The 144,179-nt window shown below is 38.4% G+C and overlaps 6 protein-coding genes across 6 annotated transcripts; 4 read left to right on the top strand and 2 right to left on the bottom strand.

Annotated features, from left to right (window-relative positions):
* Positions 1 to 3,598: 3,598 nt before the first annotated feature.
* On the top strand, positions 3,599 to 15,137 carry LOC140242440 (calmodulin-like). Its single transcript, XM_072322176.1, has 6 exons — positions 3,599 to 3,607; positions 4,054 to 4,084; positions 9,698 to 9,841; positions 11,803 to 11,935; positions 13,714 to 13,829; positions 15,048 to 15,137. Exons 1-6 carry the CDS (start codon positions 3,599 to 3,601, stop codon positions 15,080 to 15,082), a joined length of 468 nt encoding a protein of 155 aa, XP_072178277.1. The 3' UTR covers positions 15,083 to 15,137.
* A 4,342-nt stretch (positions 15,138 to 19,479) lies between these two features.
* LOC140243098 (NADH dehydrogenase [ubiquinone] 1 beta subcomplex subunit 4-like) lies at positions 19,480 to 24,703 on the bottom strand. The gene is made up of 3 exons (XM_072322831.1): positions 24,543 to 24,703; positions 21,610 to 21,753; positions 19,480 to 20,400 (listed from the first exon to the last, which is right to left on the bottom strand). The coding sequence occupies exons 1-3, from the start codon at positions 24,672 to 24,674 to the stop codon at positions 20,335 to 20,337; spliced, it is 342 nt and encodes a 113-aa protein (XP_072178932.1). The 5' UTR covers positions 24,675 to 24,703; the 3' UTR covers positions 19,480 to 20,334.
* Positions 24,704 to 38,874: 14,171 nt separating this feature from the next.
* LOC140242439 (nose resistant to fluoxetine protein 6-like) lies at positions 38,875 to 62,977 on the top strand. The gene is made up of 15 exons (XM_072322175.1): positions 38,875 to 39,115; positions 39,742 to 39,890; positions 42,578 to 42,659; positions 43,927 to 44,029; positions 45,651 to 45,892; positions 46,999 to 47,181; positions 47,786 to 47,879; positions 49,327 to 49,419; positions 50,949 to 51,105; positions 52,797 to 52,876; positions 55,129 to 55,230; positions 56,150 to 56,300; positions 56,868 to 57,054; positions 58,056 to 58,198; positions 59,746 to 62,977. The coding sequence occupies exons 1-15, from the start codon at positions 38,875 to 38,877 to the stop codon at positions 59,872 to 59,874; spliced, it is 2,136 nt and encodes a 711-aa protein (XP_072178276.1). The 3' UTR covers positions 59,875 to 62,977.
* A 4,629-nt stretch (positions 62,978 to 67,606) lies between these two features.
* LOC140242438 (uncharacterized) lies at positions 67,607 to 73,147 on the bottom strand. The gene has a single exon (XM_072322173.1). The coding sequence runs from the start codon at positions 73,145 to 73,147 to the stop codon at positions 67,607 to 67,609; it is 5,541 nt and encodes a 1,846-aa protein (XP_072178274.1).
* Positions 73,148 to 79,571: 6,424 nt separating this feature from the next.
* Positions 79,572 to 103,613, top strand: LOC140242437 (nose resistant to fluoxetine protein 6-like). The gene is made up of 15 exons (XM_072322172.1): positions 79,572 to 79,824; positions 80,752 to 80,900; positions 82,484 to 82,565; positions 83,499 to 83,601; positions 83,874 to 84,112; positions 84,569 to 84,751; positions 85,694 to 85,787; positions 86,465 to 86,557; positions 88,774 to 88,933; positions 95,939 to 96,018; positions 97,314 to 97,415; positions 98,558 to 98,708; positions 100,383 to 100,569; positions 101,996 to 102,138; positions 103,295 to 103,613. The coding sequence occupies exons 1-15, from the start codon at positions 79,572 to 79,574 to the stop codon at positions 103,421 to 103,423; spliced, it is 2,148 nt and encodes a 715-aa protein (XP_072178273.1). The 3' UTR covers positions 103,424 to 103,613.
* A 14,040-nt stretch (positions 103,614 to 117,653) lies between these two features.
* On the top strand, positions 117,654 to 140,443 carry LOC140242436 (nose resistant to fluoxetine protein 6-like). The gene is made up of 15 exons (XM_072322171.1): positions 117,654 to 117,870; positions 119,023 to 119,174; positions 121,054 to 121,135; positions 122,610 to 122,712; positions 123,977 to 124,215; positions 124,982 to 125,164; positions 126,186 to 126,279; positions 127,051 to 127,143; positions 128,609 to 128,768; positions 133,227 to 133,306; positions 134,157 to 134,258; positions 135,363 to 135,513; positions 136,517 to 136,703; positions 138,463 to 138,605; positions 140,125 to 140,443. Exons 1-15 carry the CDS (start codon positions 117,654 to 117,656, stop codon positions 140,251 to 140,253), a joined length of 2,115 nt encoding a protein of 704 aa, XP_072178272.1. The 3' UTR covers positions 140,254 to 140,443.
* The last annotated feature ends 3,736 nt before the right edge of the window (positions 140,444 to 144,179 follow it).

Here is a 144,179-nt window from a genome sequence, read left to right as displayed (position 1 = left end):
CCACATAACATACCAAGAAAGAATACGTGGTGCACTGTTAAGCCTTCTACCAACCAACGTTCTATACCGCCACGGAAACCTTCAAAGATTTATAGGGCTGCTTATTTCATACCATTGTCAATGATTGTGAGTTTAAGCAGGTTTGAGGAAAAAGTCAATGCAAATGGTGACTTTTAAAAGAGGGCAGCATATCGGTTAGAGATTCATGTCTGCAAAGTATTCGTGACTCATTTCTTTCGCAAAGCCTTTTCGTTACCACGAGGGTTATTTCATATAGTTTTGGTAAACCTGCTGATCAAATTGCTGACAAGGATTTTGGGTTCTGTTCGTTTTCTGCATCAGTGCTCATTGATCTGATGAGTGATTGGGTAAAACAGACAAAGACAGAGGGATTGATGAATTACTAGGTTGTTGCTTCATTGGTTGATGGAGTTGATTCAATTGATTTAGTATTTTGTTCCTTTATATCAAGTAATTAATTGATGTTTTTGGATATTGAAATATGTAAAAACAATGTTATCAAAGGACTTTCAACAAGAAGTGCTTACCGCATTACATGCAATTCATAACACTGGAATGACATATCATTGGATTTAGAAACCATCAGCATGCTTAGATAGTCAAGGTGAATCTTACTTCAGATTTGACTGAAAGTGTGAATCTGTCACGAAGCTGTGTCAGGTTTTTCTGACAACAATGTCAGTACATCGGACTATCGATGTTTATAGCATTGTGATGTCATTTGCTAAAGACACCGGGAGAGAGAGAGAGGGGGGGGGGGGGGCAGGGAGAGAGAGAAAATACCAAATATCAAGAGCGAAGTGAAAAGTTTCATGTCTAAAATGTCCTGCTTCGGACAGGTGTTATACCTATAGCCCATCAACCGAATTATCAATAGCATTCAGCTCTGCTGATCACTCTTGGTCGAGTAGCTATGACATGGATGCCGGCTGGGGAGAAAAATTTTCTGAACGTTCAAATCAATAGCTTTCAATAAATTCGATAGAATCATTCACAACAACACGTGTCTCGTTTGAAATCAATTCTCGACTGCAGCTGATTAAGATCAGGCCCACACGTCTATATTTTAAACCTATAGGACAAAAAACGAGCGAAGATATATAATTAACTCTCAAGGGCGATGGCATTTTACAATTAAACTAGGCAAACTATGAGTACGGTGCATCGCCACACCTACATCGTATAGGCAAAAGATTTTTTTTTTCCCGAGCTTTGTAAAGGTATCTATCGTATAGTTTTCTTCGTAGCGTCAGTTTTCACACTGACTTCACAGCATTTCAATGTCAAACACCACCGCCTCGGGAAAAGTGTATGAGATGAAGAATAATATTATCATGGATTGCGCACGAAGATAAATGGTTACAATGTAAACTCTATGCTTGTGACACTAAATCTAATCTAGAGAATCTAAAACCCTCTCCTTCTATTCCAGTCTTTACTTTTTAATTCATTTTCTCCTATGTTCCCAGATGTCACGTGACTGGTAATTGCTGGCAGAGGTAGGAGAGTGTAACATTTAAACGTCCAGGAACATATTTCATACAGCTTTCATTTAGAATCCTGAGAAAGAGAGAAAATGGGGGGGGGGGGGGTGAAAGGGGATGATGTCAAATCTTGATTTGAGGTATTGATTTATCTCAATCATCTTTTTTTTTTACTGTTACAATTTTGTTAGCTGTTAGAATAAAAAAGGAGCAAGAAGAAGAAGAAGAAGAACAACAACAACAACAGCAACGACGACAACAACAAGAAATGGCCTGGATGAAAGTAGTTTGCAGGCACAAACCCTTGTTGGTCGTAAAGGAGTCTGCGCCAAGACTACTACATGCACCACTTTGGCACTGTCCCATAGGCCCTGTGTTGAAGCTTCTCCCAACCTTGTTGGGAGAGGCTGCAGTGTAGTGGTGCGTGTATTAGTCTTGGCGCATGCAGACTCCTATACGACCAACAAGGGTTTGTGCCTGCAAACTAGGATGAAAGTACCTTGCATTACTCTCTCATCTGAGATTTTTATTGCTGATTCCAATATATTACTGGTCCTTGGTAGATACGGTTTTCATTCAACTTTACGCATGCGTTCTCGAAGATTAGTCCTCAGATACGACTGGGTGTGTGTGATTGAACAGCGAAAGAACTCTCAAGCGTCCTGAGAAGAAATGAATCAATTCATTATCATATATTTTTGCGTTTAAGTTGATGAAGGGACTTATGAGTACATAATATATATATATATATATATATATATATATATATATATATATATATATATATATATATATATATATATAATTTATATTTACATATTTAATATATAATATATATATATATATAATATATATGCGTGTGTGGTGAGTGTGTGTGTGTGTAAACAAACATATTATTAGCATAATAAAAATGACTCAAACAGACAAGCAGATAAGATTCAATAGTTGGTTGAAGAGTGGGATTTCGTATCAATTCACGCATGGTTAACCACCACCTGTATCACCATGGGCAAATGGGTGGTTGGTATCACACACACACGAAGATACAAAAAAAAACAAACAAAAAAACAAACAAACTATGATATGAGAGTTATAGAATAGTCGCAATCGTCTGTGAATCAGCATTGCTCGTCCTCTGCTTGCTTGTTTGTCTTTTTTGTGTTTGTTTGTTTTATTTCTTTGTTTGTTTGATCGATTGCATTGTGATTATGATCGTATATATTTATGTTATTGCGACTTTATTAGAGAAGACACAATAGATCACGCCATCAATTTCTATTTCCATCGCGATCAACTAAACGGTCGCCATTGTTCTATTCTTAATAGAACATTTGCCTCTAAAATTTTCACTTGCTCGCTACTTTCCTTTAATCATTAACTGTTCACGTAAAGGTTACGTTCTTCTTTTATTCCTAATCCCCCCCCCCCAAAAAAAAAAAAAAAATGATAGATGCTTTCGTGCAATACCCTTTCCTTAATTCCTAAAGTGGCTTGTGGGCGTTGATGGAGGCTATTTGAGGTTGTTACGAGATAGCGAATGTCAGCGCCGTTGTATGCGAGAGAGGGGAAAAACATCTTTCTGAAGGCAGCAGCGGTACCTCACAAACCCAACACCATGCATCTATGCAAATCAGCAATCAGCTGGTATATTTCCAACATGAAGATGACGATGTCGTGCATCAATAATTGCCTGACTTACTATTTCTACTCTTGTCTTGCATTTTCAGATGCATTAGATTTCTCCACTCTGTAGAAGGATTATTTTGCCCCATGGACTTAAACTCCTCTCTCCTGCATCTATACTTTCAAGCAGATTATTCCGGAAAGAACGAACGAAGTTTGCTAATAAAAGAAAAATAAGATAAAATGAAATGAAATAAACATTAAGAATCGACGTGCTTTGGTCTGTTTGATTCAGGGACCGATAATTGTAAAAAAAAAAAAAAATGTAGTCAGTATGGTGCGTCGATTTGAATCTTTCAGAATGTCATGAGCATAAATTCTGTAAAAGGTTTGTCCGTCGTAATGCGCGGCGAGGAATTCCCTCTCCTCGTTATTGGCAGTCATGTTACTTTTACCACTCTGAATACAAGATGTCGCAGGTAATCATAAAACGTGTGTATTTTGCTGAACAGTGCACTGCAAACAGCGTAAGTGTAAGTGGTTGTAAGAGTTAGTGAACACGATTTTACGAAAATCCCTTTCAACTTTATATCTCAATGCATTAACATTCTTTGCATGTTTCTGCCACAATCAATATTCACAATATTACAAGCCCGAAGCTTATTTGGAACCTGCCCAGTCTAGCAGTGCTCAATCAATGCATGAAACATGCACATAAATTACATGCACCAAGAGATTTAGGACACAATGACTTCAATTGCATGGCCTATGTGAAAAAGCTTTGTTGTTGGCAAAGATGTCAATTATTGAAATATGCATTCAATGAAATTTGACTCGATATGATTCTGCTTGATCTTTATTTCCCAATACATTTGAAAACATTCATGAAACCCTCGTATTGTCTTTCTTATTTCCTTCGTTGCAGGCGAACCAACTAACAGAGGAGCAGCTGAAGGGTAAGGTGAATTACGTAACCAATGGTCGTTGCATATATATATATATATATATATATATATATATATATATATATATGATATATGATATATAATCTATCAATTCTCTAGATTGAGATGAGGGACCAATCCAAAATTGGAGTGAAACTCTCAATCTGATTGATTTAGAAGTCAATATTTTTCTCAATCTAATTTGTTCCCTCCTCGCCAGAATCTTAGAGATTAATTTCAAATCTCAGGAATTTTGAGAGTATATATATATATACATATATCGAAGATCATGGCAATCGTCGGCACGTACATATATATTTATGTATATATATATATATATGTATGTATATGTGTATATATATACACATATACATACAGGTGTATATGTTGAGATTTCATGTATTGGCTCCAAGATGAAATGAAGAAACAAACTGGTAATGCATTTTTGGCCAATAAAACATATAATATATGTAATCACAATGCTGAAGTAGATTTTCTTTTCAGCAGGAGAACAATGTCATGAATATTTCTCATGTGTGTATTTTTTTTCCGATTTTTGTTATCGATTGCCAATCCTGTTTCATCAAGAAAAAAAAAGATTCTTATTAAACGCATTTGTAATTTTTGCATACCTCCGTGACTAAGATTATGAGAACAATAAAAGCTTGTCCGAGATTTGTCCGATATGGCAACAACTAACACATACAATACCAGATTCCTGACGAGTTGAAATTTACGAAACTATATATCCTCAATCTGGTATCTATTAAATCATACCTATTGAAATAACTCGGAAATCTCTTTTCCTCTCACAAATAGACGCACACAAGAGAACACACACTCTTGTCGTGAACATGTTGAGTATAACATTGTAATTTGAAATATACTGAGTCCTTTTCTTCATCATCATCATCGTCACCCGCATCATTATCATCATTATCAACGTAACACCGGTGATGTTGGTACATAGTACATTGACACAATCCTCGTACCCCTCACTATTAAAGCTCCTGTTTACCTTTGGGAGCAGTGATTTAAAAATGTTCATGATATCACAATTGATGCGTATCTGTAGATCAGCTGTATCATAAAACATCCTGCCATATAAAATTTTTGCAATAAAGCCTAAAATATAAGAAGATATCACTATTTTTCTCATTGTTTACGGTTTAGTCTAGAAACATTTATATTTTAACTATTGTTCACATTTTGTACATTTAACAATACTTAACTCATATTTTAGAATTATTTTGAAGCACTAATGCTCGATTTTTGTTTCATCTGCAAATGGTAAATTATGCCTTTAAGCCTTTCTATGACAGGGACTTTGGATTGTATACAAGGCTGTGGGTTGTTTTTTTTTTCTATGCCAATCGTGACATGCAGCACTCAACTGGTTAAGCTCTAAAGATGCACTTATTGTATTTTTCCGAGACCAAATGTCACGATGAACATGAAGCGTCCTTGCCATGTCATGACATCATACGACCTTTCATCAGCATGGCCCTATAATTCAGTTATAAAATCCCGACTGCCAGCAGTATTAGATTAACAACCGAACTTCTTCCAATACGTAATCAATTTATTACGCAACGCGGAATTCCCCTGTCCCCCTACTGCACGTCAATATTTATTGAATTTGGCATTGTCGCACTAATTTGATGACAAACAGCAAACTAATCTAAGCACGAGGCTTGGGAATTCGCATTGTAATCCAAATTCACAGTAGATTTTAGTCGACACTGCCTGGACGCCGCCATTATTTTTCCCGACCGGGATTCCCGTTTAGCATGTATAAGACATTGTAAGAATGCAGGTCTGTGTATACATTACAGAGGAAAGTTAAAATTGATTTTCCTCAAACAACAAAGGCATTGATCTCTTTATATATATATATATATATATATATATATATATATATATATATATATATATATATATATACATACATATACATATATACATATGTATATGTATGTGTGTGTGTGTGTGTGTGTGTGTGTGTGCGCGCGCGCGCGTTTGCACAAGTATTCGGTTTAACCAAGCTACTCAACAGACCTAGGAACACTTTATCTGAAAGAGAAAATGAAAGAGAGAAAGAGAAAGATTGCAACGTCTGTAAAAAGTCGTGGGAAATTTGCCACAGTTCGACTGTTATCATGACAACGTCAGCCAATAATTATGGTGTTCTTTGAGGACATTGATGGAACATCCATTCGTTTTGGATATTTACCATGTGGGAAAATTTGTATGACGATGACAGTTCCTGACATTTGCTCCTGAGACAATTGCTCGCATGAAATATCTACACGCTAAGCCAAACGTAAATTCTACCAACAAACATAACATTAACCCTGATCCTTATAACCCGCACATCAAACTTTAAACCTGAAACCCTATCATAACCCTAACACCAACCCTATTAGTCCTTGGAGAAGATAAAGCCGGAGCAATTGTTGCATGAACAAAATGTCTTGTTATCGACGATAACATGTGACTGTTGTGAAAGGCTGTTTGAATTAAAGACAGTGTATCATATCGTAAATTTTCCATTTTTTTTTGCCAGTTACATGGAGAAAAACAGACAATTAACGTTACAAAATAAAACAATAAACACCATTATGAATCAGAATATCCCCTATTCATTGTGTATATTAAAAAAAAAATACATGTCGTCTGGGGTAGATCTATTACATAAATGAAATGGTCACAATTGAAAATATGACAGATGGTAACAGAAATTTAGCAGAGGTGGATTAACGTGCCGATAAAGATGCAATCAAGGTGAGCCTATTTCTATAGCTAGAGGCCGCCGCTGCCCCAACCATGAATTTTCGTTTGTTGTGTATTATAAAAGAAGGCCAAAATTAATCTTTAGCTAATACAAATTATACACTTATCTCGAGCAGAATGAAAACATAAAGACTAACGTGCACATATCCAACAGCCAATTCAACGCTACCCACGCCACACTCACCTCACCTAGATCGCAAATTCAAGTTATTCGTTAGAGGCTTGAAAAATAATCAGTGGTCATAACATTTTCCATAATTTGTCCGTTTATCACTCGAAATGAACTTAATAATTATGCTAATGTTCTTTCATAGATCCCACTGGGCCTACATTTACAGTACATTGGCGAAAAACTTAGCAGTTATTCCGGTCTACAAATCATCACTTTCGCTCTCAACCATCAACGCAATTATTCCATGTCCTAGTTTGTGTGAGGGGTCATTAGTCTGCGGTTGCCATGGTATCTAGAGTCGGACATAAACTGCAGATGTGGTAGATGTTTTATAAGAACCGGGTCGCGGACTATACATGGGGGCGGATAGAGAGGGAAACGGCACAAGCTATTAGATGACTGTCTTCTTCTTTTTTTTTCTTTGTTGAAACTGACTGGGGGAAGGGACTTGTAAAAACGCGTGTCTCCATAATCACAATAATATCTATAACATCCATAAAGATTTGGCTTATCGGTTGTCTCATCAAATACAGGGGAGGGATACGGGCGACATGTTTGAAATGCAAGCGCTGCAGTGACAGGTTGATGATATCTTTCTCCCAAATACACGCCATTACTCGGTCCGCGCAGAATTGGATGATTTATAATAAACTTGCCGATATATCCAGCGTGAATGTTGAAAGTCTCTAAAGAACTGATTAGGTAAATTCGTGATCAGCAGTGCAGATAAATATTGATGTAATCAACCAGTTGGCGAGGGGCCAGTGGTGGTGAATATTGACCTACAAACATGACTACGGCTGACCTTGCTCTGTTTAGTAGTCAAACCCCTTCCCCGGATAACGAACAGGCGTGCATAATGCATGTCGATATACAAGTTGTAGTAGGGCATAATCATCGCGAGAATGTTAAATCTCTCAGGACCAGTAGCCTAAAACCTTATTGACTTTGTGTATACACATCTAGTCGAGAGGACCAAGAGAGTTAAGTATAAAGGGACAAAGGGATGTATTTAAAATCACGTGGTCTAGATATCATCCTGTCATATGACAACGACCCGACCTTTATTTATTTATGCATGTATGCGCAACTTGACACGGCATGGAAAAACAACAAGAGCAACAATAACCAATCTGTACATCGATATGCCACGGTGTGGACGCACATCAGATACAAAACAGTATAGTGTCAGTAGTGGTGGTTTTCCTTGTTTGTCAATTTTTACATTTGTAGATCCATATCTCCCGTACTCTCAAGTACACACATCACACACACACACACACACACACACACACACACACACACACACAAGAAAAAAAAAAACCTAGTCGTTATTCAAAAAGCTGAAGTAATGCGCAGAGCCGAATGCCATCTAATCTGGAGTCCCCCTTTTCATAAATGCAGCCCCCAGGGCCTATTTGCTATTAAGGGCAGAGTGGTAGATTACAATCTTGGTGCGCGCGCACACACACATACACACACACACACACACATGCACACAAATTGACATATCGAACATGAATGCATAATGATGCACGAAAACATATTTACAACCCCATACACGCACTCAGACGCCTATAAACATCTACCTGTGATTTTATGAATATTTCTCTGTTGTAAAGTATAAGATAAAGGTAATTTGTTCGTGATTTTTGTCCTTTCGGTTTGTGTTTTGTTGTTTTTGTTGTTTTCAGGCAATATAATCATATATACGTATATATATATATATATACATGTATGTATATATATATATATATATATACATTGCAGTGTCTGAAATAATGCTTTTATGATAACATCACTTCATTAATTAGTTTAGTCTAAAGACATTTTTATTTTGTTTAGATAACGTCAACGTGCTGATGGGAGCACATCGGTATGTGAACCCGTCAAATTCATTTCAGTATCATAGAACATGGACTATACTGTCTCTTGAAGCATCTTTACGCCATATGCCTTCCTTTTTCATTTCATCATCAAGAATATACAACGGTATGCATCAAATCTTGATTTGATGTAAAGATTCTTGATGGATACTTTGAAATAGGATGCAAAATTGCATTGTATGCTACTGTTTTGTGGTATTTGTATTGATTATGTTTGCTGATATGACGGGAATGAACATAATGGTTATTATTAAAGGAAAGCATGATATACTTCTAGAAATAGATTTTCCATGTTCTAGTGAAAGGCATATTAATTCGATTATTATAAACGTTTATTTCAGGCGTTGCATAATTTTGCAGAAAGAAAAATAAAGGAGGAAGTGACAAAAACACGAACAAATCTTAAGTTAATCTTAAATCTTAAGTATTCTCAGTCAATGAAATCCTAATTGATAATTTACATACTGATTAATTACAACAATGAGGATATCCTAAGGATGAACATGCGCTCCCTTACCCCCACGAGCCATTAGCCACACATGCCAATCAACAATCATCATACAATGAGTGAGAAAAATCGCCAGTCAGATATCGATCTTTTGTGTAAAGCCTTGAATCATTATTAGGATATCTAGCTCTTTGGGGACACCAATTTCTGACCAAGGCAGAAGCAAAAAGGTCCACTTTACATGCAAACACGCATGCTTCGAAACCTTGGGGTCTTAATTGTTAATGAAGAAAATCCTAATGATGTCCGCTTCCGCCTCCCGACAGAATTCAAGGACGCATTCAGTCATTTTGACATCAACGGGGACGGGGTGATCTCGAAGGAGGAATTTGGGAACGTAGTGAGGATGCTGGGACAGAACCCTACAGAGGAGGAACTCAAGCAAGTCATCGAAGAATTCGACGAGGACGGTAAGAGAAGCGAACACGCTGTCTCGAGGACGACACACACGTTATTGACGTTCGGTCTATATGAAATTAACCCATGATCTTTAATGGGTTCTCAGTGGGATTCTTAAGTGCTTTTTAAAGGGTCTTTTTATTCCATGTTTCTGTTGGGAAAAAAAAACAAACCATAAAGATTCAATGGGAAAAGAATATGGCTGTGATGAGTTAATGATGAGGGTTAAACAAACAAAAAAGAAAAGAAAAAAGGATGGAGGAGAAAGAGAAACAAAGAATGAAGAAGGCGGAAGGGAAGAAGGGAAAGAAAAAAAGAAGGGAAAGGAGGGTATATGAAAAATGAGGATAAGAGAACCATACTGTCAGAGTCAGAGATTTAAACATACTTTTGTAATGAATACGTCTACAGGACTTACATTAATCCTTGTATTCATGAATTGGTTCCAACAATCTCTCGTGGATAGAGAAGTTTCTGGACAGGAGATGAACACATGGCGCTCGAGCAGTCCTTGTCGTTTCCTCCTATCGGTGGTGATATGGCTTTATTATTGCTTAGTGCTATTATCTCGTGACCTACAGAATTTAATAATTGGGGGCTTGTCCGGGAGCCGAACCCGAGACCTCCCACATCCCATGCAAGCGAGAATTATTGAGTGCCACCTCGAGATTGTAACTTTTTATTACATGGTAGCCCTGTAACCCACACTACTCAGACTATACTCAGCATTCACGTTGTTATGTCGTACGTTGTAAGTGTTAAGTTGTTAAGTCGTAATAATAAGGATATCGTGGCCTAAAGCCCCTTTTCGTCGGACTAGCAAAGAAAATGGACCCTACGGAAGTACGCCACTTCCAGTAGCGCATGATGGTTTTAAGGTGGTGATACTGGAGTAATAACGTTTGGACACTTTACCAGTATTATGCGCCTGGTCGAGTTTTTGACTGCTTGACTGGAGCCAGAGAGGTGGCGAAGTAGGAGAGATGAGCGAGAGAAAGATAATGAAAAACGAAACGCTGCCGGAAGAGCAAGATGGAGGAAGCATGCTAATCAATTCCAGGCTGTAAGAATTTTATGCTGTGTGCCTGTATGAATATGACATGTTGAACGCGGTAATTTCTAAAGTGCACATTATGAAATAATGTAGAGCGCGATAATTTCTAAAGTGCACATTTTCACTTAACCAATAATATTCCGTTTGTTTTTGTCCTTCGTCGACTCACAAGTGCAATTTTGCTTGATTGCATGAACTAATGCCTGTATTTCACCTGTCATTAAAGAGCGATTCCACTCAATGTTCAAGTTCACTCTAATAAATGCTTGCCAATCTAACGAAAGGATGAGAGAAGTTTCACAAAAATCAAGGTTACCAGGTTTTCAAGTTTCATAATATGACTTTTGTCACATTAAGAACTCGTCAGTGGTTTTGGTTGTTACAGTATATGACAACTTGATGAGACGAGTCTGACGAGTTTTATATTGACATATATGAATAAAACAAAATCTTCGCTGAGTTTCCGTTTTGAAATGACATAGAAATATCTCTCAAGCCGGCCTTTTCAACATGTCATTATATTGTGTTTTGATAACGGATTTAGGAGTGCTGATTTGGGGGTAAGTACAGTACCGGTTGCAGTTGCATAGTTTCTGACCAAAACCACGATTTTATGATTTTTTTTTTTAATCAAACAAGGAGACTTAGAACAATGTTGGAGGCGGATGATGACTTCATCACCAAAACTAAAATTTCCATAACATTACTATATGGTGCCACCATTATCATGGTAACGTTAAACACTATAGGCCTACAAAACATTAAAGTCAATAACCTTCTTTTTTTTTCCATTTAATTTATGTAAGTCCGATATTGTTATAACTTCGAACATTCTCTTCTATACCTTGGGTGGCATTGCATGTAAAATTACCTGTCCGTAATGCTCATGTCTGTCGGTTGAATCTCGCTTCTCCACAGAAAATGGCGTCATCGACTTCAACGAGTTCATCAAGCTTGTTTCGGTGATCCCCTTCACTGACAAGGCAGATCAACATGACGAGCTGATGCATGCCTTCCAAGTCTTTGACAAGGATGGCAACGGATACATCAGGTTGTAAATTTGAATGACCCGCACATCACTATAGTTAATATTTCTTATTTCAATATTTTGTACACAATACATCACTGAAACTCTATGAAATCTTACTCACGTCAAACAAAAGATTATGGCGGAATCACAAGTTCAGTAATCGATGCCGAATTTCTCAGCTATGGTTGTTAAACGCGATCGATGTCATCAGTTGCACTCTAAAAAACAAAAAAAGGGGGATCCGCACCTTGCCACCCCGCACCCCCATAGATAAAGCACGTGAGACCGTGATCACACCTACAGGTTATAACACGTATTTGTTGTAGAGTCTATAAACTTCAGATTTTCAAGAAAAACTGGAATGTTTTCTCCTCAGTTTGTTTCGTTGTGGTGCGCTTGTAGCCCAAACTACGCAGGGTGGGGGTTTTAGGGCCCCTGGTGAGGTGCGGGTACCTCATGTACTCTGAATTAAGCACATGTAACATGATTTTTATTGGTTGAATTAGCATTAGGTGACATTAGCTTTCTCGTTGTAGTTAGCGCATGGGGGTGTACCATGATCGTGAATTCATGCCCGGGAAAATTAATGTAATTGAATATAATAAGTAAATAGAAAGTATAACTAGCTCCTTAACTACATTCAATTCACCATATCCAGCGGTGCATCCTCAGCAGTATACAATCTGTGGACCCTGGCTTGTGTGAAATAAAATTACACGTTATTAAGCATTGTAAATCGTGCACTGTATAAACATTAAATTTTCCACGTCTATACCTTATGGCAGAAGTAATTCATTTTGCACATGTGAAAGGCACTTTAGGCACACACAAAATACATGAGGAGAAAGTTGTATTTGAGAGAGTGTTGTGTGAACTCCAAAACTTTCAGGCCAACTCTTTTTTTTTTTTATAAATTGTTTAAATAGATCTGTTCCGCCACAGTTTAATACAGTACACTCCAGTATTAGTAAGTTCACTTCGTTTTGTGACGGGGTCTAGGGCAATTACCCCCTGTACAATTACCCCGGACCCTTCCCATGGCCCTAATCCTAATCCTAACCCTGACCTTAATCCAAACCCAAACTCCTAACCCTAACCCTAATCTTTACTCTAACCTTATCACTAACCAGTATTTAGCCGGAGGTAATAATTGCCCTCTGGGGGTAATTGCCCGGATACGTTGAAGCGTACACTGGTCTCATCACCGTTCCCTTAGTCGTTAGTTAACCCTTCTGTGCCCGTTTGAGGCAAATGTGCACAAATTTCACACACAAACCTATGGACAGGAAATTAGGGTTAAACCTAAGCCACGTGGGTGACAGGTCTTTTGTTCACGCACCCTCTCTCTGCAACGAACTTCTATCACATATTCGCACTGTCGTCTAAGTTGATTCTTTCAAAACAACTCTGAATATACTCTTATGCAGCAGATAATTCAAAAGCAAGTTACTTTTTCATTTCCTTTCTGTGTCTTTTTCTTTCTTTTTTTCCCTTTATTTCGTTCTCTTTATGCTTTGTGAGGAATTTTTGCTGCCCTGAGCGCCAAAACCCTTATATTTTTATTGATATTGATATTATTATTATTATTATTATTATTATTATTATTATTATTATTATTATTATCATCATCATCATTATCATTTTTATCACTGTCATCATCATCTTCATCATTACTACTACTACTACTACTACTATCATTATTACTATATCATTGTTATTATTGTTCAACTTCGACGTTTGAATGCATGAAGAGAAATGCCATGAGGTGAAAAATATTCATTTTCTTCCTTCAAACGCAGTACTGACGAACTGAAGTATGCGATGAAAAATCTGGGCGAGATGATGACTGACGAACAGGTTGCCGAGATGTTCACCCAGGCAGATATCAATCAGGATGGTAAAATCAACTACGCAGGTAGGCTTTTACGCTGGAAACTGGAATTAGGACAATCTACTTATTTATTTATTTACTTATTCATTTATTTATTTATTTTTCTATTTATTTATTTATTTATTTATTTATTTTTCTACTATTTATTCTTTTACCTATGTTTATATCTATTCATTCCTTTCGTTCATTCTTTCTTTTTGTATTTATTTATCTATTTGTTTATTTATTTATTCCTCTATTTATTTTATCTATCTATTCATATAGTACGTCTTCTTCAAAAGCAGGGTAGACCCATTGGAGCCACAAAAGCCTGCTTTACAAGGGAACCCTGCCTCAATATATGAAGAGTTTGTTTGCAAAAACCGATAAGTCCATATTTGCCAAATGGAGATATTCGCGATTAAAGGTCAAGAAAAATAAAGAGAATAATAAGAAAATTTTTGCTTCTTTTGACCATAACTTCAAAAATATACCTTTATATGTAGTGACCAATATGTCATTTGAAAGGTATTATTTTGTACTTTATGACAGAGATCATGCTTCAAAATCTTCAAAAATGGACTTATCGGTTTTTGCAAACAAACCCTTCATATACAAACTGTGCGCAATGATTAAAAAAGAGGAACATAGTATATAGATACGATATAGTTATACATGTAAAAAAAATAGGAGCATGAAAACACAAAAGCATAAAAAACGAACGCAAAAACATAGAAGCAATCATTCTTCATAATAAGTTATCTCACTTTGGGTTTAGATAGAGCAATGTCAGGAAAAAGACGCCAATATCATGAGCAAAGTCGGCGAGGACATTCAAATATTTCAAGAATTGTCTTCGCATTAAATCTGTGTGCTTTCCCCTCCAGATAGAAATATATCAATTGAAGAGCAAATTTAAGATATTTGAAAGGGAATCTTAAAAAAAAAAGAAATAATAACAATTTTCTCTAAAAAGTAGGTCTACACATTCGTTCGAATTGTTGTTACTGAAATATGAAAGGGATGAAATCATCATTCCTTTTTGAAGAGCTAGGTGGCTATGTTTTTTAATTCTTTAAGATAGTTTATGTGAAATATATATCATATATATATATATACATATCCTAATGTGTGTATGTATGTGTACATGTTTCTGTGTGTGTGTGTGTGTGTGTGTGCATGTCTGCGTGTGTGTCTGTGTGTAGACCACACACCTCTTCATGACTGCTGCTTCTTCTTTTTTCTTTTCTTTTTCTTTTGCAGAATTTGTGGAATTGATGACGGGCGATCCATGTTGACATCACTTTGGTCTGATTTGGCACAATCCACCCAGCCGCCATACTGGACTATATTTTTTTTTCGCGCGTGTTGCACAAAATGAATTACGTTGTGTGATCGACTCACGAATTTATTGTCAAAGACAACGATCCATGGACAGCATGAGCGCAATGTGGACAAAAAGACGTAATTTACTGGTGGTGTGAGCAAGATCTATGTACTTTTGTTCTTGACGCCATGGATATGTGTTTCTTTTCTTCTTGGTTTTTTTTTTTTTTTTTTTTTTTTTTTTTGTTCTCTGACGAGAAGTACATGCAAAGTGACGTCTCACGAATGGCTTGTGCGTCTTGGCAGCACTCATGCGCAGTACAGCACAAGACACTAAAGAGAACAGTATGATTCGACGGACGGCTTTTCTGGAAATATCTGTAATACGGCGCATACTTGTGGTCTGGTCTAAATGTATATAATTATACTGCACTTGTAGATGGATGTTCTGTATGCTCGATGAAACTCTGGCCTGTAAACCTTGATGACAGTGTTTCTCTGATTTCACAGTGATAGCCATGAAGCAATCAAACCAATTTACATTGGGACTAGAGTTCGTGAACGCATTTCAAAAATCGTGCGAATAATTTCCAAGGTGCGGTCAAAAGCTCACCTTTTCCCCACACAAGTTACTACATCCTTGGAGGGACATGTGCAGTTATCATGACAATTATCCGTTTTTTCCAGGCTCCTTTTTTATTCGTCAAAAGAGAAAGCAACATAGAAAAGAAAAGAAAAGAAAAATTAGCGGATTATTTTCATAGCGTGTTAACGCAATTTTTATTGAATTTACGACATCTTTCTTCTGTATAAACTATAAAAAAAAAATATGCATTTATGAAAGGGGCATAAGACAACGAGAATTATTGTGTCCCAAGTATGATTTGTGGTGTACAATTAAGGCTCTTTTCTAAGACGCAAATTTCTACGAAATACTTTCGCGAAGGCTCATCATTCAAACGAGCTAACATTTCCCATTCACACACTCGTATCACGTCATCTACTAATATAATGCCTGTCAATATTGCATGTTTCATATTGTATGTGTGCATGTGTGGGCATGAATGTTGTGAGAGTTAAAAGGAGTACGTGTACATAGAAATGTACCGTTTCTTCCAGTGCAGTCTACAACAGGGGGACATGCAGCAAAGGCAGAGCCCCCCCCCCATGATCATCAAGGGTTTTATATCTATCACAATTAAGCGGTGATCATCAATGACTTTATATTGATGTTGATTCCACTGGCCAAGAAACGTTTGGATGATTTTGCTTTAGGTTTTGTTTTGTTTCTATCTTCTTCCTTTTTTTTCCTTTTTTTTTTTGTCTTCAAGTACTAGTATGTGTCTGTGTCATGTACCTTTGTAGGCGCAGGTTTCATAGATGTTAGAAATAAATCACTTTGCACTTAAGTGTATTTCAAAGACGCTGGAGAATATAAATATGCACATTAGTTTGTCGACAGGTGTATAATGCGCATTTCAATTTTTGTTGCTTGGTATATGAGAGTATAGTATTGCACTTTTAACGATTGTAGTTAGATTCAACTGCAAGACAATAACACTAACATCACGTATCTGAAAGTGAAATTGTTCTCAAACATCAGTCTAAAGACTCTGTTGTAGTTGTCATTGTGTTTGTTTTATTTCAGGGGGAGGGAAAGAAAGTTTTGATTGTTGACCAGAATGATCTAAATACCAAGGTTAAACTCCTATTCAGACTAGAAGCAGATTATACGAACTTTTGTGGCAGCCAGCGAGAGACAATTTGCAGCTCTAAACAGATATCATGTACAGTGTCACATCAAACGTCCTCCCTTTCCTGGTATTGGAAAATGATGCTTTTCTCTGTTTTTTTTTTTTTTCATATTCCTTGAATAAAGATGCTTACTCTGCTGTATGTTATAGAGTGGATTATTAGCAATGACCAACATTGATGAATCATAAAACAAATAATGAATATTTTGATAACATCACCTGATACCATGTTTTCTTCTTGTATATTTTTTTTTCTTCTTCTCCTTTTGTTCCACGTTTTCGCCGATTTGCCTGGGTTTTTTTTTTTTTCCAGTTCTATGTAGATAGAACGCTTCGAAAATCCTTTCTGGCAAATATGATAGCAACAACCGTTCAAATGGATGAAGAACAATATTGAAGAACGCATTCTAAAATGCCTCCTACTATATACTGCGTTGATCTGTATGACCATTACCGTTCTTGGTCTGGTTATGTCTCGTGTTTTGTTTCTGCTATTTTGCAAGCAGGCTTATTTTAGGTTTAGCTTACAAATTTACCGGTTACAGTTGGTTATTCCGCAAGATTCGTAATACGAAAATGAAGGTTCTTTGTTCCGGAGGCTCGTAAATCCGACAATGAAGTAAGGTTCGATATTCCGAACGTTTGATAATCTGAGAATGAAACAAGGTTCGTTATTTCGAAGGTTCGATAATCAGAAAAGGAAATAAGGTTCGTAATTCCGAAGGTTTGTTAGTACGCACCTCCTTTTCATTTTTGGATTAACAAACCTCGTGAAATAAATCTTACGAAGACTACACTATTATTGTCTATATGAACACTAGAAAAATTGTCATCGCATCGTTGTGTGAACATCACACATCTATGAATATCTTTGTTTCATAATTGTAATTTTTCATATTTAATAGGCACCTCATTATATCTTTCAAATACAAATTCTCTCAATTAGTTGTCGTTAGATCTGCAAGTTTTTTTAAGCTTTTCATAGCGTACATGGCGCATTAGCATGCCATACAAATTATTGTTGTAGGCCTATTGTGTCATATTGGAAGATATTCCAATAAAATCCTGTATGGTTTTATGATCAATATCAACAGTGAAGTTATCAGCCACTTTATTTTAATGACCTTTTTTTTTTTAATCAGGATGCTTTACCTTTACCGGCTTCCAATAAGTACGCGTCCTGTTGATTTCTTTTTTTAAACCACACATCATCACAGAAATCATTCCCGACAACTGCAAAAATCGGCTGAGGCTTCCCCTACAGAATATGTGACTCAGGAAAAGTGGATTATAGGTATTGTGCAATGTGTAATGAGAAGTAATTTTTAACTCGGCAACGTGTGTGGATTCGTCAGCCCGTAATCAGGTAATCAGAAAGGGGGTAAATCCATAAATCTCAAAACCTATTACAAATGTATCTGTGGCGGTTAAAGCCTTCTTTTGAGCATTTGTTTCATGTCAAGAAAACTGATCGCAACCACTTGCACAGTGTATAGTTACTGTATATCAAACTTGTCCAGTGCAATGTACGAACTGATTACGAAAGCAACCACGTGTTTCTGAAGGATGATTCCCCTCCCAGATCCGCTGAAGTGCTGTAGCAAGAGTGTGCATTTTACGATCTATGTAATATTCAACATAAACAATATGCTTGTTGTTCTTCATTACTGCACACTGTATACATTATTTTTGTATGCGCTGCCGCAAGAGCGCACCAAGGTTAAAAATATGTATTTCTTGTTTCGTTCAATGTAAATGATGAGGCTCTATTGTGTCATAAATTTCGTGAATGTTCTCACAATAAGTCATTTTTAACCATGTCTTTCATTTTGACTGGGTCATTTGCGGTCTGTGGACAGGGTTTGTAAAGGTCTGGGCAAGAAATAACTACAGGTATAGTACTTGCACACTCCTAAACATGCATAAACAATATACGCATGGAAATGAAAACATCCAATACAAGATGCACAACATCCACCCACCCACACACACACACACACACACACAGCTGTGCACAGCCCCTTCCACCGTTACATGAAGAATTAATTTGTCAACATTTTCCCTACAAGCATATTATGAGATTTTTTCTGTACATACAGCTGTATAATCCTACATTTTTTTATTTAACATTTCCTTTTCTGATCACTAGAGTGTAGATTAAAAGCATAATTTACCATTTGCAGATGAAACAAAAACCAAGCAAAATGTGAATTAGGGATAGAAACCACTGTAAAAATTTGAACCAGTAAAATCAATGGTAAGTATTGTTAAATACATGTATACAAAATGTGAACAATAGTTATAACAAAAATGTTTCCAGACTAAACCGTCTATAGTTACGGTTTATTTAGAAATATACAGATATCTCCTTACATTTTAGGCTTCATTGCAAAAATTTCATATGATAGGATGTTTTGTCCTACGACAGACCTATACAGCTGTACATATGCATTAAATGTCTTATCTTGAAAAAAAAAAAATCAAATTACTGTTCCCAAGGTAAACAGGACCTTTAAGCTATTGACATTCTTGACAACTTAGGCTTGCTAGTTTAATCTCATGCATGAGATATTTTTAACATCACGCAATCACATGAATAATCCAAAGATACTCACTTTCAAATAAACCAGTTCATTCTTTATTCGACCCTTTGATGGAGGGAACCATGAATTCAACGCCTCTCAGCATGACCGTATATTGGAAGCAAAGAGTCAACAACTTCTCTTGCTCCCTAGTGTTGTAAGAATACCTAACTTACATAGAGAGAGACTGAGAACTAGGTTGCAACAATGTCATACATTTCCATCAAAATCAAAATCCAACAGTCTATCAAGTTTTGTGGTTGTAGTTTGTTTGTTGGTACTCGTGTTAGGGGGCTCTTTGTTTTTAGCCAAAAGTATGTCACAGATAAAGGTCTCCCTGCCGAAGGTAAATGCTCAGTTTCCCCACATTATCCTTTTCATGTATGCATGCGCATATGTACTCTTCCCAATGGGTATTAAGATTAAAAAAAAACAAACAAAAAACTACCAGACTTGGGCAAAAGTTCAAGTAGAAATACTTCAGAGGATATTTTGTTTTTCCTCATTTGCAGGGTCTGTTGTGACTGATTAACAAGGTTGCTAGTGACATAACATGAAGTTGAATAACTGCCCAAGGGTTGTAATCGTGTGAGCCTGAAGTACTTGTATACCCAAAGAAAAGCCTGTTGGTCATCTATCATAATGTATTACACCAGTGGTCTCTCCCAACATTACTTGAAAACACTGTCGCTCTCACTGGTAAATCAGGCATCCTGTGGTACAGGTTGAGAAAAGGAGAACGGGAAGTCAATGCAATATCACACCCATCTCATAAAATATGACTCAGTCGTTATAACATTCTATGTACAGTCCTCATCTCGTCCCCTTGGGGTGACTCCAATACTGTAACTGGACATCTAGCACAGCAGGAGGGCGGGGCCCGAGTGCTCATCCATTGACTAGATTCCTTGGTCTTATCCACTGTCCAGATTCGTACATCTCATCCGAGTATTTCTGCAGGAAGGGAGGTCAGGGGCGGTGATTCAGCGGAAGCGTTGGGGCGAGAAAAGGGAAGGAGAGAGGAAGAATAAGACTGAGCTATATAGCGGCTGAATTGCCAGACATACTGGACATGACACAGAATACATGCAAACAAATATTGTCATTTGACAGGGAGGGATGCTTTTTCATTGCATATTCTTGGATGCTTCTGCTGAGTAGAAGCAGTACAGTACATGTTAGAGTAATTGTGGTGATAGTGGTGGTGGTGGTACATGTAGTACATTGTAGCAGTAGTAGTAGTAGTAGTAGAAGTAGTAGTAGTAGTAGTAGTAGAAGTAGTAGTAGTTTTACATAGTTGCAGAGAGTTTAACTATTTACGCTCTGCGCTCAAATCAAATAATTACAATCTACACCGTACTACAAACTGCTGCTAAAGCAGTCCATCATGCCACCCCTTTATTTTGCAACTTTGGGACTCTTGCAAAGTCCAGGACACTTAACAAATCTCATGACAATTACTGCATGTATCACAAACATATAAGTGATTTAATATTCTGTGATAAACTGTGGTAGATATTTAGCTCATTCGAAATTACCACTAACTTCAATACACATAATTATTTTCTTTAGTTCTATGTAACATTCTTTTCACTCCGTCCAGTGCCAACACAAAATCTTTGTATTTATTTTCCTCTAAAAGCTTTCAAAGAAATGGAATCATCATTAGACTAACTCCTGTTTGATTTATTCTCACACAATGAATAAACAAACATTTGAAGGGACATGTACAGAGGAACACTCACTTCTATTGCACTTGGTACGGCATGAGTAGTTTATGTGCAGGATGCACAATGCATTCAGACAACACAACTCTTGACAGCAAATTCAGGGTCACGTGACACTGATTAAATTTGAAGAGTGGAGGGAACTTTTGGACAATAGTGATCTCTCTTGCTGAACCTGATGTAAAATGTACAATACTGTAAGTTATAAAGACAGAATAAACTGACCAGAAAGAATATAAATTATTAGTGGAAAAGTGAGCAAAGAAAATGGGATTCCCGTTGGAATCCCATTTTCTTTGCTCACTTTTCCACTAATAATACTGTAAGTTGGTAGAAAAAAAAAATAAGCATGCCTGCCCAATGTCGATGATGCCAAGTGATGGTACAGTTTGTGATGAAAATTGATAGGGCATTTGATAGAGGGAAATCTTCTTACCCTATGTCTGTAGATGGCATAAACCAGACTGGCCGGCAAAATCACACCCATCATGGCTCCTGCAAACGACGTCTTTGGAGTCGCCTTGAAGAACTGGTAGGAGTTATGCCTTGCATAGTTCCATCGGAAGTATGCTGGGTCAATCTGGAAGCAGAGGTTAGGCATTCATGCAGTAGAAATTAGAATTTCATTTTTAAAGGAACTATATACAGTCAAACCTGTCTATAGCGGCCGCCCAAGGGAGACGGAGAAAGTGGCCGTTATAAACAGGTGATCCAACTTTGTGTGCATTGCTTGTACATGACTATGTATAGTTGTATCCTTACATGTACATTGTGTGTACGTATGCACACACTGTGTATTTCATGCATTTAGCCATGCCAGTGTAACAGTAGTAAATGTATGTGTATTGTCGTGAAGAAAGCATAACACTAGTGCATTATTATGACTGAATGAGGGATGAATGCAGCAGTGGCAATCACTGAACGTTGCCTGCACGGCTACAAAGTAGAAAAACACACTGGATTATTGGCTCGGCTGCGGCTCCATTGGGTTTTTGGCCGCTATAGACAGGTTAAAATCTACTGCAGGAAACAAAATGTGTGGCCGCTGGCCGCGTTAGACAGGTGGCCGCTATACACAGGGTCTCTAACAGGGTTTTTCTCTCTCAGGTGGCCGCTAAGGCAGGTTTGACTGTATATATAATATATATATATATACATAGTATATATAAATATATATAGACCCTAATGCAAATGCATGTTGACTTGTGTAGATTCATGACACCTTTAAAGAGGAATTCCACTCCAAAAATTAATAAACTTCAAGAGGAAGAGAAAAATATTCCCTACAGGACGATACAAAAAATTGAAATATTAAAAGGTCATATATCTTCCTTATTTCTTATCCGATTTTTGTCATTTCTTTATCATTCTGTAGGGAAAATATTCTCTTTTTTGAAGTTTATTTATTTTAGGGGCTGATTTATTCTTTGACATCAACTACATTGTAAGTGGCCAAAAGAATATCCAAATATGTTCCAAAAAGATGTGATTATAAGTTTTCTATCATTTTTCCTTAGGATACTTGGATATGCCCTCGAACAATCCTTCCACAGCAACAGGATCCTGCCAGTGACATCATCTGCCAACTTATGAATTACATTTAGGTCCAGACATCTGTAACAAGACACTGGATACCCCTTTCCCCATACTGAGCGCACGTTGTAACTTTCATATTTCCATGATACTAACATAATTAACAAAAGACATCACAGGGAAACATGTAGATAATGATCACAGTATGTTCTCCAAGGTTACTAGGCAAAAGAGCAAGATTCAGTCATACTCGGCATGCATGCGACGAAACCCCATCAGGGCCGGAACTGAAAATTACTCATTCAAATTTTGACATTCTACATTAGAAACTACAACATCATACATTTCAGTGTCAGCAATCCTGGGTTTTTTAGGGGGCAAAATTATCTTAGGCTTCTAACTTCAGCCATACATACAGTAGATCTATGGACTTTGAAAAGCCAGGAAAAAAAAAAAAATTAATAATAATAATATTGAATTATAAAAATGAAATAAACAAATAAAAATCAAATAAATGAATAAAAAAAAAAAATAAGTGATATGTATTAAAGGCATAATTTACCATTTGCAGATGAAAGCATTAGTGCTTTAAAATAGTTCTAAAATGTGAGTTAGGGATAGAAACAACCACTGTCAAAATTTGAATCCGTATAATCGATGTTAAGTGTTGTTAAATACACAAAATGTGAACAATAGTTATAATAAAAATGTTTCCAGACTAAACCGTATACAGTTACGGTTTACTGAGAAAAACCCTGATATCTCCTTATATTTTAGGTTTTATTGCAAATATTTCATATGGTAGGATGTTTTATGATACAACAGACCTACACATATGCATCAAATGTGATATCTTGAACATTTTTGAAATCACTGCTCCCAAAGGTAAACTGGACCTTTAAAGTAATATGATTAGAATTCTAAATTTGGGTGGCTGGGGGGGGGGGGGGGGGGGTACAGTGGACTCCCATTATAATGAAGTCCTCCGTATCGGGACTGGCAGTTTCTTTTGTTGTATCTAAATTTTGTTATATCCGAACAAATAAACAATAAAAGACATCTTGGAACAATGTTCCACTTTTTGCAGCCTGCATTTTTTTAATATTTTGTTGTCATCAGAATGAAATCTTTACAACGGGGGTGCACTTCAATAGGGTAAGGGCTATAACTAATTAAGGTAAAAGTTAGGTAGAGTTATGGGTATGGCTTTTGAAATTATAGACAGGAAGATCCATCTGACCTGAAATCATCTTTTACTTTTTTTTTTATGGCTCTCCTCAGCTCAGCTCAGTCTCAATTCCGTGAAGTCAAACGCAGTCTCCGAGGAACATATCCCCGGCCCCCGACGCCCAATTTTCTACACACCAATCTTTTTTTTCTTTTCTTTTGTTTTTTTTTTTCAGTCAAGGTACAACTATTTTACAAACAATGTATGGCTGTTCTGAAGTTAGCTTAGAAGCCTAAGTAAAAAAGCCCAATACAAACTTACTTTTTAGCCCCCTTGTAAAGCCAGGATTGATTGCCTCAGTGTCTTTTGTATGTGGTGCCACAGTCACGGATCGTATCTAACCGTAGACCTAATCTGTTAATAGCAGATAGGCCCCTGTCGCCCTAATGTTAGATCTATAACAACACTAGTATTCAATTTAATGAAAGTGGCACTTATAGTCATAGGCACTAGATACGGTAAGCAATTTACAACAGAGAACTGAGTACATGGGGCTGTTCATTACTGCATTAGTGCAGTGTGCACAGAAAATGGATACACGGTCGCGGTCGGTCGCGTGCTATCTCCTTTCACATTACTATAAACCAAAATATCTAATAGTTACTTACTATAGTTCCCCTGAATCTCGGGTTATTGATCTTTCGTTGGTATTCATTTCTTAGCTTCGACCGGATTTGAGACCGTTCTAATTCGGCTTGTTTTTCGGCAGCCGAAATTCCCCACTCCGCCGGAGACGACATTTTGTCCGTTCGTGTCGCTTGGGAACGTTGAGGGCGGTATATATGAAGTTACTGCAGTGCCGTGCACTGAGTTACTGGCATTGGTAAATGAGCCGAGGTGATGAGCAGAAATGCATGCACGAAAATATTATTTCATCTGTCAACAAATTCTCGTGAATAATCTTCGTAAATCATAATCCGCAAACTTTGTGTACCGTATATTGTATATTATAGTACATTCATTCATGTGTTGATTTCTATTGTCTCGCCTTCATACAGTGGCGTACCGTGGGTCAAGACATTGGGGGGGCACCTCATGGCAGCAACATCAGAATTGCATAACGTAACAAATGCGAGCGAGCGGAGCGAGCGAGCTTGAAAATTTTGACATTTTACAGTCCCCAAACTGCCGTTTGTAGCTATATATAATAATATATGTATGTATATATATATATACAAATATATATATATATATTTGCTTTGGAAATTAAGGGGGTTGCACCGGGCGCAACTGCTGGCAGTTGCTGGCAGTAACATCACGAGAATGGCATAACGATTAAATGCGAGCTAGCGAAGCGAGCGAGCTTGAAAATTTTGACATTTTACAGTCATCAAACTGCCGTTTGTAGCTATATTTTTTCGCTTGGAAATTCAGGGGGGGGGGGCGCACCGGGTGCAAATGCTGGCAATTACTGGCAGTAATATCAGGAGAATGGCATATAACGGTTGAATGCGAGCGAGCGAAGCGAGCGAGCTTGAAAATTTTGACATTTTATGTTCCAAAAACTGCCGTTTTTAGGTATATTTTTCGCTTTGGAAATTAAGGGGAGGGGGCGCATCGGGCGCAACTGCTGGCAATTACTGACAGCAACATCAGGAGAACTGCCCTTCCGCATAGCGATTAAATGCGAGCGAGCGGAGCGAGCGAGCTTGAAAATTTTGACATTTTACAGTCCCAAAACTGCCGTTTGTAGCTATATTTTTTCGCTTTGGAAATTAAGGGGAGGGGGCGCATCGGGCGCAACTGCTGGCAATTACTGACAGCAACATCAGGAGAACTGCCCTTCCGCATAGCGATTAAATGCGAGCGAGCGGAGCGAGCGAACTTGAAAATTTTGACATTTTACAGTCCCAAAACTGCCGTTTGTAGCTATATTTTTTCGCTTTGGAAATTAAGGAGAGGGGGCGCACCGGGCGCAACTGCTGGCAATTAGGGGAAGTGTGGGAGAGTTGAGCCACTGGGAGAGTTGATCCAGGCCACCTCACATCTTCATAGTGACTGACAGTAGTCAGCTTATGCCATTTCTTGTTCATGCCTATGATTAACTATATACCAGCGCCAGTAAATAAAAGGGGAAACCGTAGACGATTCGGATGAGGTTTGGATCTGGTTTATTGCCGTGGCCGAGACAACTACGGCAGGCCAATTGTGCACAAACGTAGATTACTACATACACTGTATATAACACAACCAATACTGGCGTGACTTCTTCTTTCTTCCTCTGTTCTCTGACAGCTTAATCATTACTTTCCATTAACAATCAATCATATGTTTATACAACCTCAAAACTTGCCTCTGTTACAAACACTCTAAAAAAACTGAAACTAATCACTAAGTAAAACCACAACTGAACAGTTAGCATATCACCCATCACTGTGATAACAATCACTATACTGTAGTTAATAACAAAACTCTATCGCTGTCAACAAACAATTGATAACCTTATGCATAAACACATTGATCATACAGACTATCAATGTCCAACAAAAATCTTGCCCATTTAACCTCTGCATACAAGTATATCGACACACAAATGTAACTTGACTTGCTTTAAGATTTTCACAAAAAAAAACACAAAATCATCATATTCATGTAAACTACCGGTACACTGTATTTGCACCAAACTCCACTCAATTACCAACATCATATTGTTCCTAGATTTCTGACAACAACTGAACACAAATCACATTTCACAACAATCTCACTATTGTGTACTGTATCCCAATATCTTCTCTTCCCCCATTAATTAACTACGCTAACATGACACTAGTGAAATATAACAAAATTGGAAAAGCCCTATACATGTATATATCATAATCAGATACATAAACTATACATTGTACATGGTCATCTGAATAAAACATGAAATTCCTCACTAAGTTGAGCACGTGCAATGTACATGGTACTTATAAAAACATAACTGGATATGAATTATAACATAACCAGGGCAGACCTGGAAAACACTGTTTTGTTTTCATGAATCAATCCTGCTCAATAATAGTGAATAAACAATCCAGACAACCACACTATATAAAAATACATGCCGGTAAGTATGTTTAAGCTGTACATATATGTGCCAATCTTGTGGGAAAAATTAACAAAACTGTGCTAATAAGGGGCATGGGCATGATAACACTACAAATCTGTAATACTGTACTGGAAACATACAATGTATACGGTCATACGAGTCTAATTTACCATGGACAGTAATCAGGCAGCCGGGAAGTTTGCCACCATTTATCAACATTAGTATTAAAAAAAAATTATCATAATTTTGATCCTCCATATTTACAAAACAACATACAATACCTGTAGTAATAAATGAGTATACCACATATGTATCCGAAAAAACGAACAGACAAATACAAAAGTGTACTGTCTTTAAAAAAATCATACATACCAGTAGATTCCACTCATGTGTCCTATACATTCTATGACCATCAATAAAAACAAGTGACAAATAATAGCTAGCTAAATACGACATCAGCATGAGATACTTGTATGTACTTGCACAGGCTGCAAAAACAAACTTATTGTGAGTCAAAATGAAACTGGTGAAATAATAAGCATTAAAATAACTAGACGGCTTGTGCATTGCCATACACAGTCAGCGATATGTTGACATCAACCCTGACAAAAATCGTACATGTCCAGTCTATCTACATGTCTGGTTAAATACTGGTATAAGATGAAATACAGTGTAGTACATAGCTGCCATACTAGGAACACTAAAAACAAAAAGGCACCATATTCCTGCCTGATAGCCAAAGTGGTAATAATTACAAAAACACACATTGCATCCTTAGTCCAAAGGGCAAAAACCTTTACTTGAAAAAGATTCAGATCTCGAGAAATCAAAAGAGAAAACTGTACGAAAAAAAGGGGTTCACAAAATGATCGAAACATCAAATGATACCCAAAGAATTTTAGAAAATGTAAGTTTACCTATCGCAATGACAAAAAGGTGGGTATAAAAACGTACGATACATACAGTTGATGCATGTGGAAATATGTGAATTACAAAAACACACACCTAACACTGTGCGCCTTTATACACACTACAAACATGGGTACAGAATACAACTGAAATGACCAATTAACCTGGAGGAGACAGGGGCATGGGAGGACCACGGGTTATCGCTGATGGGCGGGAGGAGTCAGGGGGTGCTGAGGGATGGGGGATCCGGAGCACGCAGGGGAGTAGGACATCCATGATACCCACATCAGCGAAGCCATGGGTAGGAGCTCGGGGATCATCAGATGAGTGTTCAGTGGGGATCATCTGGTAGAATGCACGCGAGACTCCATCATCGGGAGAGGGGGAGGGATCTTCTTCGGACCACAAACAGGACAGGCACAGGCCGTTGTGCCATGGTGGAGCCTTCCAGGTTGGGTGTGTGTCACGATCGGCGAGGCCAACGTCATCCATAGGGAGGCGGAGGCGAACAGCATTGTTGTAGGCAGGAAAACCCTCTGGTTGGATTTCGGTGACCACGCTGAAGACCACCATGAACTGGTGTTCACTGTCTGGCGGCGTGTAGGAGGGAGAGGCATCATCAGGAGTGCGGTAGTAGCCAGGCGGAGAACCTGTAGAAGATGGTACTTCACCCTGCAAACGAGTACTGAGGACATCGACTGGCTGATGGGTGAATGTCGCGGTGGTCTTCTCCACACAGGCAGAACCATGACTAGCACGATGTCGATCAATGCCAAATACACGCATGTCCATGTGGGTTGACACCTTGGGTAGAGGGACATGATCCGTGACAGGAAGAGCGTCCTCACCTGTCTGACAGGGAAGAAGCTTGGAGAAACCTTGAGGTAAGGTAGCTTCCACAAACTGGTACTGTTCATTGAGACTTTGAGGATCATTGTAGGTATTATACCAATTGTCAATGGGAGTGTATTGACCGTGGTTGTTAGACTGTGAGTGTATGTGTGAATGCACTCGTGGTTGCTGTGAAGTGTCTGTGAATGTATTGTCAATGTCAGCGTGAGGGTTTGTATTGCCCATGAAAATGTTTGTGCTATACTCAGTGAAGAGAGTAACAGAGCTAGGCTCAGTGAAGGGAAAAACAGAGCTGGGCTCAGCGGAGGGAGGATCAGAGCTGGGCTCAGTGGAGGGAGGACCAGAGCTGGGCTCAGTGGAGGGAGGAACAGAGCTGGGCTCAGTGGAGGGAGGACCAGAGCTGGGCTCAGTGGAGGGAGGAACAGAGCTAGACTCAGTGGCGGGAGGAACAGAGCTGGGCTCAGTGGAGGGAGTAACAGAGCTTGGCTCAGTGGAAGGAATAGCCATATTGGGACTCTCAACACCACAGACTTCAATGCCAACCACACCTGCAGGAACAAAAGTCCATGAATCACTGTCAAAATTTGTCCCATATTTCTGTTCACACTCAAACCAATTACCTTTGTCCACAGCAATGATCTCACTCTGTCCATCATCATAATTCAGTAACACACACTCTATTACTTCATCTTCCGTATTCCCCATCTCACATTCAAACCCTGGATCTTGCACTTTTGCCTCTTTCACCATTAATCCCACACCAACACCTTCTGGCTGCATGTTGTGTGAATTACACTCTGCTTCAGCATCCTCTGTATTTTCCATCTCACACTCAAACTCATTGTGATCATGCGCATGTATCTCTTTCTCCATTACACTGACATGAACGGCTTGTGTGTGATGAGTGTTATGTGAATCATAGCCAGCGGATCGATCGCTGATACTGTAAGTGTACATAGTATCATCTCCAAACATAATCTGACCTTTCGAGGGACGAACAGCAATATCATTTTGCTCCATGAAATCTGCACCTGCGAGCACATCGACACCGTCATTCATCACATGATCATCCACAACGAAACCGTTAAACATCAAGTCACACTCATAGTGGTATAATGTACACGAAACAATACCAACAATATCAAGCTCTGGAAGATCACCTGAGTGACCAAGGGGTACATCAATGTAATCCTCATATCCAGACCCATCGACAAGGATTTCTAAACCAAGCATATCAGCTGCAGTTTCACTGATCAGACTACAGACAGAGCCACTTCGAACTTCAACCTGTATGACCTGATTATCATTCCCTTGCCCTGTAGCAGGGAAGTGTGGAGGTTCACGTTTTGTCGCGTCTGACAACGCGGATTGCTGGCCAAGGCCAACCTGCTGGCCCGCGGGACACCCCCGCTTGGGTGCCTCAGCGGCCGGGGCTGCGCGTCGCTGCATCGACGGGGAGCCGGTGGACCCGGCCACGGCGGCGCATCGCTTTGTTGATGCAACGTGCATATCACCACATGGGACTACACACTATAAATCGCCCAAATACTATATACGTCACCCGAATTATCACTGTAAATTACAACAGAACGCCTACTCCTGCGTATATCAGGCGAGATTCTCCTTTCTCGTGGACTAGGGTAGAGCAAATTAATGGCGTTAAATTCGCATCCAGCTGCCACCACGCCAGTAAATAAAAGGGGAAACCGTAGACGATTCGGATGAGGTTTGGATCTGGTTTATTGCCGTGGCCGAGACAACTACGGCAGGCCAATTGTGCACAAACGTAGATTACTACATACACTGTATATAACACAACCAATACTGGCGCAGTGTATGAGGCAGCGACATTGGACGAAGCATGACAAAATAGTCAAAGAAAAACCATTTTTGGTCACCAAAAGTGAATGTCCACTTGTCAGATATGTGGTTTTTTCTCACACCTATGGTAGAGGATAAGTGCGAATCAGTTGGATTAGCAGATAGTCTGTATATCATTTGTTTCTTTCAGCAAATTTCAACATGTTTGGTGTGGTCACTTTCATAGGTTTTGAGGGTTAGTTTAAATGGCGACTGTGGGGAGAGTTGTGCCAACGTGTCGAGGGAGAGTTGTGCCATGGCTAAACCCTGTATTCCAATGGCTCAGCCCTCAAGTGGCTCAACCCTCCCTTCAAGTGGCTCAATGAGTGTCATTTTTTTGTCAAAGAAACGGGTCTGCAATTGGATGAGGTGAGGAATATGGGAAAGGTATGTGGTGTTCTTGCCAGGGGTGACGCCACAGGCGGTTTCTTCTTCCTCACACCAACAGTTGACTTATTACGCAAATCCAATCAGGGTGCATCTAGAAATCCTGATCATGTGATCGTAGGTGGACCCCAACAACATCCACATTATCCATCCGATGACCCGTAAGTCAAACAGATGCCCCGACCCCTTTGTTACCATTACACCATCTTTCCTTAGATAGGTTTCCATAGTCATTTTCTTTTATAAGCCTGAACTTCTTAATATGATATGTAGGGCCTGCCGTAGTAGCATAGTGGCTCAACTCTCCCAACCCCGTGGCTCAACTCTCACCACATCAAGGGAGACTTGAGCCATTTTGCAAAATATTTTTGTTGAAGTGTCACCCCCAAGTTGTTTGTGCTAGGTGTCTTATTGGGCTATCATATTATGCCTGAATAGTTGTAGTATATACCAGCGAACGAATAATCCATAAATTGTGTATAGTTATTGAACAATATCACTAAATGTAAAAAGTGGCTCAACTCTCCCACACTTCCCCGTACTGACAGCAACATCAGGAGAATTGCATAACGATTAAATGCGAGCGAGTGAAGCGAGCGAGCTTGAAAATTTTGACATTTAATAGTCCCAAAACTGCCGTTTTTAGCTATATTTTTTCGCTTTGGAAATTAAGGGGAGGGGGCGCACCGGGCGCAACTGCTGGCAATTACTGACAGCAACATCAGGAAAATTGCATAGGGATTAAATGCGAGCGAGCGAAGTGAGCGAGCTTGAAAATTTTGACATTTTACAGTCCCAAAACTGCCGTTTTTAGCTACATTTTTTTCGCTTTGGAAATTAAGGAGAGGGCCTGGGCGCACCGGGCACAACTGCTGGTAATTACTGACAGCAACATCAGGAGAATTGCATAACGATTAAATGCGAGCGAGCGAAGCGAGCGAGCTTGAAAATTTTGACATTTTACAGTCCAAAAACTGTCGTTTGTAGCTACATGTATATTTTTTCGCTTTGGAGGGAGGGGGCGCCCGGTGCTTTTGCGCCCCCTGGATCCGCCACTGGTAGTCAAGGGTGTCGGTTTATGTTCATGATTGGGGGAGGTATGACCAGCGAGGGGACGTCGAAGTGACCAAGCGGGAGAAGGATGTCCAAAATCTGCACTTTATATAGAGCATCCCCTAATTTGTTTGTGTTTGTGAGTGTGTGTGTTTCATATAGATGGAAAAGTTAGGAAATAGCCAAGGTCAAGTCTTATTATTGGCAATGCAAGGCATTTTAATATAGACTAGTATGTAAAGCAACACTGCAAAATCGATGATCAAGCTTTGATAGCAAAATGTGTACAACCTATCAAACATCACATTGCGCAACATTGCAGCGACTCTTTTTGCCATTCCGATGTTCTGAGCACACTGCGCACATCATGCTTGTATTCAAAATGCCAACCAGGAATCACACTGAATCACAATCTTTTGTCGTTTCCGGGCTTTTTGAACAATGTTTCACTATAACACCTCTTTAATTATATGGTTAAAAGAAATCTTAGAAAAATATCTTTTTTCTTGATCATCCTTTCATGTCGATTTCAAAAGTAGTTTACTAACCCTTGAATTACCATTTTGGTAGGGTTTTTTTTTCTTTTTTTTCTTCTTTTTTTCTTCTTTTTTTTTTACCATCGGATTGGGGGGGCACGTGCCCCCCCCCCATTCCCCCCCGTAGTTACGCCACTGCCTTCATAGACCTAAACCTACATAGATAAAAATCCACATGTCGTTTCATTCGACGAAGTTGATGATGAACTTAGTTACTTACTCAGTGTATTTGTTATGATTGGCGGATTAAAATGTTTTTCATCACGGCTCTGTGAAAATTATCGCAGCATTTACTAAACGTCAAAAAAAGTCTGAAAAGCTACGTCCGAAGAGATAGCCTGAGTAACTAGATTGGGGGAAAATGGGTGAATGAATGTATAATAATAATAACATGATAATAATGATAATGATAATAATAATAATAATAATAATAATAATAATAATAATAATAATAATAATGATAATAATAATAATTACAATAATAATGATAATAATAATAATAATAATAATAATAATAATAATAATAATAATGATAATAATAATAATAATGATAATGATAATGATAATGTTAACAATGATAATTTTGCAAAATTTACTTTTGCAAAAGAAAGCTACTGTATACGTATATGCACCAACTCAGGTTATCGAGACCATTCAGATCCTTTATTCGCAGAATTAAGAACACTTAAGGTAAATGACATTATTTTTTTTGCAAAACTCACTCTTTATGTTTCGCTTACATAATGGTCAGTTGCCATCTTCTTTTTACTCACTATTTCAATTAAACAAGGAAATACATTCTTATCCAACAACACAATCTGATAAGTTTCACTTGCATAATCCCAAAACAGTGATGGCTCTGAAATCTGTCAGACACACCGGACCCGATGTTTGGAATTCTCTTCCTTCTGAAATTCGAAGTTTAAAGTCCATGCATTCTTTTAGGAAGGCTGTAAAAACAATGTTGTTATCTGAATATCAGTAATTCCATTGTCATTGTTAATGTATTATACCCGAAATTCTTTCGTAGAAATATCGACGCAATTAATCTATAATGATTATGTAACCGACCATGACCTGTATTAACTGTCCACCTGTACCTCGGTGAGGAAATATTTTGCCATGTCTTGCTAATGTGATACAGGTGACTTTACTTTGTATAAACCTTTAGTGAAAGCAGACAAACCTCTTCTTTCCCTTTCTCCTTTCAACTATCCTATCTCTATGCAAGTCATCCCTCCCTCCTATTCTCCTTCCGATGTATATTATAATATTATGTTATGCTACGGGGGCTGCACGCAAATCAAGCTACGCTTATGCTGTAGCCCCTCTGTATTATTCATTGTTGCATGTTTTGTTGTACTTTTGCTGTACATTGTACACAGGCAATGAACAAGAAAATACTTATATAATATATTTATGTTTGTACATGAATGTGTATATGTACAATGATGATACAGAAACCAATAAATCAAATCAAATCAAATCAAATCAAATAATGCCTTATTTACACAAGGTAGCTTCTTCAGTGTTGCCACTGCTCTACCAGAGGGTCCTGCCATTATCATTAGGTAAATGAATGAAAGAATGTGCGAAGTAGTTGAATAAATGGAGCGAAAGAAAGATATTGTCCCTCTGATACAATGTGTTGATTAATATTTTCACTTCATTTTGGAATCATATTTCTTTTTTTTGTATGTTTTGTATAAGGTTGTAGGCCTATGGCATAATTATATTAATTAAAACACGATGGCTGGATAGCCATAAACCATGCCGTGTAATGTGACTCTTCCTCCAAGCGTCAAAATAGCAAGTAGGCCTATATCAACACTTTTCTGTCGGAAGCAAATAGGTACCATGTATTTAACACCGCCGGCACCGCGTTTTCGAAAGTGGAGGGGGGGCACTTCCGGGTTTCATCAGCTAACAAAAAAAAAAAAAAAAAAAAGGTCTTCAGCGCAAAAGCAAAGGCCTTACCGCAGTCACACTTCACGCTTTCATTCTATCTCTAGTGCCACTTCCGGGGTTTAAAAAAAAAAAGAAAAAAGTGTGTGTGTGTGTGTGTGTGTGTGTGTGTGTGTTGGGGGGGGGGGGGCAAAGTGGTGACACCCTATGTATTCCTTTGTATGATGTATGGTTCCTCCGGCCAAATAATACTGGCATATTAGTAGGAAGCTTTAAAGGGAATTTTATTTTGATTTGATTTGATTTGATTTGATTTGATTTGATTTGATTTGATTTGATTTGATTTGATTTGATTTGATTTGATTTGATTTGATTTGATTTGATTTGATTTGATTTGATTTGATTTGATTTGATTTGATTTGATTTGCTTTGATTTGATTTGATTTATTCACAAAATGCAGATACATGCATTATTCACAAAATATGCACAGAGTTTGTACATGGAATACTGGAGTATGTCATTATACATTTTGTGTGGATCGTCTTACGCCATCATAGATCTGATCACGTGTCGGTGCGTGGATCGACTGGCATCTATTGGGAATTATACACCCTGTGTAGCTCTGACATCATAAAGGCATTACGAATTTATTAAGTATCCTGTCGACAAAATCAAAATAGTCCCTGCTGTACCTACTTCCAGAGATTCGGGAACCAGCCTGAATTTGCCTACAGGAACTATAACCTTCGATCCCAGTAGCCGAAATACAATATAGGGAGTTCATTCTCGCCTAGATTACTCCCGCACTTTATTTTTTTTTCTTTTTGTTAAAACAAAAGAAATAAAAAGAAAAAATTGGGGATGGTGCGTGCGCTCCCCTTTAATTTTATAGGCGCCCCCTCTTTTAACCCGAGTGTTGTTAATTTTTATTTCATTTCATGTATTTATCAAAGCACGGCAACAATTGAAGATTCAGCCAATTGCTGTTTTTCAGCATGTCCGCGCACGGATATAAACACGTAGAAATATACAATAAATACAATACAAAAAAAATGAAAGGAAAAAAAAGTAATCAATCAGATACTATAAACAAATACACAACATGGTGGGTATGGTAATTAACAATATACAATGTAATGACTCAACAGGAGAATATAGAAAAGGTAGTGTGGTCACAAACCATAGCTAAGCCTATGCAATTTATATAGTCCCTTAGGACCCCGTCTAAAGACTTACGATTGATTCGAATCAATCATAACTTCACAACTGATTTCATATCCGTCTCAAAAAGTTATGATTAAAATCAATTTCAAAAACTTGCGATTCATTGCAAATCCGTCTCAATCAATCCCAACATCTGACAGATTTACGATCAGTTCAGTAGGCCTTATTATTAAATTTGCAAATGAAGAATAAATGCAAAAACAGACTGAAACGCCATTTTCGGAGTTCATTAAGCAGGGTCATAATCAAATAGAAGAAAATAATTATTATTATTTTCAATTAGGCCTATACTGAAGTCGTTAGTATAGCAAGAATTAGGACCTATCTGTGAAGATATGAACTTCCCATTTTTTCAACAGCTTTTAACAATGTAATCTGATATATCTCAAATTGATAAGAATCTAATAAATTATTTTTTTATTATTATCTATTTTACACTTTAAACCCGTCAATCAACTCTTTATCAATCAGTCACGTTGACAGTGTATACTATAGACGTCGTGCAGTTGGCAAGAGTAAATATTGCGACATACCCATTCAACCGTGAGAAATTGCCTACACTATTATGTACAGATCGGAAAATGTTGGGCAGAGTGAGCTGTTGAGTGCAGCCGACAACGGGACTATACGCTGCCAAAATACGGAAATTGTGAATGAGGTAAACTATGTTTGACAGGGAATTGAAGAATACTTTGCTTTTGGAAGTGTTACAGCCATTGCATGAATTTCTTGGGGCTGCAAGAATGAAGGATTATTCGATGATGTCCGTTTAGTGGCTTGTTGCCGTGTTAGATGTAGGTTAGTCCCACCCATTAGCCTTTGTGTTTGTTGGAAAACACAAACCTGCTTGGCACGTGGAAAGCTAACTACACGCAGCCGCGACAAAACGCGTTTTGTCGCGGCTACGTGTAGTTAGTGGAAAGCATGCATATTGTCGTAAGTAATCTTTACCTACCTAGCCTACCGTATTTAATATACAGAGCTGAAAAGGCCAAAGAGTAGCTACATTAGGGGTCTACGTGTGAGACCCAAATTACCAAAGTGAAGAGAGAAAGCGGGGGGGGGGGTGGTGCGGCCCCACTCCTTCGCCTCCCCAATGCAATATGGCAGGTAATTTAAATTTAAGGAGTTTTAAGTCTAGCATTTTTGTGCTGTAACATCTTGTGACCTGATGGCATTCATAGAGGTCTAGACTGACTATAGTTGTATATTATTGTACGTGTTCTAATACAACATTGCCATAAGGTATTCTGTGACAAAATAAAAATATAATTTATGATAAACATGAACAGTATTTGTAGGTCTAATAAATATATATTTTCTCAAAATGTATTCCTTTGGTGGTTGGAAATGTATAGATTATCTATTGTTTGTTTGTGAGTGTATGTGTGTGTTTGGGGTTCATTTTGTGAGGCATGAGTGAAAGCTTGACAGGCTTGTGACTGGTGCTGTGGTGAGCATGAGAAATTAGATCCCTGAGGTGTTTATACATGTACTTGTGCCTGAGGCTGAGGTGTGAGACTTGATATGATTATATAAGATTGACCACTTGCAAGCTTGACCACTTGCATTTTGCTACATATGTGACCCGCGACAACGGTTTCAGGCAAAAGTCGCAAGAGCAAATTTCCTCCTAGGCGGGGTACAAAGATCTTCACCATTATCTTTGTCGATTTGGGTTTTTTGCAGAAATCGAATCTTTGATATGTTTTCTACATCTACACTAAATCTCATAGCATAAGACTACGTTTTTCCTATCGAAAATTGAATTCTAAGCACCCTATGTTGGATCGCACTCGTCAGTTTCGAGCTTCTTTCGAACGCCGCGCCAATATCCTCAGCGTTGCTACGGCGCAAGGTGTCGCATGCGATTGGCTGGTGCGTCGCACACATTTACATAATTCGGCTTTCGGAGACACCATACCAGTTGCAGCGTTTGGGGAATGCTTTGTCCACGCGTGCATGATTACATGCTCCATTGTTCTTGCTATAGTGGTTTATACGCTGTATAGTGCGTGCTCTTCGTTTGGCTTTCTATCCAAACTATTCTACCGCAATGTTCGACAACGGAAGTGAAACAAATATCATTTAGCACGACATCATCGTGTGAAAAGAAACAACAACAGTCTACTTGTACATGTAGTAAAAATTATGACAGCAGACTGACTCAAGGGAAGGTAGATGAGAGGAAAGGAGAGGTCACATGATACCAGTTACATTCAAATACTACACATCAAGATCGCACGAACTAACGAGCCGTGTTTGTTTGTTACAATATAATTAACACCATCGAACAAGGCAACATATGCACGGCTTGTAAAAGCAAAACAAACAGGAAGCGTAACCTTTGCCAGCAATGGCATTTTTCTGCCTACAAAAGGGTCGCCAATGATAAAGTCAAATCAACGACAATGAAAACGCGATTTGTAAATGTGTGGATTCGCCACCCGCTCCTGTTACATGCACATGGTCATGGCGTGTGGATGCCATTGCATAATGCATGCACCCGTACACATGTACACCATAGTATTACGTGCAATTATCGTATCCGCCATCTTGAAAGACGTAATGGTAAAACCAAGCCGAGCGAACCGCATTGTTTTTCGGCTCCATACGCTGAGCTCCTAGGAAGGGTGCCCGGGAAATTTGACTCTCTCAGTGAGCCAATCAAAAGGCGATGTGGTTGCTAGAGGCGGAGCTTAACATCGATTGGCACCATCGTACGGATGGGTGATTCTCACCTCGCATCGCCGCTCGGACATTGTCTTTGAGAAAGAGGTGAATCTTCAAAGCCCGTTTTCTCGCAATTTTGTCAGGCTAACAACTTAAAAAGTGCACTTTATTTCGCTTTCCATGCCCACTTATGGTGCCAAAGAATACAAGTGTTTTATATCAATGCAAAGCTTAGGAAATGGGCAATGTGATTCAGTGAAAAAACGAATTTTCAAAATGCCCGACTTTTGCCTGAAACCGTTGTCGCCGGTCACATATGCATTTATTTTGCTACATATGCATTTCCCATGATCCCATGGACACCTTCCTGAGTATACTCGAAGCCAGTCTTCAACAGATTAAATGTTTAAATAGATTCAGTAAGTTCATTAATCCCTTTTTTACTTCATTGTTTATCTGCAGTACATGTTCTCCCGGCCAATGTCAGTCAATGAATGATGGCATTATCCAAGATGCAGACTCGGCTCACTTCAGGCAAGGCTGTTGCAGCCTTGAAACGAATATTGCAAGTCACCATGATCGTGTCGCTCTACTTCCCCAGTGCCACAGGCTTCATGACTCCCACGATGGTAGGCAACATGCTGTCTGCGGGTCGTCCTCCTCTACGACCACACAACCTATCCAAGGTCTCTGAGCAGTGCGAGGCCGAACTGGTTGAGCTGTTTGTAGATGGTGGTGAAAAACTGGTAAAAGGTAACTTGCAGAGTATTATCAGCTCTGTACCTGTGTATTGGTGTGACTTTGGCAAGCTACTCTGTCAAAATTCATTGTTCATGGAGAGTCCATAGTTTTGGAGAAGTCTTGGATCATTATTAAGTCGTGGAGAAAACACTGCACTGAACAGTACTGAACAATACTGAACAAGTTGCTACAGTAAACCTATTTGCCTCCGTACCCAAGGCAACTTTCAATTAGCTCACACTTCGGTAAGTGGAGAAAATATTGTTTGTAATAACCTACTGAAGTGCAATGTGATTAATGGAAGGTAGTTTATCTACTTTCAGTTTCAAGAAACGCACAAGACACAGAAAGATTGATATGCAAATTTATACCCCCCCCCCAAAAAAAAAAAAAAAGAAAAAGAAAAAATCAAATCTCTTACTTTCATAAGATGACATGTCTCTTATCTAGCATATCAAATAGTGGCAAAATATAAACCTTGCTTCATGATCTGCCTGCCTTTTTGTCTATTTGTATATTTGAATTACTTTCATATTGATCATTCAAAATTCCATTTACTTATTAATTAATTCATCAAATTGTTTATCCTTTCATTGCTTATTGCAATTCATATATATGTATATTTGTTTGGTTTGCAGTTCTTGATGCCACAGGGAAGCCCCAGGCCGGTATACTGGTTGGTAACTGGGCATGGCTAGGTCATTTTGACGAGTGCATGGGCATCTCTGGGTTCAAGTATTGTGCAGCCTACTTCCAGGTGACACTGCCAAACATCACAATCATAGGTGTGAGTACCAATATTTGATTTACTTGTAAGGATTTTTAGGTGATACGCTATCAGCGTATCACCTATTGTGATTGTCAAAATCTCTCTTTATTTTTTTTTATTCTTCTTTCTTTCTGGACAATTTTGTGTCGTCAATATCTCAACAATGACATTACGGAATGACATGAAATTTTCAGTCAACATGTCTCATAACAATATCTAGCCACAATAAGGTTTTCATGACAGTAACATATCTATGACGTCATTTAGGCGCCATTTTGTGATTTTCGGACCTTGTCACATGATCGATCATAACTTCATAACTAGATGTAATTTCTGCGTCATTTTCGGTGGTTACCCAGGTCTTCATTACGCGCGCGTAAGAGCGCGTCAAAATTTTAAAAGGCTCAAAACGACTTCCCAATGGGAAATCTCGAAGTTTCAGACAATTTTAAGCGTTTCAAACATTTTCTCGCGTGCGCGTCCGTCCGCGCAATTTCGCGCGCAGAGGGCGTAACCAACATGAAAATGCAATTTTTTTGACTGATTTGGATTCCTGATACTTTGAGTAACAATATCCACTGATTTCCGATCGATGTTGACCTATAACAAAGGAATGCGCTGGCGTCAAAGTTGAAATTTCGTGTGCGCGTCTATGTGGAAATATAGCGAAAAACATGTCTTTGTTTATTTCGCAATAGCTCTTTAAAAAGTCCGTTGACCCTATGTTTTTATTGCATATTACAAAAGCATATGAATTGGAAATAACGTTTCAAGTATCAATATTTCCCGAAATACATTATGACGTCATCATATCATCATCTGAAATCAAAAAAGTGGAATTAATTTTTTTGAGGTACTGTTTCTAACATTCATTTGCTCGTATCTCTGTTGTTTAAGCTCAATATTATCCCAAATTCACATATGTTGTACTTTTAACATTTGCCTTTCAAGTCCATGTCATGGTTTTGAAATTTGATGACGTTATCATACTTTAAATTGTGATTAAAAGTAAAGATGTAAAATCGGACAAGTTTACGTGTTATGTCTATGGGAAGTGATTTTTTTAAAAACCATCCATTGACTTGACAACGTTTAAGCAACTTTATCTCAGCTGATTTTGCTTCATTTCCTCTGAAATTTAAGTATGTTGTAGCTGAGACAATAAGCTGCAGTTATCATGCATTTTGTTCTTTGAAATCTTCTCATGAGGTTGACAATTTTGCAGTTTAAAACTGAAAATGAGAATGGAATGTGGACGAATCGATTCCTGATTCATCTTTCACATACATAAGTTTACGTTCCTCATTTTTTCTCGTCGAGACGTATGGCCGAGTGGTTAAAGGCGCCGTCTCAGAGACGTGAGGTTGCACTCGTGCAGGTTCGAACCCCACAAGATCACGAAACAAAATACCTAGCTATTTTACTTTTTTTTTCTTCAATGGTGTATTACACATTCGTCCATGTAGAAATTACGTTCGTATATAAACGCACCTATACACACACACACACACACACACACACACACACAATATCCCTCTGTTTTGTGTTGGAGACCACATTGCTTCGACTGCTGCAGAATGTTGCATCCTGACTCTGTCAAATAGTATGTAATGACGACAACGGAGGTGTTGTACTTTGAGCAATTGTCTTTCAAGTCCATGTCATTGTTTTGTACTTTGATGACGTCATCACACTGAAAATTGTGATTAAAGGCAAGGTATCAAAATCAGCCGATTATAGGTTTTATGTCTGCGGGACGTATTTTTCCGAAATTGCCAGAAATGGCACAGCGACCTCAGTCGTTACAAGGCCGCATTTCCTTCTAGCTATGCAATACATGTTCACGCGGCCACAATTGTTGAGTGGGCATTGACTTTTTCCCCCTGTAATATCTATACATTTTTTTTTTTCGGCCTTACCGTTTCCGTGGATGTCCCGTGGCCGAGTGGTTAGAGAAACCGTTTTGCATGCACGCTCATTATAACTTCAAGGTGCCTATATCACATTCTTTTCTTTGTCGATCACAGATGACCGACATCTGATGACCCCAGGCGTATCACCTAACTCGTCAGTGTGACGAGTTTCATGTCTCGTTTTTTCTTTAAATTGATGATGAAGAATAACCTACAAATTATTACCGTCACTGAAATAAAAGACTGTAATAGTTCAAGATGTCTCTGCAGAACTACGATCTGAGAGAAGATATAAAAAGAACTACATATTTGCATTCTTCTAGCATTATGACTTGCCTCTTTAAGAAAGCAGAGGGAATAATATCACCCTTAATATATGGCAGTAACAAGTACAGGGAGTGCATATTTTACATATATAATATGAAATTTTGTGGCATTCACTTTAAATATTTTCTTCATATTCTTGTCCTGCAGTAACATCAGTATCTGTTGTAGTCTTCTCATCCATCTATGGTGGCACCAGAGCTATAAATATTCGTAACTTTTGAATGAATTGGCTGTTTTTCCTCAAACATCACTAATGTATTCTCGTACTTTATTACTCCTACTATTTACCCAATCCATATATTGGGTAAAATTCCCCTTTTCTTTCTTTACCATTCCCTATGTGTAGGGTTGTTTGCTGAGTTGCAATTGTTGTTGTTGTTTTTTTAATCAACATACAAGACTTGTAGGGCTGTGATGTATTTTGTCTGTTTGTACTTTTTTGTTTCTCCCTATTTCACTTTGAAGGAACCTCCACTGGTGTGGGGACTGTGTGTTCCTGAATCCTGTTCCAATTCAGATGTCCTGTCATCACTGAACTATTTTGTAGGTACGGAGCTCTCTTCACCTGCAGTCCCTCCAGCAGTGAGCGTGCCATTAAAAGGCTGAGGGAAACTTTGTTGGGTTGAATGCATTGCTTGATGTTTATACCTCACAACCAAAGAGGGCAGCAGACTTCTTTAAACATCACAAACTGTTCTGATTGGTTGATGCCATCTGAGCATGTCTATTTGTGGCAAATAGTTGTAAAGACAGTTGGAGGGAGGAGGAATTGTGGAATATTTATTTCCTTATGATATATGCATTTTTGAGGTAGATTTTATATGAAAACTGAACAACATGGTAACACTGCCATATGTATCCAATTAGATGACCATTCTATTGAAAAATGATCATTCTATTGATAAAAAGTATAGTACAGTGAGCCAGGTCTGGGCATTAGCAATGGCCCAATTACTCAGTGGCCTGGGACCACTAAAATTGATTTCGGGCCACTAAATTTCCAAAAATGCTCACCCTGAAGGCCTGATCAGGCAGGTAAATTTTACATTGAATTTTTTGTTTCCTTTTATTTCGGGCCATCAAAATCTCAGATTCCAGGATTTTAATGGCCTGAACAGGCCACCAGAGGGGGAAAAATAGTTTTGAGCCCTGAGTAAGCATTTTAAGTATATATAGGGACATGAAATGGTTTTACTTCTTATTTCTTAAATCATTGGTAGATTTGGCTGGATCTTATGTCACTTTGTTTCCCAATGCCGTGGCCAGATAGAGTTGGTCGGGGAAAGGGTACTATCAAGGGAATTGACCAATCATCGGTGTCGTATGCACCCATGCAAGTAGCCATAACTTGCTACATGAACTTTCTGATATTCATACTTATCATTGGGGAAAGAATGGACAGAATTAATAAAAAAAAAAAATCTTTAATCTACTCAAAATCAGAAAGAAAGTACAATAGTTTGCCAATAATAGACAGAAACATTAACTTAAATCTTCCTAAATATTTTACTGCTGTAAGAATCAGTTAAAAATAGCAGTGTTAGGGCTCGTGATAATTCTTCCATTAAGATAGGGAGCAGATGAAAGAAATTTTTATTCAACATCAAAGACCCAGCAGCGTTGAAGAGTCTGGAGTTAGAAGGCTGGGTCGGCTCAGATATATTCAAGATATTGCATGTAGCTTTATTACTGATCTCTATGTAAGTACACACACAGCCAAAGAATCTTATCAGCTGAATGGAGGAATTTTAGGCTGATTTCTTAGAGCTTTATCTATCTATGACTTTTGTGCTTTCTGTTTGTACTCCTCCCAGAACAAGTAGAGGCACCCTTCAACCTGTCTGCTTTAGATGGTTCTGCAGCGCTTTGTGCCACAGATCCCCCTGCACCCTACGACACTGGCTTTATCATCACCATGTGAGTTCCTATCACTGGCTTTAAACCCTATCAAGACCCAGGGGCCCGTTTCATAAAACTTGTCATCAGTGACAACTGCCACATATCTATGACAAATTTGCTCTCAGCCAGTCAGATGCAAGGATTTCAATAGCTTGTCACATCTATGACAATTTGTCACTGATGACAAGTTTATTGAAACTGGCCCCAGAATGTTCATTCAGATGTGTGATAGTTTAAATCAGTTCCTATTCTTTGTTGCCCTGAGTTCATTGTAAAGTAGTTCTTGCAATGGTTTTTCCTCTAGATATCCTTTCTCATATCCCAACTTGTTGCACCCTCTCACCAGCTAGTGTATACCATCTTGTTCTCATTTAAATGCTATTTTAAGTTGAGAGAAACCCAAGCAGCCATTATGCAGGGCTCAACAATAGCATCCGTCTACTTGTCTATGGCAAGTAAACTTGAATGTTTCGCAAGTGAAATGTGATAATGCTAATTGAATAAATTAGATAATTAAATAAATAAAGTTAATTTTTACTTTAATATGAAAATGTGAAACCCCTCAAGTAAATTGATACATTGGTGCTGTTATTCAGGTAACTTTTTTTTTTTTCTGTTGGGCAAGTTCAAATTTGAAGATTGATGATTTTATTAGCCCAATGGGCAAGTAAAGGAGAAAGTTACTGTTGGGCCTACATTATAGGTGCTACTGTTATTCAGAGTGGAAGAATACTGCACACTACATTTGAAGAAAGTTTGCTTCTGACAAAAAGGTTATGTTATGCCTCTAATGATCAAAGTGATGATTTATTCCCTTCAAGACAAAGACAATGTATCATAAATTCATAATTAGACATATTCCCAGATGCATATTACAAAAATAAAAGCACATCATTGTCTGATAGTTCAGAGCAGAATTAGCCTTGAGGACATATAGTTGTCAGATTAGCAACTAATTGCAATGTTTATAGTGCTAGACCATGACCTTTGGCAACCATTGGCATGATAGCTTTGCAAATGCAAATACAGTCAACTCTATGTTAATAGAATACACATGTGTTTAGATGGGAGACTAAACTAACATACTGTGGGCACTATTTAACTTTTATGATGTCAGTAAAACAAACTCAGACTGAAATTTGACTCATGCCATTTTAACTTGAACGCAGACTGGAATCTACTTAACACTCTGTATTTTTAAGTCACAGAGACTGAAATGATACACGCTACGAAGGCCAAGAAAACACTCCTTCGTAGTTTGATGCTGTATCTGTTTTATATTTTGTACTCATTGCTGGATTAGAGAAGTATTTCAAGAGGTGTGTAAAAAATTATCTTTCGTTTGAGCCCAACTTTGTTCCTATTACCAGTCTTAATCTCAGCTCTACAGAATTATCAAAAGCCTTTAAATTGCTTATCTATTAACTGATCTTTAAAGTGACAACATGTTTTTGAAGATAAAAGTCCATCTCAATTTGCATTTATTGTATTTTATCTGATTTTATGCAGATTGAGCTAATTCAACAAATATTCATCTGATATTTTCAATTACACAATATGCAGTAGAATTCAAAGTTGCCAATTTGATGCAGTCAAATCACTGAGCGACTTTGTGGGTTAACCCTGTGTTGTCCTGCAGGTCTCTCATAGCTGTCCTTAGCATTTTGGTAATAATGGGTGCCCTTGTGGACAAGACTCTGAGGTCCATCAACTACAAGGCCCCGCCCACCACCCAAAAGCTCATCATCAACCGGAATGCGGCCACCGCCAGCACACACCCATACCAGAGGGTGGTGGATCCCACCCCTGAAGGGGGGCGGAGTGAGGGAGGGGAACAACCAATTGTCTCAGAGCCATGGGCGCCTCAGGAAATCCCAACAGGTGAGTAACATGTCAGTAGTCCTTGCTGTGTCTTCAATGCCCTGGGTGTAATTGTCATGGCACTTTACTTCTCAGTGGTGGATTCAGAGGGGGATGCACCGGGCATGTGCCCATCCCCCTTTATTTTTTGTTGTTAAAACAAAAGAAATAAAGAGAAAAAAAAATGAAATGAAACCTGGAAGTAGCACCAGAAATATTTTTTGCACCCCACACCCATTTTGGAATTCATGGATCCCCCCCCCCCCCCCCCCCCCCCCCCCCCCCCCGCTTCTGTGATCATTCCACACCTCAAACTCCAAGTTGAGGTGTCAAATTTATATACACTTACAAGAATAGACCGAAATATGATAATTTTTGTGACTGTCAATCAGACATGGCATTTACACAAGAGTTTTACTTCATTAATAAGCTAAACAACTTTATATGCTGTTTTTCCTTAGGTACATAAATTGTAATGAGAGCCACCCATCTTATCTATTCCCTCTTGCAAGAAAAGCTGTTGTTATGAATATGATATATTTCAACAGAAACCCTTTACAACTGTTTGTAATAATTCATAATGCAACAAGTGAAAGTGTCCCTGCAATGTGCTATAGAAATAAATGATAAACACAACTCCTGAAGACAATCACACAAACAAACCATGAAGGCCATGTACCCCATAATTACTTACACTGGCATGGATAGGAGGGACAGTGTAGTGAATTAGGTCTGTTGTAGTCAGTAATATTATAGTCAATATACCTTGCAATGCAATTAATGTAGCTTAACCCGTTGAAGCCGATTTCCAAGTATACTCGGGCAGGGGTCTATGGGAAATGGGTGTTGTAGCAAAATCAGCCCGCCCTCAACAGGTTAAAATCCTTCTTCCACTCAGCTAATGGTCACTTTGACTTCATTGCAAGTTATAGTATTTGATATAATGTATAGCAGACTTGCAAAAAGTGTGGTTATACAGAGAGTGGCAGGCTACTGTACACTCTTTCTGGGATGCGACCACCAAGTATTAGTAGAGGTTTGGTAGATGATTTTGGAATTAAAATGAGGAGACAATTTCTGACAATGCTCACTGCATATCTTCTATTTGAACAAACAATCTACCCCAGCATGCACTCAGGCATGGCATCAGTTTTTCCTCAGCTTCGCCGTCAACCGCAACCTGTCCAAGCTCATGAAGGCGGAGACAAGCGAGGGCAGCATCAGCTGTCTGAATGGAATCCGTGTAATCAGCATGTCATGGGTCATCCTGGGTCATCTTGTTACCTTTGTCCTACAAACAGGCACTGTAGGTGAGTTTTCTCCTGGTAGTAGTAGGAAGTGATGAGCATTCTTTTCATGTGTACTTACCCTACCATACTCTTTCTGTGCCGGAGAAGCACATGACTGCTCCCAAAGGGAACCAAACCATACTGTACGGGTCCAAAAGCTGGAGTGTTGTGTTCACCGATGGGCACAGATGTTTGGAAACCAATTGTCAAAGAATAGAGATTACCTGATTCTTATTGTGTCATCTTGACCTTTCTGTTGGAGTGAGCTGCATGTGTAAGTGGGCTCACTACTTTTACAACTAGATTAAATTTGGAGGGATGGTGTAATGCTTATGAAAAAGTTTGACAAGTTGGGCTAAGTGTGTTTGCACATAAAGGGTTAATTTCTCTTCCACAAAAATCAATGTTGGAGAGAAAGATCACATGTGAAATTGGAATTATCATTAGTAATCTATGTTAATAGTGTTCACAATTATTCAAAAATAATGTCTCAACTTGTTTTGTTTCACTCTTAATGAAGAAATGTAATTTTGAAAATAGTATGCTGTATTACACTAATGTTTTCATGGATTTGAATGCCCATCACCATGATGACATTTTTTCATTTGTGCACATTCTTTGACAGGTAACATTATGTATGGTTACAACCAGGTTGGAAGGTTTGGCTTCCAAGCCATAAACAATGCCTTCTTTTCAGTAGACTCCTTCTTCTTTCTTAGGTGAGTTGCTTCATCTTCTTCTTCTTTTGAATTGGTTCTGATTGATCTGTAACGTAAAAGTCATGGAATTTAAGTTTTTCTTTTTTTTTATAATGAAAGAGTGATACCTGTAGAAGCCAAGATATGAAATCAGGGATGTAAATGATTCCTTGGCATAAAAAAAAACAACAACAAAACTTTTTGTTTTGGTGCAATAACATTACAATGTTTACTTTTTCGGGGGAAAAAGTTGTACGGTTGCTAAATTGTCAAACATGGCATGATTCTTGATATTTTGGTGCACAGGGAGGAGATGTTGATGTCATCACATCTTGTAATATGCGTAATATGTTGTTTGCCACCAAAGCAATATTTTGTTCATAAAAACTCATGAAACTTTAAATTACCCAACATTTTCTTGGATTTAAAGGTAGGGGATACCTTTTACAGAACTCCCAAAATGCAGCAAAACATTAAATATGAACCTCAGGGGACTTGTTTAGGCCACTGCTTAGAAATTTGGAAGTCAACAGTTATCTACAATTTGAATAATGCACAAAACTCAACTACTCAGTAGTTCTGTGTGTCAGCCACACTTAAGCCTTTTTGTTGCAGTCTTCTGTATTTTTTTAAGTATAAGAGCTGATGTAATAACATATAGAGTGTGTGGCAAGAATGTACATAGAAATGTTTGTAAGTTTTGATGAACTTTATTCACAAAATATACATGATGGGCACACATGCAGTGCATGGGTCTGCAAAGTTAGCCTAGTAATGTTCTGGAATTTACGGTGAGCCCCGAAAAAATTCAATTCAAAATCTAACGGTCAATAAAAATGTACTAAATGTTACCTTCCACTCTCAATACTTTATGGGAGTTTCTAAAATGATACTTTCTTCGACATACCACTGTGTTTATACAACTCTTCATTTAAGGCATGCAAATGGGATTCCCTACCTTTAAATGGAATTAAAGTGTCACAAATCTTTAACCTAGTATGTTAATTTCATTCTCCCTTCTAAACTTGTTACTTAAATTATGATAAGGCAAACATCATTTTCCATGCTTGTGGCGGAGTTTAGGTCACGTGCTCATCACTGTGTCATATTTGCAGATATTCCTATGATTTTTTTTTTCTTGTATGTTCTTCTACTACTGTAACATCTCAAAATATTTTAATAGTGAGAGGTCTGTGCATGGAGCAACTTGAGCAAACTGCACAATTCTCTCCCCCCCCCCCAACATACAATATGTATTACCCAATTATTGACAAATTTTCACCGAGTGTATGACTAATTTTTTCTGCATGCATTGAGTGCACATTATAATTTTCGAAACCCAATACAACCTGATTATAGTTATATGCACATGAATGAAATTATAGTATTAAAGTAGAGGCAAGAATATTGTTAAAATCATATGGAAATAGCATCATACTATTCAACCCTTCATGTCCCCTGCAAACAGTGGCCTACTAGTGGCGTATATGACACTGGGTCGGATGACAAAATCAGGTGGATCTGTGCCATGGCTCTGGTTTTATTTTCACAGGTACTGGAGGTAAGAGGGACAGACTTCTTTTGTTTGCATCGATCATTTCTATCAATATCATATGAAAACAAATCATATTGAATTGAACACATCTCTTAAAGCATGATATGATTGAAAACTCAAGCAATAATCTTGTTTCAGCAGTTTCAGCACTTTATTGAAGCCTCCATTAAAGTTTCAATTTTTGAGTGATTGGCTGAAACAAAAAAAAATTGCCATCAAAAAATGAAAATATCGATTGAGTGCGAGGTAGGAATGAAGCATGCCTTGATGGGCTCATATCCTCTTCTCTTACACACAAAAGAGGCACCTGGACGGGGTCAGCGAAACTCGAAATCTACTGAGCTTTGTCTTTATCGCTATGTACATCTACGTACGAGTTAAAACCTACATGAGAGAAAGGGTAGATAATACTGTATTACATGCAGTTTTCAAACAGAAAGAGAACAGATATTGAAAGAAGGAACTCTAATCTTTCTATCAAAGGCATATTTCTGGGCAGCATAACACAGATAAACATGAATTTAAGCCACAGATGAAGGCACTCCTGTCTACATTTTGGGAACCTGGTGTACTAGGTTCCCATATATCAGTTGACGCCATGGGAAACTTGTATACCAGGTTCCCGTAAGGAATGAGTCAAAGAGACCTTTTGAATGTGATGATAGGAAAATCATTATCAGCTTTGGATAGTGTTTGAATAAAGGTGTCTATGGAAGAGTGAGATAGGACTTCATGTAGAGTAGTAAGAATAATTTGGCACATTGCATAATATATGTGACCATGCACAAAACGAACAAAAAGTGGCACACACTGATTTTGCGTGAGGACTGAAAATAGGTGAAATGGGTCAACCTAACTGATCTTGACTTTTTGATATTTTCTGAAAGAGCAAGTCTTCTTCTACATTATACTAAAATTTGGGATCATAAAACGGGCAGGAAAGTGTGTTTTTTAGCAGTTTATCTTGAACATTTTTTTGTAGAATATTGTAATTAGGTGTGTTTTTAGAGTCCCTTTTTCATTTCTTAGAAACCTTGTACACACTCTTCACTTTCAACTCCAATAACTTTTGAAAGGATGATGCTACTGCTTTGAAAGTTATCATCAATTATGAACAGAATGTGTTATTAAGGCACACTTAATTTCACTTTAATCTGATAATCCCTTCATTGTTGTTACTCTGGTGGTTTACATCCTGCTTTTTGTCCCATTCATTGCACAGCCAGCACGTCTTGGTAAAGATTTAGCACTTGAATAGACACTGCGCTTCAGAGCCTCTTTCCTCAGTTCACACATTTCCTGAGTTTGTGTTTTCTTTCCAATACTTAAATAAGTTAAGAGAGTCCATTTGATTGTCATTTTAAAGCTTAAAGTCTGCTCTTTTAGAATATGCTCTTCACTAAAATTTCATGTCTGGCGACTTTCTGTGTGTTTTGTGATGCAGGGTCACATATACTAATATGTTTCATGTCACATTCTCTCTTTTTTTTCCCTTGCATCCTTTGTGGTTCCATTTTATTTCATGCAATCTGTAGGCTAACTCCAGCGTTGGGCATGACTATGCTGGTACACCTGTACCTCAAACCACACCTTGGCACCGGCCCAGCCTGGCAGACTCAGGTCAATGACCCGGGCTGTGAGAGATACTGGTGGACCAACATTCTGTACATCAACAACTTTTATGATAATAAGGTAAGAAAGAGAGACAGATAGAAGGAAAAATGAATGAGAGAGAGAAAGAGAGCTGGACCCATTAGAATACTAACACATATACCAATTATATGCAAAGAAAGTTTATCACTATTTATAATAGCTGACCTGTGAAAGGTGTACATTCACATACCATATGTGTCATCACATATGGAATTTATCACATGAAAAGGGATTGTTCATTGAGTATTTTTATGCAAAAATGTCATATACTGCATTTTTCCTTGGGGCAGACATTTGTTCATTCATTCATTCATGTATATGTATATGTTTACATTTCTATCATACTCAGACAACACATGTGGCCAACTAGCAAATTAAAAAGCAAAAGTTAAACTGACAAAATGACAGTCACATTAACCCTAAAGGGGCCGGGCTTTTTTGGCTATGCTCTGACCGGGGGGGGGGGCGGATTCCGCCCCCCCCCCCCCCCTGAGATCTCGGCCATCGGCGGTGCGATCGCGATGAAATTTTGCATGCGTGAGACCCGCGTCATAATCTACAAGATTGTGTCATAAGATTTTTTGAAACAATCAATTTCTAATTTTAATTAATTAATTATGCAAATTAAGCTCAAGGTGATATTTTAGCTTAATTAAAAGCATTGAGAGTCTAATTTTTGATCTGTAAATCTGTTTTAGCATATTCAACAATTGTACATCACAAAAACTTCCAAAACTCATTTCAATTCTTATGTATTTTATTGTTTTCAGAATTTCTTATGTATTTCTTTGTTTTTCAACTTTTGTTTTTTCTTTGTTTTTTCATTGGAAATTGTCACTGACCACTTTTCTACCATAATTAGCACAAAATTAATCAATGAAAGTGATTAATTGTAAAAATAATCAGGTTTTTATGCCTTTCATGACAGAGCACTGTTTTCCATAGGAAATGTACACAAAATCACAAAATTGTGCCCGTTTTGGAGCGACATTCCGTCACAAAAATGGGCGTGGCTTCGCAAAAGTATGCGCGGACGTTGCAAATTTGGTCTCAAAAGTTGCGCGAGACTTGAACGAAGAAAGTCAAGAAGCCTCGCGATGAGGCCTTCTCGCGTTACAGAATTATAGCGCGAAACGTCGAGGGGGGGGGTGGATTCCGCCCCCCCCCCCCCCCCCCCCGGCCCTTTTAGGGTTAAATCAAATTTACCAGGTGATTGGTGGTACATGTATACGGTATTTTCCCTTGGCTTCAGACTTCTTCCAGACTAGTTCAAGGTGTACCTACATTGTATGCATATGGAAAGCTTTCTGTAACATCATAAAAATGTTCATTATGCAGTGGCGGATTCAGAGGATCTTTATTTGTTGTTAAAACAAAAGAAATGAAAGAAAAAAATGAGATGAAGCCCGGAAGTAGCACAAGAAATATTGTTTGCGCCCCCCCCCCCCCCCCCCCCCCTTTATGGAATTCCTGGATCCGCCCCTGTTATGGGTGCCATATTAAGCTTGTAACCTTGCAATGTGAGTACGATAGTGGTTTGTAAGGGTTACTAGCACTGCACTAGCACTCAAGTATTGTCCTACTTGAATACAAGTGATGTCCCAGCTTCAAATGACGTCCTACTGCCAAATAATGTTCCCACTTCAAATGTCATCCCGCGATGAAATGGTTTCATATCATACTAACTGAAATCACTTTCACCCTTTTTTTTTTTTTTACATTGATACCAGTGTATAGATTGGGTATGGTATCTGGCCAATGACACTCAGTTTTACATCATCAGTCCCTTCATACTGATTCTCCTCTACAGGTAACTTTAATAACTCATTTCCTTTTCATTCTTTCTTTTTCTTTCATGTATGAACATGAGGCAAAAAGTGAGCATGTATGTGTGTGTGAGAGAGACACTGTTGATATTGGTGAATGAACGTTTGTTTCTCAGAGGTGTGTGAATGATGTCATGTTGACACCAATTCAGCGGCTCCAACTCTCCCACTTTCAACAGATCTCCCGCCTAAAGCCCATTATTTTTTCGCAAAATCTCCCATTCTCCGGCTTGAGATTAAATTTCTCCCAACCTGGCTCTGTGTCTCCCGCTTGTATGGTTTTGTAGATACCAATCAATTTCATATGCATGCATGAATAGCATCTGCATATGATAGCACGAGAGAGCATCAAGAACCCTATTGACCCAAGGGACTTCACACTTCGTGCCTATTAACCCGTTGAGGACGAACTGATTTTGCTACAACACACATTTCCCATAGACACCTGCCCGAGTATACTCGGGACTCATCCTCAACGGGTTAAGGTGGAGTCTCCAGTTTGCAGGGGTTCAGGTGGGAGAATCTCCTGATTAAAAGGTACTTGGGGTTGGAGTCTCTGCCAATTATGCTGGCTTCTTTGCTGTTTATGAGAAATGTTACCATGTGAATAACATCTGTCTCACAGTGTGCTTGAGCATTTTGTGGATTAAGATAATGCCTTATGCATTCGATTTTACAGCCTGCGGCTTCATCAGTAATCCTCCAATGTTCATATTTCTGCAGTGCATACAACAGGGTCCCATTTCGTAAAATACCCTTGAAGGATAGCAAACTCTAGCCAGAATGACAACTTTCAGTAGCAGCAGCCAATCAGGAAGCAGGATTTTTGTCGTTACCATGACATTTGCTGTTGCAGCAAGAGCAGCTATCATCGCTATTATGGCCACTTTTTGTGAAATGGTGCCCTGATGTTCTTTACATGTTTGTTTAGTTTTAACTTTCCTGTTGTCTTTCATTAATCTGGCGGAGGTTCGTTAACAGTGTACTTGCGTGAGAATTAAAGTTTTTTTCATTTAGTTGTATTTAATCATGATGGCATTTACACAAGTGAGTCATCTTAACCTGTGATAAAGCACAAACTTCTAATGCATAGAGCACAGATCGATAGATAACAGAACCCAGAGGCTATGTGTGTGTGTGTGTGTGTTTGTGTGTGTGTATGTGTACACGTGTGTTTGTATCTTTGTGTATGTATGTATTCATTATGAAGACGTTGGTATGCTTTGGTGTTAAGTTAAGAGGAGGCATAATTAAACAAATGTCTGCAGTGTGATACTGTAAAACCAGACACATTTTTGGCATGAAACTTTTGCAAATTGCCACTGGTATTTAATGCATTGCGTAGACAAAAACTTTGCGTCCATTTTACTCTCGCGAATCTTTGCCTCTTACAAATTTCATGACAGTTTCATGCATGCAAGCATTTCTGGTTTTACAGTACCATGACACTGGACATACACATAGAAGCAAAGACTTGAAATCATCAAAATCTTTTTAGTACTTTGTTTGCATGTATTTGTGTGTGTGTTTATGTACAATTGCAGTGTTCAAATACTTTTCATATTCAACTTCAGTGTATGCAATGAAAGAAAGCAACAGCAATGAAGTTATGACATATGATATTGCTGCAGCTCAATATTTAAAATAGGAATGTGAGAGAGTGTAAGAACAGTAGCTTTAGTTTGTGAGATCAACTGTTTATAGTTTGTACAAGATTATAGAAGTCACACTGTCTTTTTGCATATTCAAGATAATTTTGCAGTCTTGCAACTGATTGACAAATTGCCCTTCAGTGACGTAAATGAAAGCCCATTATTCATTGTTAAGAGTTATAGCCATGATAGAAAATGATAGGTATACATACTCGGTGGGATCTATTCCCATGATTTTTATCATATCTATTACTCTATACACTGAATACCGGTACTTTATCCATGTTCATTTTTGTCAATGAAGGGCAATTTGTCAATCAGTTTCAATAAAAACAATTCAACACAAGAGTCATCAATGTGCTAATTTTACTAACTCGGACTGTACAGGACCTTGATGTGAAACAGCATTTACTTGCTGATCTTGCTACCCTGTCAAAATAAATTGAAATACATGTATATATATGAATAGATAAATTTGAACTTTGCAGTCTGTTTCTGTTATCATGTTTCATACACGTTTGAGATGTGGGTGCCTTCAGGCATTCATGCACTACATTTATAATTGAAACTATTTCTCCATTCAGGAAACCAGTATGCGGGTTCTTGTCTCTTGCGGTCCTAACTATCATCAGTATTGTGGTAACAGCATATCTCATGGTGAAGTACGAGTTCCGAATAGATGTCGTGTAAGTCAGCAACATATCTACCACCCTAACATAGAACAGACCTGTTAGTGTGGGGATACCATGCAATATGTGAAGGCTGACGTGACTCAAATATATTTGGGAATCTCCGTAACGGATTGTACAGCTATATTATGACTGATCTTTATGTAAGTGGGCAAGCAGCAGAATAATCTTGACTCGGAGTCGATATTGATGAGGGTATGCATCAATGCACATAATCTCATTCGCTGAGGGGAAATTCTGTTCAAGCCAGCCTGTGCTAGTCATGCTTTTTTAACCCATTGAGGACAGACTGATTTTGCTACAACACGCATTTCCCATAGACACCTGCCCGAGTATACTCAGGACTCGTCCTCCATGTGAATGTGAATGAAGATCAATTCAATGAGGCTAACCTTCTCTCCCCCATACTACGGGTCTGTGACCTTTACCATACAACTGATGTTGTTTACTTGATCAGGGTTTTTTTTCCCTCAGAGTAGATTTCTATTCTTGAAGTTGATATCGTAGTGCAAACAACCCTTCTATTGAAAGAAAGATAATTATTCAGAGGGGTGAAGGTTCAGATTCGAGTTTCTTCACTTTGTCTCCGTCTACAAATTAAATTTGTTAAGATCGCAACTGCAGATCAGCAGTTGCAATCTTAACAAATTTAATTTGTAGAGGGAGACAAACTGAAGAACTCACACCTAACCCTTCTATTCATTTTTATCCTCGAGGCATGTCAGGGACAGTATGTTCTCGTGCATCATCTAAGGCGTTACCATGGTGACAGCCTCCATAGTTTGCCCAAGTCCCACAAGGTAATATGTAGCAAGCCAGATTATTGAACAACCCTACCCAAATATGAGACATCGCTTCATATACTGTTAGATGCATTCATTCCTTGTGATGTGTTGTCTGTTGTTCAATATGTCAGGTTTTTCGCAGACCCCACCTCAAATCCCCTCCACTCGTTTGAGAATGAGATCTACGTCAAACCGTACTGCCGCATCGCGCCCTACTTGGTTGGCATGGCAATGGGATATCTTTTGCATAATTACAAAGACAAGACAGTGAAGCTTCATCCCGTAAGTACTGTAGACTGACAATAATTTATTTCCCCCACCCCTCCTCAGAGTTTTTTCCAATCCAATCTGTGAAAAACTATGTCCAGGCACCCCTTCTATCTTAAGTTCTGAATAGATTCTCATAACATGTGCAGTCTCACTTCTTAATTTTTTTCAGAGATTACTCACAGGCAGGAAACATTTCAAGTGTAAATGGCTGAGTGTTTGCATTGAAATGGAATGCATTAATTCTTTCAATATCCATCTGTAAGACCCATTTAGTGTCTGAAAATAATTGTATGTTTAGATTTTTCTTCTTGCATACGAGGCAGTGGCAGCTATTAACGTCTCTCAGGTGTTCTAGCTAATATACATATTTTGCACCTCAATGCCTGTTTTGGTGTAAAAATCAATCATTTGTGATTTTTATCTTGGTCTTTGTTATCCCTCACTGTTCTCTTCCATGTTAACGTGATTGGACTGTTATTACTTTCATCCACAGATGTTGGTTTATTGGATACTTTCTGTTTATTATAAACTGATCAAAGTAAAATGTTTACATTTTTGGTTCCATCTAATTCCACCTAGATCCTTGTAGCCACAGGGTGGGCCGTGGCAACAGCTGTCGCCATGGCGCTTGTTTACGGGCTCTACGGTGATTACCACGGTCACCCCATCCCTGTGGTGGGACGCGCTGCCTACATGTCTCTCTCCAAATTTGCGTGGGGGGTGTGTCTATCGTGGATCGTTTTTGCCTGCCGATTCGGATATGCAGGTAAGTTCAGCGTTGCTGAAGTAGCCTACATACGCAATGTATTCTAGCAATGTTATGGGACTGCAAGACAAGTTCACCTTCATGTACAATGTACATGTGAATTGAGAGAATGCAGCATTTACTAATAGGACACATTAATAAAAGTTTGAGGCAGATTGGATGGTCCGTTCAAAAGTTATGAAATTTCAAAGTTACAGCACTGGATGAGAAGACTACTAATCGCTTGTGGTGTCACATGTTTAGAATGATTGAAAAGAAAATACAGAGTAAATTTAACTTGTTTTCACTTTTCTCACATAATAAGAGAGCATTTGACTTGCCTCTTTAGAAGGGAGGGGGAATGATATTGCCCTTAACGTACTGTATACATTGTTATTTTCACAAATTGCCACTGGCATTCAATGCATAAAGTGCAGACAAGAACTTTCGCATGCATTTAATTTTGTGAGTCTTGGCTCTTGTGAAGTTTCTAAAATTAAAATGCGTGCGGACATTCCTCGGTATACAGTATCTTGCACTGTGTTGGTCTGCTATACCGTATGTCCCCCAAAAAATACAACGGGACCCTCCGCAATGATAACTTTAAAGATAGTGAATCAATCCAAATACAATTTCAGGGTATGAAACTACAGTATAACTTATTACCCACATCTTACAGAAAACCCCATCCAATTTGCTTCAGTGGTCAAAGAGAAATGAGGAGTCTTGTAGAGCATGTCAGGAATCCCTTCCCTCCAAGTTCTGTCCATTGTGTTTACACATTAATGTACAGTTCCGAGAGCATCCAAGTGCTAAACCTGGAAGAATCAGACTCATGACATGCTTTACATCGATCGACATTTCTCTGTGATCGCTTACCAAATAATGGGGTTTCAGCAAAATAGAGCTCTGATGTTATATTTTAAGACCCTGAAGTAGCATTTAGATGGTTTAGTCATATTGGAAGTTATCAATACAAAAATCTGATTGTATTTTTTTTTTGACATATTTTGTTTCACCAGGCTGGGTCAATGATTTTCTCTCATGGGAGCTGTGGATACCAATGAGTCGGCTGACCTACTCGGCCTACCTCCTCCATCCAATCATCCTTAACATCTACTCCTTCAACATGATCAACCCTTACTACTTCTCCTTCTTCACTATGGTAAGTTTGAGCTTCAGCTTTTCCAAGAAGGAAAGAAATGCAATAATGATGGCATCATCCCCTCATTTACTTTGCATATGTGACCGCGCATCACAGAACCAACAAAAAATTGAATGCCTGATTTTGCATGAGGACTCAAAATATGTGACATGGGTAAACCTAGTCAATCTTATTTTTTAAAAATATTTTCTGAAAGAGCAATTCTTCTTCTATGTAGTTCTAAAGTTTTGGTTAATAAAATAAATGGAAAATGGCAATTTTAGCTGTTTCTCACAGAACCATATTTTTTTTTTTTTTTGAATAGTGTGATTAAGTAGGCCTATGTGTCAGAGGCCCTTTTCAATAAGACCGTTTACACACTGTTTGTTTTCAACTCTGATAACATTTGAAAATATAGTGCTACTGCATTTAAAATTGGTATCAGTCATGAATAGAATATGTTCCATGAGAGTGGAAAATTTCAGCTTAATTTGATAATCCCTTTATTATGGTTATTACAGAGTTTTACATCCTGTTTTTTGTCCCATTCATTGCACGGAGCAGAGCTTTGTGGCTTTAAACTTGAATAAGTTTAATCAGTAAATACTTTTCCAGGGTGTGTACTTTCTTTCCATTATTTAGACAGGTAAAGAAGGTCCAGTTGTATTGAGTCATACATCATTTTAAAGCTTAAGAGTCTGCTCTTTCAGGATATGTCCTCAAATGAAAATCCATGTCAGGTGACTTTTTCTTGGTTTTGTGATGCAGGTCACATTTGTAGTTATGACAGATGTAAATGTTTCATTAAAACATGTTAAAGTGTAAAACTGCCTCATCATACACCAAGCTTAAAGTTTATCTTACAAAAAATTTGATTTTCTGACATTGTAGATTATCGTACTGGTAATATCGCTGAGAAATCTGCTAGTGTGAGGTAGCTCCCATACAGAGATATTAAATTAAAAAGATCAGCCCCCAAACACCTGAAATTAGAGCCGCCTTGATCTAAAAGTAGTCGTCTAGCGTTATAAATGGCATTTGATTGTGTAGTTTGATCAATTTCTGTGCAAACTTCGATGTACGGTATCGCTTTTCGAACTCACAAATGCAGGCACGTACGTACGTGTAGGCGTATCAGTAAGCGAGGTGATACTGATAGAAAGTACATTTATTCATTAAAAATATTTGCACACAGAGACAAGCTAAGGAAATGTGCACACCAAAGGGCTATTAAAGTGTGGCTACAATTTTACGAACTGTTTACTAATGTAGCATGTATGGTCGTGGGTGGATACTAAAAATCAATATTTCTCAGTTATGGGCACTTTTTGCGATGAGCAAGAACTTTCTCTATGGTACTAAGGACATGCTCGTGCACCTCTCAAATTTAAATTTCAGGGTACAGATATACTTTGATTGAAATATTCATCTGTGTTTCTTTATATTCCTGTGGCTTCTAAATTCAATTTTAGTATGGAGTGATTTTTCACTTTAAATGTGAGACAAATGAAAGAAAAAGACAATGCATGAATTAATTTCTCTGTCATTCTAATCTTTCTTTCTCCCAGCCATTTGAGTTTGCCGGTGTATTCGTTTTGGCGTACAGCGCTGCTATCTTGATGGCGCTGTTAGTAGAGTTCCCGCTTGGAAACCTGGAAAAGATGGTAATGCCCTCAAGTAAAACAAAGGCGAGCTGATTTTGGATGATATTTGATGTAATACATCTGACAAAAATATAATTATTGAAGGACATCTGATAAAATTATAATTAGGCAGACCTGCAATGTCATAAAACTTGTTTATCTTGTATTTGTGAGTAAATCTATTTCTAATAGTTACAATCATTCCAGTGGCTTTGTTTAATGATACAGTGAAATTTAAATTCTTATTGTGAATTTTCATTTCTCCAATTTTCAGTCAAAAATGTATACATGCTTTTCTCAGTATGCTGGAAGAGATTGAATGATGTGATCCTAGTAATGACATTGTACAGCATAGATGAATCTATGATCTATGATGCTGTCTTGTTTTCTATGCTGATGTGATCTTCGCACTCCCATCAACATCATTTTTACTGAGATAAATTTGTGAGTTTGAGAAGAGATTACCACCCCTGTGATAATGTCAAGTTGTGCAGAGCTGCCAAGCCTCCCTGATTCCACTGGAGGTTCCCTGAAAACTCCCATTATCTCTTCACAACTTGTCATAAGACAATCTTTATAACTCTGTCTTCATAGCCCTGGCATAAGACAATCTTCATAGTGTCCCTGGGGTGACAAGACCTCATATCTAAATTGACATAATTTATACTGTACATATATTATAAAAACTTTTGAACCCGATTTTGAATATATATAAAAAAAAAAGCAAAGTTGATATGAGTTCTGACATTCCCTACCAAAAAGTTTGTGTGAAATACGAGATCTAAAGATAACTGAAGATTTCTGACTTCTGTAAAAAGTGAGCGACATATATATATGACTGAAGAGTAATTCTGTTCCCTTATCACAAAATTTTGGTTAACTCCATCTCAGAATTGCTGAGTGTAATGCCATTACGTTATTGCGATATGTATGTCATAATATACTGTTTACCCATAGCTGTGCCACACTTATTATTTTCATATCAAATATTTTTAGCTTTGGCTGTGCAATACATGTACTTAGTTTTAGGGAAATATGTTTTGGCAGTATTGTACCTAATTTGCTGCATTTTCTGGACATAGAAGTAAAGATGTCCCTGTCAAAACTGTCAGTGTTCTTAAAAGTGTATTGCATCTGCTTTTTATTGAAATTTTAATTTTTATTATACCCCCGCCAAACGAAGTTTGAAGGGGGTATATAGGAATCAGCGGACGGTCGGGCGGTCGGTCGGTCGGTCGGTCGGTCGGGCGGTCGGTCCATTGCAAATCTTGCGTCGCGAACTACTTCCTCAGTTTTCAACCGATTCCCATAAAACTTGGCACAGATGTGTGCCTTGGGTTGTAGATGTGCAAGACGTATTTTTTGACAGTACCCAAAAGTACGTTGCCATGGTAACGGCATATTATGGGCAAAAATGGGTACAAATCTTGCGTCGCGAACTCCTCCCACAGTTTTTGATCAATTTTTATGAAATTAGGTACAGATGTTCATCTGAATATGTTAATGTGCAAGACACATATTTCCGCAGTGGCAAGAAGTGCATTGCCATGGTAACGGCATGTTATTGGTAAAATATAGGGCAAAATGCTTCATGGCAAAACTGCTTCATCAGTGTTCTTCCAATTCTCATGGAATTCATATTGAATGTTTGTCTTAGGATATAGGTCAGCATGACACATTTCTTGACAGTGACAAAAAGTATGTTGCCATGGTAACAGCTCACATATTATGAGCCAAAATGATGGAAAATTTTGTGTTGCAAACTACTTCCTCAGTTTTTGCCCAATTTCCATGAAACTTGGTACAGATGTGTGCCTTTGGTTGTAGATGTGCAAGACGCATTTTTCGACAGTACCCGAAAGTACGTTGCCATGGTAACGGCATGGTAACGGCATATTAATGGCAGAAGATCAAGGAAAGATCTTGCGGATTTAACTACTTCCTCAGTTTTTTGACCAAAGCTTATGAAATGTTGTTTTGACCAAAGCTTATGAAATGTTGTTTGGCGGGGGTATAACCAGTCGCTGTAGCGACATTTCTAGTTGGAATGACGATTGCATGAAGGAGGAAGAATAGTGTTGAGGAGGATGAAGATCTCAAAATCTGAAGTAGCTTGAGCTACTGTCTTCTGTCATCGGTATATATGCTCATCCTTTAAACCAGCATTTCCAAGTGTGTTCATCTACAATTTTAACCAACTTTCTAATTTCACAGTTATGTTTGAATAGTATGTGTAGTACCTGAAATAGTAAGGAAAGAAAAAGCTGAAGATGAATTATTTGTATGATTGTAAATGACTTTAATCATGCTCAGGGAGAGATCTATATTTGCCCAGTTTAGAAATATTACACAAATTTTGTTTGTATGTCTGTATAATGGATTCCACTGGCATGATGGTAATTAAAATAATTACTCATGGATACCTTGCTGCATTTTTGCAATTTGTAATTGATTGAATTGAGAATATGTGAGCAGAATGAAGTCATTGAACAATTATTTTCTTCTTGTGGTATTTTGAAATTCTCCAAACTCAATATCCTGTACAGCTTGTTCCACTTTCCATCTACAAACCGACATCAGAAATGGTCAGAAAGCCAGCCATCAAATAAACTTTGTATCCTAGAAAAGGGCCTCATTGATTAGATAAGCCAAGCATACAGGAGTATGTGTTGTATGTGTATGTGTTCGTATGTATCTGTCTGTATATCTTTCTGTCTGTTTGCACATATGCATTGGTGAATGCCTCCAAACACAAACCAATCTTAGAATTGGACACCAAAAGAGTCTTTTTATCTTACTATGCAGGTGCAAGCCAACAGACCTCACATTCAAGAAAAATATTTTTGACTTGGTTCCCTGTTTGTTAGGGCACAGGCTATCAATTTTTTGAGTATACAACATTTAAATTTTAGTGTTTGGAAACTTGTGGGCAGTGTTTTTCTTCTACTGCACCAAACTTGGATTCAATATCAAGCAGGCAACTCCTTTTATAACAAAGTCTTTGAAATGGACAGTTTTCTTTCATTATATTTCATACATTTCATTAAAAATGAAGGGACTTTGGCACCATAGATGTTAGCAATGATAATTTTGGACCTGAATTTTTACTTGGATGCAGTGAAATTTCATTATACAGATTGTGTCTGTTGTAATGGAAGTGCCTTGTATATGTACATGTTTATAAAAATGAGTACAAGTAATACTGAAAAGGTCCATGTGTGAAGGTTTTTGCAGGAATATATTTGAGCATGTGTGGGCAAGTGTTGTGTCCTCTGTGTGTGTGTGTGTGTGTGTGTGTGTATCTGTCTGTTTGTCTGTCTGTTGTTGTGCACTATTATGGTTTTGACAGGAATGTATCCTCATTTGAAGAAAAAAAAAATCTATTCCAAGAACAAGTTGATGTTTTATAGCAGGGTTCATACAGGTCATAGAAAACGTGGAAAGTCATGGAATTTGGCCAAGTCTTTTTCCAGGCCTTGAAAGTCATGAAAAACTGATATTTCCATCAAAAGGTCATGGAAAGTCATGTCCAATTGCAAAAATTATAGAAGTTTATCTGTTGTTTATGTGAGATGTGTATGTATTCCCTAAAGTTGCTTCGCTTTGATTTGAGATCAAATTTTCAGTCTAATGTGTTGAAAAAAAAAAAAAATGTGTGAAAGTCATGGAAAGGTCATGGAATCTGGCTAAAAAGGTCATGGAAAGTTATGGAATTTAATTCATGAGAAAGAGTATGAACCCTGTAATAATAGGATTACATGCATTGAACAATAATAAAAAGGTTTATTTAATCGGACAAAAGGAATACAAGTGTATTCCCAATGGCAAGCACGCTATTGACTTCTATTTCATGGAACAGACGATGGGAAAAATCATTCAAGATTCAAGATATTTTATTGTATTGTAAAAAATAATTATACATATTTTTTTTTCAGACATTTGTGCAGAGTGCATAGGTGTTACAAACAAAATGGTAAGCAAAAAAAAGTATACAGAACATCGTGAAATATACACATTTGTGGCTGATATATTTTTTCTATCAAAAAAAGCAAAAAAAAAAAATCTGCATCTCAGGAAATGTGAGGGGGCAAAATGATGTGTCTGCCCCACCCCCAGTATTTTCATGGGGGGAGGGGGAGGGGAGCAACTGTGCCCCCTTGCCCTCCAGGGCATCACTCTCCGGGTACCACAAGGGATCCTCCAGGATTGATGCCCCTGCATACGAGGGAGCTTTTGCAATTTTAGAATTTAAATGAAAATATCTCGTAAACACATGATGGAATTTTGGAAATTTTCTATCGCCAAAGTGTACTAGTATACTGAAGTCACTGGAGAAGACACAAGCGGGGAAAGGAGAAATTCCCTCCCACATGAGTGAAATTTTGAATTTTTTTAACTGAAGTGACAAATGGCCCTGTTTCATAAAACTTGTTATCCGTGACAAGTTGTCATAGTTGTTATAAGCTACTGAAATCCTTGCATATGATTGGCCTAGAACAAATTTGTCACAGAAATGTGGTAGTTGTCACAATAAGTTTTATGACACAGGACCCTGGTGTACATTTTTGGGGGTTGGTATATCCCCCTCCCACGCAATTAGATTTTGCATTATCAGAATTGAAATTCAAATTCAACAGGGATGGTGCACACTTTGGGTGAAATATTTGTACAGAGTTCTATTAAAGAAAAAAAAAAGCAAGAACATTTTCCACATCTCCCGAAATATTTTGGGGCAATATTGCCCCTCATCCCCCCTCCCCCCCCCCCCCCCCCGATCGACACCCCTGAACACACACACCAAAAAAAAAAAGCCAACAACAATGCCTTGACTTTTCGAGGGTTAATCACAGAACTCGAAGAGACACCTATTTTCTAGTTCTGTGGGGTTAATTGATGACCGATCCACCCGTGACCTAGAGGAGATTCCCGGAAGTTGTGGGTACGTGGGGTTAAGTATAATAGGGGAGGAAGGTACGAGGGGATGGTCACCATCGTCTGATGACCCAGCCACAAGCTCCATACTTGACTTCCGCGCCCATTTTGCTGCACCTGCTAACTATAATCACTGTTAGTGACGTATTAACCACTTTACTTAAGTTCACTGTTGACCAATAAATCACTCAAGTGGACCCGTGTGTTGATACCAACTGGCATCTGTAAATGATGACCATGATGATGATGGTTCAACCTTTAATGAAACAAAATGAAACAGTCATGTCATTGAGCAATAGCACTTGCCAATGAACATACACAAATATGTCAACGCGAATGGACACATGAACATTCGACCTCCATACATATTGTACATACAGATCTGTAAATGTACATTCTCCTTGTGATTGTATCTTCATTCCATCAATAAATCCAACGGACTATTAAGGCAATTGCGTTATTTGTGTAATCCTTTGTGTCTTTCACACCTCATTCCACAGCTGGTAACATTGCAAAGGTGCAATACAATATACATACATAAACCCCCTTTGAGATTGCATAAATACCAATTTGTATTTTGCTACACGAGTGAATAGGTCATAATGATACTCTTAACCCAATATCATTTATCATAACCTTGCATACTGTTCATCTTATACACATGACTTCCATTATCGATAATCTGTCCGAGCCTACATCTCAACAGTCGCCCAGCTCACAGCTAGAGCCTGTATCAATTGACCCCACATGGCCTGACCTACTTTCTCTATCACCAACACGCTGTCAGTTTCACACATACATTTCTACTGTTTATCTGGCTCCTTTCAGCATTATAAAACACCAACTTCATCAAATTCTTATTTCCACACTATCTTCATAATTCTACTCAGCCTGTTATAGTCCAGGCATAACCATTTTCAATTTTCACCTCATTTGCGTTGTATTTTCTTTGATACCTAAACGCAGACGATCGTGCGAAGTTTCACCACACAACATTCAGTGGCAACACGCGTCACAATCTCGTACTCAAACGATAACATTTTAAACTCTGGTTTACCACTTCCACCATTTCTTCACTCAAATGCATCATAGCTCAAACAAAAGAAACTATTTAACTCAAATAATCTTCACTCATTTTGTACTTACAACATTGGGCTTGCGTGAAACAACCAAAATATAACAGTGACCTTCAGTGACCACAACACGTTGACCCAACGTGAATTAGCTCCTCACCAAAACATCAGCGCCCTCAACGGCAATGCTCAGAAAGGGCGATAAAACTCTCGCTTCTGACGTCACAACACTATCAGAACGTATCAATGTGAAACCGCTGTAATCACGCACAACATCCCGGCCCCTTAAATGCAGAGCCCAAAAGCGAAGCATTTACCAAATTAATCATAATAATCATTCTACCTTAACAACAAATGAACGATTACTTCTTCGTAACTCCAAATTCAAAACTCATCATCAAACAAACAAGTTAAATTCAGTCTGAACATTCTTCCATAATACAACATTCAGCCTAGTCCTGTATGCTCAACCTATTTTACATATACTAACTGAATAACTCTTTTAACCGTTACATATAAACATGACAACTATTATGGTTGTATATTCATCATCAAGTGTGAAATACAATCTACCCTTCAAATGTATCTAAAATTATAGCTCGGCTAAACACTGATACCCTTTTATATGACAATGGTAGAATTCCAGAACCTCACAACACCACATATAAACCTCTGCCAAATAGGTTCTGAAGATAATTTGTACCCTAACCAGTGCCACTACAGTAGCAATCCACTACTTGCGGTAATAGATGGCTCCATAAGTTTGTAACTGCCATACAATCTACGCATGATAAATATGCAAATACTGGTACATACACACAATGCATACATTATGCATTTGCAACAAATGGTGAAAGGAAGTTCGTCAACATTCCATAATTGACTAACAATACCTATAATTCTTTCTTTCACTTTGTTTCCTTCAATTAAACTCCAAAACAAAAGTGTGTATATTAAACCCCGTCCCAGGCCAGGATTTGAAATAACATCTAAAAAAAAAGGAAGAGGTGCTCTGGCAAATTTCATACACAACGGTACAAAAGTTCTGCAATCAATCTTTACTTTAAATGAATTCACAGTAATACTGAGTCTCTCACAGATATTCATCACGACCTATTGAATCTCTGTTCACTATCAGAATTTCTACTAATTTCTAGAAATATCCCTCTGCTCATAAATTGACACATGATGAAATAAACTGAATTGTTCTCTCTCAGAATGAATTGCTGTGTTGTTGGTTCTTTCATGAGTCACAATCTTAGCGCTTAAAATATTAGCCTCAGCTTCAAACTGCTAAATATCTCCAAATCGCCGGAGTTGCATGGGTGGGTCCTTCCATATCTGGTGATGCGCTATGTATTCACTAACTGAATCCATCAACAATAGCACGTTCCGTTGGCAATTCGCGTCTATATTGCAAAGATACTTCCCTGCTTGATGTTGAAATCGCAACTTTAAAGTAATTCAAACATGTCTGTTCATGCTGTTGATAATAATGAGCGATCACACATGGGAGACGGGAGGCGGCGCTAGGCTCGCACCTCTAATAAAACAACAACATACAATGTATTTCAAAACACCTTGCATATATCATTTCAAATGAAACTCGCCATTTCAGAATAATGTTCTCTGAACTCGCTGACTGACAACTATTCTGTTGTCACTAAATACACAAAACTATCAATATCAATTCAGCGTTCTAGTTCTGACTGCACAAACAAATAACTCCGCACGGGGCAGCGCTAGGCTTGCACCCCTCATCTTAGAAACACCAATTGTCTCTAAGAATCTGCTTCGAGAATCAAACATAGCTTAGTAACTGGTCTCCGCAGTATGCTAGTTCGTGTTTTAACTTCACACTGACGAACAAAGCCCTTCTCATCCGGCCATGTCTGGAGGACCCTTCCCAAAGGCCAAACATTGCGCGGGGAGTGCTCGTCGACTACTAAGACCAGATCACCAACATGAACATTGCGTTGAGAAGTAGCCCACTTCTGCCGTTCCTGCAATCGTGGTAAATATTCTCTCCTCCACCTCGTCCAAAAGGTATCGGCGAGAAACTGCACTTGACGCCATCTCCTCCTGGCGTAGTTGTCTGCCTCACTAGTAGCCACTGGAGGCGGCGTTGAACTTGCATTTAGCAGAAGCAGATGATTTGGTGTCAAGGCTTCTACATCATTCACGTCAGTGGACACCCCAGTTATTGGCCGGCTGTTGATGATGCCCTCTACTTCACAAAAGAGCGTGTGTAACGAATCATCGTTCAAAGTTTGCTGTCTGACCAAGGAACACAGCAGCTTCCTCACAGTACGGATTTGTCGTTCCCACACCCCACCTTGGTGACTAGCTGCGGGTGGATTGAACGTCCATTTAATGTTCTTCTGCAGCAACGTCTCATGTATCTGAGCCTGGTTCCAACTGTGTATCGCAGCTCTCAGTTCTCTCTCCGCTCCGACCAAATTAGTACCATTATCAGACCTAATCTCTCTCACATTTCCCCTGCGTGCTATGAAGCGTCTGATAGCATTAATGCAAGAGTCTGTGTCAAGGGAATCTGCCATCTCAAGGTGAACCGCTCTCACAGAAAGACATGTGAACAGAACTCCATACCTCTTCACGACACTTCGACCCCTCTTCAACTCGAACGGTCCAAAGTAATCAATCCCAACTCTCGAGAAAGGGGGCTCGTCTGGAGTAAGACGGTCTGCTGGCAAATCCGCCATTTTTTGCACAAGAACCTTCCCTCGCTGCCTTCTGCATACAACACATCTAGCAAGTAGCCCTCTGATCACAGAGCCAGCAGCAGGAATCCAGTACTTCTGGTTCAGGCGAGACAATATGTGGTTCTTCCCACTATGTCCTGATGTCTCGTGTATTTCTCTCAAGATAAGCTTGGCAACATGGCTATCATGGCGGAGTATAATCGGATGCTTCGCGTCCTCTGGCAGCACCGATCTGCCTAGCCTTCCTCCTACCCTCAATAGGCCATTGATCATTCTCGGGTCTAGCTTGTAGATAGAGCTTATTTTCTTGACATATTTACAGCTCTGTCCTTGTCGTGCATCGTCATTCTGGTCAGCCTGTAGGGAAAATATCTCATCAGGGAAGTTGACTGATTGCACATACTGCAGAATTTTCTCCTCTGCTTCCTTCATTTCCTCCACCGTCAGATTTCCACTAGTAGATTCACCTGAAATGCTTTCAGTACCATGCGCAAATCTACCTCTCAGCCATTTCAGGTACCTCCTTAGCCAGCAAACTGCTTTCTTCAGCCTGTGCCACGATGAATAATGTTCAAGCAGTTTGCTCATTGAAGCTGCTCCTTCAACTTCAGCCGACATGTAAACCCCAGCCTTGTCCTTACTCTTGACTTCGGGGTCACCGTCAAGACTGACATCGTCCCAGGCATGGCTTCCTGGCCATAACTCCTCCTCAGACCACAAGAAGATAGGTCCATTTACCCATCTGTCACTGTTCATCAGCTGCTCAGCCGTCATCCCTCTCGAGACATCATCAGCTGGGTTCTGCCGAGTGTCGACATAGCGCCATTGTTTTGGTTCGGATCCTTCATGGATTACTGCGATCCTGTTCCCAACAAATGTGTGGAATCGCTTCTCCACATTCTTGATATACTGGAGCACTATAGTGCTGTCACTCCAGAAGACGGATTCCTTCAAGTTGAAGTCAAGCTCACGTCTCAGCATACTATCCACTCTTACAGCAAGCGTCGCCGCCATCAACTCAAGTCTCGGTATTGTAACTCTCTTCAGCGGCGTCAGACGAGTCCTGGCCATGACTAGACTGCAATAAACTTTGCCTTCCTGGTTCGTCACTCGAAGATAAGAGGCTACACCATATGCCCTCTCCGAAGCATCAGAAAAATGATGCAACTGATACTCCATCACCTCACCAAAGTCATGAGGTTTTAGGCACCTGCTGATGTTGAAATCCTCCATAAGTGGTAGATCTCTCTTCCAGTTCAGCCAGCTGTCACGTTGCTTCTCTGGTAATGGGTCGTCCCAGTCCAGTTTCATTGCTGTGAGCTCTTGCAAAATAACCTTTGCATTCAACACATATGGACTCGCAAATCCATACGGATCATATACCGAGCAAACCTCACTCAGCACTCCACGACGGGTACATGGCTTGTGCTTCGGTGTGATTCCATATGTCATGGTGTCAAGTTCAATGTTCCATTTCACACCCAGGGCCCTCTCAATTGGTAATGCGTCATAAGTCAAGTCAAGTCCTTCCACCTCCTTTGCCCTGTCATGAACAGGCACAGACTCCATCACCTTTGGGCTGTTGCTCAGCCATTTAGTTAGGTTGAAGCCTCCCCCTTTCAGCATTCTCTTCAGCTCATCTACGAGCTGAACTGCTTTATCCTCTTCCTTCACAGACACCAGGCAGTCATCCACATAGAAGTTGCGCTTCACCACGTTTACTGCTTCTGGGGAGAACTCCGCATCCTGGTCTTCACTGGTACGCCTCAGAGCAAAGCTGCACACACTGGGACACCAGGTCCCTCCAAAGAGGTGTACACACATCCTGTATACCTCGGGTTGCTTCTCCACATCTCCTTCCGGCCACCAGAGAAATCTCAGCAAATCTCTTTCATCAGGTGGGACTCGCACTTGATTGAACATGGCTTTGATGTCCCCCATAACTGCAATGGGCTCCTGACGAAACCTCAAGAGAACACCCAGAAGTGAGTTTGTCAAATCAGGACCTTGTAAAACAGCATCATTCAATGATCTTCCCAGGAAGGTAGACGCACAGTCAAACACAATCCTTGTCTTCCCTGGCTTGTTGGGGTTCTCAACGGGATGATGAGGAAGATACCAAACAGGGTCGCATGAACCTGCATTTTCTTCCGCTACTTTCTCAGCATATCCTTCCTCGACCAAATCTGTCATGGCCTTGGTATATCGTCTGTGTAGATCCTCATCTCTTCTTAATCTCCTACCAAGACTCTGCAGCCTCCTTTCAGCCACACTCATGTTGTCAGCCAGCTTTGGGGGTCTCTCCTTAAAGGGTATGGACAACTGGTAGTGACCATCTTCCTTTTGGATACTCTCATCCCAGACATCCAGAGCCCTCCTGTCATTTACAGACATACACTTAGACTGGTCTGCTAGAGACTCTGTCGACTCAAGTGACCAAAACCTTTCCACTTGAAGCTCCAAATTCGCGTCCCTGGAAATAAAGCTTGACGATACGTCTTGGTCACTGTGGTGGTTCCCAACTGGTCCATTCACGGTCCAACCTAGCACAGTCTTCACGGCATAGATGTCCTCAGCCTTACCACGTCTGACATCTAGGGGTACCAATGCCTCTGGGACATCTTGACCGATGAGAAGCATCACGTCTCGAGGGCTGGCCTTAGGGACATCTACATCTGCCAAATGTGGGAATCGCTCAGTGTCGCTCACATCAACGATGTGTGAACGGCTCACATTGATTTGTTCCTTCGCATACACATGAGGAAGATTCAGCCTGTTCCCAGTTGACAGACTTTCCACTTCAAGGCTGACTGTCTTGCACGTTATCACACTACTGGACCTATCCAATGTTGACATCGACAGCTTCTGAGTTCCCCCCTCAGCCTCGACCTTCCTAGTCAGCTCTGTAGTACAAAACGTTGAAGTCGAGCCACTGTCTAAGAGGGCGTAAGTGTCAAAGTAAGTGTCCTTTCCCTTGGCTCTCACTCTTACTGCCACTATAGGAAGTGCAATCTTGCTGCCGGCCCCTATGACGTTGCTAGCCATCTCTCCTACTCGAGCTGATGAGTGATTACTAGCTTCACCTGCTGTAGATGATGACCGGGGTTCATCACGACGCGTCTCCTGAGCATTTGGTGGCAATGCATTTCTACCAGGCTGAGAAGGCTGTCTTGGAAGATGCAAGAATTTTGTGTGTTTCTTGCCACATCCTTTAACCGTACAAACACGGTTGACCTTGCATCCGTTGGCACCATGGCCCTTCTTCAAGCAGTTAAAACAAAGCTTCTCGTCTTTGGCCAACTTCAGTCTTTCATCTGGCTCCAGCTGTTTGAACTGTTCACATCCAAACAAGGTGTGATTCCCCTTGCATTTAACACAAGGCCTCGTTTTGACATCTCCGTCATCAGTGCTCGCTGTAAAGACTCCCCTATGACCCTTGCTGGATGCCCTCTTCTTCATGGACGGCGTCTTAGAAACATCTCTCTCTAGCAACCTTCCAAAGACCGGATCGTTTTCTTCCTTGGCCACCTCCTGCAAGAGGGTAACCAGGTCGCTGATGGAAGGAAGTCTTCGGTCTTTCCGAGCGGTACTAACCACCTTCAACCACCTAGCTCTCAGGTAATACGGCAGCCTTTCCGTGACTTGTAGAAGAACACGCTGTGAGGTCAATTCGGAACGCTGACCGATTGCCTCTAGCGTCCGCACACAGATGAGGATCTCATCCGCCATCTCTCCAAGGCCACGTCGATCTTGAGGACTGATCCTCTTTCCCTCGGTTACCTTCCGTAACCATGCATCGGCTATTAGCACAGGATCACCGTACTTCTCTTGGAGAATACTCTTAGCTTTATGATACCCCTCCGACGCCTTCATGATCAAACATGGCTGAAGAAGCCTTCTCACATCTCCTGCGCAGTAGCGAAGTAAGCGGTCAAGCTTGACCGCATCGCTCACGGTTGTTTGGTCGACGCAATTTTCGAACCCACGCCAAAACTCGTGGAACTTCAAAGGATTTCCATCATACCTCTCAAGATCTATTTGAGGCAGAGATACGGATTCTAGTAGCCGCTGTTGCTGTTGCTGTCCTTGTTGAAGCAACTCAAGAAAGACTGCATCTCTCTCCGAAGGAGGGTATGGGAGTGTCTCATCCTCGCGTGGCCTTTCGACAGCATTCACTGCAGCAGCAGGGCGTGAAGGCGTGGAAGCGTGCACAACTGGCGGCTCAATAGGGGGACCTTCCTGCGCAGCATCATCCTGTTGGTAAACTTGCTCCTGAGCTTTTGCAACCTGCAGCTCTATCCTCAGCGCTAGCTGAGCCTTGCGCTGCTTGAGTCGCAACTCCTCAAGCTCATATTCCTGCCGCTGAGCTAAGGCCGCTGCCTCTACCTCCAAGGCTGCCCTCTTAGCCATGGCCTTTAGCCTCGAGGATGTGGATGAAGTGGAGCTCCTTCCACATTGGCTCACGGAATCCTCCGGATTGATGTCATGATGCAGAACCCCACCATCTGCTGACTCAACACTGTTCATCACTGGTACTGCACCTCGCTCCTTTACAATGAGCTTGGCTGCCAAGTCTTCATCGATATCTGTGTGACTCATCCTGTCCTGTAGTCACAACCGTGGTGTGATAAGCCGTATATTATATCAGCCTGTTGTTGACTGATGACTCGTAGTATCAGCCTGTGTTGACTGATGACTCGTAGAATCAGCCCTTCATCGACTGATGACTGGTAGAATCAGCCTGTCATAGACTGATGACTGGTAGAATCAGCCTGTCGTAGACCGATGACTGGTACAATCAGCCTGTCGTAGACTGATGACTCGTAGAATCAGCCTGTCGTAGACTGATGACTCGTAGAATCAGCCCGTCGTTGACTGATGACTCGTAGAATCAGCCCTTCATCGACTGATGACTGGTAGAATCAGCCTGTCGTAGACTGATGACTGGTAGAATCAGCCTGTCGTAGACTGATGACTCGTAGAATCAGCCTGTCGTAGACCGATGACTGGTAGAATCAGCCTGTCGTAGACTGATGACTCGTAGAATCAGCCTGTCGTAGACTGATGACTCGTAGAATCAGCCTGTCGTATACTGATGACTCGTAGAATCAGCCTGTCGTAGACTGATGACTCGTAGAATCAGCCTGTCGTAGACTGATGACTCGTAGAATCAGCCTGTCAAAGACTGATGACTGGTAGAATCAGCCTGTCGTAGACTGATGACTCGTAGAATCAGCCTGTCGTAGACTGATGACTGGTAGAATCAGCCTGTCGTAGACTGATGACTCGTAGAATCAGCCTGTCGTAGACTGATGACTGGTAGAATCAGCCTGTCGTAGACTGATGACTCGTAGAATCAGCCTGTCGTAGACTGATGACTCGTAGAATCAGCCTGTCGTTGACTGATGACTCGTAGAATCAGCCCTTCATCGACTGATGACTGGTAAAATCAGCCTGTCGTAGACTGATGACTGGTAGAATCAGCCTGTCGTAGACTGATGACTCGTAGAATCAGCCTGTCGTAGACCGATGACTGGTAGAATCAGCCTGTCGTAGACTGATGACTCGTAGAATCAGCCTGTCGTAGACTGATGACTCGTAGAATCAGCCTGTCGTAGACTGATGACTCGTAGAATCAGCCTGTCGTATACTGATGACTCGTAGAATCAGCCTGTCATAGACTGATGACTCGTAGAATCAGCCTGTCGTCGACTGATGACTCGTAGAATCAGCCTGTCAAAGACTGATGACTGGTAGAATCAGCCTGTCGTAGACTGATGACTCGTAGAATCAGCCTGTCGTAGACTGATGACTGGTAGAATCAGCCTGTCGTAGACTGATGACTCGTAGAATCAGCCTGTCGGAGACTGATGACTCGTAGAATCAGCCTGTCGTAGACTGATGACTCGTAGAATCAGCCTGTCGTAGACTGATGACTGGTAGAATCAGCCCGTCGTCGACTGATGACTCGTAGAATCAGCCTGTCAAAGACTGATGACTGGTAGAATCAGCCTGTCGTAGACTGATGACTGGTAGAATCAGCCTGTCGTAGACTGATGACTCGTAGAATCAGCCTGTCGGAGACTGATGACTCGTAGAAGCAGCCTGTCGTAGACTGATGACTCGTAGAATCAGCCTGTCGTAGACTGATGACTGGTAGAATCAGCCCGTCGTAGACTGATGACTCGTAGAATCAGCCTGTCGTAGACTGATGACTCGTAGAGTCAGCCTGTCGTAGACTGATGACTGGTAGAATCAGCCCGTCGTCGACTGATGACTCGTAGAATCAGCCTGTCGTAGACTGATGACTGGTAGAATCAGCCTGTCGTAGACTGATGACTCGTAGAATCAGCCTGTCGGAGACTGATGACTCGTAGAAGCAGCCTGTCGTAGACTGATGACTCGTAGAATCAGCCTGTCGTAGACTGATGACTGGTAGAATCAGCCCGTCGTAGACTGATGACTCGTAGAATCAGCCTGTCGTAGACTGATGACTCATAGAGTCAGCCTGTCGTAGACTGATGACTGGTAGAATCAGCCCGTCGTCGACTGATGACTCGTAGAATCAGCCTGTCGTAGACTGATGACTGGTAGAATCAGCCCGTCGTCGACTGATGACTCGTAGAATCAGCCTGTCAAAGACTGATGACTGATAGAATCAGCCCGTCGTAGACTGATGACTCGTAGAATCAGCCTGTCGTAGACTGATGACTCATAGAATCAGCCTGTCGTAGACTGATGACTGGTAGAATCAGCCCGTCGTAGACTGATGACTGGTAGAATCAGCCCGTCGTAGACTGATGACTTGTAGAATCAGCCTGTCGTAGACTGATGACTCGTAGAATCAGCCTGTCGTAGACTGATGACTCGTAGAATCAGCCTGTCGGAGACTGATACCTGTAGTCACGTCCAGACTCATTGTTGTTGAACTGTTAGTGACGTATTAACCACTTTACTTAAGTTCACTGTTGACCAATAAATCACTCAAGTGGACCCGTGTGTTGATACCAACTGGCATCTGTAAATGATGACCATGATGATGATGGTTCAACCTTTAATGAAACAAAATGAAACAGTCATGTCATTGAGCAATAGCACTTGCCAATGAACATACACAAATATGTCAACGCGAATGGACACATGAACATTCGACCTCCATACATATTGTACATACAGATCTGTAAATGTACATTCTCCTTGTGATTGTATCTTCATTCCATCAATAAATCCAACGGACTATTAAGGCAATTGCGTTATTTGTGTAATCCTTTGTGTCTTTCACACCTCATTCCACAGCTGGTAACATTGCAAAGGTGCAATACAATATACATACATAAACCCCCTTTGAGATTGCATAAATACCAATTTGTATTTTGCTACACGAGTGAATAGGTCATAATGATACTCTTAACCCAATATCATTTATCATAACCTTGCATACTGTTCATCTTATACACATGACTTCCATTATCGATAATCTGTCCGAGCCTACATCTCAACAGTCGCCCAGCTCACAGCTAGAGCCTGTATCAATTGACCCCACATGGCCTGACCTACTTTCTCTATCACCAACACGCTGTCAGTTTCACACATACATTTCTACTGTTTATCTGGCTCCTTTCAGCATTATAAAACACCAACTTCATCAAATTCTTATTTCCACACTATCTTCATAATTCTACTCAGCCTGTTATAGTCCAGGCATAACCATTTTCAATTTTCACCTCATTTGCGTTGTATTTTCTTTGATACCTAAACGCAGACGATCGTGCGAAGTTTCACCACACAACATTCAGTGGCAACACGCGTCACAATCTCGTACTCAAACGATAACATTTTAAACTCTGGTTTACCACTTACTCCACCATTTCTTCACTCAAATGCATCATAGCTCAAACAAAAGAAACTATTTAACTCAAATAATCTTCACTCATTTTGTACTTACAACATTGGGCTTGCGTGAAACAACCAAAATATAACAGTGACCTTCAGTGACCACAACACGTTGACCCAACGTGAATTAGCTCCTCACCAAAACATCAGCGCCCTCAACGGCAATGCTCAGAAAGGGCGATAAAACTCTCGCTTCTGACGTCACAACACTATCAGAACGTATCAATGTGAAACCGCTGTAATCACGCACAACAATCACTATTCACACCTGTCACATCTGCCCGAAAAAAAGAAAGAAAGAATTAAAAGTCAACAGTAGGCCAGTACAATGCTGATGTATCGAACAGTCCCGTTCACGTGATGTGATCAGCTGTCCTGTGATTGCGCAATGTTTTGAGACTTGCGAGCGACGGTCTACCTCAAGTGCGCTTCTACGCTCTTTGGTCTACATTATGTCAGCGGCTAAATATAACATCAACACAACAGCTGCAGCCGCTAGCCACGAGGGATGCACAGCTTTACGAGACACAGACACCCCTTGAACCTGTGAACCGAACGGGGTAGTGTCGGTTGGCTGTCAACGCAGCTCATGATCCTGGCCGCTGCAACTGTATCTACATGTATGTTATTTATGGGCCTGTATGTGGCTTGAAGTACAAGTGGGCGTTGCTGCAGTGAGCGTGATTTGTACTCCCATTTTCAATACGACATGCACCACCAGGCCACCATCATTACCAGTCAGAAGATAGTGCTAGTGGATAGTGGAAACTCGGTCAGAGGATACAGCGCGACGATTATAATTTATAGGTAGGACCTAGTAAAGTTACCTAGGTAGTGTTAGACGCATACAGACTGTAGCTGTAAACTTTAACGGTTAGTACCCGCCCTGGCAGTATCTTTACAGTGACTGACCCATGGTGATACAAATGTAATTCGATCAAAGGTATGTTCCGGTACTCATACTAGATCTACATTACTATCAATCACTGTTTTATACACTAACACATGCACGTATCGGTACATTTATTGCTTGGCTAATTGTAGGCCTTTGTGTGCTATGCTTATTTCCTAGCTATTCATTGTTTGGTTTGTGTGTAAATTTAACTGCAACCAGCCGCCCCAATGCTCGCTCCCACAGTATAACTGTGTACAAATTAAAGGGGACCAAATTAAAGGAGCCCGCGGGGTTCGTGTTACACTGTTGTTGTGTGTGTGCAGAATTTGGAAAGACTTCCTTTTGAGACAGCCACCCCAATCACACTATAAGTGCAGATCTATACAACTCTACCTAGCCTAACCTTGCTTAATTGCGATACGCACGGATGCACGCACTCACTTTTGGGTGGCTGTCTCAAAAGGATTAACTCTCAGAATTTGTGCACATTTGGCTCATTGGTACATTGCAGAAAGGTTGGCAAAATCGTGAAATAGGCCCCACCGCAGTGCGCGTGCACCCGTGCGTTAGCAAGCAAGGGTAGGTCCTAGGGTTAGGGTTAGGTAGGGTTGTATTTATGGTTAAATTGGCCGTTAAATTAGTCGAGGGACATTAGGGAGTCCTTCCGAGAAGAAAGGGAGGACGAAAGATGCTATGCTGTGGAAATCGGCCCCACCGCTGTATCAATTTCACGTAAACACCATTCCTCGTGGGGCCGCATTCACGAGTATTATACTGTGGAAAGAAGCCCCACCGCCGTGCTTACCTACCGATGAACGCCACACGGTGGGGCTGAATTCACGAGTATAAATAGGCGAGCCGCCGTAGTATTAGTACGGACACGCAGTGGTGGGGCTTATTTCACGAGTATGCCGAAAGGTTTAATTAGTGTTCTCGTTAAAAAAGATTATGCGTAGATTAGCTATACTGGTAATCACTGGTATAGGGGCGGTACTATATAGACTGGGGGGCTGACCATAGTATGTCCCAACGTCAAATATTAAGAAGCCCACCAACACTGTAAAGAGACAGATACATGTACCATCGGTCTATACCATCAGGCCTCATATGTCGTACTCGAATCTGAACAAAAACAAGTGAAGTGATGTGTATAACTTCCAATTTCATTGATACAGAAATAACAATAACAATTAAAATAGCTTATCTGCCTGTTAAATCATTACTGATTTGTCATATGTGATTGGATGGTCTAGAGCTATATACTCTTCCAGTTGAACAAGATTCTCCACGAGGTGAAAGATGAAATGCTCTTTTCAACTGGGTAAAGTGCCTCATCTCTCGCCTTGTGCCATTATATGTTTATGGTACAATTAGTGGTGGTGACCTATGAATGCAAGTCGGTGAAAAGAGGAAATGTTGGGAGTTTGTTATGCTATATCGATAGCAGCAAAATTATTTCACACAGACCACCACACCTCTATAAGGGGCATTTTATTATGCATTCTGTAAAAAAAAAAAAAAAAAAAAGAAAGAAAAAAAAAAAAGAAAGAATGAAACCCACACCCTTAATCAACGATTATAATCTTAATCGCAATAGTCTGAGATGCAGTATTATTATTTGCAAAATATTGGTTCATCATGGGAGCGTTGATAAAATTTGTGTAAATCTCCCCTTAATTCCTTGATGCACTAAATTGCAATTTAACTAACTGTAGCCAGTTCAGTTGCCAATTTTAATAGTTACATGAACTTTTTGAAATCCTATGGGTCGATACATGCACTCTGCAGAGTTCACATTGAAAAGTTTGTTTAACCTGAAGACAGTAAACGCCTCAGATGGTTGTTGTTATTTTGTTTTATTGATTTCAGAGTATGTTTATTCTATGTTTTGTTATGTTGTGTTTTGTTCTTTGTTGATATTTTGTATCACCTCTATATTCTGAATCTTTGATTTGTTCTGTTTATGTCAAATACTTTGCTGATGACATGGCCTCTCTGAAAAACAGCCTCCTGGCTAATTGCTTTTAATCCCGTGATTTTAAAACAAACGAACAATTTCAAATGTACTATCCTCATCCCCTTGGATATCGAACTGTATATTTGATAAAAGGGAAAAGAAATAACTTAAGACACTGATCCCTGTGCTGTTGTGTGGAGTAGGCCTTTAGATCTGATACAAGTTTTATCCATTGTTACCATTCCAGCAGAATTTGATTGAAGTCGTAACGAGCAAACATGGACCTCAGGAAAACCCACGCACACAGCTTGCGACCAGTCTTCAAATTGGCAATGCCTACCTCTGCCATCCTCTGCCTACTCTGCTTGTCCATCCATGGCACATTGGCTCTGCTGCCCCCAAGGATGGCTGGTGATATAATGACCGGAGACCACCTCAACTTCCGTCCGTACGTCAAGGGCAGCGTCTCCTCCCAGTGTCAGACAGACCTGCGGGGAATGTTTCTAATGGGCACTGAAAACCTCATGAAAGGTAACCCTGTTCAATGTCACATATCTCTTTATCCCAGAATACATCATTTTCGACATGGAAATGTGTAATATAGCTTCGTTTGGTGTTGTCCCAGAGCACGTAATCAGGGAATAATTTTCCTGGTATCGCATCACAATTTGCTATGCATTTTTACACCACTGCTACACAAGCTATTAAACTTTCGTGTAGCAATTTTCTTCCATAAAAGTGTACAGGATACCAATAGAAATTTTGTTCAGCAGCTGAAATTGCTAGTCAAAATTGAGTTGGAAAAGTATTCCCTGCATGATTACATGTGAAACAGCTTGATTATGAGGACATGTTGATGTCCTTGTGATAATTAATTGTCAAAACATAAGTGTTTCATGGTAAAAAATGACTGAAATGTACTAATATGCATTCCAAAATTGTCTCATTGATTCTGTTACTGTTCAAAAAGGTAAGAAAAAAAAATACCCTTGTTAAAACTGTTTCCAAATTTAGTAAACAGCCAAGAATTCTATTATTTGAAAAAGTACCAATGCACGGTGTAATACATGTGTACCCTTTTCCTCTTGTCCCATTGAGAGAAATATGCAACTAAAATATATGTTGTGTGGTATATTGTTTGTATGTGTCTCTGTGTCAGTCAGTGTAGTGGGTGAAAGATGACTTCAGGGGTGGATCCAGGAATTCCTTAAAGTGGGGAGGGGGGCCTTTACAAAATTAAGGGGGGGGGGGCGCAGGCACCTCCTTTTTTCTTTTTATTTTTTTGTTTTTTGTTTTTTGTTTTTGTTTTAACAAAAAATAAATGGGGGGTGCGTGCCCAATGTGCTCCTCCCTGGATCTGCCACTGTATAAAATTCCTGAACAGGTTGTATGGAATTAAATATTCAGAACTTCCATTGTGTTCAGGTAGGGTCTTGTGGTGTTCATTTAATTGTCCAGTTGTCGACTCAATCGGTAAGCCAGCAGCTGGGATGGTGGTAGGAGACTTCACCTGGCTTGGCCACTTTGATGAGTGCTCCAGCATCGAAGGATTCCGGTACTGTCTGAGCACACTCAAGCTCAATATATCTGTGACTGTTTCACATGTGGTGAGTAGAAATTGATCTATATTTAGCCTACTATTGGAGTTAGTGCTCCTGGTAGTATCAAATCTAGGTTTTTATCTTGGAGGAATTTAAGAAGTGTACATCCTTCAACTAAATTGGCATTTGCATGAACTTGATTATGAAATCAGTCTTTGACAGGAGATTAAAAGGTTTTTATGGCATTAATTTTACATCTATTATAAATAAACTTGTTCATTTGTAAAGTGTTGCCATTTGCAATTCATTTCTATATTTGAATTTTAGAACAGGGTGAGATATTTTAGGGTGTGTTCGAGCGCTCTCCTAAAGCAAACTAGATGTCTATACCGTACCGTACCCGCGCCAGAGGAATGCTCCTAAAGTGTACCGTACCGTACTGTACCGAGCCAAAAGTGGACGACTTCCCAATGTGCTCCAAAAGTGTACCAAAGCGTACCAAAAGTTCGCTGTAAAGCATGCGCGTATCATGCACATACGTCACAATGCAAAAACATCGTTCTCTTTGTTCGGGACAGCTGCAAGTAGTTCAAGCGTCAGGTGGATGACATTCTTGCTACAAAATGCGTGACCTTTTCTAAAAATAACTCGTGAGGTACGCTTTCCCGACAGAGCGCTCGAACGCTTCAAATCTGGCACAGTTTGGTACGGTACGCTTTGATTCAGTTCGCTTTGGTTCGCTTCAGAGCGCTCAAACACACCCTTAGACTCCACATACAAATATCTTTGAGGTAGGGTGGGGGGAGGGGGAGAATACTAGTATACTAGTTGCTCGTAAGCGGCTGCTGGCATTTGTCTCCTTGCCATTATGCAGCATGTGTTTAGCAAACATGCTACCAGACATCTCACAATTTATGAGCTGCATAATGACTTGCATGAAATGGCCAAATACGGACTTTAACCCCTGCCATTGTTGGGAGAAAATGATCATGTGACCTTCCCTTGAGGCGTCACCACGTGGTTGTTTGTATGGTGTCAGAAATGTATACAAATGTACACCATCTTCGCTGGTATGAGCACACAACTTAATTGTGGGGTGTTCATGTGTGTGGGTGTGTGTGTGTGTGTGTGTGTGTGTGTGTGTGTGTGTGCTTGGCTGATTGCTTTACTCTGTGTCAACAAGAATTTTTTTTTTGGATAAAATCTGCAACAGACCAAAAGAGGTCCTAAAACTGCAGTTGAGTACAGGAGGGAGTTCATTTTATCAATAGTAAACTTCTTGGTTATGAAGTTTGTATGTTCATACATAATACCATTATCATACATGCACTATACATATATGCATATACACACATACATACATGCATGTATACATACAGACAGACAGTACATTTATGTATACAAACACATACATATCAAACCACAACCTTTGACTCATAAACAGTAATTGCAATACGAGAGAGAGGGGGGGGGGGGGAGGGAGGGAGTGAAGTTTGGTATGCACAGAAGTTATGACAGAAGGATACTAATGTACACATGTAAGTTTGATTTCCTCAGTTATACATATTTGTGGTCATATGTTTTGTATGTTTTTGTTTAATGTTGATCATTCAATTATAACGTATCCTATTCATGCTATTCTGTAATAGGCTCCAGTGGTTTCTTGGGGTCTGTGCATTCCAGAATCTTGCTCCGATTTAGATGTACTCTCATCACTGGAGTACCTCCTAGGTGAGCTAATTGTCTTTTAAAGGTTCAGAAACTTTCTGTCTTCCAAGCCTTATCTAATATCTTATCCTCTTTATCCCAAAAGTATGTAAGATTCCTTAATTGACAGAGCAATAAAAAAAAAAAAAACAGATTGATACTCTATTGCTATTAGGATATATTTAGTGTCACATCATACTTGCGGAATTGTCTTTCATTCAAACTCATCTGAGATAGGTAGAGATTTGTCATTGCTGGTCCACCACTCTGGGAGCCTTGATGTTAAAATGTCTTACCAACCCGTTGAGGATGGGCTGATTTTGCTATAACACACATTTCCCATAGATACCTGCCTGAGTATACTCAGGACTCGTCCTCGATGGGTTAAGATGTCTTAAGGGTATAAAACATTGTTCTAAGAAGGGTTCAAAATTCATCTTCCATCATTTGGAATTTGCTTGCAATATTATTAAATCAAAGGGGTCTACCAAAAAACTTGTCTGGCTGATGTGATTTGCCAGAATGATAGATGTTTGGGAGTATTTTGAGATAAAAAAATGTAAAATACCTTTGAATGTAGTTCACTACTTTTGTTTGTGAATGAATTTATAATCTAGTGCAAAAACTGACAAACCCCAAAATGCAATATGTTTTAGCCAGAACAATTTCAAAACAATACTGAAACCATCCAAATACAAGATGAAAAGTGGAAACTGATGACAGGAGTATACAGAATGATGCATCAGCAAGTAAAAACTTATATTTAAATGTATGACAGAATCATTGAACTAATTAAGCATTTGAAATGTGAAGTAACCAACTATGCCAATAGCCATTTTTGCATCCTAGTCAGTTCCTTTCATTCATGTACATATCTAGGGTGTGAATCTGTTCAATGCTGTATGGAAAGCTCCATTTTGTTTTTGTATTTGTATTTTCATTTTTTTTTCTTTGCAGCTGAAGTGCAAGCCCCTTTCAACACATCTGTTGTGACTGCTACAAATGTGGTGTGTGCAGAAGATCCGCCTGCTCCGTATGATGGCGGCTTCATTGTAACAGTGTAAGTGAGGTGCAAGGAAAAACCATGGATGGCAACTTACTATCTTCAGACTTGCTTAACAGTCTTCTGATACATATATCCTGACAGGTCTGAATATATGTGTTTGATGTGTTTATGGCATACATTTTGATATTCTAAAAAAGAAAAGGAAAAAAAAAATCGACATGCTAGGCCTATATGTATTTGCTATATAGTTTGAGAGAGTTCCAAATTTTGAGAAGATTTTGACACCACAGAAACAAAAACTCATCTACATTTAATGTTTCCTACAGACTGTTGTTGGGACTCATTGGTTTATTGATGATAATGGGTGCCCTGCTGGATAAGACGCTGAAGTCGGTTGATTACAAACCCACGGCCACGTCACAGAGAGTCGTCATCAATTACCGCGCCGGGACTTCTGGTACCAACGTGCACCAGAGGGCGATAGACTCCGGCGCAGAGTTCAGTCCCGGTAGCGATGCCGACCTGGGAGAGCCCGAACAGGTGGAACAGAAGGAAGTACCAACAGGTGAAGACTGCAGAGATTTTATGCTAATCCAGTCAGAAATTGTTTCACTCACCTGAGCCAAAGGCTCAAGCGAGCTAATGTGATCATTCATGTTATCAATCATTTAATTGTTTCATGTTATTCGTGAAAAACATAACCTCCTCCCTTGGTGGAAGTAATGGTATTGAATAGTCTCATTTTCACTAAACTTGGCAGTTAGTGTCGCCTGGGTGGTAAAATATATACCTGTGATATTTGCACAAATTGGCACCAATTGACAGTGTGCAGCATTGCTTACATATAATTGTGACATCACATGTCTTGCATTACCATTATTTTGAGTGCACATTTTGCAACAATAATCACTAGATGAGATCAGTGGCAATCCATTGAAATTTTGTTGCTCATTGAAGGCGTCTGTCAAATTCGTAGTACTTGTAACATTTCATATTGAAATTTGTGCTCGTCTTATTGAAGAATGCGCCCGGGCGTGGCATCAGTTTCTGCTAAGCTTTGCCGTCAACCTCAACCTGGCCAAGCTTATGAATGCCAAGACCTCCGATAGCAGCATCAGCTGTCTGAATGGGATAAGGGTCATCAGTATGTCATGGGTCGTTCTGGGTCACACGGCATCTTTTGTCCTCGGCACATCCATCGTCGGTGAGAGTTCCCCCTTCCTTGAATTTTTCTCTTTGTCAAGTCTGGCAATGACCTGAAGATTGCCAGTGTCATATGGCTTTAAAGAGAATTTCTGAAACCTTTCAATGATTTTCACTCGTGGGACAAGTCATCGCGGAACTGTAACAATATATATTTATATGTTCAGATGTGATATATCTTAAAAAGTTTTATAGAAATGATTGACTGGGCAACCAGACACCAGATTGTACGAATACCACTTTTGTTCGTTTGTTTATCTTTTCCTCAAACTAGGTTGATTAAGAAAGACGATTTCAATGATAAGTGACACATAAAAATCATTGCATGGTCATTATCTAATTCATCATTATGTAGAGTGCAATTTTGTCATAAATTAGTAACATTCCAGTAAAAACAACCAATCTAGTTGCTCTTTTTAAAAGTCCAAAACAAGTAAAAGAAAGGATGGAAAATCCCCGTGAAGAATTGGCAAAAGAGCTGTATGCATAAAGAAGAATTTGTCTCTTTATCAAGCAAGATAAATTGAAATTCACTGGAACAGTTACATAATTTCCTGTTTCACATATGCATGGATTTTTGCAACTATTTGGTTTCCACATCAATTTTCAATTTGATGGGAAGTACAGTACAGGCCAGAGGTACGCTACCATAATTTTTGAAGGATTATCTGGTGGAGAAGATTTGAATGAAAGAAAGATATTATTCAGAGGGGTGATGGTTCAGGTGTGAGATTCTTCTTTGGAAAAAAGGAACCAGTGGGACTTGAACATATCATCTACTGCTTTCTGGGCAGCAATGCTACAACCAGGCTGTCCCTGGTTGCCAGCAGTGACGCAAATTAACAAATTTAATTTGTAGAGGGAGACAAATTGAAGAAACTCACACCTGAAGATCTTTGCTTGTTTGCTCAATATGAGAATGGTGCTATCTCTTTCCAAACAGGTAACCCCCTAAATACGCTGAATGCCTTTTCTGGCTTTGGCTTCCAGGCGATTGGTAACGCTTTCTTCTCAGTGGATTCATTCTTTTTTCTCAGGTAATCCATTCTCAGGTATCACAATTCACATTGCAAATGTGAACAACCTTGCAAGTCTACTATATTTGACATACACATGCACCACAAATTTGAAGTTCTCTCTCTTTTGATGAAAAGCCTTCATGCAAAAGTCCACACTGACTGCACCGTGAATATATTACTTCAGCAGTAGCATATCATATATTGAACATGTTCAGTGTGAGATCAACAAAATTATATTACCTACAATTTTCCTACAACCAGTGCTTATTTGTTCAGCTTTTGCTCTGTAGCCTTTACTCATATGCCAGAAAAGAAACTGGTAATGCAAATTGTATGGATCTAATTACATCTTTTCTTTTTTTTGTCATTAAAGGCAAAGGATATTCTAGTAAATAAATGATGGTTATGCTACATAATGTTTCAGTTGATACCTTGCAACTCTTTGCAGTGATTTTACTCATACATCAAGAAGAGAGAGAGAGAGAGAGAGAGAGAAACAGACAGAATGATGATGGTCATTTTTGGGCCAAAGTAAATTGATATGCATTACTTTAAGTTTTGAGAAGAAGGTTTGGCATTATTTTCAACATGTTCTTTTCAGTTTTGCGTTTATGAACACTGATGTCACTCAAAAGACTGCAATGCATGCTAAACCTAATTGACTGTGTGGTGCACTGTGTCTCTGTTCTTTTCAGTGGCTTACTTGTTGCTTACCTGACACTAGGGAGAATGGCCAAAACCGACGGCCACATTCCATGGCTGTGGTTTTATGTTCATCGTTACTGGAGGTGAGAGGTTGCAAGAGGGCAAACTAGAATGAAGCCCCAAGCAGTATGCACTGCATCACGTGTGGTTTTTCATCAAGTTCTGAACATGATTTACTTGTATCATTTGATTGAAACCGCTACCCTTTGAAAAATGAAATGGATGGAAATTTTAGCTGTACGTGATCATCTTGATTCAACAACTGCATCAGCCGATGAAATATCAAAGGTTTATGAATATAAAAATATTCTAGTTTCCAAACTGATATTTTCACACTGCTTTACACAATATGTTGCAACAAGTTTAAGTTTTCTAAACTTTAGAGATAGGAAAGTGATGAATGATTTGAATGTGATTCAACTATTATCCTCCAAAATTATCAACCAAAATTTCAAAGTAATTTTTTCTACAACTATTCCACCATTTGTTTTTATATCAGAGAAAGATTGAATAGATCTCTTTTATTTCATTAAATATTCACAAAACCAGATATAAATCTTAGCAAAATTGCCAGTTGAGAGAGGAACAGAAACTTTTATTTTTATGCCTCCGCCACGAAGTGGTGCCGGAGGCATTATGTTTTCGGGTTGTCCGTCCGTCCGTCCGTCCGTCCTTCCGTCCGTCCGTCCGTCCGTCCGTCCGTCCTTCCGTCCGTCCGTCCGTCCGTCCGTCCTTCCGTCCGTCCGTAATGAATTTTGTGGACAAGGTAACTATCAAAACCTGTTGAGGTATCCTAATGAAACTTGGCATGTATGTGTATTAGGGGGTGAAGTTGTGCCTATCAACTTTTGGGTGCACATGCTCAAGGTCAAAGGTCAAAAGGTCAAGGTCAAATACATAAAATTTCACTTTTTCCACCATATCTACTGAATGCCTGAAGATATTTTCTTGAAACTTAGTGTATACATGTATTACCAAATTAAGATTCTCTGGTGAAAGTTTGGGTCATGAGGTCAAAGGTCAAAGGTCAAAAGGTCAGGGTCAAATACATGAAATTTCACTATTTTCGCCATATCTATTGAATGCCTGAAGATATTTTCTTGAAACTTAGTGTATACATGTATTACCCAATTAAGATTCTCTGGTGAAAGTTTGGGTCATGAGGTCAAAGGTCAAAGGTCAAAAGGTCAAGTAAAAATATCAAAACTTCTTTTTTTTCTCCGTGCCTTGGAAAATTGTTCAAGGTATCTTCATGGAACAAAGTATATACATGTACTGACTGGAAGTGATTATCTAGAGAATGTAGGGTTCATGGGGTCAAAGGTCAGGGGTCAAAGGTCAAGTGCAACACTTCAAAATTTTACTATTTCCCTCATATTTATGCAATGCCAGCAGGGTTATTATTTTTTTACACTTGGTGTATGCATGTGTAACCTAATAGAAATTCTCTGGAAAGTTTTTTTTTTTTCTTCTTTTTTTGCCTCAAAGGTCAAAAGGTCAAAGATCAAGTGAAAGTGCTGAACTAACTTTTTCCTCCGTATCTCCGTAAGTGGCTCAAGTTATCTTGAAACTTAGTACATATCGTCAGTTGAGAATGATAAGGGCGTTAAGTTGTCACAAAACCCATAGTGTTCAAGATAACTTAACACCCTTCTCATTCTCAACAGACGATATTATGCATGTTCTACCTGAAAGTGATTATCTTATGAATTTTAGGGTCAAGGGCCAGATGAAAATGGTAACAATTTACTATTCAATTCAGAAATTGCACTTTTTCTCCACACCTGTACCTTGAAAATTACTCAATGCCTAAATGTATGAATGGGTCAAAGTCAAGTTAAAGTCCTTAAATCCCTAGATACATGCTCTCTTATTCATCCAATTAAACCTAGGTCAAGGAAGGTGAACATTCAAGACATTTGTGACAAACTTGTCATTTCAATATTTTGCCAATTTTGTGAAAATGTAATCACACATTGTCCACATGTACTATCTAGACCTATTGGAAAAATCATGCATTATGGCGGAGGCATACCAGTCGCCAAAGCGACATTTCTAGTCTAATATGTCTTGCAAGTTAAAGAATCAGTTATGTAGGCTCTGACTACTCTGCTACAGAAAACAACAATCACACCATGAACAACAAATCATTCTTTTTTCTTTTTTTAATTTACCTTATCAAGCAATTGTAATGAATCGTTAAAAACTAAAAAGGTACAGCACGAAAACACTTAAATATGGTTTCTGGATAGGTTAAAAAATAGTCACTCATTTCTTCCTTGACTTTAACTTGCTTCAGACTAACCCCAGCACTGGTTATGACCATGCTGATTCAGATGTACATAAGGCCCTACCTGGGCAGTGGACCAATCTGGCAGGTCCAGGTCCATGATGTTTACTGCCCTAAGGACTGGTGGACCAACGTTCTGTACATCAACAACATAGTCGGCTCGGGCGCGGTGAGTGCAGTAAAGCCATGCAACTTTTAAGTCAAATGTTTAGTCCCTTTACCCTGACAGGACTGCCAGCTTAAAATCCCGTTGATATTGCAAATGAACATATCGTCGCCGGTCACATGAACCGACGAATCACTCGATTTTGGGTCAAATTTTCGATTTTGAGATTTTCAATCATTTCGATAGTAGACATTCCATACTACATATTCTGAAATTCTCAGTGTGTAATTCGGTGTAATTTTTACGTAGTTATCACTTTTGTAGAAGTATGTAATTCCATTTGTGAAAATTATTTGTTTTCCCCATAGATGCGTGTGTTAAACAATCAGGCGATTCGACGGTTCGGTGCGCATTGACTTGTGTGTAGTTTTTGAGATTCAACAGTTCATTGACCGCGCGCACAGTGCGCGTACTATGTAATACATGCGTTGACAATGACAACGCTCAATGTACATGTACATATGGACACACATGGAAAATGACAACGTTCTTTGCAGACCGAAAATACATGCATGCAGCTCTTTGACGATTTCCCGCTTATTTGTTAACAATACAATTCGATAAAAACTTCACAAGTTAGAGCAAGAATTAAAGTCTGATGTACTACAAAAATAATTGGAAATTATAGACATGAAAGTGTAGCAACCATAAGTCAAAAATGGGTTAACTTCAAACGCGATTTTCTCGAATTGTCATTCTTACGCAAACCTGAGGGATTCGTCGGTTCGTGTGATCGGCGACGATATGTGACCCTGCATGCATCACAAAATCAACACTTAGTCGCCAGTCATGGATTTTTAGTTAGGGACAGACTCTGAAAGAGCAGACTCTATGCTTTAAAATAATGTATAACTCAATTCAAATGGACTCCCCTAAACCTATCTAAATACTGGAAAGAAAGCATACACTCTGGAAAAGTGTGAAGTGAGAAAAGAGGCTCTGAAGTAGAGGGTCTATTCAAGTGCTTAATCTTTACCAAGCCGTGCTAGCTGTGCGATGAAAGGGACAAAACACAGGATGTAAACCACCCCAGCAACAACAATGAAAGGATTATTAGGTTAAGCTGAAATTGAGCATGTGCTATAAACACATTCTGTCCATGATTAATACCAACTTTACAGCATTAGCATTATCCTTTCAAAAGCTATTAGACTTTAAAGGGAGAAGTGTGCAAAGGATTTCAAGAAATAAAAAGGGGCCTCCAAGACATACCTTATCATTCTACTCTCCCCCTAAAAAGGTTTGTACAAAAACTGCTGAAAACACACTTTCCCGTTGATGTTATCACAAACTAGAGAATAATGTAGACAAAGGATATAGCTCTTTCAGAAAATATGAACAACTCAAGATTGACACTGTTGGCCCATTTCACCCTTTTTGAGCCCTCACGAAAACTCAAGGGGTGCGACTTGTTGCTGGTTTTGTGATGCACGGTTACATATTGCCCAGGAGACTGAATGAGTTTAATACCTTTGTGTGCTTAATACAGACTGGCACAGAAAACCCCATAGCATTGTACACACTGTCTAAAGTCTCTGACACAGAAAGGGTTAAATACTTTGACAGGCAATGCACTCCTCAAGTTCATGTTTCTGGTGTGCTTGGATGAAGCCTATCTTTTTCCATTCAATAGTTCAGGTATTTATGAATGTGCAAACAAGTTGGACACATTCTTGGCAGAGAACAATTTTGTCACAGTATATCAAATATGTTAAGAACATCATTAACTGTTTTTCAACACGATAAGATTTACATTTCTGTTTTCATCCTTTTTAGAGGTATGTTGTGTCATTCCATATGTATTCTGATGATAGTCGACTCATATTTCAATTTCTTTGCTGCAAATCTGTATTTAGTTGCTTGTGATTCAAAAGCAATTGTCACCATCATTGTACTGTCTCTCTTAAAAAAAAAAAAAAAAAGCTTTTCTCATTATTGGCAGCAAAAGCTCATGTCTCTCATGCTATTCAATATTAAAAGATGCTCTAGCTAGCTCCATGAGTAGTTCACATTTCACAAACCATCAATGCTTTAGTGTAGTCCCATCAAATGTGCATGCTTCATCACCTCTGATCAGAATGACAAAGTTTTCATGACATTAGTGGTCTGTCAACACTTCCCTGGCTGCTGTAGTGGCATTTGCTAAAAGTCCCATGATTTGACCGACAGGTTTAAGATCTAGACAGCTTACCATATCGTAGAAATGCCACGCAGTCCCTCATAAGGACCTGGGTGATAGAATTATCATTAGCAGGATTACATGATCCTTATTATTGACAGTAAGTTGCAGGACATCTGTGCTGATTGGCATGAAGAACACAAGCCAAGCCAAACGATGTCCCAATCCTGGAATGAAACGCAGTAAGAGTTGATTAATTGGTCTTAGGGGGTGTCATAAATCCTTGAACTACACATACTATATTATACCTTTTCCAATTCATTCCCATCTTTGTCTTTTGCACAATCAACTGCATTCTCTAAAGTACTGTCTTCCAAAGTATTTCGTTACAGCCGATTCTTTCATTGGTGGCCTTTCCTAAATCTTTAATCAAAGTAAAACATGTGGGGTTTGTGCACTAATGGATTTTATGGTTAGTCTGGAAGACCCATGAAAGTTCTAATGAAACTTTATCTCAAAGAAAATCTATTTGTCTGTCTTCTGTCCGAAATTGATATTTATTCATCTCTCATCAATTTTCATGTGATGTAGTGGAATACTAAACAAATCAACCCAATAATTATGGTAGTCTAACATTTAACCTATCATATCTCAAGATAGCACCGTTGTGTGTTTGTAATCTTGTTATGCTATGGTAACAATTCAGTGAAGCATACTACTGTATAAGCTGTTATTTTTGTGAGGGTTTAATTTTCGCGAATTTCACGAATCTCAGTTGGACCGTGAATTTAACAACACACGAAAATGTCACCATATGCTAAGATAGTAGTGCACTTATGCAGACCTCTGTGTCAATTCGCAAAAACAGTATCTCGCAAAAATGTCCGTGACCTCCTCATTCGCGAAAATATCTGTACATGAAAATAACAGTGTATACAGTATGTCAATCAGACTTAGTCCATTGAGCTTGGGTTCTAATAACTCATCAAGTTTTATCAATCTCTACACTGTCCACGTTGTGCCCAAGAGATGGTGCTTCACGTTACTATTGCCACTGCGCTGGACGTTATTGTGATAGTTTGCGATGAAGCACCCAACATCACACAAAACATCCCAACTGTAATCTGAATGCAAAGCTTACCTGGGCATAATGATGCCATTTGAATTCATTTAGCAGGGGTGCACTGCACACCGAAGATAATTGTGCATGCATGAATGAAGCAAGCCAGCACACATCCTTGAGTACAGATACCAAATACACTGCACCAACATGACAGCCACAAACGCACATTCAGGACAAAAAAAAAAAAAAAGTGCATTCCCAAAGAAGCTTACTCGTTCTGTGTAACACCAAACAATTTACTGAGACAATTCTTTTGTGATCTGAAAATAATCATGCCAAGTTGGAAATGTGCCAGTGTTGCTTACTTTATGATCACTGCCTTTTTATGTCATTTATGCGTGTTTCCCATACTCGCCTAATCATCTGCCAATCAGCTTATCTTCAACCGAGATATGATTCCTGTGTATATCAAATATTTCATCAACATTGTTTTTCTTAACATGTTTGCACCCTGTGAGTTTTCTTCTCATCAGTACACTTAAAACCAGTGATGTGAGATGGTTTAGATTTTCACAGTGGTTCATCATTGATGCATTCTTGATAATTTGTCCGTACCGCACAGACTGTTCTTTGGCTGTGAATTCTATTCTGATTTTATGTCAGTCTATTTCCTTATTTTTCAGCCACTATATAATTCTCTCTTCTTGCTGTCTCCCACTCCTTTTTTGTTTACTTGAATATAACTCCAAGTAGAGGTGGGCTATAGAGGGTCAATTTTTGGTCACATTTTCAGAACATGCTCATCACACCTTAGTTTGATGACTTTGTGCCTACTGACACCATTTTTGAAAAAAAGAACGAAAAAAATGCGAAATCCAGGGTGCCCCGGCCAAAATCGTTAAAAATCCAAGATGGCCGCCGTTTCGGCTTAAAAAAGACATTTTTTGCTCTAACTGGGCTATTTTTTGGTCAATTGTGATGGTTTTGGTGTCTAAACCCATGTTTTAGGGGTCAAGGAAGTGGATTATAATAACAATTTTAGTGTAAAACCAGATCTTCCAGATAATACTAACCTTTTTCCCATATTCAAGGTTAGATTTTCCTTGTCCTTTACCCCTACCCCAACCGCCATTTTTTGCACTTTTTTCTGTATTTTTTTTTTCAAGTCGTGTTGACTAACATACTCTTAATATCAAGTTCTAGCTATCAATCTGGTGTTTTCTACCAATAATACAGCAAGTTATACACAAATAACTTACGTTATACGTGTATGTGTCATGCAGGTACCGGTATGTGGCTGGTGCATTCAGGATGCATGGTCACTGTGAAGCCAGTGGCTACACTTTATGGTATCTGCTTTATTAACATTTGGTCTTTAGACGTGTAGTCATACACTGTATTGTACAGTTCTACTGTAACTTTCAGTCACAGAGAGTGAGATGATGACTCTACCATTATGATGCTATAGATGTGAGGAACATACATTGTACATAACATTTGTTTGCCATAGAACTGGTTGGATAATCACTCAAATGCTATCAAATTTCCCATGAAACGTGAGGACTCCTGCTTTATAAAAGTACAGCAATATACCATACATGGTAGGGAAAAGCAGCCATGAGAAATAAGGGACCAAGTGGTGATGGAGAAACACAAAAACTAGGCTAAAAGATGAGAAAATGACTGAGTTATGGTAAAAAATGTGTTTTCTAGGCAAGATGGCAGATACAATGTACATCATCCAGTCAAGTACCTTTGTGCAGGACAATTGGCATATATATAGAAGGCTTATTCAAGTCATTTTACAAAACTGTACACCTATACAGTAGAATTATACACTTTGACTAATTGTTAAAGTGTAATGACCAAATGTCAATGGGCACCATAAAGCAGATACAGTATTAGCACTGTATGTACAGTTACCATGCATCCTGAATGTACCAGCCACATACCGGTATCTGCATGACACATACACATAAAACGTAAGTTATTTGTATATTTCTTGTTGTATCATTGGTAGAAAATACCAGATCGATAGCTAGAACTTGTTATTAAGAGTATGGTAGATAACATGACTTTAAAAAAATACAGAAAAAAGAGCAAAAATGGCGGGTGGGGTAGGGGTTAAAGGACAAGGAAAATTTAACCCTAAATATGGGAAAAAGGTTAGTATCATCTGGAAGATCTGGTTTTACACTAAAATCATCATTATATTCCATTTCCTTGACCCCTAAAACATGGGGTTAGACACCAAAACTATCACAATTGACCAAAAAATAGCCGAGTTATAGCCAAAATTGTCTTTTTAAAGCCGAAACGGCGGCCATCTTGGATTTTTAACGATTTCGGCCGGGGCACCCTAGATTTCGCATTTTTTTCGTTCTTTTTTTCAAAAATGGTGTCAGTAGGCACAAAGTCATCAAACTAAGGTGTGATGAGCATGTTCTGAAAATGTCACCCTCTATAGCCCACCTCTACTCCTTGATTTGACAGGCTTTCATATATGTGTGTGAATTCATTATCATGCACTGTTCCTCATTCCCATCTGCATATCATGCTGCTGATACGTGTGGATGTAGTTCTTGTGTAGCAGACAGATGTCCTGTATTCTCTACCCCTAATAGGTTTGAAAAGTGAGAGAACATTGATTACAGGAAGCTGTCCCAGAAAGTTCTTGTTATACTCCTAAGTCAACATCTACCTTAGATAACACAAATGATCATGCTTTCCAGACTTGTGCAATATTCCTGTTCTATGAAGAAGAAAAAAACAGTGAATGACCTTTAGATGCTGCACATCATGATATAAGTACTCCACGTATCTTTTTCTTTTTTTTTGGGGGGGGGGGTGGGGGGTGGTGGTATTTGAACTGTAGAGGATATCTTCAAATATTGTGTCCTGCCATATATTGACCAAAATGCTATGAATTCATATGTATTCATGGGGGAAAAAAAGCATCCACACTTTCTTTTTTAAAATTGTCCATGTTCTTGAAACCTTTTATGACACTTTTAAGGTGATTGTTTTTTGTTTTTTGTTTGTTACATTTTGATACTCTGCTAAGCGGGAGATTAAGTCATTCATTAGCTATCTGTTACATTTCAAATGTTGACTCCGTTAAAAGTTGCCCTCAAGACTCATTTGTTCATAACTGCTTTCTAGTAGAATTGTACATTATTTATATATTATTTTTTCATCATTATTGTTTCATTCATTTTCATATATGTGTGTGTAATGATTTTTCTGTTTCATTATTCACTTTTCCTACTGCACCTTGAGCATGTTAGTCATGTGGAATTGGCGCATTATAAGTACCCGGTATTATCATTATTATTATTATTATTATTATTATTATTATTAGTTACTGCATTACACTAACCTGCATTGTGCTTTAGTTAGAAAAGGTACAGAGATCTGAATGATTTTTCTTATTTAAGCAGATTCCTGAACAAGATATACATTAGTTATGTTCCTTTCAACGGATAATGAATGGAAATATGAAATATGTAATGACTGAATGAAGACATTTACATAAATAGAAAGCTCTGTTTATAGCATGATATATCTGAGTTCATACCCACATTTTCTTCTGTTAAGATTCCAAAGACAGCTTCAGATCTTAGTGTACATTCCTTTGAGCTTTTTACTGACTTACGGTACCAACATTCCATGAGTATTGTATCTGTATCAAACCTCTGGGCCTGCAAACTCTTGGACTGCTTCCATAATCTGTATCCTATACTACTCAAATGCTTTTGAACAATACTGTATTATGACACTGTCATAACTATTAATGCAAGTTATGATATGTTATCTCACTGTCCAGTGTATAGGATGGGTGTGGTATCTGGCCAATGATATGCAGTTTTTCATCATCAGTCCCTTCCTCCTGATACTCCTCTATCGGTGAGATTTTCTCCTTATTCTTTTTGACCATTCATTTGATATTCTTGGCAAACAATATCTTTGGGCAAATCTTTCTTGTGAATCATTTTTAATTTAATATCCATGAGATGAATACGTCACTTCAGTCAGATCACTGTTTTTTACTCTGATGGCATAAATTGCTCAAATCAAGATGATTATCTTTACATTCTGTTATCGGACTGTTTTATACTGTAATACCCGAAATGTTCATGTGCATGAAAATTTTGTTAGGAGAGGGCTGGCAGGGATAGTAAGGTACATGCATAGGCTGAAAATGATAAAGTTGCAGTTTTCTTTTACATCACAATGTTATTCCTTCAAGAACAAAAAAAAAAAACCCACAACAACAACAAAATGAAACTAATAAAAGTACAATCTTGGGAACTGTAGGCGTACATCATTGAGCAACACCTACTTTGCAAAGATGGGACTGATCAAAAGCCCCCAACCACCACCACCACCACCATCACTACTGGTTCTACCACCATCACCACTATCACCATCAACACCACCACCACCGTCACCACCACCACCACCATCACCACCACCACCACCACCACCACCACCGTCACCACCACCACCACCACCACCACCGTCGTCACCACCACCACCACCACCATTACAAACACCCTCCCCATTACCCTCCCCATTGCCAACACCCTCCACTATACCACCACAAAAATCATCACTACCACCAACACCACCGTCACCACCACCACTGTCACCACCACCATACCACCACCACCTCACAACCACGACCTCACCTCCTCCACCATTACCAACAACACCTCTACCATTTCTACCACCACCTCACCACCACCACCACCACAATGGCCACTACCACCAACGCCACCGTCACTACCACCACCACATCACCACCAGCTCACACAGCCACAACCTCACCACCACTACCATTACCAACACCACCTCCACCATTTCTACCACCACCTCACCACCACCACCACAATGGCCACTATAACCATCACCACTATCACCACCATCACAACTATCACTACCATCACCACTATCACTACCATCACCACCATCTCAAAGCCATGACCTCACCACCACCAGCACCACAATCACCACTGCCACCACCACTACCTTTGCCACCACACCATCACCACTGCTACCACCAATGCTACCACACCATCGCAATCACCACCACAACCACAACCACCACCATTTATCCAGCTTACTTATGCTGTTTGATTCACTGATATCAATGTACATGTATTCTCTTTGCTACATGTACATTACCCTTTGACTATCAGGAAGCCAATCCTAGGGTTCCTCTGTCTGGCCGCTCTCTCTGCAGTCAGTGTCATTGTCACAGGTATCATCATGGCAGTCTACCGCTATGAAGCCGTCCTGATGTAAGACATCCCAAACACTGGTCTTATTTCTTTTAAACTGCTCAGCAAATGACAGTGTATAAGCCAGTTCGGAGTTAGCTCATGGGCACGTTGGTCCGAATGACATTTCTTTTTTTTTTCAGTCGGTTAGGGGCACTTCACTCTTTTGAGAGCGACATAATGCGTAAGCTTTACGTAACAATTTATGGAATTCATTGATCATGTTCAAACAAAGAATGAACTTGGGTAGACCAGATGACCAGAATGATCCATCAGTTAACACATAAAAAAGCATCCATTTCATTATTTTGCATTTAATGTATTAACAATCTCTTTCTATTGATGTTGCCAAAGACCACTTTTGCTGTCAGGTGGATGTGCTGGCAAGCAACATTTATAAGGATTACATGAATATTACATCACAGATGCTTATTCCAGTGAATTTAAAAACCAACATGCCTGTTGGTACGAATGACCTTTCTTGTGCTCATGCGCAAAGTTGAACTGCAAATTGGCTTATTCTCCAGTAGTTTTCTGTTCGTATTATTAGCTGTTGTGCATTTAAGCTTCACAAGAAGGACCTGTAGTGTGTGATAAACAAGCCAAGCATTAATGTGATTGATGGAAAATTTGTGAAATGATAGATACAATCAAGTGTTGGGGTATGTAAAGAATGTTGTTAGTTTCACTCATGAATGATTAGGAAAAATTACTATATGGTTTGTTTTCCCTTTCTCGAAAAATGCTGTAACATACAAATAGACCTGAAACCGTGCAGCTAGTTTGTCATAGCAGTCGGATTAGGATAGAAATTTTGGAACACCTTAATAGTCTTAATTTTACTTGGTTGCAAAGGCTTCAAGTAAATTACTTCCTTCATCATTTTGCATCACATCTGTTCAGAGTTAATTATCTCTGTGGTGCGAATTCTGTGTGAAGAGTTTTCCACTTATGCACTCTGCGAGTGACCAGTGATAGTCGGAATATCATTTATAATGTACAGTGATTCACATATGATAGGACAACAATTACCAACAACAACAAAATCATCTTGATATAGACAGACTTAGAGGTTATGAAAATAATTCATTTGTTTTGTTTGTACAAAAGAAACCAGCTCATTACTGCAGAGCATTTATGGCTGGTCTTGCCATTCTCCACAGGGATTTACTGAATCCGCATTTAAACATGCAGCATCCATTCCAGACGACGATTTATGACAAGCCGTACTGCCGCATTGCCCCCTATCTGGTCGGCATGGCGATGGGATACTTCCTGGAGAAGTTCAGAAACAGGGATCTGAAGCTTCATCCCGTATGTATAGAGCAAATACTGGTTTATTGAGCTTCACATTGACACAATTTTTAAGATGGACATTGCTGAGAAACCAGAGCAAAAGGATTGTTTGAAACAAATTAATTTTTATATTTTTGTGTTAGCCGCTGTCAGAAATTGAGCACTGGTTGTTACAGGAGAATGAAACCCAAATGATATATGTGATTTGAGTTGATAGAGAAATATTAGTAGGATCAGGCAGTGAAGTTTGAGGAAAATCAGACTATTTTACCACTGCCTTCTGGAAGAGGTTAGCCAAGTGCTCTTTTATTGTGCTAAAAAAAATGAAAATATCGTCGTTGGTCACACGAACCGACGAATCCCTCAGGTTTGCGTAAGAATGACAATTCGAGAAAATCGCGTTTGAAGTTAACCCATTTTTGACTTGTGGTTGCTACACTTTCATGTCTATAATTTCCAATTATTTTTGTAGTACATCAGACTTCAATTCTTGCTCTATTAAACTTGTGAAGTTTTTATCGAATTGTATTGTTAACAAATAAGCGGGAAATCGTCAAAGAGCTGCATGCATGTATTTTCGGTCTGCAAAGAACGTCATTTTCCATGTGTGTCCATATGTACATGTACATTGAGCGTTGTCATTGTCAACGCATGTATTACATAGTACGCGCACTGTGCGCGCGGTCAATGAACTGTTGAATCTCAAAAATTACACGCAAGTCAATGCGCACTGATTCGTCGGTTCGGTGACCGCGCGTACTAGTACGCGCGGTCACCGAACCGTCGAATCGCCTGATTGTTAAACACACGCGTCTATGGGGAAAACAAATAATTTTCACAAATGGAATTACATACTTCTACAAAAGTGATAACTACGTAAAAATTACACCAAATTACACACTGAGAATTTCAGAATATGTAGTATGGAATATCTACTATCGAAATGATTGAAAATCTCAAAATCGAAAATTTGACCCAAAATCGAGTGATTCGTCGGTTCGTGTGACCGGCGACGATATGTTCAAATACCTTTTCTTGACATTGTTTTCCAACTGTGACATCACAAATTGCTGGGGTCTTCATATCCAGCAATGGCTGTACTGAAACTTTAAAAATTCATAACTTTTTACTAGAGAAACTTTAAAAATTCATAACTTTTTACTAGATTATCTGATTTTCCCAAACTTCACTAAGAAATGTGTTCTGCTAATATTTTTATGCACACAATCCACATACATGTTCGGAATTCATTCCTATGTAAATTACCTTTTAGAAGCAAAACAAATTGTGATAAAATCAGAAGAAGTCAGGAATGTGATACGTAAGGTAGACAGATGAATCTGAAATGTTTTTTCTCTTCTCAAAGTAGATAGATTTCCTCTGCTTACAAGTAGGACGATAGTTTGGATGAAATGAGTGGTTTTCTGTGAACAGACTTTTTTTTGTTGTTGTTGATCGGCAAAAGGACCGTTACTACATCATTTTGGGTGGGATAGGTTTTCAATGTTAGAAAAGGTTTGATCCACTTTGGATTGTATGCATCCACTACAGCAAAATTTATATCACGCAGAAGGTGCAGATGTTGATTCATGGCATAATGTGAAAAGTCTCGAAACGCATTGTTTGAAAAGATTCGATTTTAGTCTGATAGTGTTCACATAATGGTTCATGCACCTCTTTTCCCCTTGACAGATCCTGGTGTTGGTAGGCTGGATGGCTGCCACGGCACTTGGTCTGGCGTTGGTGTACGGGCTGTACGGGTACTTCCACAACCACCCAGCCACAGTGTCCGGCAGTGCAGCCTACATGGCCCTGTGTCGGCTGGGCTGGTCAGCCTGCCTCTGCTGGGTGGTCTTTGCCTGCAGGTTTGGCTATGCAGGTGGGTATCCTCCTGTCCTCTCATACCTCCTGGTCAAGAATGTTATCATTTCCCAGTCTCTCAAAACAGGGTTTGCAGTTTGCATGATCATTATTGTCATCATTGTCTCCTTCTTTTAATGTATTGTATGATGTTACATGTATATTAGATTGTTGGGCATATGGACAAGCAAGGATTAAAGGCCATTGTTTACCCTATCATGAAACTGTTTTCTTACGATATGATATTGTTAAATTCACATGAGGACATGGCTATGAAGTTAACCTCATGTACAGTCTAAATATTTCAACATTCAAAAGCTTTAAAAAATTCATTTTGCTCCACTTGTTCACAGAGGAGACTCTTTAGATAGGAAACTAAACTTCTTTTATGTAACACTTCAGCACTGTTTTTTGTCACTTTGTATGTCATGATCGATTGTTTTATCCCTAAAAATGGTATTGTGAAAAAATGCTGACCTATGTGCTGACCAAAATGTCAAGATCATGTAGGTCCTTGATAAGATGACACATCCTAGAAAGGATGCATAGTGTACCATAAAACTACCCACCAGATATATGAACTGCTTGGAATTCTCAGGAGAATCTAAAGTTTGCTTTTTCCAACATTATACCCCAGTTCTTAAGTCTTCACTGGCTACTAGTGTCTAAAAGAGTAGAATTTGAAAATTTTGCTCCACACATGGAAAGCAGTTCATTCTTTGGTTCCATGACAATAGCAAAACCTTGTCTCAGAATATGTTCCATAGCAGAAATGCCTGCTCTTGCAATGATAAACAATTAACAGTCCAAAGAACTGTCTCAACTCTTCGAGAAAAGGCTTCTATTTCTGCAGCCACATCTCTGTGAAATATGATCTGCCACTGAGGATCCTATCGGCAGGTTCCACAGAAACATTTAAAAAGAATCTGAAGTCTTATAATCATCATATGTCGTTTCATTCACACTATAATTCATTATGTCCTTCTGTGTCTCAGAATGTGTCTCAAGATTGATTAGGTGCACATCATGAGACTGACACCCACGAGTTATACAGCCCATGAGTCATAAAGCCCATTAGTCATAAAGCCCATGAGTCATACAGCCCATGAGTCATACAGCACATCAGTCATACAGCCCACAAGTTCGACGCCAAACAAACAAGGCCCGTGAAACCGACACATTAAGCCCCTGTTGTATCTCTCAAACTCGTGGGCTGTTTTTACCTGGTGTCAAACTGTGGGATTTATTTACATGTACCTAGTTTCGAACTCACGGGCCGCATGACTCATGGACCTGTTTTTCAATGTTGAACTTGTGTGCTGTATGACTCGTGGGTGTCGGTCTCGTGGGATGACCCTAATTGATTGTTTTATGGCACAATACAAATGCTCATTTATTACCCTTACACCAAGAGGATTTCATACATTTGTTGCAAACTTTTCCAGGATGGGTGAATGATTTCCTGTCATGGGAGCTGTGGATACCAATGAGTCGGGTCACCTATGGAGCCTACCTCCTCCATCCTATCATCATAACAACCTTCCAGTTCAATTTCCGTAACACCTACTACATCTCCATGTACACGCTGGTAAGAAAACTGTGATCTCCTCAGTCGTGATATGGCAAAACAATGCATCCACCTGCAACTTCTTTCTCAGTAAATCGAGTTTGTTTCAGAGTGAGATTACTCTGTAACAATTGAAATATGGTGACTAAGTCAATTTTCTTAAATTTTCAACATACATCATATGCTGTTTTACCATCTCATGCCCGTCCTGTTGGAAGTGGGCCACAAATTTATCTGTGCCTGTGATATCAGTGTGTGTGTGTGTCATGGTCAAGTTATCTTTTGAATGTGATGTAATCTGCACTCCTGTTATAAAAACATGGTTATAAACAAATTTTGGAGATGAAGAAGTAAAATTGTAGACATCTTTATACGCATTATTTGTTTGGATATAACAAAATTTTGATATAACAAAAGAAAACTGCCTGTCCTGAGGACTTTGTTATAACAGGAATCCCGTCTACTTAATTTAGAACCCTGTTGCATAAAAGTTATGATCAAACGTAAGTCAATGAATACTCAATGCTGATTGGCTGATACCTGACTTTACGTTGCATGCATCTTTTTTACGCAACAGGGCTCTAGATTTATGAATTATTCTGAGATAGTAGGGAGGAATAGAAGCAGCATATTGGCATAAATATTTCCTGACTAAGCAGTTTGGGCCCCCAATAATGTAGAAATGAAATGTACAAGATTTGTTGCATAGAATTTCAGTGAATTTGGGCTGGGTTCCCACTAATACGTAGTTCCTGATTAATTGGGCAGGTAGTAAATGTTCCATGAATTTTCATAATTTAATGCTTATTCTGCTGGTAATGTCCGAGTTCCTTATTCCTTGAGAGAAAAAAAAATGTTCCACGACATTTTGCTCCTGCGACATTTGCTCCTATGAAACATCTGCATGCTAAGCCAAACATAAATTCTACCCACAAACATTACCCTAACTCTAATCCTAGTCCTTACATCAAACTAAACCTAAAACCCTGTCTCAGCCCTAACCCATAATCCTAAAGTCCTTGGAGAAAATAAGACCAAAGTAATTGTCGCAGGAGCAAATGTTGTCATCTGGAAAAAAAGAAAGCATCCCACTTACTCAATACTTTGTTACATTTTCTCTGTAATTGTTTAGTGATTACAATGTATCTTATTGTGTCTTTATCTCACCCCCGTGCAGGCCTTTGAATTTACAGGAATATTTGTTCTGGCATACTGTGGAGCAGTGCTGATGGGGCTGTTCATCGAGTTCCCGATGGCAAACCTGGAAAAGATGATCATTCCCTCTGGCCAGAAGAAAGCAAACTAAAGCCATCGCAGTTTGTCCACAGAATGAATGGCTGGCTGGATGGATGACATATTGGACAACAGAATTGTCAGAGAGAAATCAAGAAACTAATCATTGCCTTTCACATCCCTTCATGTTTATAATCACCGCTGGTTGCCCTCTATCATTCTCAATTGATAATTGACATGTTTTTGCGCTTTTCCTGCCATCTCATTTTCTGTACAATGTACCTCTTCTATATCTTATTTTGCTGCCGTAGCAAATTTGTAGAGAAGTCGTGGAAATGATAAATTGTGTTCAAATTTCCAAAATTTCCAGTGTGTGTGTGTGTGTTAGGTAGAATTCATATTAGGCCTCATTCATAGAATCAATATGACAGAATTTGTTCGGAAAATGTGTGTTGACAGTTTTGTTACGCAAATTATGTCTGAAATAATAATTATGTGGTTTTTAGAATGTTTTTGATAAATAGATTAATTATTGCCGACAATTGAAGAGTACTGATATGCTGCACCAGAATACGGTAAACATTTACTGCAGTCATTTATTGGAAAGGAAACTGGAATATAAGCCTCCAATACATGTACACAGAAACCCTGTTATGAGGAGCATGGATATGACATTTCATTAGGAGATAACTTCTTGTATTTATCATGGCCCTGTTTTATGAAGAGTTATAATTGATTATATAGTTGATTTCTTTCATAAGTCTGGCAGCCTGTGTGGTAAGAAAATTTATAATCGATTATATCTTTTGATAAAACAAGGCCCTGTTGTTGTTTTTGTTATTTACTTTGTCCATGTTGACAAGATTTCGTTAAAAAGAAACAAATCTTGAAGTACTGTGCCCTCAAACTCATTTTATCAGGTTTTGCCTGATAAAATGAGAGGCCGTATTCCCATAGCTGCGTGCCATAAAATGTGGATATTGTCTTTCTCTTTGATATATTTTTCATCTGTACTGCCCACTTATGAAAAGATTGCTGTGCAAAATGTTAACCCTAATACTCCTGAGGTATTTTTAGCTTTGTTATAACGGGGGGCGTAATGCCCACCCCCTCTCCCCATATCTTGGTCGTTGGTCACCCGATTGCCTCAGAATTTTTGCATGAGGCTTGAGGATGAAGTAATCTACAAAACTGTACGGCTGAATTTACGAAAGTCCTTTTGTTTTATCTTTTATAAATTGATTTGTGCTAATTTATGCAAGAAATTGTACATGTAGCTTTGGTTATTTTTCACTGAATGAAGCTTTAAGAATAGTAATTTTTTGTACAAATGTCTTTTATAACTTACTTATCAATTCCTTTAAGAATATAATAGTTGGTGATTTTTATTCCTTATATATTTGATTGTTTTCAGATTTTCTTATACATTTATATGATTTTTTCAAGCTTGTGTGTGAGAGAGTGTGTTTGTGGTATTTCCTTTACACTATTTGAAAAAGTTATGATACTTTCTACAAAGTACTTACAGAATTTGGGAAAGTTTCTGATTTTATAAACAGGTTTATACACAGTCATATGTAGAAATAGCAAAATTTTAGCAACATGTGTTCAGTTAATGTAACCTGACACCCGAACCATAGGTCCAAATATCATAAAGTTTGTATCAAAATGTGCATGAAGGATCACAAAACAGTCATATTTCGCATTGAAACATAAAGATGTTAGGAAGCACCAACAAGAATTCCCCAAGGAGTATTAGGGTTATACCATTGTTTGATGATTCCACTATGATAAATGCAGCTGGCCAGCCGTGAAATTGTACTATTGTAGAAAAACTTTTTTAATGTAGAACTTGAATGTTTATTGTTGTACATTGTAAATGTAGGAATTTAATTCAAAGATACCTCACTGTTCAGACTGAATGATGTGCTTTGATTGGTATAAAAATGTATACCTCAGGAAATATAAGTAATATACCATGATTGAACTTTCATAAGGCTGTAGAGGCTAACATACCTTACTAGGGGTATGCTGAATTTGACAGGAGCGTCTGCAACACCAGGTAACAAAACTACAATCATATTTGTTGTTGTTGTTTTATTAGAACATGAGGATAGAGGATTGAAGTTATATCCAGTGTCACGTATGCTATCATAAAAATGATAATAATAAATAATAATACAGGGTACTTATAATGCGCCAATTCCACATAATATGCTCAAGGCACAGTAGGAAAAGTGAGTTATGAAGTACAAACATCATTACACAAACATGCATATAAAAATGAGTGAAACAATAATGATGATGGGAAAAAAAAATCATAATATGCATTTCTACTGGAACAAGAGTCTTAAGGGCAACTTAAAAGGAGTCAGCATTCAAAATGTAATGGAAAACTTGAGGTAACTGATTCCACAGGTAAGGTCCAGCATGTGCAAATGACCGATCCCCCCATGATTTCTTCGTGTTTGGAACAACAAACCATCTGCAGTCGGATGATATTTAACATCTGGGAGGATTCCGTCTCCCGTCAGAATTGCTGATATGCCATAACCTTATTGCTACATGTATGTCATATGCTGTTTGCTCGTTAGCTGTGCAACGTTTATGATTTTAATATCAAATATTTTAGCTTTAGCTGTGCAATATATGTACAGTACTCTCCGCATAATCAGGTATCGCTTAAACGGGTACCTTAGGGTACTCTGTTTATGGGTAGTAATGTTAGAGTCAGTTCCAATGCACATTAAAATTAACTGATAATCGGGTTGCCTCTCCGCATAAATGGGTAAATACTTTTCTTTTTTAATCTAATTTCTACCCACATTTTATCGCAGATATAACACTCTAAGAAATCATGCATGTCAAATTTTCCACGGCTAATCGCATTCTCTGGTTAATTTGCAAAGAAGTAATTTGTATTACTTTATATGGAAATAAAATCATTTGATTTGAATTCAATTGAATTGAATTAAATTAAAGACCGATCATTTTGGGAGTGATTAAACATAAAAACACATGTACACGTACCGACTTGCCACACGAAAACGAACATTACACATGTAGCTGGCACTCACAATTGCAAAGACAGACAGGAGTTTAACACACTTGCGCTCCTCCCTTGCTCCGCAACAACATTCACAATACGAGAAGTTTGCAATGAAAATCAGGCCATGCACCAGCTCCATAATTTTGCTTTTCCCCAGTCACTTCTTGAAATTAAGTAACCCAACGTTTTACATGACTAGTGGACGCAAAGAGACGTGTTCATTTCGGAAAATGCCTGCGTGTTAGCGAAGAGTCTATAGTCAAACGACAAAGTTTTCTGAAGACGTATTTGTCCATAAAGAGAGTGTAAATTATTGCTTGTGACGGAACAAATGTAAGGTATGGATAATGTGCCGTGCAAGCACGCATGTTAAGCATACAGTGTAGGTGTTTGGTGCAGTGTACAATGCATGTAAATACACATTGTGTGTATCAGTTGTGAATGAGGCGTGTTCTTCTGTTAATCGGGTACTCCGCTTAATCGGGTAAGAAACGCTCTGCCCGAGCCTAACCGATTATGCGGAGAGTACTGTACTGAGTTTTATAGAGATATATGTTGGCAGTATAGTATCTATATAATTTGCTGCATTTGCTGGACATTACAAAACTGTCAGTCAGTGTTCTTAAAAGTGTACAGTTGTATTATTTCTGCTTTTAATGGAAATTTTCATTTTTATTGGAATGATAATTATAGGATGGGTGAAGGGTAGAGTTGAGAAGATTGAAAATCTCAAAATTTAGTGTGAAGAAGCTTGAGCTATTGTCTTCTGTCATTGGCATTATGTGCACATCCTTTAAACCAGCATTTCCAAGTGTGTTCATCTACAATTATAACAAACATTCTAATTTTTTTTTTGTTTTTTTTTTGTTGATTGATTGAATTCTTTCAAACAATACATTTCAAATGTATGTGTGAGAATATGTGACCTGGATGAAGTCATTAAACAGATATTTTCTTCTTGTGGTATTTTGAAATTCTCCAATCTCAATAGCTTTTGATTGATATCCTGTATAACTTGTTCCTATTTCCATATACAAACCTACATCATATATGGGCAGAAAGCCAGCCATCAAATTAACTATTAAGTTGTATTCTGGAAAATGGCCTCGATAATTTATAGATACTGCCAAGTGTACAGGAGTATATGCGTGTGTTTGTATTTATCTGTCTGTTTGTTTGTCCATATATGCATTCGTGAATGCATCCAGGAATTGGACACCAAAAGAATCATCATATCTTTCTATGCAGATGCAACAAACCTCAGATCAAGGGCAAATGTTTCAAACTTGGTTCCATGTTTGTTAAGACACAGGCTTTTAGTTTTTTGAGTAGACGACATTTAGAATTTAGTGATATGAGACTTGAGGGCAGTTTTCATTGTAACTCCCCCAAACTTGGATCCAGTATTATGCAGGCTACTCCTGTTATAACTAATAAGTCCTCTTGACTGATAATGAAGGGAACTAACTTGGCACCACAGTTGTTGGTGATAATAATTTTGGGATCTGAACTTTTACTTCGTTGTAATTTAAATTCGTTTTGTAATAAGAACTGTTTTTGTTGTAATGAAAGTGGCCTATGTTTATACATGTTTAAAAAAAAACATACCTACAGGAAAGGTCCAAGTTTAAAGGTTTTTGCAACCATGTCTTCGTTGAGCATGTGTGTGGGCATGTGTATGGGACCTCTGTGTGTGTGTGTGTGTGTGTGTGTGTGTGTGTGTGTGTGTGTCTGTGTGTCTGTGTGTCTGTGTTTGCTGTGCACTAAGTATGCTTGTGACAGGAATGTATCCTCATTTGAGAAAAAAAAAATCAATCCCAAGAACAAGTTGATATTATCATGTGTAGGATCACTTGCATTAAACAATAATAAAAAGTTAAGGTTTAGTTGTTAATTAATTTGACAAAACAAATATTTGCATTAGCCATTAAGCACACTTATATTTTCCAAATGGACTTCTATTTCATCTAACAAATGATGAGAAAATCATTCTCAATTCAAATGAATTTATTGGGAATTTTATATATTACAAATAAAATATAGTCATTTCTTTTTGTTTTCAAGATAAGAAAACATACAGTGTGTACATCTGAACATAACTGAAATATACATGTACAGATTAAAGAAAAGAATAAGAGAACACGTCAATTGGGAACCACTCGGGATAAAGTGAATCAAATGATCTGACTGAATTATGGCACATGTATTGGGAGTGTGAATGCAGAAGACTGTCGTCCAACACAATAAGCATATAGCTTGAAGATACGACAGCCTTGAAAGAGAAGGGAAAAAAGAAAACGGACAAAACATGTATCATGTATACTTATCGAAAAACAACAGAAAAAAAAAAACAGTCATTCTGGCATCACATTGCCACAACAAAAATTGTATAGACACTATGTACAGAGAATGAGGTGAGTGCTGGTTCGAGTGAAAGAGCCCAGCAGGCGCGCCGTGTACTAGGTGCCTAAGAAAACTTAAATATGTTTATCGAATAGTTTGAGGTAAGGAGACTGAGGGGGGCAGGTATCAAAACATTACGAATTAATATATTTTGTTCTTGGTTACAATAATCAGATATCAGCTAATTCCCATGATTTAATACAATGTATAATATGCTTTTTCATGCTTGCTTTGAAAGAAAAGAGTGATGTGCATGCTTTAACTTGTTCGGGCAGAGAATTCCACATATCCGGTCCTTGGTGTCGAATAGATCTATGAGCGACAAGTAGCTTCGGGTTATTTAAATGAATGTCATTGCAATATCGAGTAGGATAGGAGTGTACTTTGCTATTTGAGATGAAAGTATCATGGAAGAACGGTAGTAAATAACTAATTGTTGATGTATTTGAACATAAAAATAGCGGATTGATAAAATATGAAAATCATTTACTTTTAATATTTTCAGGTGTTTAAATAGAGGATCGGTGTGGACTAAGGTGAATGTGTACAAATTTGGACGAATTTTTTTTTCTCTGCAAATGAGATAACAAATCGATTTTGGTACAGTTTTATTACAGTTGATTTTATTACAGTTACCCCATACAATATTACAATAATTGATATGCGGTAGAACAAAAGAATTGTACAGAATTAAGAGAACGTTCTTTGTCAAAATTGGTTTCTACCTATAAAGTACACCAATCGCTTTCGAAATCGACGTACATATATTTTTGAAGATGCTCATTCCAAGTCAAAGTTGAATCCAGAATAACACCTAAGAACTTGGTGGATTTCTTTTCACTAATAAGTACACTATCAATAAAAAATATCTATTTTGTGATTGGTACGGGATTGAGGGCTCTTAAAGTGCATAAAACAGGTCTTGTCAACATTCAATGACAACTTGTTGCACTTGAACCACAGAGATACCTTTGACAATTCGGTATTCAGAATGTTGATAAGAGTATTAAATACACTGTACATTTTGTTTGAATAAAATATATTTGTGTCGTCTGCAAATGATATGAAACGAAGAAGACGTGATGAATTAATAATATCATATATATATATATATATATATATATATATATATATATACAAAGAGTAGGTCCCAGGATTGAGCCCTGCACGGGGCACACCGCAGGTATAATATTGGAGTAAGAAGAAGTTTTACACTGAATCAAAACAAACTATTTATGATTAAAAAGATAACTTTAAAACCAGGAAAGAACTGTACCTCTTATACCTAATTTAGATAATTTATAAATTAAAATTTGATCATCAGTTGTATCAAAAGCTTTACTTAAATAAAAAAAAATCCAATTATATGTTCTTTGTTAGACAAAATGTTAATAATCTCATCACATGATTTGTATTAAAGCGTACTCAGTTGAGTAGCCCCTCCTAAAACCAAACTGATTCGTGTTAAGAAGATTATCATCAATAAGAAATCTATACAAACGATCATAAACTAAGTTTTCAAGAATTTTAGCTAAAACGGGAAACAACGAAATGGGGCGATAACTTTTTTTTTTTTACTTCATCAGGATCATCCTTTTTGAATATAGGAATTACTTTAGCAATTTTCAAGGCATCTGGAAAAGTTCCCGTAATAAATTAAATATGTTTCAATGGGGAAACAATGTAAAAATTATTTTTAAAGCAAATTAACCCTTATTTCATCATAACCACAAGATTTACTGGGTTCAAAGGATTGCAAAATTTTCAGAATTTCATTTTCATCGGTTGGAGTAAGAAATAAAGATGATTAAAAATGTTAAAAAATATATATATGTAATCAGTGAAACAGCCAATATTACAAACAGCCAACATTCAAGATTAAAGATATTTTACTGTCATGTAGAAATGTAAATAGCTGTATGATTTGTTATTGGACACTAGTGTGCAGAGTGCATACATGTAGGTACATACATGCATGTATTACAAACAGAATGGTATACATAACAACATGTGAAATATACACAATTATGGGTTATTTGGACATTTTGTGTAATCAAAAACGCAAGAAAATTTTCCGCATCTTGGGAATAATTTATGGGGGCAAAATGATATGTTTGCCCCTCCCTTTACATTTTCATGGGGGGGGGGGGGAGGGGGACAACTGCCCCCTTGCTCTCCAGGAGCAGCGCCCCTGCATACGAGCACGTAGCTCCATAATACAAGGAAGTTTTTTTTTTTTTTTTTGTATTTCTGGATTTTATTGATCAGATCGAAAAACATCGTGCTTTTTCACAGGTCATATGACGAATACATTTTTGACATCACAAAACAAAAGTTTGATAGCATTCAATGATAGTAAAACTACCAGGCGTCTGATCCTTTTTTTGGACTATAGTCTTTAACACACGTTAACACCACTAATTCTAGAATCGTATACACAGAAAACGAGGGAAAAGGAAAAAAAAAGAAGAAAAAATAGCCTTCAATGGAAACACTAAATATTACCAAAGACCAGACAAATCAAACCAAAGGCGCAAGAACACACACTACAATCTTTAAAAAAAAAAACAAACAAACAAGAAAAAACCAAAACAAAGGTACTATTCACCTAGCTCATTTATGCACTCTCCGTAACTTCCTTTCTACGATAACATAATTATACACCCAGCCCTGGGCTGAAGATGCGAATTCTCCTGTCCCTTCTCCTGGCATGGGGGGGGGGGGGGTATTCGACGCTGCAATCTTTGAGGTGATAATGCAGGACAGAACAATTGTTTCATAAACATAAACTACAGTGAACGCCATGACGAGAGAGAGAGAGAGAGAGAGAAGGAGGGAATTAGAAAAAGGAGAATAAACCGCGGTGAGGAAGAAAGGACCATCAGAGCAAGGGAAAGGAAGAAGAAAGTGGGAAGGGCAGTTGACTTTCTATAAAGATATAATTTGTTCTATTTTCCTCCATTTTGCCCCATGCAAATCAAATTTATTTTTGCTTTTAGCTATTTCTTCTTCAATCAAACTATATTTTTTACATATTGCACAAAATGTTGCCTTTGAGGACATAAACTTTGATACTTACAACTTATTGTTTACCTAATAATATTATGAAATTGTATGAAAAAACAAACAAGGAAGCTTTTGCATTTTTAGAATTCAAATGAAAATATCTTGTAAACACATGATCGAATTTGGGAAATTTCTATCCCCAAAGTGTACTGAGATTATGGAGAGGAACCAATAAGCTGGAAAAGGATTTAATGAGAGGAGAAATTCCCTCAAACACAAGTGATTTTTTTTTTTTTTTTTTTTTAACTGAAATGACAGATCTGGCGCACAATGTCGGGGTGGGTATATACAATCCCGCTCCCATGCAAGGGAGATTTTGCATTATCAGAATTGAAATTCAGCAGTTTGGTGCACATTTTGGGTGAAATATTTGTACAGTTTTTTATAAAAAAAAAAAACAAACAAACAAACAAGAAGAAGGAAGAATTAACATTTTCTACATCTCAGGTATTATTTGGGCAAAGTTGCCCGCCCCCCCCCCCCCCCCCCCACCGATCGACGCCCAGCTGCAATCAAAATAGGCCTACACGGCGTAATTTAGTTTCTACCAGGGAGATGAGACGAAAAACCTCAACTGGGTCATAATTATTTTAGGTTAATTCACCGACTGGAGGGGGGGGGGGGGGGAGGCGAATGAATTAAGGTATATAAGCCTATCGTACAGTGTAGCTCGTCCGAGAGGCCGCTGTACGGGTGGAGCCCCACCCCCTTCTTGGCTTGTTACCCCTAAAACAACATAAAGAACAGAAGAAAAAAAAAACCACCGACAATTTATCATCAAAGCCTTATTTTTTGACGGTTATTCATTGATCCACCCAGACAGACGAGATTCCCGGAAGTTATGGGTACGTGGGGTTGTAGGGGGGAGGAGGGGATAGTCACCATCGTCTGTGACCAAGCCACAAGCGCCATACTTGACTTCCGCGCCCATATTGCTGCACCTGCTAACTAATCACACCTAGCTGTCAGATCTGCCCGGGGAAAAAAAAAATAATACACTATAGGGCCATTCTCCGATAAAGCGTGCAATTACCGTTGTAGAAATTGCAAAAAATCAACATCAGAGATTTCATTTATTTTTCATCATTTCAGAAACTTTAATCCCTTAGGAATACAAAACAATCAATGGGTGATTTTTGAGAGCCCATACTTTTCCTAGAAACATTTCCAAACGTAGAGTCCTTTTTTTTGCATAATCACTATTATTAAAACCAAATATCAGATACGTTACCAGAGGTAGCATCACAAAACTGTTGATTGTCTGCTTATTTCTTGCTTTAAAATGGCAATGATAATGTAAAACTACAAGCTTAAACATCTACAAGCATCGTGGAAACATTTTGGAGTCAGCTTTGATCTAATCTGTAATAAGAATGATCGTAATCTATAAAATGAAGGCTAAATAAAAATCAATAACATGTACATATTTCGGCTTGAAATATATTTCCCTAATTTAACTTTTTACATGCATTTGAATTACAACAATAATCTCATTGATTACGTATGCAACTTTATGAACAAGTATTATACCTCTCATGAATAGCAAATGCCAGGTAACATCTCTGTCAGATTAAATACATGTCGGATCGAAAGAAGAACGGTGTGTGGTATCGTATCTGACGCACCAGACGTTCCGTTAGTATACAATTTTAAACCCAACACCAATCATGCCAATATATTCATTTTAACTTGTAAGAACATCACAATATGATTATTTTCGTTAAAACACCGCACTTCTAAACGTAAAAAAAAAAAAATGTTCTCGTCATCGATAGAAGATTAGATCATTCTTCAATAAAACTTTGAGATGTACGTAAAATACGAGTCAAGCAGGCACAATTCCACAATGCTTCTTTTCTGATATAGTTCCGAAATTTTGTTATTATGATACACGGAAGACGGTAAGAATGAAATTGGAAAAGATATAAGCAAGTGATAAATATAAATTCAAATTCCATTGTTCCTGTCTGTAATAAATTAGGTCTGAAGAACCAATAAGCGATGGTAACGTATCTGACAAAGTATTTATGTTTATTGACATAATAAACTACCAATTCACATCAAACCCCGATCACCCAAACATGATTCAAAAACCTGATGCAAAACGTTAGAAATTGTCAGACATCAGATCCTATCGATATTTTCAGAACATAAACCTGCAACGAAGGGAGTGATCTTGACTTTAACCATAATACTAACCCCATTTTATGTAAATAAGATGCAACATTATGATGAAAGGTAATAATGAAAGGTAGACCGTTCATGCAGTTGCGTTTGCTGTGAAGTTGAAAAAAAAAGGTGGGTACCAAAACTCAGCCTCTAAAGTCTTTCTATGTTATTGTGGAACATAACATGCACACAGGCACACACACAAACACAACAAGGCAGAAAGAAAATGAATTTGTAACATGGCTGACGGCACTTTTGGTAAATGCCACAATAAGTAAATGTACATTTCTGCTTTAGATGAGTATAGGTTTTAACCTTTTGCAAGATAATCGAAATCCACTTACACGAAATACTTTACACCATATAACTCTTTGAAGAATTAAGTATTTACTTCATGAAAACGGCCCCGAAGTGACTGAGATGTCCAAAATAAAGTACAAGAAAGATGTCCAAATAAAAGGAGATGAGCCACCACATTTTGTTTGAAACTTATTCTTTTACTTTATATTGGACATATCGGCCACTTCAAAACCGATTTTCTTCAAATAAACTCCTAATTCCTCTTAGAACTATCCTTTTAGCAAGTCATGACAAGAGAGCCCGTTGTAAACCGGTTAAATCCGCGCGCAAAAGCGCGGCGCGAATAACCTTTTATTTTGTTGGTAACGTATCCGACACTTTTGATGGTAACGTATCTGACGTGCCGTTACCGTTCTCATACTATTATCTACTAAAATATTCATTTTCTCAAAAAAAAAAATTGTGTGATTAATTATTGCCTTAAGTATTCAAAAGTATCTGAGCTTCGCTTTTATTTACAGCATACTTTTTTCTAAATGAATCAAAGTTTAAGTAACGTATCTGATGTCAGCTTATCGTAACATGAGGCTTCCGCGGCTTCGGATCAGTATATTTATTTTGTAACAAGAGATTCAATGAATAAATCATGGTTCCATGTATGCGTTAGGTTGACTTTGTTTAACACATGAAATTACACTGCCTTGCGGCATTTCTTTGATCTTCTCTCAAGAGTCTAAAAAAGGGTAACGTATCTGACTGCGATTTGGCGACATGATATAAATTATCTCTTAGAAAAATATCAAAACATCATATTGTTATGTAATATTATTTTTCATTCAGGCACTCGAGGGGCAATGTAACGAGGTACAAAAGATTTGATCTGAATGATATGTTAACAAGTAACAACTTGTTATATGAACACTTCCTGTCCTGGCGACATGGGGTTTTTAGGGTTACATCAAACTTCGGATCGTATTTCTAATATTATCCCGGACGTCCCAATAGCTTTATTGGTATTTATTTTACAGGTCCGACCTCTCAGATGAATTTAAGCAAAAAAATTTATTTCTGAGCGACAAAATATCGATTTCAACTGTATAAACATGCTGGCGACACGAAAATCGCAGTTTTGCACGCTTTATCGGAGAATGGCCCTATAGTATTAAAACCTACTGTTGCTGATGCAGTCTCGTTCACGTGATGCGATCAGCTGTCCTGTGATTGCGCAAGGTTGTCAGGCTTGATTGATGGTCTATTATGTCAGCGGCTAAATATAGACGAAATAACATCAACACAACAGCAGCTACGAGGGATGCAGCTTTTACGAGACACAGACACCCCTTGATCATGAACCTCTGAACCGAACGGGGCAGTGTTGGTTGGCTGTCATGATCCTGGCAGCTACAACCAAAGATCGTACGATCTTTGCTACAACTGTGCATCTATCATCTATGGGCCTGTGGTATGAAGTACAAGTGGGCGTTAAATTGCCGTTGTACAGTGAGCGTGATTTGTGCTGTTCTATACTCTCCCGTTTTCATTCAATACGACACCACCACCATCACCACACTAGTGGTGGATAGTTGATGAGCACCAGGTGCACCACTCAGTCGGAGCTACAGCGAATCAGGAAGAAGGACCTGGTAAATTTACGTGTACGATGCAGATGCATAGCCTTATATCTTCCAGTGACTGACTCATAGTCATACATTACTTTATTAGTGAGGTATGTTCCATGGGGTGTTTCACGAAGTCGAACTTAATTTAAGATTGACTAAAATTTATTGTATGCCACCGGTTTCCCTGTTCAATTCCATTAGGCAATATAAAATAATCATCACCCACTTCAAATTATCAGTAACATGTTTATGGAATAATTCCATTGTTATTAAGTTTATCTTGTATTGATTTGTCAATGGTTGCATGAAACAGGTCTCCAAAATCTTTATTTTCATTAGAAAGTTGAGCAACATTGAAGACACACACAGCATGCCATATTATATTTTTAGTCAATCTTAAATTTTAAGTTTGACTTAAAATCTTTTTGAAACACCCTCCAGTACCCATAGTCACCATACTATCACTGTTTTATACACAGCTATTAACTCGCGTGTAAGCATGATAAGTACATTTACTGTGTGCTATGGCTAACTGTAGACCTTTTAACCATTTGACTTGTGTGCCATATTGTTTATTTCCTGTCCAATTGGTGTGTTGTCTTTTGTTTGTTTGTTTGTTTTTTTTGGTAGAATTTGTGCCATTTACATTTGACTCAAATTGGCAGTTTGCAGAAAGGTTTAAAGGGATCATATAGTTTTGGTTGAGACCTAATTTCAGGTTTATAACATTTTTTTTTTTGGTGACATAATGAGAAACCTCTTATGAAATATGAAAGAGCATCCAATTCCATGAGGAAGTCAACTTTTATTTGATGAAACTTGGTTTTGAAATGACCGAGATGTCCAAAACAGAGCGATTCTAATAAAAGTGTGGGACCCCACCTTTTATTACGATCGCTTTGTTTTACTTTGTTTTTGGATGTTTCAGTCATTTCAAACCCGATTTTCATCAAATAAACTTTGAATTCCTCTTAAAATGGTATGCTAGAGTATAATTATTTTGTAAGTGTTTTCTTGGTATCTCGCAAAAAGTTAAAAGCCCAATTCTCATCTCCACCAATACTGTACTATCCCTTTAATTGTGTTCTCGTTGGAAAAGATTATGTGTACTAGACTCGCTATAAGGCGTATTCAAATGAATAAAAAAACAAGCATTTTTTAGTGATGTGAATATGAAGAGAGTGTTTGCAAAACCGATAAGTCCATTTTTAAAGATTTTGAGTTATGTTCTCTGTCATAAAGTACAAAATAATACCTTTTAAGTGATATATTGGTCACTACATATAAAGGTATATATTTGAAGTTATGGTCAAAAGAAGCACAAATTTTCTTATTATTCTCGTTATTTTTCTTGACCTTTAGTCGCAAATATCTCCATTGGGCAAATATGGACTTATCAGTTTTTGCAAACAAACTCTTCATATTTCATTTCCAGTTACATTTAGAAATGATGAAGTTTCCCGATAATGGTTGTCAAATGCCGGTCAAATATCAGTGACTGTTTCATAGGAAAGTTGTGAGGGGGCCAACCATATTTCCATAGCTATTTATGATGTAGCTCCGTAAGGTATACCAACAACACCGGTCTACACTATGTGTTGGGTATTAGCTGATAATGCACTGTTGCAAGGTCTGTGTACAAGTTATATCGACTGTTGTCATTCCAACAGAATATGATCTAAGTCGTGACAAGCAACATGGACCTCAAATTGGCAGCACTTACCTCCGCCATCCTCTGCATACTCTGCTTGTCCATCCATGGCACATCGGCTCTGCTGCCCCCAAGGATGGCTATTGATATAATGACTGGAGACCACCTCGCCCTCCGGCCATATGTCAAGGGCAGCGTCTCCCCCCAGTGTCAGACAGACCTGCAGGAAATGTTTCTAATGGGCACTGAAAACCTCATCAAAGGTAAAAATGTTCAATATCACATACATGTTTATATCTCTTTATCCAGAGTGCATAATACATGTGAAACAGCTTGAATATAAGAACATGTCATTGGAACAATCTTGTCAAAACATAAGTGTTCAATAGTAGAAACCAACTGAAATGAACCATGCATTCAAATATTGGGACATTGATTCTGTTATACTCTTTTAAAAAGTAAGAAAAAGAAAAATACCCTTGTTAAAAGTGTCTCCATCTAACAGTTAAGTATTTATCGTTTGAAAAATTACCAATATACAATGTGATATATGTGTACCCTTTTCCTCCTGTGATTCCTGTCCTGTTAAAGTGGTATAGTTTTGGTTGAGATAGGTATTCAGATTGTAACTTTTTGTGAGATGATTAGAAACCACTTCTATGAAATATTAAAAAGCAAACAGTTCTGAGAGTAATTATAAGTTTGTTTGGTGAAAATTGGTTTTGAAATGGCTGATGTATCCCAAAACAAAGTAAAACAAAGTGGTCCTAATAAAGGGTGGGACCCACCTTTTATTATTCATATTTGTTTTTGGATATCTCAGCCATTTCAAAACTGATTTTATCAAGTAAATTTCTAATTCCTCTTAGAAATGTATACTCTTTGATATTTCATATAAGTAGTTTGTAATTATCTCACAAAAAGTTAAAACCTGAATCCCCATCTCAACCAAAACTCTACAATCCCTTTAAAAGAAATTATGCAACAAAAATATCTGTTGTGTGGTATTGCTCGAATGTGCCTCTATGTCACACTCATTGCAGTGACTGGAAGATGATATCTAAACTCTTGCATCAAATGAATGTAGGTTGTATTAGATGTACAGAACTTTGTCCACAGAAAAAAAACAAAAAACAAAGAAGAAATGCATTCAGGTAGGTATAATGTTTGAATGTTCACGATAAACAACACTGATCACACATCAGCTATATTTGTAGTTCACGTTTAATGTGACTGACCAAGCACGGTCTCCATGTTTTTAGTTTCTGCTGAACATAGCGATACATTACGGAGTCGTGTGCATACATTACTGGGTCGTGTACATACATGGTATGGTATCGTTAAAAACAACAAAACAAATTAAACAAATAACACTTGCGATACTACAGTAGGGTCTTCTGTGTTCCTTTATCCAGTTGTCGACTCGATTGGCAAGCCAGCTGCCGGGTTTGTGGTAGGAAACTTCGCCTGGCTCGGCCACTTTGATGAGTGCACTGCCATCGAAGAATTTCGGTACTGTCTGAGCACACTTAGGCTCAAGAATATAACAGTGCCTGTTCCCCAAGTGGTGAGTTTAAAATGTTCTATATCGTTGTTGGGGCGACAAGACCTCGTATACAAAATACCAAATGTTCAGGAGAGCAAAAAATAAAAACATGGCAGCCAAAGCAACATAAAAAATGGCATAGCTTTCACTTTGACATGCCATGGTGGCCTCATTTTGGGGGTAAGACAGCTAGGATTTGGACAGGACATCACTTAACTGATTATCTGACCATTAATCCAAAAAAGTAATTTTCACCAATATTTCAGATAGAGGTCTTGTCACCCATGCGACGATATACCGGTACTAATGTATTTTGTGCTCCTGTAAACGTTTGATCTAGATTTAATTTCTTGGAGGAAATCAGAGATATACGTCATTGAATCAAATGAGTATTTGCATAAACTTGAATATGAAATAAGGCTACGACTTGGGATCAAATTTTTTTTGGCATTAAGTTTACATCTAGATTAGTAAGCATTTTTTTAAAGTCTTGCTGTTTGTAAACAAAGTCTCTATTTGGCTTAATAGAAGAGGGTAATTGAGATATTTTAACTGCAACATACAAATATCTTATGAAGAAAAGAGTTTGAATGATATATCAGTTGCTCATCAACAGCAGCTGCCATTTGTCTCCTTGTCATTATGCATTAACCCTTTAAGGACAGACTGATTTTGCCACAACACACACTTCCCATAGACACCTGTCCAAGTATACTCGGGACTTGTCCTCAACGGGTTAAGTTTATAGCAGACACACTACCAGACATCTCACAATTTATGAGCTGAATTGTGGCTTGCATGAAATTGCCAAATATAGGCCCCTACGGACTTTAACCCTTGCTATTGTTAGAGGTGATATGATCATATGACCTTGGCATGATCACCATGTGGTTGTTTGTATGGTGTCAGAAATGTACACAATATACACCATCTTCCCTGAACACACAACTTGTAGGGTGTTTGTGTGTGTGAGAGAAACTGTGTGTGTGTGTGTGTGTGTGTGTGTGTGAGTGTGTGTGCTTTAATAACTGATTGCTAATGTTTCAACAAAAAAAAAAAATACAACTGATCAAGCTTTCAGAGGATTCAAAAGTATACAGCTGAGTATCGTTTGAGTTCATTTTATCAATGAGTGAAACCATTGGTTAAGAAATACATTCATAAATAAATATAACATCATCACACATGCATCATACACATGCTAATACATGCATGCTTACATACTGTACATACATACAATGTACATACATACAGACAGACAAATATACTCATATGTAAATACTGTAAAAGTGGAAATTTTTGCATATTTTGTGCAGCCAGAAACCATTGCAAAAATAAAAGCATGCGAATACAGTGTGTATATTTGCTTGTCCCGATTCCTTAGAAGTAAAAACACGCAAAACTCATGTTACCCACCCGAGTGGAAAAATTATGCAAATATATCCACTTTTACAGTACATATTACCATCGGTGTAAATACACACATACACATACAAACACAACTTTGGCTCATAAATGTTCAGTGATAGCCTTCGCCTTTAAAAGCCCTCCCAATGTAGTGATTGTAACAGAAGAGACAGAGTAAGAGAGAATGAGGTTTGGAATAGACAAGAGGTATTTTAAAACGAGGAATGTTCAGGAGAGCCTAAATTGGTGATATTGAGATGCGTGTGAAAGTTCTTGTTTCTACTATATGCATCGAATGTTTAGAGGCAACTCACGAAAATTTTGTGCAGCGAAAAAGGCCATTGGCTCCAATTCGCAAAAATTTCACAGTATGACAGAAGGATACTTTACACAGGTTTGAATTCTTCTAAAAGCATGCATTGTTTTGTTGGTTTGTTTGTTTTTATGTTGATCATTCAACTACAATATGTCATATTTGTGCTTTTCTGTTCAGGCTTCAGTGGTTTCTTGGGGTCTGTGCGTTCCGAAATCTTGCTCCAATTTCGATTTACTGTCATCCCTGGATTACCTTCTAGGTGAGTTGAATTTGTTGTTTAACCCTTGTTGTCTAAATGTAATCTTGTCTTATCTTATCAAAATTTATAGTTTACTTTTGTTTTGTCTTTTCATTGTTGATTTAGTGCCATGTATCATTGTGTCTACTTTCATTCGGATTAATCTTTATCTTATAATAATGACACTGGCTATTTGTGCAGAGCACAGGTCCACCTTTCTGTGCTCATGGCACTTCAGAAAAAAGAAAGAAAGAAAGAAAAAATGTATATAATCATATACCGTATGCGCCATATATTTAGTGAGTCTAAATTTTCGCGAATCGGGACTTCCCAACAATTTCGCAAGTGGTTAAATTCGCAATCATGGAGTACTGAACAGAGAAATGTAAACGTGTGCGTCACATTCATATCGGGATCAGAGTCATTATTTTCGCGTGTCTTTAATTTCACAAATAGCACCTGACTCGCGAAATCTGCGAAAATAAAAACCTCACGAGATATTTGACGTATACAGTACATTATTATCTTTATAAAGCATTTACTACCCTTGTGCCATTAGCTTTCTAATAGTTTCCATGTTTTGCATGATCGCCTTTAATGTTTATCAATTAAATTCAAATTGAATTGGATATGTTTTCACCCCAATTTTCCTTAAGTATCATTTTGTAAGTTCTTTTTTCAGACCAATGAAACACGACAGATTGATACTGGTCTGTGAGGGTGTATTAGAGTGACATCATACTTGAGTATTTAAGTCTTTCATTCAAGCTCATCTGAAAAAGGTAGAGATTTTACATTGCTGGTCTACCATTCTCAGGGAGTCTTGATGTTAAAGGTAAAACATAGTTCTCAGAAGGGTTCAAAATTCATCTTCCACCATTTGGAATTTGCTTAGTACATGACATTTTTTTTTTTTTCTGTGAATGAATAATGTAGTGCAACAGAATACATTATGTTTTGCCGGACAAAACAAAATTACAATCATTGAAGTGCAATTTGAAACGTAGAAACTTATTACAAGAGTAGACAGGATGATGCATTAGCAAGTAAAAACACATTTAAATGAATGACAGAACCAACGTTTTAAGTCCATTGAATGAATTAAGCATTGAAATGTGACATAATCAGTTATGTCAAGAGCCTTGCTTGCAAATACTTGTCAGCTTCTTTTGTTGAAATCATCCTTGAACATACTGTAAAAATGGACATTTTCGTGCATTTTGCGCATTTCGCACAACCAGACGCTAGCACGAAAATGAAAGCACATGAATATTTTTGCATGCCATATGTTCCAGTAGTTAATGTCCTGATTCCGTGGAATTAAAAACACATGAAATCCATCTTGCCCAGCCGAGCGCGAAAAATTACTCGCTCAAAAATATCCACTTTTACAGTATCTGAAATGTGAATCAGTTCAATGCTGTATGGAAGCTCCATTTTATTTTTTTTTTGTTGGTATTTTCCATTTTCTTTTTCTTTCCTTTTTTTTTTGCAGCTAAAGTGCAAGCCCCTTTCAACACATCTGTTGTGACTGCTACAAATGTGGTGTGTGCAGAAGATCCGCCTGCTCCGTATGGTGGCGGCTTCATTGTCACAATGTAAGTGATGTAAGGAAAAAACCGTGGCAACTCACTATTTTCAGACTTACTTAACCCTAAAAAGACTGGGGGGTGGGGCCTAAAAGGCCCCCCCCCTCGACATTTTGCGCGATTACTCTGCAACACGCAATGCTCTCACCGCGATGCTCTATGACTTTTTTCTTTCGAGTTTCCCGCACATTTTGACGCCAAATTTGTGACGCCCGGGGGTACGGTTCTGAAGTTACATAACTTTTTGTACATGCACGTGAGACCGAAAATGGCTCAAAAATGTGATTTTGTGTACAAAGTCAATGCAAATTGAGTTTTTTCACATGGTTCATATAAATATGCTTATTTTTACTCTCAATGGCTAAAATTAATTTGTTTTAGTAGTATTATGCTTCAAAAATTGTCTGCCACAAATTTTGTTTAAAAAAACAGCAAAATCAAAAGGTCGAAAAAACAAGGAAATACATAAGAAATTCATAAAACAATAAAATAAATAAGAAATTAATTTTGATACCGAATTTTTTTTCAAGTACATTTGCGAAGAATGCCACAAAGAATAATTGAAGACTTTGTTTGCAAAAACCGATAAGTCCATTTTTGAAGATTTTGAAGTACAGTCTCTGTCATAAAGTACAAAATAATACCTTTCAAATGATATATTGGTCACTACATATAAAGGTATATTTTTGAAGTTATGGTCAAAAGAAGCACAAATTTTCTTATTATTCTCTTTATTTTTCTAGACCTTTAATGGCAAATATCTCCATTTGACAAATATGGACTTATCGGTTTTTGCAAACAAACCCTTCAATTAGACCAAAAATGAGCACTTTTGGAGCTTTATTTACTGATTTAGATCAAAGAGTCTGATTTCTCGCATAAATTAGCATAATTAATCAAAATAAAATAAAAGAAGACTATTTTGGAAAATCTAAATATGCGATCTTGTAGATTACATCGCACACTACCACTGTGCAAATTTCCGCGGCGATCGCGCAATCCACGGCCGAGATCTTAAGGGGGGGCCCTTTAGGCCCCCCCCCAGTCTTTCGAGCTAGCAAAATAGCCCAGTCTTTTTAGGGTTAACAGTCTCCCGATAAATATTTCCTGACAGGTCTGAATATATGTGTTTGATGTATCCTTGGCATACATTTTGATATTCTAAAAAAAAAAAGAAGATATTTGCATATTATATTTGTCATATATAGGTTTGGATAGTCCAAATTTTGAGAAGATTTTGACACCATTTGATAAAATCTTCTGTTTCCCACAGACTCTTGTTGGGACTCATTGGTTTATTGATGATAATGGGTGCCCTGCTGGATAAGACGCTGAAGTCGGTTGATTACAAACCCACGGCCACGTCACAGAAAGTCGTCGTCAATCACCGCCCCGGGACTTCTGGCACCAACGTGCACCAGAGGCCGACAGACTCCGGCGCAGAGTTCAGTCCTGGTAGCGATGCCGACCTCGGAGTGCCTGAACAGGTGGAACAGAAGGAAGTACCAACAGGTGCGAGGACACAGATTTTACCTTACTCCACTCAGATATTTTTTAGCTCACCTGAGCCAAAAGTTTAAGAGAGCTATTGTGATCATTCATTTTATTAATTATTTCATTCCATATGCACATTTTTATCTTTTTCTTGCCAAAAAAAAGGACAAATTAAAACAAATGTGGCAGATATTATCACCAGGGTGGTAAAATATGTATTTGTGCAAATGAGGGAGAAAAAGTCTTCAAATTGAAGAATCTTTTGCAAATCTCCTTCCCTTTTTGAGTGCACATTTTGCAACAATAATCTCTAGATGAGATCAATGGCAATTTCTTCCAGCTCTGTATGATATCCTTCAACTCTAACACACTTATTCTGTACAACTTTCATGACAGTTTTTTTTTTTTTAAGTCGTTAGAGACATATTGCTATCCATTGGAATTTTGTTACTCACTATATCTCAAATTGAGGCCTCCATCCATTTCAAGTTTAATCGCTTATGATGGTGGTCTCCTGCATTCAATTATCTCTGTTGTTTACTGAAAAATACTGTATATTTTATTTCACGTTTCTGTGTATCAACATTGCTCAATGCAATCACCTATGTGAATCTATTTATGTACTGTTATCGATTTATTTCACTGCACTTGTTATTCTTTGTCTTTGTACTTTTTGAAGTTTGCATTCAAATTGCATTTGATTGAATGCAGAAATAAAAGCAAACAAACAAATTGGTAGTACTTATGACGTTTCATTTAAAAATTTGTGCTTGTCTTCTTGAAGAATGCGCCCGGGCGTGGCATCAGTTTCTGCTAAGCTTTGCCGTCAACCTCAACCTGTCCAAGCTTATGAATGCCAAGACCTCCGATAGCAGCATCAGCTGTCTGAATGGGATAAGGGTCATCAGTATGTCATGGGTCATTCTGGGTCACACAACATCTTTCGTCCTCGGCACATCCATCGTTGGTGAGAGTTTGCCTTCCTTGAATTTCTTTGTTAGTCAAGTCTGACAATAACCTGAAGTTTTCCAGTGTCATAATCAATTAAGGCTTTATAGAGATTTTTTGAAGCATTTTAATGATTTTCACTTGTGGTACAAGTCATCTTGGAACTGAAATAATGTATATATTTTCATCTGTTGAGATTTGACACATTTAAAATTGTATGAAATGATTGACCAGTCAACCTGCCATAAAAATGTATAAATGCCACTTTTGATTTTTGTTTTTTCATCAAAACAGGTTGATTCTTCAGTGCATGATTACGTGGTGCACAATGTCAATAAAAATCAGTAGCATCCAGGTCGTGACAGCCATTTTTTTTTTTTTTTACTTTGAGAGAGTCCAAAGTTGTCAAAATAAACAAATTTGCACATGGAAACTTGACAAAAGAGCAGCTAGCATATCAAAGAGTTAGGTCTCTTTAATTATCAGTCAAGATAACCTCAAATTTGCTTGAACATTAGGATAATTTTCTGTCTTGCATTAATATGTTTGTAGTTTGGGGACCATTTGCTTTCCAGATCAGTCTTCAATCTGATAGCAAATACAGGCCAGGGGTGGTATTCTGAAAATTGCTATTAAAGATATATCTTAACAACATACTTACAACAGAGGTGAAGCTTTCCTAAATATCTTCCTAAAATACTTTCCTGTAGTGTCCATTCTAGAATACATTCTAGAATACAACTTCTTCCTAAGTCAGAAATTTGCATATCTCATCCTCATTTGCATCTTCCTAAGTTTCTTCCTAAGTTCCTTCCTAAGTTTAGGAAGAAAGTTAGGAGGACACTTATGAAGAAACTCAGGAAGATTTCAGAATACCACTTCAGAAAAAAAAAAATCCTGACTTAAGAAATTTCTTCCTAGGAAGGATTTCAGAATACCACCCCAGAGGTATGCTACGATGATATTTGTAGGATTATCCAGTGGAGAAGATCTATGCTTGTTTGCTCAATAAGAGAATGGTGTTATCTCTTTCCAAACAGGTAACCCTCAAACTGTGGTGAATGCCGTTTTTAGCTTTGGGTTCCAGGCAATTGATAACGCTTTCTTCTCAGTGGATTCATTCTTTTTTCTCAGGTAATCCATTCTAAGGTATTGCAATTCACATTACATTAATCTGTTAAGGATGAGTCCCGAGTATATTCGGGCAAGTTTCTACGGGAAATGTGTGTTGTAGAAAAAGTAGCCCATCCTGAATGGGGTAAAAAATGTTATGTGAACAACCTTGCAAGTCTGACTGCACCAGTTAACATAGTACTGCAAGAGTAGTGCATTGTACATTGAATATGTTCTTTTCAAAATTAGTGTAGTCGTATTATACAGCCAGCTCTAATTGATCAGCTTTTGCTCTGATGGGTTGCTGTTGTCTTCACTCATATGCCAGGGGGAAAAAAAGATATCCCTGTTACAATTATGGATCTGATGGCATCTTTTTTTTTCAGAAGGCAAAGGATATAATGAATAAATGTTGATTTTGTTGATTAATTTCTCAAGTTATACCCTGCAACTGTTTACAATGATTTTAGACATACATTAAGAAGAAGGAGAGAGAGAGAGAGAGAAAGAGACAAAGAATGATGATGGTGATTTTTGTCCAAAGTATATCTAAAATAAAAGACTTAAGTCTTAAGAAGTGAGTATGGCAGTATTTTCAATGTGTTCTTGTCAGTGTTGTTTTTATGGACACTTTTATCACTCCACTCCGTTGAGGACAAGTACCGAGTATACTTGGACATGTGTCTATGGGAAATGTGTGTTATAGCAAAAATCAGCCCATCCTCAACAGGTTGAATTAATGCATGGTACACCTTATGAACCTTTCATGTCTTATGTCTTTATTGTTCTCAGTGGCTTACTTGTGGCTTACCTAACGCTAGGGAGAATGGCCAAAACCAACGGCCACATTCCCTGGCTTTGGTTTTATGTTCATCGCTACTGGAGGTGAGTGTTCACAAGAGGGCAGATTAGAATTAAAGGGGCATTCCAGAAAAATTTCAAAATTTCACATCATGCAGTACATAAATTGACAGCTCCATGTATAGATTTGTGGAATTTATTGTGATGCTTGAGCAGAGAAACCAATACTCCGAAAATCTTAAACAAATGACACTGAACAGTGTTGATTACATAGGAGCCTCACATATTTTATAAATGTAGCAGTGTAATAAGTTCACTTATGTAGAATACATGCATGATGCCTTCTTTGTTCTTCTTTCTTGAGCCCCATCTCATGCATTCTTATGTTCAGGCTGCCATCTAATCATCCTTATAAATTTGTTAAAAATTTTGAAAACATTCTTATTTCTTATCCTAATCACTATAAATTGTGAAACTCTGTACATAGTATAACTAATTCATAGTTGCTCAAATGTAAAAGTCTGAAAATCATCCGGAGGTCTCCTTGATTATTACAGCCTCTGCTAATATGCACTGCATCATGTGGTTTTTCCTAAAATTCTGAACAAAATTTGCTTTCATCATTAGATGTGAAATTCCTCTCATTTAAAAAAAAGAGATGGAGGGAATTCTAGGTTACATGATATCGTTCTTGATTCATCAACTACATTAGCTGAATATATTCGGTAAAACCAGAAATGTTCACGTGCATTTTAATAATTATTTATTGCAAATTTCACAAGAGCCAAGATTTGTAAATTTAAAATGTATGGGAAAGTTTTAATCTACACTATGTGCATTGAATGCCAGTGGTAATTTGTAAAATAATCTATGTTGCAAAAAGGACTGTCTGCTCCAATTTGCAAAAAAAAAAAAAAGTTCATACTGTGAAAATATCTTGCTTTATGATATATATGTGATATTTTCTAGTTTCCAAATGTATAGTTTCATACTGCTTATAATGTTGCAATGAGAATGAGCTTTCTAAATGTTAGAGATTTATTAAGCTGACAAATTAATGTTAGCTACAGAAGTGATCATCTTGACCTTATTAAATTGCCACATCTAAAGTACACCACCTATTCTACATCAGAGGAAGAGTGAATAGAACCTGATGAATTCCTTAAATCTGCACAAAACCAAAAGTGAATTTTCATAACAAAATTTTCAACTTGAGAGAAAAACACATTTTCATTTGAGGAAAAAATAAATTTTCAACTCAAGAGAAAAACACAAACTTTTTTCAACATGTGTTGCAAGTTAAAGAATCAGATACGTTGGCAGTGACAATTAACTCTACATCAGAAAGAAATATAATAGTCACAAATGGGCAGTGAATGGTTCAAATGACTCTTTAAATCTTAAGTTCTGCCTTATAGAGTAATGCTAGTGAATCGTAAATTAAACTGAAAGGGTACAGGACAAAAACACAAAAACCTGGTTCCTTATGGGGCTGGTTGGGTTTTACAAGCAGTCACCCATTTACCTCCTTGACTATTACTTGCTTCAGACTGACCCCAGCACTGATCATGACCATGCTGATTCAGATGTACATAAAACCTCACCTGGGTAGTGGACCCATCTGGCAAATCCAGGCCCAAGATGTTTACTGCCCTAAATACTGGTGGACTAACATTCTCTACATCAACAACATAGTGGGCCCAGATGGGGTAAGTGGGAACAAAACCATGTAGTTTTTCAGTCAGATGTTATAGTCCTTTTACCCAGGGCCGCCATTTTAACCCATAGAGGACGAGTCCCAAGTATACTCGGGCAGGCGTCTGTGGGAAATGTGTTTCATAGCAAAATCAGCCCATCCTCAATGGGTTAAAATCCTATTGACATTGCAAATTAACATATTGCCCAGAAAACTGAGTGAGTTAAAGGGATGGTATAGTATTGGTTGAGATGAGGATTGAGCTTTTTTAATTTTTTACAAAATACTAAGAAACCACTTGTGAAATGTTACAGCTAGAGCACACTATTCTAAGAGGAATTCAATATTCATTTGATGAAAATCCGTTTTGAAATGGCTGAGATATCCAACAAGAAAGTAAAACAACAACGAAGTAAAACTAAGCAATCCCAATAAAAGGTGGATCCAACCTTTTATTTGGAGTGCTTGGTTTTGAATGAGATATCTGGAGTCAAAAGGGGCCTGAGCTTTCGATCCTAGCAGAATCTTCATCAGAGGCAAAATGACAAACATGCAGGGAAAGCAATCACATATAAGGACTTTACACAACAAGAACAGACAGGGACAAGCTGGGTACACAGAACAAAGAAAACAAAGGAGAGGGTGGGAGGTCATGGGCAAGGAGCCCAACAGGTAAAAGGAGGGGGATTAAAGCAGGAGGGTGGACAGACAAAAGGCAGAGGAGAGGGGACAGACAAAAGGCAGAGGGGGGTCAGTGATGGTCATGAGGATCAAGGAGGCAACCAATGAAGGAAAAGGATGAATAGGGAGGCAACATCAAAGAAGTTAAGGAACACCAGATGGATAAAGAAAGGGAAAGAGTGAAAAAAAAATGAGATATCTCAGACATTTCAAAACCAATTTTCATCAAATAAACTTTGAATTCTTCTTCAAATTTCATGGTCTTTCATATTTCATAAAAAGTTTATGATTATTTTACACACAAAAAAAGTTGGAAACCACCAAAAGTGGAATGAAACACAGTAGTAAGAGCCCCATTACAACCAAAACTATAGGCCTACCATCTCTTAACCCTTTGTGTGTGTTGAGTGTCAATTGGTGCATGAGACCCCATAGCATTGTACACACTGTCCAAAGTCTTTGGCACAGCTGAAAGGACCAAACACTTCAACTGGCAGCATGATACTCAAGTTCATGTTTGTTGTGTGCATGGATGCGAAGACTTTCTGTTCCTTCCATCTGTTCGGGTGTCTATAACTGTGTAAACTGGTTGGACAAAATCTTCACAGTAAAGAAAATTTGTTGTGTGGCATGTGTGCTGAGAACCTCATCAAATATTTCTTAATGATACGATCGCAGTAACAAGTCTGTTTTTCTTCCCTTTTAGAGGTATATTGTGTAGGGGTGTTTTGATGACAGTCAACAACTAATGTATTATGCTATGATTTCTTACAGTATTTTATCTGAGAAATCTATGTGTTGTTTTGGTTTCAGAAACAATTGTCCCACCATATACTGCCTTAGGCTTTCTCAGCAGCAGCAAAAGCTCATGTCTCTAAATTATATATTCACTATCAAAAGATGCTCTAGCTCCATGATTAGTGAACATTTCACAGACCATCAATGCATTAGTATAGTCCCCTCAAAATGTGCATGCTTTACTATCAGCTTTGATCAGAATTACCAAGTCAGCATGGCATTAGGTTTCTTTCAACATTCCCTGTACACGATGATACCAGATACCGGGTACGTAAAAATATCTAGCTTGACTGCTTTAGTAAGAGTCAGCTAATAGTGCTATGATTTCACCTTCAAGTAATTTCTAGACAGCTCACCCATATCGTAACAATGCCACAGTCCCTCAAAAGGACCTTAGTGATAGAATTATTTTTAGAAGGATTCCATGATCCTTATTCATTGACAGTAAGTTGCAGAACCTCTGTGCTGATTGGCATGAAGAACACAAGTAACCAGATGTCCTGATTGTGGAATGAAACACAGTAAGAGTTAATTTATGGGTGTTAGGGTTTTTTTTTATAGATCCTTGAACTGCACCATACTATAGTACATATTTTTCATTCATTCTCATCTATATCTCTTGCACAGTTGACTACATTTTCCAAGAATCTTGTAGGGTGTATTTCTTAAATTGTGTGTGTTCATGAAATAGATATGGTGACTTTTGCCTCTGTCTTCTTAAAATTTCTCTGTAGGTACTTCCATTTTGGGCTTTCCTAACTTGATCAAAGTAAAAGACATGGGATTTGTACACTGATGGATTTCATGGTTAGGCGGGGGACCCAGTGAAAGTTCTAATGAAACTGTATCTCTAAGAAAGTCTATTTGTCTGTCTTTTGTCCGAAAGTAATATTCATCTTCTTGGAAAAAACTGTATACTCATGAACATCTTTCAATCTTCGTGTGATGTAGTGGAATACTGAACAAATCAACCCAATAATTACTGTAACATTTAACCTACATGTATCATATCTTGAGATAGCATTGTTGTGGGTTTCTAGTCTTGTTATGCTGTGGTAACGGTTTAGTGAAACATAGATAGGTATCAATCAAGACTCAGTTCATCGAGTGTGGGTTCTAATAACTCATCATGTTTAATTGGTTTTTACACTGTCCCCATTGTGCCCAACAGGTGGCGCTTCACCTCTTACTTATACTGCCATGGCATTGGATGTTATTGTGATAGTTTGCAAAGAAGCACCCAACATCGCACAAAACAGCCCCGTTTTATTCTTGATTCAAAGCTTAACTGGGCATAATAATGCCATCTAAATTCTTGTTATAGCAGGGTTGCACTACACACCAAAACAGCTTGATAAGAATTGTTCCTGCATGATGCAGCTAGCCAGCGCACATACATCGTACAGATACCAACTGCAGCAACATGCCAACCACAAATGCACATTGCAGGATACAAACACACACACACACGAACACACACACACACACACACACACACACACACACACACACAAGTGCATTCCTGTAGAGTAGTATACTCATTCATTGAAATACCAACCCAATTCACTGAGATAATTCTTTCTTGATCTGAAAACAATCATGCTAAGTTGGAAATGTGCCAGTGTCGCTTACTGTATGATCACTGCCTTTCTACATGTATGTCATTTATGTGTGCTTCCCATATACTCACCCATTTCTCTGCCAATCAATTCACCTTCAACCAAGATTCCTGTGTAAATTGAATATTTCATCAACATTTTTATCAACTTGTTTGCACCGTGTGAGTTTTTCTCATCAATTCACTTTAAACCCGTGATGTGAGTTGGTCAATATTTTCACATTGGTTCCTTAATAATGCACTGGTGATACTTACATGTAGTTGGTACTGCACAGGCTGTTCTTCAGCTGTGAATTCTATTCTCATTTCATGTTAGTCTATTTTCAGTCACTATGTATCATTTTCTCTTTCTTGCTGTCTCTAACACCCCCTTTTTTTTTTTTTTTTTTTTTTTTAACTTGAATATAAATGCTTTGGCAGGCATTCTTGTGGGAACTCATCATCATGCACTGTTACTCATTTCCACCTGCATCTCATGCTGCTGAGTTATGCAGTTCTTGTGTAGCAAACAGCTTTCCTGTATTTTCTACCCCTAATAGTTGTGAAAAGAGAAAGAACATCACAGGAAGCAGTCCAAGAGAGCTCACTCATCGTAGTCCCATGTCAATATCTACCTTAGATAACACATACAAGGATCATGCTTCCTAGACTTGTACAACATCCCTGTTCTATTAAGTTTTCTGTATCTTTTCTACCTCAATCATAATGCAAGTGTAATGCAGTAAGATAATTGATGAATGACTAAATCTCCTCTTTAGCAGGGTATGTATATCACACATGTTATGAGAAAAATCGCATTAACTAGGTGTTAAGGACATGAAAAAAATGAAAGAAGCATTGATGCTTGTTACAACAATATCCCATGGATTTATACAAATTTATATCATTTCAGTGGATACTAGTAAATGATAGGACACAATTTTGAAGATATCCTCTGCAATCCAAATAGCACCCCCTTTAAAAAATACATTAAATATTTTTATTTTGATGTGCAGCATCTAAAGGTCATTCATTGTTTTCTTCTTCATAGAATAGTTTATAAAAATATAAGAAATTGTAGTGACCACAGGACTGAAGACATTCCCACACACAGATAGTCCTTTCATGATTATATTCAAGTTTGTACCCACATTTGCTTCTGTTAAAATTCCAAAGGCAGCTTGAAATCTTTCTTGTACATTCCTTTGAGCTTCATTTTCCTGACTTACTAACTTTTCATGAATGCTGTATATGCATCAAATCTCTGGGTCTACACACTCTTGTAACTCATCCATAATCTCCATCCTATACTACACAGGTGCTTGTCCAAACATGACTGCATTAATGAGACTGTCATAACTAATGCAACTAATGATATGTTATTTCACTGTCCAGTGTATAGGATGGGTGTGGTATCTGGCCAATGATATGCAGTTCTTCATCATCAGTCCCTTTCTCCTGATACTCCTCTATCGGTGAGATTTTCTCCTTAATCTTTTTTAAAGATTCATTTGGTTTACTTGGCAAGCATTGACTTTGGGCAAATCTCTCTTTTGAATCATTCTTAATGACACTGATGTAATTTATCACATAATGAAATTGTTAAAAGTACAATTTTGGGAAGTGTACACTGTTGAACAACACCTGCTTTTTAAAGATGGAGATGTTACAAAACCCCCAACACCACCACCATCACCACTTCATTATCACCATCACCATCATCACCATAACTACCTTTGCTACCCCACCATTACTATCACCATTGCTACCACCATCACCACCATCATCACCATCAACACTATACTACACTACCACCTATACCACCACCACCACCAATGCTACCACACCATCACCACCCCACCCTCACAGCACCACTACTACCATCACCACTACCACCACACCACCATCACCACCTCCACCACACTATCACTACCACCCCATCACCACTACCACCTCCACCATCACCACCATCACTACCACACCATCACCAAATCACTGCTGCCACCACACCATTATCACACCACCTTCACCACCACCATTACTACCACACCATCACTACCACTGCTTCACCACTACCACCATCGCCATCACCATCTACCACCACCACCAGCATCACTACCACACCATCTCCACTACCACCATCACTATCACTATCACACCATCACCACTACCACTATTGCTATCACACCACCACCTCCATCATTATCTCTACCACATTACCATCATCATCACCACCACCATTACTTGTCCAGCTTTATTACAGAATACTGCTTGATTCACTTTTGTCAATATATTTTCTTTGCTACATTTTCATTTGACCATTAGGAAGCCAATTCTTGGATTCCTCTGTCTGGCGGCCCTCTCTGCGGTCAGTGTCATTGTCACAGGTATCATCATGGCAGTCTACCGCTATGAAGCCGTCCTGATGTAAGACATCCCAAACACTGGTCTCATTTCTTTTACACAGCACAGCAAATGACAATTCATTCTCCAGTAGTTTAATGTTTGCCTAAGTAAGCTTTAGAATAAGGACATGTAGTGTGTGATAAACAGGCCAAGCATTAATGTGATTGATGGAATCAATCAGGTGTTGGGGTTTAGATACAAATATATATGTAGGCCCTATATATTCTCCAATATGGAAGAATGGACTCTTTTTTTTGTCATACAAATGATGAGGAAAAATGACTACATGCATTGGTTTTCTTTTCTATACAGCATATAAAATATTGTTGCAGCTGAATAATTATGAAACCATACAGCTTGTATGTCATGGCAGTGGGAAATTGGGATAGACATTTCTAAACACGTTAATAGTCTTGATTTTAATTGGATGTGTTAAGACTTTCAAGGGAATTACTTCTTTTACCATTTTGCATCGTATGTTATTCAGAGTAACTGTCTCTGTGGAGTGAGTTCTTTGTGAAATGTTTTCCGCTCATGCACTCTGTGAATGACCTGTGATAGTCCGAATATGATATATGCAGAGCTACCAAGTCTCACGCATTCTGCGTGAGACTCAAGCATTTAGGGGCCATCTCACGATCTCACGCATGGCACCCATTTTTCTCACGCATCGGGCGAAGTCTGCAACTTGGGCCTATAATAATGAGCATAGCTCAAAAGATTAAAGTGATAGTTGCAATTGAAGGTATATTTCCTTTTTGTCTTTCAAAGTAAGTAAAAAATAGTCATAAGTATGCACTTGATAGCACCATTAAGAGCTAAAAATTGAAAACCGTGAAAACTGTGGGAGGCCACAGGGGGAAAAACCCCTCCCACACCCTCGCTCGCGCGCACATTCGCGCGCCAAGATGCCGAGTCATGAAAATCTCACTCATGAAAATGTTTTGAACTTGACATCCCTGTATATGATGTATAGTGGTTCACAAGTGATAGGACAACAACAACAAAAAAATCATCTTGATATAGACAGACTTGTGGGTTACGTAGCTAATTCATCAGGCTTTGTATCAAAGAAACAGCTCGTTACTGCTGAGCACTTATGACTGGTCTTGCCATTTTCCACAGGGATGAACTCAATCCGCATCTCAACATGAAGCATCCATTCCAGACGACGATCTACGACAAGCCATACTGCCGCATCGCCCCCTATCTGGTCGGCATGGCGATGGGATACTTCCTGGAGAAGTTCAGAAACAGGGATCTGAAGCTTCATCCCGTATGTATTCAGCGGGCAGCAGTTCATTGAGCTTCACATTGACATAATTTTTAAGATGGACGATGCAGAGAAACCGGAAATGAAGTATTGAGACAAATTGATTGTTATATTTACCGGAGTATTAACCACTAACAGAAACTGAGCACTGGTTGTTGCTGGAGAAACCCAAACATTAAGTGAATTGAGTGAATGCAGACATATTAGTAGAAGATAGCAATGAAGTACACTGTATCTGATTTCCCCCATGCCTCCTTAAAGAGGAACAGTGAGGCAAGTGCTCTTTTATTGTGCTAGAAAAATGAAAATATGTTCAACTCTCTTCATATTTTCTTTATATTGTTGTCCAACTGTGACAATATATATACCACAAATTGCCGTTGTCTCTTTATCCAGCAATGGCTATATAATGAAACTTTAAAATTTCATAAGTTTTGAAAGGATCGTCTGACTTTTCCCAGACTTCACATACCATGTATGTATTATACTACCAGTAATATTTTTTAGAATTAATTCTTTTGGTTTTATTCCCAGGTAAATTGATTTTAAAACCAGACAAAGAAGCAAAAAGGAAAATAGTGATAATAAGTAATCAATGTGTTTCATAAGTTAGACAGATTAATACAAAATGTTGTTCCCTTGTAGAGGTAGATAAATTGTCTCTTCTAACAAGTCAGAGGGTACCTTAGATATGAAATGGGTGGTTTTCTGTGAAAAGGAAACCTGTCTTTTTTTGTTCTTTTTTTTTTGGGGGGGGGGCGGGTTGGCAAGAGGACATTTGGTACATCATATTGGGTGGAATCGTTTTTAAATTTTAAATGGGAGATAGTGTTTGATTCATTTTGGATTGTATGTATCCACTACAGCAAAATTTATATCGAGCTGAAAGTGTTGGATTTATGGCCTAATATGATAAATCTCTGGATGGCATTGTACAAAAAGATAGGATTTTAGTCTGACAGTATCCACATTTGAATATTCCATGCACGTCTTTACCCCTTGACAGATCCTGGTGTTGGTAGGCTGGATGGCTGCCACGGCAATGGGCATGGCACTGGTGTACGGGCTGTACGGGTACTTTCACAACCACCCAGCCACAGTGTCGGGCAGTGCTGCCTACATGGCCCTGTGTAGGCTGGGCTGGTCAGCCTGCCTCTGCTGGGTGGTCTTTGCCTGCAGGTTTGGCTATGCAGGTGCGTATCCTCCCATCTTCTCATACTGTAAAAGTTGAATTTTCGTGCGACTAATTTTTCACGCCTGGCTGGGTAAGAAGAGTTTCGGGTGTTATTAATTCCGCCGAATCAAGACATCAACTACTGGAACATATGGCACGCAAAAATATTTGAGTGCAAGCACTGGCTTCTGGTTGCACGAAATGTGCGAATATTACAACACTGCGAACATTTCCACTTTTCCAATATCTCCTCATTCATTTATGTCATCATTTCACAATCTCTTGTAATTGGGTCTGCAGTCTGCACAATAATACAAGCTACTTCTTCTTTTCATTATCTTGTACTATGTTAGATTATTGGGCATATGAACAAGCAAGGATGAACTGTTATTCTTTATCCTATCTTCAAACTATTTTCTCATGATGTAAGATTCTGTAAAATTCACATGAGGATTATGCTAGGTTATCCACCCTTAAGATATAAATGTTTTAGAATGCAAAAGGTCACAAATACAATCTTGCTTTACTTATGCATTATTTTTTGCTTTAAAGGCCAGCCACTGAAGTGATGGGTGGCTATATGATACCCCATATATTCTTTCTTGGAGTTAAGTGCTGTCCATAAAAGATCCTACTTCATCTCAATATTTGTCCTGTGGATGGTAAGAACATGCATTATGTATCTGAAAAATTTTGATCATGAGGATCTATAGTTTAAAATTATGCTCCACTCATGGCTAGTATGGCAAGTTCTTTGACTCCACAATACTTGCAAAGCCTTGCTGTCTCAGAATATGTTCCTGGCAGAAATCTCCGCTCTCGTGATATCGTAAATGATTAAAGGGAAGATAAACCCCAAGAGCAATGTGGATTGAGTGAAAGCAGCAACATTAGTAGAACACATCAGTGAAAGTTTGAGGAAAATCGGACAATCGATGCAAAAGTTATGAATTTTTAAAGTTTTGGTGTTGGAACCGCTGGATGAGGAGACTACTAGAGGATATGACATATGAGTGGACAACAATACAAAGAAAATATAAAGGAAATTCAACAAAAATTCACTTTTCTAGAATCATGAAAGAGCAATGGACCAACCTCTTTCCGAAAGCAGGTGGAATAATTGCTACCTTTAACATATGTCAATATCAAGTTGATGGAATTTGTAATTTTCATGAAAAATGGATTTTTGTCGAATTTTCTTTATATTTTCTTGGTATTGTTGTCCACTCATACGTCATAACCTCTAGTAGTCTCCTCATCCAGCGGTTCCAACACCAAAACTTTAAAAATTCATAACTTTTGCATCGATTGTCCGATTTTCTTCAAACTTTCACTGATGTGTTCTACTAATGCTGCTTTCACTCAATCCACATTGCTCTTGGGGTTTATCTTCCCTTTAACAGTCCAAAGAACTATTTCAGCTCTTGGAGAAACGGCTTTTATTTCTGCAGCCCTATCTCTCAGGAATGCTCTCCTATACCGAGGATAAATATGAATGGGCAGGCTCCATACAAACATTTGAAAGGAATCAAAAGTAATATATTATATGCTTGCATCTTATTTTGGAAAAGTATTTGTAAGATTTGTTTCACCTGTATTGCTATCCCCCCTTTCGCCTTTTCACTTTTGTATGTGACTGCATGTGTATGTAATTCACTCAATATGTTCTATTACACCTCAAAATCGGTCACTAGACTTATGGTGCTCGACAAATGCCATATTTATTTCTTTATTCATAACTGTTACACCAAGAGGCTTTTGTACATTCGTTTTCCCAGGATGGGTGAATGATTTCCTGTCATGGGAGTTGTGGATACCGATGAGTCGGGTCACCTACGGAGCCTACCTCCTCCATCCCATTATCATATCAGCCTTCCAGTTTAATTATCGTAACACCTACTACATCTCCATGTACACGCTGGTAAGAAGATAGCAGTCTTCTGTTGGAAGCAAGCCACAGATATCTGTACCTCTGGTATCAGTGTGTGTGTGTGTGTGGGTCATGATGAAGTTTGAATATCGTTTGAATGTGATGTAGGCAGTGTTTGTCGAGCCCACTGGAGGTGCGGGGAGACTAAGGGATTGCCTGCGGCGTCTATCCGTCCGTCGTCCGTCCGTAACGCTACAAAACCTTGAATAACTCTCTACTGAGAACTTCAATTTCAATCAAACTTGGCGGGAAGAGTGAATATACAAAGTTACACATCTTACCAAACTTGAAGGTCACCTCAAGGTCAAAGGTCACAGGCAGGGGTCAATGAACTTTAGGGCCCAATGTTAAAGTTTTACGGTGCATTTCGATTATGACTCATAACTTTTGATGTATATGTCCATTTGTGACCAAACTTGGATGGTAGATGTCCCTTGGGGAGTTGAAGGTCACCACAAGGTCAAAGGTGACAGACAGGGGTCAACAAACTTTAAGGGCCCAATGTTAGATTTTTACGGCGTGTTTTGATTATGGCTCATAACTTTTGATCCATACGTCCGTTTGTGACCAAACTTGGCTGGCAAATGTCCCTTGGGGAGTTGAGGCTATAAAAAGGTCAAAGGTCATAGGCAGGGTCACTGAACTTCCGGGAGTTAGAAAAACATTAATTTCTTCTACGCGAATGGGCGAGACACAATTTGGCACTTGCCTTGTCTTTCTTTATTTTGAAATTTGTTCTGGCCGAATAATAAAGTACGTAAGGATTATGTAATAGACTGTATACGCCATAATAGTGAGTCAAAATTTTCACGAATCGGGACTTCCCAACGATTTCGCGAGTGGTTACATTCGCGATTGTTTAGTACTGCACTGAACGGAGAAATATATAGATGTGCGTCACATTCATATTGGGATCAGAGTCATTATTTTCGCATGTCATTAATTTCGCGAATAGCACCCGACTCGCAAAATTCACGAAAATAAAAACCTCATGAAATATTTGGCATACACAGTACATATACAAGCCTGTAGATGATAATTTCTGGACCTATACTAGATCTTTACTTACTTTTTGTAAAGTGAGTTGCAATAAAGCTGTGTTTGTAATACTAGTAGTGCACTGCACTTAATTCTGGAGTTAGAAATCATTATGTGATGGTAGTGAGGCATTTCAGCCAAAATATTTCCCGACTAAGCAAGTTTGGCTCCTCAAATGTCTGATGAAAATTAAACGTACAAGATTTGTTGCATAAAATTTTGGTGAACTTGTGCAGGGTTCCCACTTACATGCAGTTCTGGATTAATTGGGCAGGAAATAAAAATGGTCCATGAATTTTCATGCTTTCTGTGAGGTAAATGTTTATGCTGCTGGTAGTGTCTCAGTTCCTTTTTCCTTGACAGAAAAATATCCTGCTTTCATCTCATTCTCAATATTGTGCTACATTTTCTCTATGAATGCTTAGTGATTATCTTACTGTATCTTTTTCTCCCCCCCCCCCCCCTTTTGCAGGCATTTGAATTTACAGGAATATTTGTTCTGGCATACTGTGGAGCAGTGCTGATGGGGCTATTCATCGAGTTCCCTATGGCAAACCTGGAAAAGATGATCATTCCCTCTGGCCAGAAGAAAGCAAACTAAAGCCATTGCAGTTTGTCCATAAGAATGTATGGCTGGCTGGCTGGGTGACTATTGGACAACAGAATTGGCATACGATAATCATTAATCATAAATTGCTTTTCGCAACTCATTTCTATATTCACTGTTCGATAACCTCTCCTATTCTCAATTCATAATTGATCACTTTTCTGCAATTTTCCTGCCATCTCAATTTTCCTTACCTCCTTGGTATTTGTATTGCTGGCTTGTTAATAGTAAATGTACAGTATGTCCCTCAAAAAAATTACAATCAGATTTTTGCATTGATAAAACCCAATATGATTAAACTGTCTATATGCTACTTCAGGGTCTTAAAATATAACATCTTAGCTCTACTTTGCAAAGAAACCTCATTCAATTTGGTTAAGCCGTCACAGAGAATTGTGGATTGTTGTAAAGCATGTCATGAGTCTGATTCTTCCAAGTTTAGCACTTGGATGCTCTTGTGTGTGAACACAATAGACAGAAATTGGAGGGAAGAGATTCCTGACATGCTCTACAATATTCCTCATTTCTCTTTGACCACTGAAGCAAATCGAATGGGGGTTTAGGTAAGAAGTGGGAAATGAGTTGTAGTTTCGTATCCTAAACTTGTATTTGAATTGATTCACCATTTTTAAAGTTATCATTGCGGAGGGTCCTGTTGTAATTTTTTGGCGGGCATATGGTAGAGATAAGTCATGGAAATGGTGGACCATGTTCAAATTGGTGTGTGTCATGTAAAATCTATGTATTGCTTTATCAATACAATTGATTTGGCAGTGTTAGTTTTGAAAATTTGTGATGACATTTGTTTGTGATGCAAAGTTTGACTCAAAAAAATCTGTGATCATTGGAATGTGTGTATTAAATATAATGAATACTCATTTCCAACATTTTTTTTTTACTATTAAAAAGTGAAGTCTGACATTGAAGAGAAATTATATGCTTCATCAACATTTCTTGAACATTCTTTGCAGTTATTTTTATGGAAAAGCAAGACTGAAATACAAGACTTGAATACAGGAAAATCTCAGTACAACAAAACATGGAAATGAAATTTCTTTAGGAGGAGAGGGTTTTTTCCTGATAAAAACTGTCATTCTTCCCGAAATCAGTTTGCCTACGTTAACAACTTTTCTTTTTGACAAGAAAATTCACAAAATCTTATGGTCCTGACTAGCTTGTTTCAACGGGGTTTGCCTGTACAATGGGAAGCCGTGTTCCCAATAGCTGCATGCCATAGAATGTTGGCATTGTCTTCCTCATTGTATTCTTCATCTATATTGCCCACATATGAAAAGATTAATGTGCAAAAGGTTTAATGTCATTTGATGATTCCACTATGGTGAAATGCAGCTGACCAGCCTTGAAATTGTACTATTGTAGACAAACATTTTGAATATAGGACATGGATGTTTATTGCTGTACATTGTAAATGAAGGAATTTAATTCATAGATACCTCAGTGTTCAGACTGAATGATGCACTGTGATTAGTATAACTCAGTGTGTGAAATGAGTAGTGTACCATGAGTGAACTTTCATAAGGCTATCAGAGGCTAACAGACCTTACTAGGGGTATGCTGAATTTGTTTGACTGTAACACCAGGTAACAAAACTACAATTGTATTTGTTTGGGGTTTTTTTTATTAAAACATGAGGATGGAGTACTTAGACATTGAAGTTATATCCAGTGTAATGATTGCGGCATCGTAAAACCATAATACATAATGTAGTTCCCATTATCGTATGTACTTGTAGATAACATTTCTAAATGAAAACAGAACGTTCTACATTCTCTAAAAGCCTTTTTTTTTCAATTATTTTCCCTGTTACATCAAGATTTAATACCATTTGGTTCTCAGAAATACTGGCAATTTACTGTTCAATGAATTGTCCCATAGACAAGTAAAATTCAGTGGTAGGTGAACACTATTTTTGCTATTCCTCTTCATGATACAAAATTCAACTTTATATAAATCAATTAAGTTGGTAAACTGCACCTAATATATAGATCCCAAGCTCTCTAAAGCTTTTAAGTGTTTTCAAATCTTTAAAAGAGATACTGTACATGCATTCAAGTTTTATTACCACATACATGTTCATGCAATTGTTTTGCGTAATGAAATGCTAGACACAAAAAGGGGTGTTGTAGCAGCCACCGGTAGTAACCTTATGGGTAACGTAACGAGATTGCATCATAAAACCAGGTCTGTGTTTTACCAGGTATTCAGGTGTTAAGTGTGTGTGTATTCCAGTGTATGTGTATGTGTTATGTGTACCTTGTAGGATGTGTGGTACGTGGTGATTAGTTAGTGTTTCATGTCATGCCATGTGAGGACTATTAACCTTATACACATAGCTTGTTCCTAGAAAAAGGAAGTTGAAGCATTTTATATGAAACTTTTATGATACCTATAATGAGTAATATAGAGTGCAAATAGCTATATAGAGTGAAATATGTTTAGATCATCACAGATTTTATCTGATGCAATGACATAGTACTGAAATCACAAGGATCTATACTTTTCTTTTACAAATAATGTATGTGCCAAACTAAGTTGCTCATGCCAAAAAAGAAATTTAGAGTAAGTTTTCACAAATCTGTTTGCAGTTATTCATCAACATTTGAGATGATTGCCAAGACTGCTCTTGTCATATTTTACTTTAACCCTTCGAGGACGAGTCCAGAGTATACTCGGAGAGGGGTCTATGGAAAATGTATGTTGTAGCAAAATCAGCCCGTCCTCAATAGACTAAGATACAGATATCATATGAATCCACTTTCAAGCCAAGGCTTTTACACGAGGCCGTTTTAAGGCCATTTGTCAGCATGATTGGCAGTCTTGTGTCATAATTCCTTGGAAATAAATACATTATCTTGTATTGCAGTCTCCAACATGTTTTGTCACTGTATTTTTGCTTTTCTTTGGATGTGTGTTGAGTTCATCTGCTTGTTATACTCGTATTTCTTCAAACACAGGCACTTTCTAGAAATGAAGGTGTGTGTAATGTAGTGAATGATCCCTTGCACAGATATATCTGGGATAACCTCTTTACAGTGAACTCTCGTAATAACAAAGTCCTCGGGACAAGCAATGTTTGTTATATTACGTTATAACTATAAAGCAAAAAACAGAACAAAAACAAAAACAAACACACACACCCAATAAAAAACAGAGTGGATACTGTTGCAGACTGAATTCTTACTTTATTGCAATCGAAATTTTGTGATAACTGTGTTCATTATAACGGAGATGCACTGTAGTATGTGTGCACTTCTCTACCATGTACTGCATACGCCGAATATTTCGCGAGGTTTTTATTTTCGTGAATTTCACGAGTCGGATGCTATTCGCGAAATTAAATACACGCAAAAATATTGACTCTGATCCCCGATGTGAATGTTACATACGTGTGTACATTTCTCCGTGTAGTACAGGACTCCACGATCGCGGATTTAACCACTCGCAAAATCGTCGGGAATTCCGAAATTCCGAAAATTTAGACTCGCAAAATATATGGCGTATACAGTATCAACCATATGTATTGTGGGTAACTGCAAGATTAAAGCAGGCAGATGACAAGAACAGCTGACCAAATTTCTTAAAGAAAGTATGTGAAATATGCAAAGTGCACATCAAGCTATGAGTGAGTAGGGCAAACACAAACATGTTACAGGCGACTCCTGTAACACAAAATCCCCTTGACAGGTAGGTTTCTTTTGTCATATTGAAATTTTGTTAAAGCTGAACAATAAAAGTACATAAAGATACAGTATTTAAATACTGTACGAGCTGAAATTTTCGCATACAGATATTTTCGCGAACTGCTACTAGGAGAACATTTTCACATGTTAATTTCGCGGTTGTGAGGTCTAACTGTGCTTATCTGTTCGCACATTGTTTTTTTTCGCGTGTTGTTATTT

Source organism: Diadema setosum, chromosome 19, assembly GCF_964275005.1.
Source record: "Diadema setosum chromosome 19, eeDiaSeto1, whole genome shotgun sequence".
Lineage (NCBI taxonomy): Eukaryota > Metazoa > Echinodermata > Echinoidea > Diadematoida > Diadematidae > Diadema > Diadema setosum.
This window is presented reverse-complemented; position numbering and strand designations above follow the sequence as displayed.

What these genes read in the sequence shown, in the direction of transcription:
- LOC140242439 (XM_072322175.1), top strand. Translation starts at nt 38,875, where the DNA reads ATGCAGACTCGGCTCACTTCAGGCAAGGCTGTTGCAGCCTTGAAACGA. An exon ending in CCTACAAACAGGCACTGTAG is followed by an intron (nt 47,182 to 47,785) that starts GTGAGTTTTCTC and finishes ATTCTTTGACAG; the next exon opens with GTAACATTATGTATGGTTAC. An exon ending in ATACTGATTCTCCTCTACAG is followed by an intron (nt 52,877 to 55,128) that starts GTAACTTTAATA and finishes TTCTCCATTCAG; the next exon opens with GAAACCAGTATGCGGGTTCT.
- LOC140242438 (XM_072322173.1), bottom strand. Translation starts at nt 73,147, where the DNA reads ATGAGTCACACAGATATCGATGAAGACTTGGCAGCCAAGCTCATTGTA.
- LOC140242437 (XM_072322172.1), top strand. Translation starts at nt 79,572, where the DNA reads ATGGACCTCAGGAAAACCCACGCACACAGCTTGCGACCAGTCTTCAAA. An exon ending in CACTGAAAACCTCATGAAAG is followed by an intron (nt 79,825 to 80,751) that starts GTAACCCTGTTC and finishes TTAATTGTCCAG; the next exon opens with TTGTCGACTCAATCGGTAAG. An exon ending in CTGCAGGTTTGGCTATGCAG is followed by an intron (nt 100,570 to 101,995) that starts GTGGGTATCCTC and finishes AAACTTTTCCAG; the next exon opens with GATGGGTGAATGATTTCCTG.
- LOC140242440 (XM_072322176.1), top strand. An exon ending in CGAAGAATTCGACGAGGACG is followed by an intron (nt 9,842 to 11,802) that starts GTAAGAGAAGCG and finishes GCTTCTCCACAG; the next exon opens with AAAATGGCGTCATCGACTTC. An exon ending in GATGGCAACGGATACATCAG is followed by an intron (nt 11,936 to 13,713) that starts GTTGTAAATTTG and finishes CTTCAAACGCAG; the next exon opens with TACTGACGAACTGAAGTATG.
- LOC140242436 (XM_072322171.1), top strand. Translation starts at nt 117,654, where the DNA reads ATGGACCTCAAATTGGCAGCACTTACCTCCGCCATCCTCTGCATACTC. An exon ending in ACAGAAGGAAGTACCAACAG is followed by an intron (nt 124,216 to 124,981) that starts GTGCGAGGACAC and finishes GTCTTCTTGAAG; the next exon opens with AATGCGCCCGGGCGTGGCAT. An exon ending in CTGCAGGTTTGGCTATGCAG is followed by an intron (nt 136,704 to 138,462) that starts GTGCGTATCCTC and finishes TCGTTTTCCCAG; the next exon opens with GATGGGTGAATGATTTCCTG.
- LOC140243098 (XM_072322831.1), bottom strand. Translation starts at nt 24,674, where the DNA reads ATGTCGTCTCCGGCGGAGTGGGGAATTTCGGCTGCCGAAAAACAAGCC. An exon ending in CGAGATTCAGGGGAACTATA is followed by an intron (nt 21,754 to 24,542) that starts GTAAGTAACTAT and finishes CTCTGCTTCCAG; the next exon opens with ATTGACCCAGCATACTTCCG. An exon ending in ATGCCATCTACAGACATAGG is followed by an intron (nt 20,401 to 21,609) that starts GTAAGAAGATTT and finishes CCCTTCCTGCAG; the next exon opens with AAATACTCGGATGAGATGTA.